The sequence below is a fragment of the Podarcis liolepis genome, assembly GCF_965112155.1.
Source record: "Podarcis liolepis genome assembly, chromosome: 6".
Classification (NCBI taxonomy): domain Eukaryota; kingdom Metazoa; phylum Chordata; class Lepidosauria; order Squamata; family Lacertidae; genus Podarcis; species Podarcis liolepis.
The window spans coordinates 56589474-56732434 of record NC_139559.1 but is presented as its reverse complement, the minus strand read 5'-3'; the positions used below and the strand labels follow the sequence as shown (position 1 = coordinate 56732434).

Genomic DNA, 142961 nt, shown 5'->3' with positions numbered 1-142961 from the left:
CTATCTTTGTGAAGTGGTCTTGCTTCCAGTGACTTCCTGCAGATTGTCTCAATATCCGATTTATTTTTATTTTTAGACTATTGTTAACATGATTACATCTTTTCTTATATTTTTAGTCAGCTACCACCACCGTCAAAGTTTGATCTTAACTGTCTGCCTCATTGATTGACTGTTGAGGCAATGAAGTTAGCCATTAGCCAACATTAACATTGATCGTATGGTAATTCAACTCCAATTAACTTACATCATAGGCTATGCAAGGTTCAAGTTAATATAAAATTTATGATGAACATCAGGAATTAAATGAATATCCAATGTGTGTGTGTGTGTGTGTGTGTGTGTATTTATGTATATATTAATAAGAAAAAAGGAACAGCCCATGGGGAGATAATTCCACCTAGCAAGCTGAAATGTTTGCGCTGACATAATAATTTACACATAGAGCAATGCTGAATTCCTCCCAGGCTGATTTTTTTTCAGGACGGGTGATGTTAAATGATTGTGATCATAAAAAATCCACCCTCAATTTGGGAAAGTGTCGAGTGAGCAGATCTTTGGGGGCTTAAATTGCTCCTGTTCTTAGAACAAGCGTCATTCTTTAAATGGTGTCATTGTCTGTCTTCTCACAAATTTATTAAACAAACAATCCCCCCCCAAAAAAATCCTATGGGTATAGGCAAAGCAAAGCTCTGCGAAAGGCAGTGCTCCAATTCCCCCCAATTTCCCCCAATTCCTACAGGGCCTTACTCAAAAGAAAATGAGCTAAATATTAAATTTATATAATTAAAGGATTCTGCCTTTCTGAAGAACATTCCAGACTGGAATCAGCAGACTGGAGAAGCAGCCAGAAGTTCAAGCTCTCACACAAAGATTACTCAATATATTTGGCTTTGGAGAAACAGAGCTGGAAATCATGCAAAAACATCTTTCTATGAAAAACTAGTTCAGCCAGTTTCTGGCTAAATATGCCACTTGGGCACTTTTGCTTTTTGGTCCCAACTGGAGCCAAGAAAAGCAGAGTTGTTTAAAAGGCAAAATAAATAACAATAAAACCCATGGTTGACACCTAAACCCGTATTCATTAACTTACTGTTTCTCACCTGTCTCATCTGGCAGGGGTGGGGTGGGGTGGGGCAGTGTAATAATCTGCGTCTTCAATAACCACTAACTTTTTTATATAGATTGGAAGACCACAAAGTTGTGTGTGTGTGTGTTTTAATGAACTATAGAGCCTAGTGTATGAGCCATTTTAACATATGCCCTCCTCTCTACCGTTTTAACCAAAGTTACAGAAAGCTATACTTAGTGACAAGGGTTTGCAATGCTTCTCCAAAAAAGCTCAGGTTCAGAATCTGCGGGGTCTCCAGGAGAGTTTAATGGCCGTGAAGCAGCCACCAAGAATGTATTTTCATATAACCCTGGTTCTCTAAACTTTATGCCAGCAGGACCTTCTCGATAGATCTTTATGGAAGAGCAACATAAGAAATCTGTGCAGATGCTGGAGTCTTCCATTGACCATCCTGTCTCAGGAAACCAGTAGGTTCTAGAGCTGAGCTTAAATATCTCTGAAGACACCTTTTCCTGAGAAAACTTCTGATATTTTTCTTCTTTTCATATCTGGAAACAGCCCTACAGGCTTGTAGAGTGAAAAGTAGAGATGTAAGGAGGCCGTGACTTCCATTCCATCCTGGGTTCATTGCAGTCAGCACTGTTTCCTTTGCACTACAGTTCAGCTTTCACTAAAATCTATGTTATTATTAGTCTCACTAACTTAGGAAATTAATTACATAATTACATAATTACATAATTAATTTAAATGCATTTCATTGGAAGGTAAATGACAAACACAATACAGCAAATAATGTAATTATGTACATAACATTTGTGTACAGAAAAACCCAATGACACTGAACACTGCTCATATTCACTTACGTGATTTCTGTTCCTAACCTCTAATGAACATGCAAACTGAGGGGATTTTCACTCTTGTTTCTGTTTTTGATGGAATTCTCCAACATCCCACCTGAAAACCAACTTCCAAAACATATAGCTTTTCTGCACCAATACTATGCCATCCTGGTAGAATTTCTTACATCTGTAACTAGCCCATTTGGACCAATCTTCAGATCAGAGGAGATAAATATTTCCCAGTTCCCTGCTTCCATTTCCTTGAGTTTTACACACAGTGTTCACTCTGATCCAGAGATTCACAATCTTAGGTGAAAACTGTACTTCTGCAAATGAAGTTCATTACCTCAAACCAATTTCAAATTTAAATTATTACACTTGAAAACTGAACTCATTTGCATGTACTGTTAATCATATAATTGCTAGTCTTATAAAACAAACTGGGGGCCTTGAAAATCTCTCTCTGAAATGCTATTGTACAACACCAACTGTTCGTCTCTTTATAATTCTTGCCATCCTTTTTTTTTGCGTCTCAACACACCTATGCCCCCCCTTGCCTTTATGTACTGCCCTTAGATCTTGCCCAAGCTTCCAGATTCTGTGGTGAAATAACACAACATTCTACTTCCTTTTCTTTTCACAGTAAGTATACTTGCATAATTCCTTCTCTTTGCAAAATCTATTTCAATTACGGAAGTTGGATTTCTTTGCTGATGTATAGACTTTTTCCTGTGTTTATGTCTAAATGAAAGAGTCGCACAATATCAGTGACATGCTTGTACCTTGAGACTGGTGAGATCCTGCCACGACCCACTGTATATTGAACCGACTTTCAATTTGTTGTTGCTCAAATACAGCTCCTGCAGCTTTGACATCCCAGACAACGTGCGCCTGGGAATAGAGCTGATCTCGTTCACTTTCAGTTTCAGGCTTAGCAGGTTCTTCGGGAAGCCGTAAGGCATGGTATTGAGATTATTGCCTGAAAGATCCAAAGATTTCAGTAGCCTCAGCTTACGGAAAGCCTCCCGATGAATCTGTGAGCTGGTGATCTTATTGTAACTAAGGTTTAGCTCCTCCATAAAATAAGTGGTAGCAAAATCATTTCTGTTAATTTCCGATATCTGGTTGTGAAGAATCATAAGAGTTTTAACCCGTCTGGGCAGCCCACTGGGGATCTTTTCCAGCTGGTTGTTGTACAAGTGGACTGTGTGTAACTTCTTCAGGCCATGGAAAGCCTGAGGGTGGATCCCCCGGGCCTTCAACTTGTTATTGTGAAGCAGAAGGTATTCCAGGTTCTTGATCTGGGTCAATACATCCCTGCCTATTGACTTAATTGCATTCTTCTCTAGGTGGAGAAGGACGATGTTTCGAGGTAAGCCACTTGGGATCTGGGAAAGGTTATTGCTGGACAAATCCAGGTACTCAAGGCTCGAAAGTTTCCTTGGAAGAAAAAGGGGTGAAATGAATGTTCTTAGTTAAACTTTTTTTTAAAAAAATGAATGGAAATCTATAAAGTGGGGTGAGAAACTTGTGCCCTTCCAGCTGTTGCTGGGCTCCATCTCTCATCATCCTTGACCTTTTAATTTTAGGCAAGCTTGCTGGGGTTGATATAAGATGGGGTCTAACAATATCAGAAGCAAGATTAGCTGATTGTTGGGTTCCATCAGCCCCACATGTTCCACCTCCACTTTATAGCCTAACTTAATAACTTAGTAGCTTTTGATTTGAACTTAAGTGTTCTGCAAAAACATTTATGTTCCCTCCTCTAACTACTCAAAGGATCTAATGAAAGACCTCCATACTCATTAAGCCACAGTTTCCCTTTATATCCCAGTCAGGAAACTGTGGTTTAATTGTCAACTCTAAACTAGGAAACAAAATCAGAGTTTGATTCTGGGTGCTTGGAAGCATAGAGTGTGGGATTATTTTCCAAGCTTTGCATTAGCTCAGAAAATGAACAGTTATTTTCAGAGATAACTTAATCGATTTCTGAGTCAATTCAATCGCAGTGTCTAACAAAAATAGAGGGAAAGTTATTCTCATATGCAGCCCTGTTTTGGGTATTAAAAAAAGTGTCAATATTCATATATTGATAAAAATGTTGTGCGTGCCAGCACAAAATGGATGCCATGGGCAGCAAAGAAAGAAGAGGTGGCAGTACTCCATAATACCACAAAAAAACACAGCTTATAGGAGATTGGATGTGTTGTTATTGTTCTTAATGTGTTGACAAATTATTAACAAAGTAGAATAGCTATAAGGCAACATGTGGCTGACATCCACTAAAGAAAATCAACATGCTCACCAAAAGGTTTCATTGTCCATGCCCTCATTTGTCAGTTTGTTGTTCTGCAAATACAGCTCTCGAAGTCCTGAAAGCTCACTAAAAGCTCCTTTAGGAATCTTCTCCAATTTGTTGTTCTGCCATAAGAAACACAGGAAGTAGATCATGAATTTGTTCATCCTAACATCATAGTCCTCAAAGTACAAAGGACATCTTTGAGGTGGTACAGTGATATTAGAGTTGCCAAAAACAGTTTTCTGCAGCTAACAAATTCCTGGATAAATAGAAATGTTTTTAAATTCCTTCTGAAAATTAATAACAATGGAGACAGATGCACCTCACTAGGGAGGGCATTCCACAACTGGGGAACCACCACTGAAAAGGCCCTGTTACAGGTCAGCGCCAACTGGGCAGCCTCTAGTGGCGGTACTACCAGCAAGGCCTTCTCTGCCAATTGTAGGGTCTGAGGTGGTTGGTATTGGGAAAGGTGCTATTTTAGCTACTTGGGTCCCAAGCAATTTGTGGATGATGATGATGATGATGATGATGATGATGATGATTTATATGCTAGTACTGACACCTTGAATTTGGCTAGTACAGTGCTTTCAGGACCTGTGTCACATGGTCCCATTGAAGTACCCCACTTTCCAGCATAGCAACTGCATTCTACGCTAGCTGACAGCTACTAGCTGCAGCCTCTAGACAGCCTTCAAGGGTAGCCCCATGTAAAGTGCATAAAGTAGCAGGTCACTAGATTGTGCACAGCTGAGGCCAGGCTATGCCAGTCCAGGAATGGCTGTAGCTGGCAAACAAGCCTACGTTGGGCATAAGCACTCCTAGCCACAGAATACCTCAAATACTCTTGGACAGAGAGCGCAACCCACAAACATGATAGACAGAAAAACAGACAGACAGCTAGATAGACATGTGGTGATTTCAAAGGAATCAGATTTACAAAGTGTGATTTCCTGCCATGTAAAGAAGCACAATCCCATCCCCAAGGAGAAGAACTACTGTAATAGAATTGCCATCTTACCTTTAGATGTAATTTATACAGTGCTGATGGTAAATTCTTTGGAACATATTTTAAGAAATTGCTGGACATGATCAAGACCTCCACATTATCAGAACCATTGAACATGCTTTCTGGTAACCCAGCATCTTCCAGTTTATTGTTGTGAAGGTACACTGACCTACCGGAAAGGGAAATAGACTAAGTTAGGAATGAGTGCAGATATAGCTACTTGGTTTTGTTTCATAAAGTTTTCTGGAAATGACCTCTAAAAACTGTTGATCAGGAGCTCTTCCTCACCTTATTCAGCCTTGGGATCAATTGTGAGGATGCAGATGGGAAACCTAGGGGGGCTGGGCTGAGCCCCCAGGTCATGTTGCCTGCCCTTGCCTTAAATACAGGCTGATGACTGCTACCCATTGCCATCCTTTTGGATGCGGGCTACTAACCCACCCTGGTTGCTGGAGTACTGAGAGCCCTGAGGCCTCCTAAGGAGCCACTCATTGCTTTTCATTATGATCCACTAGTTTTATTCCTTCAGATCTTGAAACTTAAAGACTACATAAGACTGAAGCTCTGATACTCACCTAGTTTTTTTATTCCTGCCGCAGTCCCAATAGAAAGCTTTACCCCCCAAAACCAAACTCCCTAAACTGAAGGTAACCTCAACTATAAATTGTGGAGGAGACTTCTGTATCAGACTTCATTACTGGATAGAGAAACTGTGGTCCTCCAAATGTTGTTCTACCCATCAGCCTCAGCCAGCATGGCCAATGATCAGGCATGATGCGTGTTATGTAGTGTAGTTTCACCCTGGGCCAACAGGGGGATACTGTATATAGTTTTCACTCAGGTCTGTAGATAGTTTTCACTCAGGTCCGCGCCAGTTATTTTAGGCGGGAACTCTGGGCTATTGTGGTTACAATGTTGACAGCCGGCTGCCTATAAATACAGGCCGGCTAAGCTGTTCGCAGTCAGTTCTATTCCAGCTTACCATAATAAAGAGCTACTTGAAGAAATCGCTGTGCCGGCTGCTATGTCAACCCACGACTTAACACTGGCGACGAGGATGGGATCGATGGACATCAGAGCACAGCCAGATGCGGCCAGCCTCTGAACTAAGCTGAATCACTGAGCTGAATCACAGAGCGAAATCACTGAGCGAAATCACTGGGCAGAACCAATTCAGAGCTGACTGTTCTGGCTAGAGCACTGTGTTCCATCCATCGCCCTTCACGCCGGCATCGGAATCATGGCTTCACTTGTGCCTCTACCGCCGTTTGCGCCAGCCTCTGAATCATGGGACTCCTACCTCGCTCGGTTCGACTGCTACCTCCAAGCCAACGAGCTGACAGCAGTATCAAAGGATCGGAAGCGGGGCCTATTCCTCAGCCTCTGTGGGCCTGAGGTGTTTGAGACGGCCCGAGCGTTGGTTGCGCCTGAAGCAGTCCAGGCAACACCATGGGACACGATCCAAGAGAAGCTCCGCAACCACTACGCACCAAAGCCGTCCAAGATTGCTGCCCGCCATGCGTTCTACCACCGGAACCAGGCAGAGGGGGAGTCAATCAGCAACTACACCACCGCCCTGCGACAGGCTGCAATGCACTGTGAGTTCCGAGACTTAGACGATGCCCTGATGGATCAAATCGTCTGCGGGGTCCGGGACATCCATCTGCAACGGCGTCTTCTAGCCAAGCCAGACCTCACGCTACAGAAAGCCATTGAGGAGGCTGTGGCCTCAGAAGCTGCTGAACGCTCCGCCCAGGAGATCCGCAAGTCCAGCAGCCCGCGTCTTGCTAGGGAGCCAGTTCCGGTGCATCATGAAGAGGCCAGCAGTGAGGAGGCATCCTCCCGTGAAGACGATGACGTGCACCAGACAAAGCGGGAGCGCAGGAAGTTCCAACAGAAGTCCAAGGGCCAACCGGAATGTGCTGGCTGCGGAGGCAACCATTCCCGTGCCAAGTGTCGATTCAGAGACGCCATCTGTAGGAAGTGTTCCAGAAGGGGCCACATCGCTAAGGTCTGCCGATCGGCTCCGTCTGACACCCCCCCTTCATCGACTCGCAAGTCCAAGTCTTCACTCCAGTCTGCCAAGGAAAGTTGTTTCGCTCTCACCAACTGCCGCTGCCCGTCTGGAACCACGATTGGCCAAACCGACTCGCCTACGCGACGCAAGCTGAACGTCACGGTGCTCATTGAAGGAGCTCCATGTGACATGGAGATCGACACCGGGTCTGCCCTGTCCATCGTGTCATGGAGCACCATCAAAAGACTGGTACCCAGAGTGTCCAAAAGGCAACTCGACTCTCACCGCGTACACCTGAGAGACTACCAGGGAAACGACATTCCCGTGGTAGGTGTTGGCCGGTTCCGGATCGCCTTCAAGGATTTTTCGGGCCTGCTCCGGTTGGTGGTGGTCGAAGGTCAGCGGCCAAGCCTCCTAGGGCTAGACTGGTTTGATGCCCTCGGCCTGGAAGTCACCGGCATCAACTGCATCTCTAACGCAGAGACTGAGGGTCTGGTCAAAGACTTTGCCGAGGTTTTTGACGGCACCTTGGGCCAATATACAGGTACGCCCATCTCCTTTAGCCTTGATCCACAAGTCGCCCCCATCAAGCTAAAGCCACGCCGGGTTCCCTTTGCTCTCAAGGCTAAGGTGGACGAACAACTGGACAAACTGATCGCCCAAGGAGTTTTGGAGCCGGTTGACCACACAAAGTGGGAAACCCCCATCGTCACGCCTGTCAAGCCAGATGGGTCGGTGAGAATCTGCGCTGACTACAAGTGCACGATCAACAAGGCACTTCAGCAGCACGCTTATCCGGTTCCTGTTGTCCAACACCTGCTGCATTCCCTGGGTGAGGGTAAGGTCTTCGCTAAGCTGGACCTTGCCCAAGCCTATCAACAACTGCCAGTCGATGATGCCACTGCTGAAGCCCAGACGATCGTCACCCACCGGGGGGCATTCCGTTGCCGCCGGTTGCAGTTCGGGGTGAGTGTGGCTCCTGGCATCTTCCAAAGCCTTATGGAGCGTCTCCTGCAAGGGCTTCCGGGCGTGGTACCATATTTTGATGACTTGGTGTCTGCAGACTCACACCAGCAGCTGTTCGAGCGCCTCCGTGCCGTGCTGACCTGGTTCCAGGAGGCCGGGCTCAAGGTAAAGAGGGAGAAGTGCCAGATCGCCGTTCCACAGGTAGAGTTCCTGGGCTATCTTATCGATGCCTCCGGTCTTCATCCAACCACATCCAAGATCCGCGCTATCCAGCAGGCCCCCACCCCAAAGAACAAAACGGAGTTGCAGGCATTCCTGGGGCTGCTGAACTTTTATAACATGTTCCTGCCCCACAAAGCCACAGTGGCCGAGCCTCTTCACCGACTCCTTAGCACTAAGACGCCTTGGGCCTGGGGTCATCGGGAGACGGCGGCCTTCAACGCGGTCAAGGCTCTCCTTTCTTCAGACAGCGTGCTGGTACAGTACAGTGAATCCAGGCCGCTGGTCCTTGCCTGCGACGCCTCACCTTTTGGCATCGGTGCTGTCCTTAGTCACCATTTTCCAGATGGAAGAGAAGCACCGCTCGCCTACTTTTCCAGGACACTATCTCTGACGGAACGGAATTACAGCCAGCTCGACAAGGAGGCATTGGCACTTGTGGCTGGAGTGAAGAGGTTCCATGAATACCTCTATGGCAGGACTTTTGACCTCATCACTGACCACAAGCCACTCCTGGGCCTCCTCGCCGGTGATCGTCCAACCCCACCGGTCCTCTCACCACGCATGCTGCGATGGACTGTTTTCCTGGCTGCCTACCACTACCGGCTCATCCATCGCGCGGGGAAATCGATGGGCCATGCCGACGCCCTCAGCCGTTGCCCTCTTCCAGCATTTGTGGAAGACCCGGCTCCAGCTTCATCGCTCCTTCTGATTGAGGACCTTCCGGCAGCGCCTGTATCGGCTGCCACTGTGGCCTCCGCATCGGCCCAGGATCGCACCATCAGCCGGGTGCTCAACTGGGTGTGGAGGGGGTGGCCACAAGGGCCTTTTGCATCGGAGTTCCAGCCCTTCGCAACCAGACAACATGAACTCTCAGCTCATCGCGGCTGTCTGCTGTGGGGAGACCGCGTCGTGATTCCCCAGGGACTCCGTCAGCCCGTCCTGGAGGCTCTGCACGTTGGCCACCCGGGAATTGTCAAAATGAAGGCGTTGGCTCGGTGTTACGTCTGGTGGCCTAATATGGACGATGCCATCACTGCCTGGGTGTCCGCCTGTCAAGCGTGCCAGGAGTCGAGGCCTGCACCACCGGCAGCTAAGGGACACACCTGGGAGACGCCAAAGACACCCTGGTCGAGGGTGCACATCGATCTGGCTGGCCCCTTTCACGGCCGGACCTTTATGGTAGTGGTGGACGCCTATTCCAAATGGCTGGAGGTCGCCCTGATGCCCTCCACCACTATCGAAGCTGTCATCCGGGTGTTGCGAGGCCTGTTTGCAACGCATGGGTGTCCTGATGTCCTTGTCTCTGACAACGGACCGCAGTTCACGTCAGGCACGTTTGAGCGGTATCTTTTGGGACTGGGCATCCGCCATGCCCTAATGGCACCCTTTCATCCATCCAGCAACGGGCAAGCGGAAAGAATGGTGCGCTCGACAAAAGAGGCACTGGCGCGCATGGACCGGGGAGACTGGCATGAGCGGGTCACCGAATACTTGTTCGTGCAACACATCACCCCTCATGCGGCCACAGGGAGGAGTCCTGCTGAACTGCTTATGGGCCGCCGCCTCAGGTCACCGCTCGACCGGCTACACCCAGACTTTGCCGTGGCTGAACCCCCAGGCTGTGCCAACGCACCACGGTCATTTGTCCCAGGAAACCAGGTCTTTGCCCGGAACTATGTGGGGGACATCCCTTGGGTGCCAGCCACAGTAGTGGGAGTCACTGGTCCTCGCTCGTACCAGGTGGCACTCGAAGACGGACGCTTGTGGCGACGGCACATAGACCAGCTTAGGCGCAGGGTTGGGGACTTGGACACTACCGAGGTGCCCCCAACTGCGCTTGCGGCTCCAGAAGAGACACGTACAGATGGCGAGGCCCCACCTACACCTCCCTCGCAAACTGCCAGCGTGGAGCCGAACCAAGCCGTTTCAGAACAGACTCAGACCACTCCACTTGCGGAGGCTCCACCCACAGCAGCGGATCCAGGGGAGTTGGTTCCAACGCCACCTAGGGTCGCACCACAGCCTCAGCGAGAACTGTGTGGCCCTCCGGACTTGGCTACCAGTCCCCGGCGGTCTGGCAGAGTTTCCAAGCGCCCAACTTATTTAAAGGACTATGTTGTTGGACAGGTATCACTGTTGGTCTAAGTATGGGAAATGTAACCGATATGCTTTTGTGCCTAATTGAACCATTACGCGTAGTGCTGTATATAAGGAAACCACTACGATTGTAACTAACGCCTTATCTCGGTGGGGAGGGGTGTTATGTAGTGTAGTTTCACCCTGGGCCAACAGGGGGATACTGTATATAGTTTTCACTCAGGTCTGTAGATAGTTTTCACTCAGGTCCGCGCCAGTTATTTTAGGCGGGAACTCTGGGCTATTGTGGTTATAATGTTGACAGCCGGCTGCCTATAAATACAGGCCGGCTGAGCTGTTCGCAGTCAGTTCTATTCCAGCTTACCATAATAAAGAGCTACTTGAAGAAATCGCTGTGCCGGCTGCTATGTCAACCCACGACTTAACAATGCGTGCTACAGTCCAACAAATACTGGGCCGCATACCTGATCTATGTAATCTTCCTTATTCTTGTTTATGAAGTATTTGATAGCAAATCTTCTAGGGGTGATGTTGGGAACCTCTACTCCTGGACAAACGGATCACAAAACCAATGGGCTGAATTTCTGTTACAGTATTCTGTGACACTTTCCAGCACAATTGCTATTTGCATGCAAACGACATCCAGCAGAAGCCACCAGAATTAATTCATCTTCAAAGATAAACAATTCTGTTCCTCCGGCTACAATTTGTAGGCCGCAAGTGGTTTTTACTAAACAATTACTTTCCCCCATCTGCCACAGAAGCAGTGCGACATTCTTCCTCTTACAGTTGCCTCTTAACCCCTCTGTTTACCTCAGGTTTGGCTTCTGTCCGAATGTGAGCTCATAAATCTTAGTGAGATTATTGGCTGCAAAATCAGCACTGATCAAGGTCCTCGGGAGGCATTTCGGAGCCGCCGTGAGCTGGAAAACAAAATATGGTGCCAGAAGAGGATATTGTGGTCTGAGACACAAGGCTTCAAACTGCCACCATTGCCAGTTTTGCAACAAAAGATTATCAGGCTATTTGTTTCAGTGAGGAAACCTAACAAGGTCAAGCTCCGAAAAGTGGAGCTCCCTCACAGCAGTGAAGATTTCTGTCTTCCTCACAAATATAAGTAAACACTGTAGGAAACAGTTAATTTTTTGTTTCAGCATCCCTGGAAGGAGTTTTGTTTGTATTGAGACATATTTTGTTTTGTTAATACTGGGGGGAAATAGTGGATTCAGAGAGTAAATAAATGTTATGCTACGTTTATAATCCTTTCAAGAAATAGTTCAGTGACCTTTCCTGGAAAAATCTCATGAGAAAACAAGAGTATATGACAGGCTCCCCCTCTGAGTTTTCATCAAATTTCTGAAGGGTACTTCTTCTCATGCTATCTTTGAAAGACACGGGGTTTACTTTGTGAGCTGTAACCTTGTCTGCAGGCATGTTGGATTGTAGTGGACAAACTATGAATATATTATTCAATATTTATTTAGTGTCTGTTGGAAGCTGAGCATTGTACAGAACAGAGGAAATACATATTGTGAAAGAAATGAAATTATTCAGAAAGAATATGCTCTTAATACAAATTTGCTTGTGGAAAATTTAAATGTGTGCTCTTCTAATGTAATTTATTTTCAAAATTCCTACTTATGAATCCTGTTAGTTTTAAGATTTTAGTACCGTACTACATTTGACAAGGTGGTTACTTAATAACACTGCCAATAACACAAGGCTGGGGAACTGGATCGCTTTAAGTTTTAACATATATTATCAACAGGAAAGACCCAAGAATTTGTCTCTTTAAAAATAAACAAATTAAAAATGAGTTGGGAAATTAAACTCTGGAGATTCAAATTGCAAATGTGCGTACAATATTCCCACTATATATTTTTTTACGTTCAGCTTATGTAACTTTTAATGCTTTGCTTTCATAGCCAAAGTGGTACTACCAAAAAAAAAATGTATCAACATGTTCAGTGAAGCTCCAAGGTTTACAGAAGTACAAAAGCAATTTCAAAGGGGGGGGGGACCACTGAGGTGAGGGTGATTCACCCAAAACAGTCCAATGAAGACTGAATATGCTCAGTTTTCATAGAATGCTGGTTGACATTTTGGGACAGAAATGGAATCCAGGAGAAGGGCATGGCAGGCTGCCTGGCATCCCAACCAGAAACACTCCACGCTGCAACATTTTGTTGCAGGTCCCACTTCTAATACTGTTTCAGAAGTTACATTTTCTCGGATGAATTTTAGATTTCCTGCTACAGATATTTTTATTTCTGTTTGGCATAGGTATATATTATCGTCAAGCCTTATATGTGGTCTTCTAGTCAAAGTTGCCAAGCACATAACAGTACATGATTCTTGTGAAAGCACCCTGTCTCCAGCATATCCTTGCCCTCATGCTAAGTATGGGCCTTGGCTATACTGCACTGTTTACTTCAGTGTCCTAGTTCTCAGTATGTTCACGGTGGTTCTGAATATGTAGAACTACCAAGCTATATTTGCATGTGTATACCATATTCAAAGTTTTGCTTCTATTATTGGGATACAATTTTCTTCTGCAGCAGGAACAGGGAGGTTAATGGCCATTTTATCACATAGAGCTGGGTGGGTGGGTGGGTGGAATTGGACAGAAACGTTCTGGAATATTAGTCACAGCCTGGCTCGTGTTCTTCTTTTTTTTGCAGCTGTTCACTGCCAAAACTGTTACATGGAAAATTGCTGTAAATGGGAGGAAAGGACATGATGTTACTGGAGAAGCAGTTTGATACTGCACCTAACCCACAACAGGGTAAACTCATTTGAAAGAGTTGGTGGAGTCAATGCAGTTTCCTTTGATATGATAACCACTCAGATTGTCAATGATCAGCTACTGCTACACCAATACAGTCAGTGCTGTGGAAAATGGAAGTTTCAATGGCCACAGCTATGGAACACCATGAAACTGTTTACTGCTGTCTGTCTGTAGCACGTCACGGTCCCTACTGCATCTTTAAAGTTCTAACACTCTAAGCCAAAAGAATACAGTTGAAAAGCAAGCCACTGTCAAACTACTCTTTAGTTACGAAGAAAAGGATGATTCAGTCTCTTTCAACTCATGTCAGTTTCACAGGTACTTTTTCATAAGTCCGTTCTGTCTTGTTTCTGAATTCATCAGCATTTCTAACTTTAAAACATGCGCATTTAAATAAGTATTTTTCAACATATTGTCTCACAAAATATTCATTTCCAAATGTATTTTGTTCTGAATGGGCATTTCATAAGTTTTATATGTTTTTCGAGCCAAGAATTGCATTGCAACATAGATAACTCTGTCCTGATACACACATTCGTCTCTCTGGGATCAGTCAGTTCATGCAAATAATGAATTTCTCAAGCAATACTAAATGAAGAAACTAGGTAAAGTGTTTATCTCAACCAAGGGTGGGGAACCTCCAGCTCAGGGGCCAAATGTGACCTTCTAGACCTCTCTCTCCAGACTCCATGCCATACCCCTCATTGATTTTACTCCACACACTCCTTGTGTGCTCTTGCCTGCCCAGATTGTGTCCTTGAAATGTCATCACTCTTCTTATTTGCCTGGGTGGAGATGGGGGTGTAAAATCCTGTGAATACAGTATAAGTCCAAAAGAAATATCTATTGCTCCCACCACGGTTCCCCATGAGGGAATGTGGCCCTTGGCTGAATGGATTCCTGGTCCCCAGTCCATACACACATAACCAACAGCAGCTCTTGTAAGACCACATTTGCTTACCTGATTATTGGCAAGATACAGGTAATTCAAGTTCTCCAGCTGGTCAAACACTTCTTCTGGAAGTCCTTCAAATAATAGGAATATTTTGACAATTAGTACCCCTCAGGAGTCGCCAATGAGCAACTAAATCTATGATCATCATTCTTCCCCTTTAAAAAATGACTAGAAATATCAGATTCGTATTTAATTTTTATCTTTACGTAAGTTGGAACCCAAAGAGCTACTTTAGGCACACCCAAAGGTTTCACCATTTCCAGTGAGAATTTCTTTCGTGTTTTGAGCAGCAGGTCATTCCAGATTACAATTTGCTTTTGAAAGTCCCCTCAGTTTCAAATGTAGCTTCCTATGCAGCTCCCCCCACCCCCGCCCCAAATATAAGCCAAAGCCCTCTTTGACACATAGAACTAACTGTGAGCATGCTTGCATCCCAAAATAAAAACAAGTTGTTACAAACTATGAGGATTAGACTTAGCCTTTAAGGACCTGCAGAGTAGGCTGGTGTAGGTTAACATTTTTACTTGTGTCCACAATCAGGGTACTATTTTCTTTTTACAGTGAAGCATTTTCAGTGGATCTCTAAAGACTGACATGTACATGAAGCCCATGCTATTTGGCAATGCCTGCCCTCAGACAACCAAAGGTCTCCTATTCTTTTAAATGTGGTCTCCAGTAAAAGGCTTTTACTGAGAGTGTAGACCTGAAGTTTCTCCACCAACTGAATTTTTGGAATGGGGAGCAGGGGGAGAATTCACATTCACATAGAAGGAAGCAACAAGGTGCTTTCAAACATAAGCTTGGACCATTAGTTAGTTTTCAGTCCCAGACTTGAACACACATAAGCACACACCTGGATTCTCCTCAAGATTTCTTAATTGTAGCAGCATAATTTGGGAAGGGGTGCGGTTAGAGTTAAACTATAGTGCGGACGTGACCTCCGAAAATTATGTCAATCTGCTGCAAATCATCCAGAGACAAAGGCAACACAAAGTGTTCCACCAGCATCCCTCTCTGCTCCTTTCCCGGCTTCCTTGTTAATTGTTTTGCCACCACTAATGATCTGTAGATCTAGTTACAGATAGGTAGCCGTGTTGGTCTGCCATAGTCAAAATAAAAAAATTCCTTCCAGTAGCACCTTAAAGACCAACTAAGTTAGTTCTTGGTATGAGCTTTCGTGTGCATGCACGAAAGAAGTGTGTATCTGAAGAAGTGTGTATCTGAAGAAGTGTGCATGCACACGAAAGCTCATACCAAGAACTAACTTAGTTGGTCTTTAAGATGCTACTGGAAGGAATGATCTGTAGATCTGTATGTACGTAGCTCTTTTACATATTGTGCATGTGGATAGCACCAAACTTATAAATTCCGGAAATTAGGGCTTCACAATACTATCAAGAGTTAAGCCAAGGAAAGGGGGGATCAAATTACATTTCACTCCTCCTAGTGGGTGATATGCAGTGTTAGTCACTGGCAAGCATCAACATTCCTCCTAGTCCAATGAAAGACAGCGAATCAGGAGTTAAGAGGCCAGTCTGGATTTTTGCAGCTTACCTTTGGAAGTGAGTCTATTATTTTGCAAGTTGAGTGTTTCTAGCCTGTAAAGACGTGCCAGCTCCTCTGGAAAGATTTCTTCTATCTGATTGTTCTGAAAGAAGTGAAAAGATTTATCAGGACCTCGAGACACATGGGAACATTCCCTATTGAAACAGAAGGGCGCTTCCGAGAATCTTCACCTGGATTTGAATGGCAGGATCGCTTCTCTCTAAAATGGGCTGGTGGGATGGAGCTGTTCAGCCTTCTGTCCTGCTGATGCAGCTGCTTTGGAGCACAAGCTTTTGCTTGTGCTGCAGCAGACACATGCACAGAGAGAGAGCACAAGACAGAACCAGGCAAATCATATGGGCCAGAATGACAGAGTTGCTTTAGAGGCACCCAAGAACTTGGACTTGCCCAGCTGATTTTGTAAAAAACGAGTATTTTCTTTTTGAAGTGCAAACACCCACGTCCTATTTCAAACTGCTTTGAAAACCCCCTTCAGCTCAAAAAGAAGGTTGTGGCTGGCTATTATGTAAGCCCAAGCATTCCTTAAGCATGCAGACAAGTCGTGCAGTTCTTTGGATGCAGGCCATAGTGGATGTGGAAGATTACTGAATTTTACAACGTATATTTGTGCAGAATTTTGCATCCTCACAGATAATATAGCTCAGTGTCTAGGGGCACTTCCAGCCTGAATCCTGCAGCCTGACAACAGCAACACTCACATGACATTAAATTGAGGATGTGGAGGACTTGCACAGCAACCCCGTCTCCCCAAAAGATTGGACTTTTTGCGATTAGAAAAGTGATGGGAAAATACACTGGGAAATGTATGATAGCACTTGCTTTGATGCTGCATTATCTAACCTCCTGCAAATAAGTCAGAATGAATGTTCATTAAATAGCTGTCATTTAGTCTCCCTGCAAACAAACCAGGATGAATGTGCAGTAAACAAGCTATCTGGAAGCACCCTGTATGACTAGTACAATAAGCTAAGAATGCCTTAGCTCACACTGCACTCTTCCACAAATAGGCCACAAATCAATATTTTCATAATACCTTTTCCTTTAGCCAGACCTGATACCTTTGCTTTAGGCCCTGTATTGTACAAACATCATTACAAACAGCTACAAGAAAACTGTGGGCCTGATCCCACAAACAGTTTGCAGTCCATGTTTAGTTTTACAATACCTGTAAGGAAAGGTGGCTTGTCAATTCTGGTACATCTATGGGAAATTCTTTCAGTGAAAACCCTCCACAATCCACAATTCCTTCTGGATTGCAAGTGCATTTTTTAGGACAATCTGGAGCCAAAGAATTACGTTCTGGGTCGATTAGTTCCGATGAATCTTCTGGGAACTCATTGCTGTCTGCATTCTTCCGAGCTTGAATCCTGCTGGAGCTAAGTGCCAAGAGCCATAGCACAGGGAACAGGGACCCGAACTTTAAGTACATTTCCACTGAAATCAAGGAAACATCAGTGAGTTGGGGATCTGTTAATAGCAGCTCTTTTTAAAGGTAGGCTTGAACCTCTACAATGGCACAAAGGAATATGGACACCTGACAATTCATTTACTACCAGACCCTGAAGATTAAATGCTTGGCAGTGTGGCTTAATTGCTAAGTCACTGGAAAGGGACCTCCAGTCCATTGGCTCCATCATGCCTGGGGGTCGGTGGGTTCTGATTTGGCCTGTGAGGCCATTTCACCAAGCCATGCCCACCCCACCCCCCACCCCATATATGACAACATACAACTGCACCTGCAAAGAAACAGTCAGAAGTCTTAAAATGCACTTCTGATTGTCCCTTGGCAAGTGGAGCTTGTATTTAATGCTTTTGAAATTTGACACCAAATACAAGCCCCACTGGGATTCTTTCCACTGAGGAGCTACCAAACCATGGCGACACTCTGGAGTTTAGGAGTTTTGGAATGGGAACTCCAGTCTAGCTGATCCAAGCAGGACTTCAACCTTTGCTTGGATCTCCCTTCTCAGTTCAGCTTTGCAGATGCCTTCAGGAGTTGGGGACCTCAGGGCTGGGCTGAAAAGATTCTCCAACCTGGTGCTAAGTCACAGGTCGACATAGGACGATTTGCAAATACAAGAAGATGCTTAGCTTTCTCCCTTTCCCAAGTGGGGTCACCAGAAAGAAAAGACAAAAGCTTCTTTACCTTAGCAGCTGTGCAAAAGGTGAAATGTTGACAGCTGCATGTTTTCTTATAGCTGCAGCACTAGGATTTGACAAGTGACACCCCCCTCATTTGAAGCTCAGTATGTCCAAGACTGAAATTCTCACATTTCTTCCCATTTTCTCTTCTCCTTGTATTCTTTCCTTATCAATTGACAAAGTTGCCATCCACCCAGTTGAACAGACCTGTTGCCTTTGTTCTCCATACTCAAGCCATAGACACGGCGTGTTGGAGCAACAGACTTCAGTCTTTCAAATTTCACCAATACCCTGTGTAAGGCCAAAATTCGGAATGCACCCCCTCACCTTCCGTTCTGCTCAATCCACATCATAGCAACACCCTGCAGCGCCCCCTAGGCTCAGAGCCCAGTGTGGCAGAACCAGTCATGCTGCCCTAAACCCGCTTTTGTTGTGCTGCATCACCTGTTGCAGCATTGCATCCTATCTGTTCCCTTGCAATCACTCTGATCTGCATCTTTCTTGACTAGGCTACTGCATCCTTATATTTGGTCTTGCACTGCCTCACCTTGGTCCCTTCACCTGTATCCTGCACTTGGTTCCCAAAATCATTCACCTCTCCCATGTGTCCCCAACTCCTTAAATCGTTACAATAACATCCTGCCTGTTCCCAGGTCCAGCACAAACTCCTTGCCCTTGCCTCTACACCACTTCATTATCTTTCTTTTTCACTGACATTCCTAATACATCCCTATTGCCTGCAAACTTAGCTCCTCCTGTTCCAACACCTGGGTGGTGCCGCCTCTTGTTTCTTTCCAATCCTTCCTTAAAACCCACGTCTTCTGTAAGTCCTTTCATACAACCTTCTGATTGTCATGGCTCACTGTAATTCAGCTTGTAACTTTATATAACCATGTGCAACAGATGGCCATCTGTCACATATGCTTTAATTGAGATTTCTGCATTGCAGGGGGTTGGACTAGATGACCCTCAGGGTCCCTTCCAATTCTGTGATTCTATGCCACCAAAACAATTGCATGTTACTTCCCTGTTTATTGTTTTCTCCATTTTCAGAGAGAGAGAGAGAGAGAGGCTTTTGCCCATAACAACTCAGTAAGCATGTGACAGAGCAAATAGTTAAACCATTGTCTGCAGAATATCCCCAAAGAGGAGGATTTTGTTCTGGCTAAGTTTCACAAACCAGATCCAAGCTGTTTGTTGTCAACAATCCAGTTTCTATCATCAAACCTTAAATGACTTCCTTTTCTGGGACTGCAACACCCACCACTGCATATCTTCCTGACATGCTGTGTATGCTGCAGCAAATTTGTAAATTTCTGAATGTGTAGGATGAGTATTTGATTGCAATTGCACTCACTTCAAAGTGGGAGCATCTCATTTGACCACAGGTGTGCTTTATTGGAGTATAAAGTCATACAAAGATTATTCAATTTTCCTTTTGGCAGAGTTTTGCCTGGTCCACTCCACCATGAAGCTAGAAGGAACCCATGCCACTGACATCCATCTGTCTTGAGCTTTTGTAGCAGTCACTACTCCGGTACCAAAGAAAGACACTTGGGATAAAAAAAACATCTGCTGGCAAGACTGACAAACCCAGCAAGCTATTCTGATTTCTTTTGCAGTTTGAAGAAAGGCTTAAGATGAGTTTTCCCCCCTCCTCTTTAAGTTGTTACATAAACTTATCCTAGGTTTGTTGTCTCACTTTGGCTTCATCTCTCAAGTCTCTGCAGAGAGCCCACCAAAGTTTGGCTCAAATCCGGCGCCTGTCTCAGCAAAGTACAGCAAGAGAGATGTATAAAGTTTCTTCTGCTTAAGAAGCCAGAACATACTGGTTTTGTATTGAGGTCCAGAATAGCATCTCTGCCTCCCAAAGCCCTGTATCTGCAGCACCGGTGGTGAATTATGTGCCCAGCAGCGCTTGGAAGGTTCAGGGGTTGTTTTCCAGAAAAAGCAATTAGACATGCACAGTGCCTGTGGCTCTCTTGCTGTGAGGCACTGTTACACCCTCCAATTAACAGGTTATGCATGTTTAGGTGTGCATAACGAGTTTTCAAGCAGCCGCGGCAAAAACAAAAAATCGAGGAAGCTGTTCTCTGTCCTCCAAGTTGTCATGCTATTATCAGAGAGTAAAAAGTGCAGAAAACAAAAACTCACCTCTGTTTAGCTGGTAGTGATGAGTGTCTGGAGAAAAGCGTTTCTCTTGTTGCCCCCCCAAAGGCTCCGCTTGCTCATGCCATGTCAATTACACACTCGAAGCGCCGAACACTTTCCCCCTTTCCCAAGTCAGATCCTTTCCAGATGTGATCAGCAGAACTAGAAAGGGAGAGGGGGGGAGAGAGGAATAGGCAACTCTCTCTCCCAAAGAGAATTTCCTGTCCTTTCCTATGCAGAGAGGAATTTTCCAAAGTCACCATATGGGAAAATGTAAGAGAAGAGAGTGGAAGAGGGGGCAGGAGGCAGAAGAGGAGGGAGAAATTAATAGCTGTATGTATTCAGTGGCTTGGACAAAGATTAAACTTCCAGTCACTTTTTATCAGCACAACTTGTAGGAATAACAAGGAAAAGGAGAAGGAGCAGCAATCTATACATGAGGCGGACAGAGCAAAGGGTTTCAAAGAGTGTGTGTTTTCTCGACAGTCCTGCCTTCTGAACTGTTTGACATTTTTGCCTCTACCTTTTGGTGGCTACCCAACTTGGGCTGCCTGAATAAAGTAATATTCTTGCTAGTTTTTAAGGTGTCACAATATTTTCTCTTTGTTTTTGAATTTTAAAAAGGGAACAGATGTCATTCATTCATTCATTCATTCCTCCCATCCCTTTCCTTTGGGTTTTCAATATACTGACAGGTCTTTATTATGTGAGACTTCAGGCAACTTAGGATTCCCCTCAGTGGGACATTTGCCTCCTATTCTGTTTCTGCCACTTTTTCTTTAGGATACCATAATCAGCAGCAAGCACTATCTCCACATTGTCATTTTTTCCATGGGAGAGCTACGTTTTCTCTGTAATGTAACATGATTTGTGAGCCACAGTCACAGTGGCACTTTCAGAGACCATGCAAATTTAAATGGGAAATTTCTTTCACAGAAACGGCATGGATTAAAAGACACCATACACTACAAATAATTTCCCCTCTTGTAACCTTAACATACCTGTGAGAAGCCTGCAGGAAACCACTCCCCTTTGGGTCCTTGCTGGGCATCAAAAATTCCTCAGTCTTCCTTTCCCAATTCACATGAGCATTTGCTCAGACTAAAGTCTTATTGTTTCCTCTCCCTCCACCTTCCCCACCCCCAAAATCTTGGCTTACTTTAACTGGAATGGATCCACCTCTGGACCATTAAGCTATTCCCAAAAGCTGGTGTGAGGGAAGTGCATATTTGTATAAAGCAAACTGGCTGCTTGATGCAAAATGACTCAGATCTACGGTTTAGTCTGAACTCTATGACCTCAGGACCACACATGCAACAACAGTATTAGAAAACACACACACACACTATGTATGGTGAGTTTGGAGGCCTTAAATCAGTGATGGCTAAACTCAGCCCTCCAGATGCTTTGGGACTACAACTCCCATCATCCCTAGCTAACAGGACCAGTGGTCAGGGATGATGGGAATTGTATTCCCAAAACATGTGGAGGGCCAAGTTTGGCCATTACTGCCTTAAATCAAAACAGTGAAACATTTGGAATAGTATAGCCATAGCCAGTTTCCCACACCTGACTTAATCATACTGTACTAGTGCATGAAAAAGATGCCCTCAGTTGGCATTTGCTTTAAAAGCATTTCTCAAACTTTTTGAACCCAAGCAGCATTTTTAAGCTTCCTCTTGCCCACACCTCAATATGGGCAAACTAAGGGCTCATCCATACTTTGTGCTATGTTTCTAGGCACAGGTCCATGCTGCAAAGTGCTGCATCTGAGCACTTACTTTGAGAAACCTGAATTGCCATTTGAGCAGGCTTTTGTGGGGAAAGCGCTGGGGTGTGTGTGCTCAGACCTGTGCCTAGAAAGCGAGGAGCATAATGTAAGGGTGGAAGGAGTGGTGGCAGGGCCATTATATGATTTCTGTTTTACCTCAGGCAGTAAAATGTTGTGGGCCAGCCTTGCTTCCTCCTATAAGCATCTCATCTTACACAAAGTTCTAGCCCAGGCTTTAAAGGGTATAAAGATTATTCTGGGATTCTACTGTCCTTATTTTGAACAATAAAATTTCTATCTGCTTCCTACATCCATTATTTAATACTGTGGAACCTTGGTTGTCGAACATCTCCTTAGTCAAACGTTTCAGCTTTTGAATGCTGAAAACGCAAAACTGCTCCAGTTTTGGAACGATTTTCTGAAGCCATACTTGCGCCACGGCTTCTGTTTTAAGTTTCCCTATTGTATTGAGGCTTCCGTATTGTGTTTTCAGTTTACGTTTCGGAAGTTGAACTGTCTTTCAGAACAGATTAAGTTCGAAAACAGAGGTTCCACTGTATTTTGATGGTCAGTTTTGAGTCAACAGCACCTACAGTTTACTTGAGTGTTGTTGTTGTTGTTGTTTTTAAACACACCTCTCATTTTGCATACATAAAGTGTTTGTGCTGCATACTTTTGCTTCTGCCATGGCAACAGGTCTTACAAGTTTATAACAGGGATGATATCACTACCTCAAGTACCAAATGGGTTCTGAAACCTCTCTTCCAACGGACTGCAGAATGCTTGAAGAGCGCTAGTGTGAAATTGGCTGAGTTCCTGGGCAAATGACTACATCTGATTTATTGTGTGGAAGGAAGACACATTACAGAGCTGCAAAAAATGTGTTAGGCAAAGAATTAGTCTTTCCTAATGTGTGAAGTGGGCAATAATCGGTTGCTGTGCACAAGTCTCTACCACATAGGATTAAGAGAAGATGGTTATTTGGCAGACTGAATAATGCTATTTTTCTGAGGTTGAGAATGGGTCTTCTACCACAGTTGTTGTACCAACACTGACCACCTTTACAACACCTTTAGAGCAGAATGCCAAGCTGTGGCGCAACCAAGGCCAAAGGTGTCCAGCATTTTAAGCTGCCACTTTTCACAAGTTACAGAGACTTCAAGCTAAACTCTAGTGCCGCCTGGACAAGTGGCACATCTGTTTGTGTTTGCGAAGGATTACACAAATTGGTTCCAGACTACATGGGATTTGTTTTCAGTGTTTGTCTTCCACATGTGGAAATCTTACTTGTCCCTGTTGAATGAGTAGCTTTAACACCCAAGTTGGCACTTTTATCACAACCAGAAAGAATAGCTTTTCACTAACAAGATGCTTTTACTCAAATATTGGTGACCATATCAGCATACATGTTGAAAGGAAAAGAAAGCTTATACTTGAAGCTTTTAGACTTTGACATAGTAAGGTCTCCCCATCAGAAAAATCTACAAGAATTTGTTTTGCCAGAATTAAAAAAAAAAGCTCTACCAGCTTTAAATGCAGTTTCTGCCCCTCAAAATATATAGGTAGAAAGCACCTCAGTGAGTGGTTCCTTATGTTTTCTCTGATTAACGTGAACATAGGTTTAGATTGTCGAGAGCTGTGCACGGCTTTAAGCAAAATAATTCAGTCTGCTCTTGAGCGATACCAAGCGCCTGAAAGCCTGCACCTGTACATACACCTTCATATTTAGTCTCTTACCACTTAATCACTGTTGCCCAAACACATTAGCTGCTTTCACTGCAAAGTACAGTACAGTATTGTGTCTGAGCTGACATCGGATAACATGGTGGGAATGTGAGCTTGGGAGAGGGTATCTTTGAGACCCTGTGATGCCCAAAATCTTCCTGATGCAGTGCATATGGAAGGCATTGAGACATTGCTTCTAAGAGTAAGCTCCCCACATTTCACTTCCATAAAGCAGTGTGCTCAACATGGAAGTATGGTAGACCTTCATCTTGGTGTTGGATATTGGCATCACATTCTCCCATACCCTTCTGGAGAGGCAAGCCATTGCTGTAGCTGCCTATCCAGTATGCTTGTCCAACTCAGTATCCATGGAGAGGTTGGTGTTCTGGTGGAGCCCAGGACAACAAAATCTCAAATGTGTGGTCATCCATGATAATGCATGGAGTGCTGGTGACATCCTGACCCAGAATGTTCATCTTTGTCAGGCTGATGGTGAGGCTGAACATGCAGGCTTGGGCAAAAGAGTTGATGCGTCTCTAAAGAGCCTCCTTGGAGCTTCCTTCTGTCAAGGCTGCATGATCTGTAAACATCTCTTGGACAAGAACCCGCCACACTTTTGTCTTGGAATGGAGGACATGCCAGGTTGAACAGAATAGAGGTACACATCATCTTCAGTCAAGCTGAAGACATAGGAGAGCAACAGGGAGAAGAACATAAAGAGTTGAGCTGAGAACATAGCCCTGTTTCACACCATTCTTTATAGAGAAGACACCCGAGGATGCAAATTAATACTAATGTTTTAGTACTTTGCTAGCTGCGTGGAAGCAGCTATGCCAGAGGGTAGGGTAGAGTTATATTTTTTTAAAGAATCTAGAATTATGCTGATAATACCCATGTATTCAACTCTATCTCATAATAATTTAAAGGGGATATCAAGTTAAGCAAATTTTAATTCCACCAGAGCATAACAGAAAATCCAAGCAGGACCGGGCTGTACTGAATTATAAGTTAAATTATTATCAAAATGATCTTTTGCTAGCTTAAAATTTTGGAACCTGAAGCTTGCGCTTAGAGGCACATGAACTTCATCATGTTGGGTTCCCATCACTATCATTATTTTAGGAGGCTAGAAAATGAAATAAAGATGTGAGGCACAAGCTTCGTGTGAATCTGACTTCAGTTGGTATAAAGACACCATTGTTATTTACCAGGGTCAAAAATGTGTGGTCAAATTTAACCTAAGAAAAGTGGCCATCTTAGTTCTGTAATGCATTAAGCAGCATCCCAAGCCATGGTCTTACTGCTGCTTCACACCAAGTTCTGCACTGATATACAGATACCAGAATCATAACATATGAATTTGTGTGACAAAACCAGCCATGTTTCCATTAAATTACAGAGGAGGAGACTCAATCATTTCCTAGTCTCAAGTTCGTGTGTCTTTAGATGGAACATGGCTATCAGGTGCCTAAAAATACAATTTAAACTATGCTAAACAGCTGGTTCCTGAGTCCATTACATTCGTTACCTAACATGAAGACAGGTATTTTTCTGCTGAAACAGGATGCTCACATATTCTGTTTATACACATCTGTTTCCAATTTACCATAATATATAGTCTACTACTGAGTACAGTTAATCTTTTTCCAAGATTCTCATAATTATACAACGCAAAGGCATTTAAAAAAGGATATATATACACATCACACCTGTCAGAGAAGCAGCAGGGAAATGTTTTTGGCACGAGGATTACTAAAGCACAGAATGTAGAAATGCTTAGGGATTCCAGAGGTATTTTCAATGTGGAATAACATTTAAGAGACGCATTTGACTTCTGACCCTGGGCTGCTGTTTAGAGCAGAATAGAAGGAAAAGCAACTCGTTTCACTGGCCTACAATGCAGTTTCAGTTTTGAACAGCCATGAACTGTAACACAGAGGCCTGCATAATCTACAAAGCACTGCAGTGGCTTTCCATGCTAACACGAAAGTAACAGTCTGTTGAACCAAATGTTGCATACATTCCAGTGTCATCTGATCTTAACCATGCAACTTCTATGTAATGTGCACTCGGTTATAATCAAATAAAAATTGCCAAAAAACCCCAGCTCAAACTGAAGAATCGATTTAAATTTAGTATGGAAGCTTTCAGATCAGAACACATTACTGCCAAACAGAATGACTTAAAAATGAATAGTATTTATATATGAATTTATTAAAGAATCATCAGTTTCCAGAACTCTGTATAGCACAGTTAAAACCAAACAAGTGCTTAAAAAGTGCTACCCTTTACCCTTGTAAGCATATGTTACGGAGAAAGCACTACAATTAAATGTTATTGCAATTAATGCGAACCATCTGATTTCCAATATGATAAAACAACCCTTCATATGGGAATTTGGAAATTCTATTCAGTGAAGGCTAGGATCCAAAGAAATCAATATAACTAGTTCTCCTTACCTATGGGAGCTTTGGAGTTCTGTTTCTACAGCATTCACCCACAATACCACCACCTTCGAAACCAGGTAGTGTTTCAAAAGCAGTCTGATATGACAGGCATGTGTGTGTGCCTGTTACTCAAAGAAAGAAAGGAAGGAAGGAAGGAAGGACCTCACTTGAGTATGTCCAAGCCCTAGGGCCTACCTAAAATATCCCAGCCAAAGTAAAAAAGTATTTCTTTGAGCTACTATGGAAGTATTCTTAAGATACAAATGAAATTGTTTAAGAATTGTTTTGCCAAACAGGTGATATTCTCTATCACTCTTCCTACTTTTTAAACTTCACAAGAATTTATGGGAGGCTGATCCCTCGATTTAGATTTTTTTTTAAAAAAAATTGGTTTCAGGTGAGATAAAATCAGGGCTTGTTATACATCATGCTGGTGTTAACCATTATACACAGTCAAAGGCTATGCCAACCACTAATATTTTATTCACTTTGCGATCGTTTAGGCTGATTTATGGAACACAGTGCCAAAATTTCCATTGAACAGAGGCCTCAGGAAAGCTAGAGTTGATCACACCTATTCAGAAAACCTGTCCCATGCTACTTTTCCAACATCTAGTTCCTGCTTAGTTTTTTTATATATATATTAAACACGTTGTTCACATCTAAATTGCATCTTCAAGTTGGTGGTTCAAAGTTTAGCTTTGACCGGTTGAAGCTGTAGGTTCTGTAGCTTCATAGCCATGCCCATGTTCCCAGAAATCTTCAATTTGCCTTGAAAGAAAGCCTAGAAGAAATTTAAAGAGAGATTGAATTACATTTTCCAAGTAAATGCTTCTTATTTTTCCTCCTTGGATCACTTCTTCCGAGTTCAAATCCAAGTAATCTGAGAGACTGCCATAAAATATTTTAAATTTTAGACTGCCTTCTCTAAATACGTGCAAAACCTTCCACAGACAACATATATGAAAAAGGAGAAAAAGATCAAATGCATATAGAATTGCATATAGTCATCTGTGATGACTACATGACTTTGAGATACACAATGACCCCTTCTGCATGTCATTGTAGAAGATAAACAATGCCCTTACTGTGAACTAGTGGTGCACTATTGAACGCTTGAATTGCAATTGAGTTACAGGCCTTGGCCAACTCTGACATGCAAACCAGTGCTCATGGTTTGCTTCTCCAAAAAAAACCACAATCAGTAACCCACGAACAAAACTTGGCTTACCATGAGGTGTGAATGAATGCAGCCAATGAGAAAAAGCTGTTAGTTTGTCTACACCTGATGAAACCCTTCCACTGTTCAAAATGGCGCCCTCTGGGTGTTGTTGGACTCCAACTCCCATCAGCCCCAGCCAGCATGGCCAATAATCATGGATGATGGGACTTAAGTCCACCAAGATCATGTTGACTGCCACCAGTTTTCATTATGGGACAGAAATCACACAGAGTTCTATCACTGGCATTAGTGACCTCAGGGGAGAATTTTCTGTTTGTTCATGCTGAAGAAACAATGTTGTAAATCAAGCCAACTAATAATAAAAAAGCCTTTTCAAAAAGGAACATTTCCATCTGCACAAAAGTGACTGCCAGCTAAGTGCTTTGCCAAATGCTTTGGAAACACTTTTAATGAAAATAGCCTGTGTTTGCCCATCTGCAGCAATTCTGATGTGAACAGGTGGTGAATTAAGTCAACCATCATTCAGTCTAAAGAACTTGGGAGGAAAAGGAACACAGGTTGTTCTCATTAGTTTTCTGCTATAAAATAGCCTGCAGAACAATTAAACTAGAAGGATAATAGCACTTCCTCTGAATTTCACTTACTGTCTGCGGATTCATCTTGCCAGTCATCAGAGCCAGCAAATCGGCGTCAGCCATTGTAATTGTACAGTCAGCTTTCTTATCTGTAAAAAGTGGACAGATGACTTGAAACAAAACGGTCAGGAAATTTATTTATTTTTAAAGGACTATTTTAAGGTTATTTTGCTTTCTAACAGAGAAGCCTTAATGCAGATCCGCTCCCCTTATCAAGGAAGTCACTCTTAGCTTCATACATTGCTGATACTGCCAAATCATAGCCACAGAAGCCAAGTTGTAAAATTCAGCTCATTTAAATATTGTCATTGACTTGGATCCAGAAACTCCACTCATGGGACCCTCCTGCTGGAGGAAGTGGGGAGGGAGAAAAACACAATTCTCTCATATTTCTCCACTCCCCTGCAGACACCTGTGTATCCTGAAAAACTTCTCTGAAAAGCCCTGACGTCCTGCTTGTGAGCTTGTCATGGGCATCTGCTTGGCCATGGTGGAAAACAGGATGCAAAACTCAACTGGCTTTGGTCTTACTAAGCCTCTGTAGGATCTCAGTCTCACCTGTGAACAGAAGGAGCTTGCTAAAGGGACACTCTGGGTCTAAACCATTACATTGTTATAGGTTCTGGATGCCAGAGTTTGTGGGTGCAAGTCACCCGTAACTCTTGGGTTCAGAAAGTTAGAATTAATCAAAGTTTGACTGAATGATGGTTGGAGCTTCTTGGAATCCAAGGCTGCAGCAATGGGAGGTACAGGACCCCTTTGGCATGTGAAAGTGCTGTTTTCCCACAGTCTAGACTAAGTTGTATATATGTGTAAATAAACCATATAACATAAAGATCAAAGGGAAAATGGGCCCTGGGGTAAGTGCCTGGAACCCACTGAAATCTCGCAATGTTGTGGAGATAGGAGTGTCAATATCAGTTTCATCTGCAGCAGTAACCAGAACACACTTCAAACCTTTTCATTACTAGTTTAACAGCAGTATCATCCACAGGATTCCATGATTGCAAAATGGGATTAATTTCCTAGTTAAGTGTACATAGGAATGCAGCCTTACTGGCATTTAATAGAACAGGCAGACCTTGTTCTTGCTGCTCTTTAACCACATGTATTGCATAAACATTTATGGATTGCAGAGAGTTCTTTGAACAGATGCTATCTTGCCAATGTCATTTTCGAGCAATGCAACTGATCTATGTCCAAGGGCAAATCGCCATTTATCTTCGCCTGATAAATGGGGCCCAATCCAAAGTCCAATGGAAAAAAATGCAGTACATATTTCTTTCCCTACAGCAGTATTGGCTCTTTTCAAATGATTATTTTTGCACAATTAATATACAGTTGTTACTCACGTGCCACCCTTTAATTAAACATTTTGCAACCAAACCTACAGTACTTAAAGTAGTATTACCTTACATTGCAATAAAATATTAATATTTTGTGGTGGCAAAAGCAGTACTGACCTGAGTCGAAATCCACACAGCCTTTACCATTTTTCACATCAACCACCCAAGTTGCTTCTTTACCTCCAGGGCCCTCTTTTACTTTGAAGGCAAATATACCACCAATTTTCTTGACATACTGTTCCCCTTCCTGCAATCAACATGAAACAATAATATATTACAGACGAAAAACCAACAGCAATTTCAACTTACAGAATGCATCAAGTATTTCCACACCATGCTAAATGTTTGCATGCTTGGACTGCCCCATGTGCTCTTTTATGGTCTGCAGCGCCCATAAGCACTTTTGTTTTTGTGTCCTTGAACTGCACTCTAGTCCCCCCCCCCCCGCCCCCCCTGCATGCTGTACCACGGAAGCCTCTTCAAAAACAAAACCTCAGCAGGGAATGCAGATGGACAGTGCAACCCCCTGCAAATTTCGAGTGCAGCGGTAGGCAAAATGGTGTCCTCCAGATGTTGTCGGACTACAACTCCCATCAGCCCCGGACAGCATGGCCAATAGTCAAAGATGATCACATTTGCAGTCCAACATCTGGAAAGCACCACATGTGAAGCATTTGGTTATCTGCATTGTGACCTCTATGCTAAACTTGAAACCACTCAGGTAGCAATTTATTTTGCTTAATTTCCCAACTCCAGATTTCATGCTCAGGCAAGAATAAGGCTAAATCAATGACGGCAGAGAATGCAAGCAGAGAAGGTTGGCTTAGAACCCTCCTTCTTCGTTACAGGTTTTTGATATGCAGAGCGATGGCGTAAGCAATGTATACAAGCTCTACCAAGTGCCAAGTTTGAAAAACAGCATTACATACACTGCTTATTGAGTGTTTTCCTCTCCTTCTATTATTGGAAAAATCACAGGCTTTCCCAGTATTTGAATTCTAAGCCTAGGAAAATCCATGTAATCTTTCCCCCAAGCTGTTCATATCAGATTGCTGGCATACCCCAGATAAATTGGAAAATTAACTAGGGAAACACTGACACATGCCAACAACTTGAGGCCAGTGTTTTAAAGCATTTTTCAATGCAAAGTGGCACTTTAAATGTTGGGCTTCTCTTACAAAACCAGTGGAAATTAAGTATAGGAGAAATTAAGTGCAGAGGTCTCTTAATACTTGCTTTCTTTTATATGCTATGGGGAGAGGGGAGTTCAGAGCTTGAACAAAAAGAATAGCAACCAAACTCTCTGAAATTAAGTTTGAATTGCTGCTGACATGCTGAGGCTGCAATCCAAACCCCCTTTGCCCCAGGGAAGAGGCTGAGCCAGCCCAAGATCTGCTGGGTCCTCATTTGCCCCACTGCCATCATCGCCTGATGGTATCAGACACATTCATGGCACCAGCTTTAAGGCTGGTAGGATTTGTCTGCCCTTCCACCCTGGCTGGTGTAAGCAACTGAGCTACGGATGCAGAAGCGACTCCACCATTATATAAAGCTGCTGCCTCAGGACTGGAATTCTAACTAGAGTTGTTTGAGAAATCTAACTTAAGAGAACCCACGAGAAACTTCACTACCATCTGCAAAGCAACCATTTGCTAGGGCCAATTCATAATGGACAAAATACCTGACATAGCATTTTGCAAGCTTAATCTCTTGGGGGGGGGGGAGTACAATAGGGATAATAGATAAGAATGTGAAGAATGGTTTTATGTCAACGCATAATGCCTGCCAGAGGACACAGCTTACCCCCAACTCTTGTGCATGGTGGAGTCTGCCTTTCATATAGCCTGTAGGAAGATGGGGAGCTGGATCCAGCAGCTATGCAACCATGTCAAATACTTCTCATGGCAGCAGGATGTGCATATGCAAAATAGGAGGGATTCTTTGTAGATGCTGTGTGTGTGTGTGTGTGTGTGTGTGTGTGTGTGTAGAGGCTGCCTGCAGGGGTAGGCTAAATGCTTTTATATGGGGCCCTTCCCATGGCAAAAGTTGAATTCTCCACATATAACCCAATTCCCATACCTCCCAAACTTATACTTTCAAAATTGATTAGTGACAATCCCACAAAGGGTTATTTTTGTATGATGCCTGCTTTTGCACAAGTTGCAACAGCTGAATTTTTTAAAAAAGCTGTAAAGTTCAAGTTGTACGTCAGAGGCCTCAGTCAGCTATTATCTAACTAAATGCAAAATCACTATGTTGTTGTCTTAGGACAGAATTGTGCCCTGCTTTGCACAACCTTCTTTTTTGTGGGTAAGGGGGCAAGGAATCATTGGAAATAAAAATGTTCAACTTGACTATTAATTTGACTTCTAACCGGAACAATAATTGGCAAACAAGTTTGTTTCAAGGAAAGTAATTGTTTGCATGTTTTACCATTAATCCTTGCCAAAACATGAACTGCAACTTTGCAAAATTATTCCGTAAACATGTTTTGTTACTTTACATACCTCTTGAAGTTTCTTTTCAATTTCTTTGAAGACAAAATCTGCCTTAAACCCATCCACAGCTGCCCTGGTGGGAATAGCTTGGATTTGCCTATTCCTGAAATGGGAGAAAGTCACATAAAGATTTGTTAAACTTACCTGAGTGACTGTAGCGCACACCCCAAAGTGTATTTTGTGTACCCATGTGTAAGCATGGGAATGTCATCTCTTTCAATTATTTCAAATTGAAGAACCATAGATGTCTCTGTGATAAAGTGGGTAGACAATTAAAATGACCTAAGAAGTGTGGTATGGGGGTAACCATGACTCCATTTATATTTTTAAGAATATTGCCCACATGCAAACAAATAAGGGTCACATAATCAAATTCTGCTGGGGTTTTTGAAACTCCTCCAGAATCCCATGGGGGGGGGGGGGGAGAGAGGACATTAAAAGGAACTGAGCTTCTGTCATCCTTGTAATTCAGAAGGATGGGGAGGTATTTCTCAAGTGCTTGCCCTTGCACTCACTAGAAACACAGATGAGAGAGGCATTTTGCATATTCCTTTCACCCTAATATGAGTATTTTGCTTTTTTGGAGAAAAAAATAATACACCAATATTGGGTGTGGGGACACACAATTCTGTCTGTTCACACCACATAAGCGAAATCCAATTTTCTATATTGATTAGACTAATTACTAGAGGTAATCAATCTCAACATAGTAACTTTAACAGTAAATAGTAATTATGGCAAGTGTACAATGAAACTCTGGAACAAAGTCACCTCTCACCTAATTACCCGCTATTAACTCCCAGCTTCAGTTGCATAACCAAGCTGCATAATCAGGGAAGATCTAACAACATGATTTTGCAATTAGATAGCCAGAGGCAGCTACAATACAAGCAAAATCTAACTGACTTTATCTTCTGAAAAAACACTTGATTTAGATGTCTGAAATTTACATTTGGCAAATCACCATCTCTGAGCCTCATCTTCCTCAGTGGATTGCTGTGATGAGAAAATGCAATCTATCCTAAACCCTTGGGGAATATATCAAGGAACTTAGGATAGATTGCATTATATATGTTGGGAAAGAATCTAAATGCATCAAACGTTTAAAGGTTCATTTTTCTAGTTCAGCATGAGAAACACCATATATTGTGCTATGATGAAGAGCCTTCAGCAATTACAGTGGTGCCACGCAAGACGAATGCCTCGGAAGACGAAAAACTTGCTAGACGAAGGAGTTTTTCGTTTTCTTAGCCGCTTCGCAAGACGCATTTCCCTATGGGCTTGCTTCGCAAAACGAAGCTTGCCCCGCAAGCTCCAGGGATAGCGGGGAAGCGCAGCGCGTCTTCCCCGCTGTCCCCGGGCCTCTTTTGAAGCAAGGGGCGGCGGGGAGAAGATCGCTTCTCCCCGTTGCCAGCCCCGCAATCTCCGGGGACAGAGGAGAAGGCGCGCGCGCCTTCCCCTCTCTCCCTGGACCCCTTTTGAACAAGGGGCGGTAACAGGGAGAAGCGATTCTCCCCGTGGCCCCTCCCCTTGCTTTAAAACAGGTCCAGGGACAGAGGGGAAGGCGCGCACACCTTCCCCTATGTCCCCAGAGATTGTGGGGCAGGCAACGGGGAGAAGCAATTTTCTCCCCGCCGCCCCTTGCTTTAAACAGGTCCGGGGACAGAGGGGAAGGCGCGCGGCGCTTCCCCTCTGTCCCCGGACGGTCTCCATAGGAACGCATTGATTGATTTTCAATGCATTCCTATGGGAAACCGTGCTTCGCAAGACGAAAAACTCGCAAGAAGAAAAAACTTGCGGAACGAATTAATTTCGTCTTGCGAGGCACCACTGTATATGATCCCAGGACTATTTAAAATCCAGAACATTACTCGTGGAGATAGTGGCCTCAAAACATAAAAGCAGTCATGACAGATCAGACTAATGGCCCAAACCTGTTCTCTCGGTGGCCAAAAAGAGGAGCATGGGAAGCCTAAAACCAGGACCTTACTGCAACAGCATTCTCCACAACTGTGAATCTTAGCAACAGGTGTTCAAATGCATGTTACCTTTGACAGTGGAAGAACACAGCCTTAGCTACCATAAATTTGTCCTCCTCCTCTTTTAAAGCCATCCAAATCTGTGAGCATCATTATATGCGTAGGTCAACCTTTTCAGTGTTTTCATCATACCTTTCAAGGAAATATCCTGGCACTATGCTACATCTTTGGGTTTCAAGTCCCCACCTTATAACTGCTCCCCAGCCATTCTTTTAACCCTTCCATGCTTGCTTTTCCGGTAGACCTTGGTAGCTGATTGCCCAGACTGTGGAATACCTTAGATGATCAAGTGTCGTTTTAAAATTAAATTTTTCCTGTTGTAGTAAGGAGATTTCTGGTAGATTTGTTTATTTACCGTAAACCCTCATTTTGGAATGTTTTTATCTGCTAAGCTTGGTTCCATTTCCAAGCTGTTTTATATATTTCAATGAATTGTTTTTATTTTTAATTGTTGTTAAGGTGGAAAATGCAAATGTATTAGAAGGGTAGGGTGTAAGTTTTCTAAACAAACAAATTATAGGGCATCAAAAGAACTGATTTTGTATCATAGGCCAGTTCTTATTCGGGCAGCCTGCTATGAACTATAGAGCAGCCATGCCTTCCAATATTTGTGCTATAAAAGAGAAGCATTTGTGAATTAATAAATAGAATTATTAGCATAGATTCCAGCACTAACATTTCAGAGGGCTGAAGAGCAAGTTCCTCTGCTCTAAAATGCAAAGCAGCAAAGCACTTCTGTGGAACAAAAGCCTGCAAATCCAGTGTTATGTGTATTGTTAAACCCAGTTTTAAAAGTGAGAGATCTATAGATGAAAATGGGGACCAGAGTGCATGCATGAATGTGCATGTGAGTGTGCAGAAGTGTGTACAAAGGTGCAAATGTGGGTCCTTAGGAGAGGCCAGCTGAAGACTGGCAATTACTCCCACACGTAAGGGCTTTACAACCCTGAAACAGCCAAACCCAAACAGCCTCCGCTCAAAGAAACCTTTCATTAATTTGATAGCAATCAATCAGTGTTTCTTACTCTTGCTCATATGAATTAAACGTCTCTAAAGAAGTTTATCTTCTAGCGTGGGTGGCTCTCACTTGACTTGAAAAACATTTCCAAGATCCCACTGAATCTCCACAAAACCCAAGTTGGAATACAGGAGGAGGAAAATCCAGGTTGCAGTGCAAAAGTACGCGACAAACACCTGTGACTTGCTTCACTATCGGCAAGAAAATCTACAAAAGAATTTATGAAGCTTAGGTATATTTCCTGCAATCTAATTTTAATGGCTTTTAATGTGGAACCTTTAGGATGTTATTTGAATCTTCTCAGCAGCCAAATAAAATAGAAACCCACAGGCAGTGAACTGTGAGTAATTTGCAAGTCAATTTCCTTACTATGTATGCAGAAGTATTGAGACATTTTTTTTTTAAAAAAAAAAGCATGCAGTTTATGGCCCTCGTCTCCATTGCCTGTTTTTAGTTTTCTAAATCGTTTTGAAACTGCCAGCTCTGCACATTCCTTTAACTGTTGTTTACTTTTAAGTTTTTGTTTTCTTGTTTCAACATGGAACCAGACTTCAGAGAACATGATTAAGACACAGCAATTCTATCCATAACCAAAACCACAATTAAAGTTTCCAGTGGCTGAAGAAACCAGAGTAGCTAGCCCTGAAAAAATAAAATGCTGAGCCACAGATTTGTATTTACAAGCAATATCCTGCCTGCTATAAAGAAACAAAAGGACCCCCAACTTTCTCCTTGTTTAATTAATTTGGCGTTAAAGCAGAACACATATGCAGAAATAAGCCACTAATATCATGCAACAGAACATGGGATTTCAAACTATTTAGTTCTGTATGGCAGTTGTCTGGATACGATTCTATATTCAAAGTAAATGAGATAAGCTGAGTAAGATTACAAATAACAGGTCTGGAAAAGAGGGTGCACACACACAAAAATTAAAAGCTCACCTTGCAGCCTCAGGAAAGCCCATTCTGTACAGAGTTATGACCACAGCACCTCCAAGGCCCAAGTTATGCTGCAAAGCAACCTTTGCACTGGGAACCTGCCTCTTTCCGGCTTCTCCTCTTAGCTGCCAGCAGAGTTCAGCACACTGAGCCAGACCTAATGCATCAAATGCAGAGAATGTAGATCAAGCTGTAGTATAAGAGCATCATGCTGTTTCATTACGCCCAGCCGAGAGGAAGCAAAAGGAAGTGGGTCAAATGTTTGAGCAATCAGAACGAATCCTTTATGCTTAAAAGATACATTAAAACAACAGCTATTAACACGAGCCTTTAAACAGTAAATGTTTCAATATATACCGAGTGACTGGGAAACAAAATGCCGTCCCAAATTTCATGTGAGGCTGGATCGTAGTATATTTTTCCTGTTTATTAAAATATTGGAGCTCAAGGCCAAGCCTGTACATGTTTATTCAGAAGTAAGCTTGTTTTGTTCAATGAGCTTCACTGCTAGCTTAAATGTGCATCAGATGGAAGTCTTAGAAAATGCTTCAAACAAGTTTTTAGTAACTTCAAAATTTTAAGATAGATGCCTCTTCTTGCCACATATTTCAGAACAGCTTATTTCAGACACACAACCACAAAAGAATGCATAATAAAAATCACCACCACCACCAGTGAAAAAACAGACTCTGAATAAAGCCTCTGTATGGCTTAAAGTTTCCTCTAAAAGTTTTCCTCAGAAATCAAGCCTTCTGACTCACAGCACGCTTGGAGTTGAGGTATTCTTTAGAAAGCATTTTTTATGACACTGAGGCAACTCTAGTGAATATAACCTAGCTAATACATTGTTTTCCTAAGACGTCCTATCAGTCTCCTTAGGTTGGATTATTAAACAAATTAATTCCAAAGCTTGTAGTCCTCAAGATACATAGTTGAACGGCAACTTCCACTACCCCTGAGCACTGGCTACCCTGGAATCTGGCATGCTCAGCTTGGCCACCACAGTTTGGCCACCCTTGCTGCAAACAATAGATCTGCCACTTAACTTCAGCTGTGATCACATTCCAGCTATTTAGGGGTAAATGAAACTTGGCAATGAGATGTGGTGGTCTAGGAACCTCAGATATGACACACCCATTGCATCTCTTTCCTCCTTACCAGCACCTGTTGCAACCCCTCACCAATGCTGCCTGGTCATTTGTTAGGAAGAAAACTGGAGGGTGTGTTATCAGGGGAGTGCAGCCGCTTCTTCACTGCTATACTTCATTCACTTTCCTGCCCTGGGCTACAATAAGGGTGGGAGGAAGCAGGAGGAAAAGCAGTAGCAAGGACTCCTGGCTACAGACCCCCTTGCAGAAGTGTGGGCCTTTCCAAGTGCTCAGCCATGCCAACCCCTGGCACGGGCCCTGCCAAGAAGCACTCCAATAATGAAGTGTCAATCAACCCAAGGGCCATTTATGCTAGTTTATATGGCAAAACACACCATCAATTGCTAATGGCAGGAAAAGCCAGCCAGCTGAACATGTACTCCTCTTCACAGTTAATAGTGCTGCAATGTATTTTCCCATTTAAAGGTTTGTTTTGTAAACTCGAGACTTGAATTTGATCTAAGTTCAGGATATGTGCAGTCCAGAGTCCTCCTACATGTCACAGATAGCCCTTCTAAACTCTAAATCCTATTCTGTGTCACAGCGCCTGCTCAATTTCCACTGTGATCCATTAGAGAGTCAAGGCTACGCCAATGTCAGTCCAGAGCTTTTCAAGTTCGCCTTGCAGGATGTAAGACAGTCACCTCTCCCAAGACAAATGAGGAAATAAAATAGCTGCCTTCCAAGAACCACCTATGGAGCCAGAATGCAATTATTAGAACACCCAAAGCAAGTCTACCTTCTCATAGTAGCTCACAAACTAGGCCATCGCTTCTTGAAGACATCCAGCTCTATTCCTGGCCAGGATGTGATCTCTTTCTAGAACATCAGGAATAGGAAACCTGTGGCCCTCCAGATGTTAGTGGACTTCAACTCCCATGAGAGTTGGGATCCAGCAACATCTAGAGGGCCACAGTTCCCCACCTTCAACTACACAAGTGGAGGATATCTACTATAATATAAAGACTAGAAACCAAACCATAATGACAAAGCAGTCAAGATGCTACTGTGTGTTGTAAGTCCCATCTCTCGGGGGCAGCTCTTAGCTCTCAGGATGTTGCCAAAAGACTAGCTCAAGAAGGTGGAGGAAGATCACCTCCTGCACACAAAGCACTAAAAAGTTGTGGAGTGACAAAGTTTCTACAGCATAGGAGATTGCATCACTCTGACCAAAGAGTGATCTTCCTCCAGGATCAATGCTGAAGTCAGCCCAAACAATCATGCAACTTCTGTCAAACCCTTGTTTGCACAGAACTGCAGGGCTGAAGTCCAACTTTCTGCACACCAGCAGAATCCTTGACACCCTTAACACTCTAGTCCTCAATGTTCAGATTACAAGGAGGCCCAGTAAGGATGCACAGAAAAAATTGTTCCATGCCAGAGATCATAACGAACTTGTTCAAATGTATGGTTCAATATTTTAAAGGGCTGATAAATTAACTGATAAATGCCTGCCACCACTTTTGAAAGAACAGATAGTAAATTAGAGGGCTGCATTGCTTATTGAGGAGGTAGACAGCAATCTACTATAGCACAAGAGTCCAAAGAATCCATGTCCAAATTTAAGTTATTGTAGTAATGGGGAGGGGGGCAAAATGTGACATTTCTACTTTAGACCTTTCTACAAGTTCCTATTAAATTTTAAGAACTTGGCTTTCTTAAAAAAAGTTTCCAGTATTATTTTTACAATTTTTATTATCACTGTTGAAGGTTGTGAGTCACTTTACACCACTGTCTCAAAGTAACTTACAAATAATAGAAAAATATGCAATATATGAAAAACAAGTTAATTAAAAGCAAAGCACAGTAATCAGGCCATAACAACAACCCTTCTATCTCAGGTCTAACCACAGGTCAAACCACAAGAAACAGCCCTCAAAAGGATGAATATATACCCCACCAACCACTGTAAAGATAAACAAAATACTCAAATGCCTGGGGAAAAAGAGGCACATTTGCCTGTGGCCAAAAGGATATCCGTGTTGGTGGCTGGTGAGCCACCCTGAGGAACAGCGTTCCACAGGGCTCATGACTGCAAAAATAGGCCAAAAATAGGTGGAAGAAATGATAAACAATCTAAGTTAAATCGACAGGAGTCCCAAGTCTTGAAAATTTTTCCAGGACAAAATCAAATCACATCTTACAGCAATCTTTAAAACAGGATTAACTCTAGAATAAGCACAACTTTATCCATCCATGATGTCCATGAATAGGGTGAATAGGATGGAAACTGGAGAAACATCAGCATTGTGCTGAAACTCATGCAAAAAGTCACCAATTATCTGCAATGTTTCAGTTCATTCTGAGTTCCTATTATGGGCTGTGCTTTACTAATAAACCAGCTGTGGACTTCTCAGTCAGTGTAGACAATACTGAACTAGTTGGGCCACTGTCTGATTTTCTCCCTGAAACAATGGCAGCTTAAATCTGCTAAAAAGCATCACATTTTTTATGAAGAGTTTGCAAGAGCTTCAAAATGCTAAAATTTTGGCAAGCAGATCAGTTTCTGTTTAGGATGAAAACATCAAACACGGATGTGTGAAATGTTTTTTTCCACTGGGTGGACTTGTGACAGAAAGAGACATGATGCATTTCTCAGTGACACTCAGCAAGGATTAATGCTAATATATGAAGGGATGCGGGTGGCACTGTGGTCTAAACCACTGAGCCTAGGGCTTGCCGATCAGAAGGTCGGCAGTTCGAATCCCCATGACGGGGTGAGCTCCCGTTGCTCAGTCCCTGCTCCTGCCAACCTAGCAGTTCGAAAGCACATCAAAGTGCAAGTAGATAAATGGGTACCGCTCCGGTGGGAAGGTAAACGACATTTTCATGCGCTGCTCTGGTTCACCAGAAAGTGGCTTAGTCATGCTGGCCACATGACCTGGAAGCTGTATGCCAGCTCCCTTGCCCAATAAAGCGAGTTGAGCGCCGCAACCCCAGAGTCGTCTGCGACTGGACCCAATGGTCAGCGGTCCCTTTACCTTTACCTTTTATGAAGTGTTAAAGCATGGAACAAAGCTGAATAATTCAGAAGCCTGTGCAGCACTCCCAGTCCAAAGGAGGTCATCTGGTCCACAAGTTGCCAGGGCAAGACACTCAACCTGCCTCCTCCCTAGCCTACTAGAAGCAGATGCTTGTACCCATGAAAGCAGGAGAGGGAGAAACAAAGGTTGGTATTCAATTACTGCCTCTCATCAGTGCAGGGATTCCCATTTGTGCAGGGGACTTCCTTGCCCTCAATGTGTGCCCCTCTGCAAATCCACTAGAGAAGCAGAAATCATTGCATTGATGGAATTTTCACTTAGCATTACGTTGGAGTCCACCCAAAGAAGGATTTACCGGCCCTGTGCTTTAAGAGTGCAGTTTGATCCATGCCTGCTCACAAGTGAAATCCCACTGGGATTTACTCCCAGGTTACAGAATATAGGACTGTAGTTCAGGAATACCTGGAGACAATGGCAGGCAACAAAATCTCTGCAATTCAGCCTTGTCAAAATGGCAGATCAGCAAATCCAGTAGTTACTGGCAACTGTTCTAAATCAAGTAAAAGGTGGACTAATAAAAACCTGGCTCAAAGTAACACACAAACATGTTTCCCATATGCAAATACTAAAAGCACCAGATAAAAATATTACATTGAGTTACCTGTGGCACCCAGTGGGTGCCCTTTTGAAATCAAGCCGCCACTTGGATTTATGACCCATTTTCCACCATAGGTATTGTCTCCTCGGTCAATCAGCTCACCAGCTCCTCCTAAAAGAGAGAGAGAGGATAGATTAATAATACGTGCACCTTAAATTAAATCCCCTAGGTACACATAGATGTTATCTAGTTGAAAGGATTATGAGACTCGCCCTATTCATCAATATAAGTTGTTGAGCTCCTCTCTTAGCACACAGGCTTCCCATAAGCATCTGGCGCTGAACTGGGTGGGCCGCTGGTCTGATCCAGCAGGCTCGTTTTATGTTCTTACATAAACTTGTCCAACACATATGTCAAGCCACACTTCAATTCACTGTTCTAACGCAACTTGTGTTTTTGCTTTTTTTTTGGGGGGGTTGCTTTAAGAAAAATCCTAGGAGGCACAAAAGTTTGCATTAAGTTCAATAAATCTGACACTCTTGCAGTTAATACAATGTAATAGTGGGGAGATGAGAGGACTTCATTAGGCACTACGGCATAATGGCTTTAATTTGAAGCATATAGCCTGTGATCCTGCCACCAAGTTCTTCTTGGAAATAAACCTACCAGCAAAAAATATTATTTCTGAGAAATGAAACAGCTAAGCCTATGGAAGCCTTTCTGAGAAGCAGAAGCTTTGGGAAAGTTCTCAACCCTTTGCCTGCCTGCCACAATTAAAAACCCTGCAGGGAGAAAACTGGGACCGAGGAGCAAGAGGCAGGAAAAAGGTTAAGCATCCCTTCAGTCCAAACTGGCTCTGCTCCAGGTGATCCACTCCCAAAGCAGCTTTGCTCTGGGGAAAACAATCACAAGGCATTTGTCAAGGATGCAGAACTGAGGGTCTTTGGCTGGGATTAGCATTGCCTATACAAGATGCCACATCATCAACAACCTACGCAAAACACAGAGAACAAAGTGACATGTGCACTGAACGAAGTGCCATCTCTCAACAATTCCCAGACACTGAAAGGACCAAACTGACATACTCCACAGAATGCAGGGAGAAAGGATTAATGGCTGGCAGAGGATTACAAAGCCAACCATTTTAAGATAACTCACCATCAACATAGGAAAAGAGGGGTGTTTATATATTGATAAGTCTAGAAAATATCTGAGCCATACTGGATGCTAACACCCCAACTTAAAGGGGAGGGGGAACCACTGACGAGTCACTGACTAAAAGATACTTGAAGCTTTGCTAAGAAAAATAGATGCAGATCATGCTTATGTAGCCTTTTCTGTTGGATTCCAAGTGTTCTCCTTTATTATGACCACGTACCCCCCTAGTGGCATGAAGAGGAATAACATTCAGAATTGTTTTTTGGTAAACAATAAGGGATTGTTGACCATAGACCTAAGTATGTGCAGGTCATAGTGAACGTGACAGTCAGGAATAATTCTGCAAATGGCAGGTGTGTGTTTATGCTTAATCGTGTCTCCCTAGTCCAAATTCACTACTCTGTCCTGAACACCATACTAGCACAGTGCATATAAGTTGCAAAGGTTGCTTTCTGATGCCCTCGCAAGGAGCCTGTCAGCCCCACAAAGATTTCCCATGAGAGATTGTGGACCTCTATCTCAGAAGGTTCAAAATCCATGCTATAAATCAAATTAGGATTTTTGCCCCTGTGCGTACACAGTGCTTTGCATTTACTTACATAGAATCTCATTTGCCGTTTTGTTTCCCATTCATACAAGTCTGGAGAGTTGGGGATTTTTCTGTCCTGAATCATTTTGTGTCCTCTGCAAGCTTAGCTAGAGGACTGCCCATTTGCGAACTAAATAGCATTTTAAAAAAGTTGAATAGAACTTGTCCTAATTAGGGTTGGGGGAGCAATTTGATTCAGGCCTCATTTAAAATCTCATCTATTGAATTCTCACTTTCCAAAACAATATGCAGACTGCAACACTGCTATCTTTTGAAATTCACACCTCTGAATTTTGCTATGCAGTTTGCCAAGCAACATTTGTTACAAAAAGGGAAAGTGTGAATAAAAATGTACCGTGAAAGTAACACAAAAATGCATTATATTAAGTGAAATCGTTTGCAAAAATATTTCTACAGTAGTCAAAACAGCATAGAAAATGGGTTTATTAGGATAAATTTGCACTAAAATACTGGTGAATTTTAATGAGGATTTAAAAAGTCACTAAATGCTGCAAAATGTGGAGAACTAAATTTAAGTCTGGAAAAATGAGACACTAAGAGAAGCAAAATTCCCTAGTCCCAATACAGACCATGGGGAAAAGCCCAGTGCTCAATACTCCCCACTGCTAAAGCTACACATCATTCACAACTGGAAAGAAATGAGTAGAGAAATAAGCCCAACTTCAGGAAGCATGTGGGCAGGGCCTCAGGCTGTATGCTTCTGTCAACTTACCTTTCCTTCAGAGGTCAGATTTGAGGAGTTAACTGGGGACTTAAGTGAATTAAACTGTAGGCTGGATTGTGCCCAATGTTAATATTTAAAGAATACCTTCAGGACAAAGTCCTAGAGCTTCGTAAGTTATTAATTCATTAGCAGAGAAACAGTCATGAAGTTCTATCACGTCCACATCTTCTGGTTTCAGGCCTGCTTTTGAATAACATCTTTTTGCAGCCTCCTTTGTCATATCAAAGCCAACCTATTAACAAAATATAACAGACTTGTATTTTAACAAATAGTTCTTATTCGCTCAACTCTGTCAAAGTTATTGCTTCGCAAATTCTGAAAATCCAGGACATATCCCATCATTATAATACTTGTAACAAATAAATGGCCTGCACAAATACAAAATGTCAGTAGCCAGACATTTCTCCAATCAAGGGATGCTGCAAAAGCCATGTGTGCCACATTAAGATCCTTGGCAGAAAGATGGGATATGAATGTAGCAATAAATAAACTATTATTTTTAGCCAGTGGGTCTCAAACCCTCAGTGAATTAGAAACGCCACCTGCATGCAAAGACAAGCTTGGGTAGATTGAGCAGACGAGACAAGAAGGTGGTTTCTGCATGTGCTGTAGAGGGAAGTGAAGGGCAGATGGGGCTTGTCAACCTGGGAAGGTAGGCCATAGGAAAAGAAAAACTCTGACCCTAAAGCTCTGCTGCCTTGCAGGACATCTTCAGGAGAAGAAAAAGCTAAGGAGCAAAGCCTACAAAAATCCGGAGTGCAATCCGTAAGACAGGTGGATGGCGCCTTGCATACCTCCTTCCAGCAACTCCTGCAGTCAAGCTGGTGGAGCTCTGCTTTCCTTTGGACCACATCAACAAGGCCAAGAGAGGGGTTTTGCTGTCTAGGACCTCCATACACAATGCTTCAGGCATGCACTAGGGCAGGGGTCAGCAAACCTTTTCAGCAGGGGGCCGGTCTACTGTCCCTCAGATCTTGTGGGGGGCTGGACTATATTGGGGGGGGATGAACAAATTCCTATGTCCCACAAATAAACCAGAGATGCATTTTAAATAAAAGCACACATTCTACTCATGTAAAAACACCAGGCAGGCCCCACAAATAACCCAGAGGTGCATTTTTAATAAAAGGACACATTCTACTCATGTAAAACACGCTGATTCCTGGACCATCTGTGGACCAGATTTAGAAGGTGATTGGGCTGCATCCAGCCTCCAGGCCTTAGGTTGCCTACCCATGCACTAGGGGGAGGTTATTTGGGTGCTGCAAATGCAAAAGTTTGACCTCACCCCTGGAGACGGACTTCATTGTCTCTCGAGACAGAAGGCTGCCAACAGACCAACACCACTACCGCAGAGATCACATGCAAGTGCCTTGTGGCTACCAGGACTACTTTTATCTGTGCATCAGCTGCGAGCGCCTTTCTCGCCACTTCTAAGTCTCTTCAACACATTAACTGAAAGCAAGTGCCACTGCATACGTTAGAATAGCAAGCCTACCGCTTTAATGCAGCTGTTCTCTACAAATGTGCTTGGAAGATCAGTCATCATCTCCTGGGCCACAATTTCAACGGCTCTCGACTCCAACCCATTCTTCCTCACAAACTCTTCACTAGCCAGCACTGCTGCTGCTGCCCCATCAGATGTTGGGCTAAAAGAGATGCAGAGTTTGAGAGTCACTTAATCAATATATACTGAATTTCACATCCAGAAGAGGGGGAAGGGGCAATTATAATTCACAATGCAAATTGAATCACCTGTTAAGAGCAAAAGAAAAGTCAATGATTGGTCCTAAGAAGATTAACAGCATCACTCTGAAGGTCAAACTGATCATAAAAGCAATCACACTTTAATCCACACAAGACAAAGCAATGGAGTTGTCGACAACCAAATCATACTGCAAGTAGACACACTGAAATCAATACACATAACTAACTTTATTGGTTTCAGTGGGTCTACTGTGAGTAGGCTTAGTTGATACAATCCAATGTATATAGTTACATGTGCTATAAAAGTCATTATTTCAAAAAGCTTCTGGGACAAAGACAATTATGTTATAGCGAGCTTTCCTAAGTCAACGAAAAGTTGAATGACATTCCATAATGTTAGTGAACTGAAATTTAGGCAGGGAGCTCCAGCAGAAGCTCCCTTTTTCATCTCCAGACAAAGAGCTACTTCATGCGTTGCGGAAACCAACACTTCTTTGCAGACCAGAAGGGCTCCCTATAATATATGCCTCCCCCCTGCCCCCCTCTTTACTGCACAACTGGATGCCCCCAACATGTGGCACCCCTACTCATGAGCAAGAGCTCACACATTACGCTTTCTTCTCTACCACAATCGTGCACAATGCACAGGCGTAGGGTGAGGAAGAGAGAGAAATGCCCCATCAGGAGAAGGGCTTGCTGTGTGTCCTGCTCCATTCTCTATACATTTATGCCACACACACAAGCAATGCATGAATAAGGCCCTTAGGGACGGCATGTGGAGATGGGCCATCAATCCCATTTCTTGCATTCAGAATGTCCCAGGTACCATCTCCAGGATTTCCGGTTTAACAGATCATAGGTAGCTCAGAAATATTACTCCTGAGAGCACTGAATCCTTAACAAAAGAAAGAACTGCACAGGGATAGAAGGAATCACATATTTTTCCTTAGGAAGACCTAGCACCTATTTTGATCTATGGCTAGATACAGTGAGAAAAAGTATTTTCTGAAAATAAAGACTACAAACTAGCAGAATAAAATTAAGAAGTTGAACAGGGTGCAACACTATTAACACGCCATTCTTACCAACACTGTAGTACTGTTAAGTAATCAAAAACTTTACGTGACTGCAACACTTCGTCCAAACTGTACTCCTTTTGAAACTGAGAATTCCTAAGGGGAAAATACAAGGGAAAATTCCATCTCAATTAATACAATACTCCTCAATACAGATAAATTGGCACCTTTTATTTATTTATTTTACAATACAACAGCCTTGTGTGAACAGAGTGTGATAACATAGGAACTACTTTGCACATCAAGCCCAAGTCCACCTCGTTCCAACATAACATTATGCATGATGGACAAAGCGTTTTCCTCCCTCTACCATATACTAGAGTCTATAGGCACACCCAAGCCATGCATGGAGGCAATGGCCCACCTGAGTTAATTGTTCTCTGACTCTTGTTTTCTGTGTGCCACTGCTTCTTTACATCATTTAAGTATTTTTCAGGGAGGAAAAAGGCTCCTGGAACTCATTACAAGATCAGAATTAAGACGGCCCCTACCCTATGGCCTACAATCAAGAGAGATATGATAGGAAAGGGAAAGGGGGAAAAACAAACTTGGAATCTAGGCCTTAGTTACACATTCCAGAAAGTCATAACAGTTCAGCAGGTCCAACCTGAATCTCAGCACAAAGATGAGCGGCAGCTTCCTCTCCCCTCAACAGCAATAGGCGTTGGCAGCTGGTGAGAGGGCACTCTCAGCTGGAGGTGCATACAAGCATGGTGGAGGGTGCCTGAAACTTAGTTATAATGGGATATAGCCATTTATACATCAAAACTTCCTAAATTTATGCTTTTCAGCGATGAGGAGATAATTGGTCTGTCTATAAAACTGGAATCTTTTGAAGTTTCACGTTTTCCTATCATGCAAAATCTTTTCTTGGTATTGTTACCTAACATTCATGATACTTGGAATAGACTATATTAAATTAATGGACAGGACTACCGTATTTTTCGCCCTATAGGACGCAGCGGCCCATAGGACGCACCTAGGTTTTTTTTTGGGGGGGGAATCAAGGGAAAAAATTTATTTCCCCCCCAGGTTTGCGCAGCCATCCCCAAGCTAGAAGAGGGAGACGGAGCGCTCCGTCTCCCTCTTCTGCCTTCAGGGACAGCCTCTCTAGCCTCCGTGGGGCAGCGGCTTGCCCCGCTGTCCCACGAGCTTGTGGGGCTGGCGATGGGGAGAAGCAAGCTTGCTTCTCCCCCCCGCCAGCCTCCAGACCAGGTCGGAGAATAGCGGGGTGGCGGTGCTCCGCCTCCCCGCTATCCCCCGAGCTTGTGGGGCTGGCGATGGGGGGAGAAGCAAGCTTGCCTCCAGATCAGGTCAGGGAATAGAGGGGTGGCGCCGCTGCGCCTCCCCGCTGTCCCCCGAGCTTGTGGGCTGCAGGCTGCTGCCCGCAAGCCTTGCGAGCCCGCGGGACCTCCCGCCGGGCTTGCAAGGCTTGCGGATGTCTTCCTGAAGCCTGGAGAGCGAGAGGGGTCGGTGCGCACCGACCCCTCTCGCTCTCCAGGCTTCAGCGAAAGCCTGCATTCGCCCCATAGGATGCACGCACATTTCCCCTTCATTTTTGGAGGGGGAAAAGTGTGTCCTATAGGGCGAAAAATACGGTAACTTAAGCTCTATTATTTTTAGTGGCTTACTTCAGGTAGGAATGAGTTGGATGGAACCCTAAATCTATGTTCTCCCCAGAATTCTGCACAAATAGTGTTCTTACGGATTGTTAGTTGAATGTTTATGATTCTTCCATGCAATTTTTGCGAAATGTTCTTGTTTTGATCCTTAATAGAGAGAGAGACAAACCAGTCAAAAAGCTTGGGGGGGTGGGGGGAAAGGACAATATAACTTAGATAAATTATAACCCCATACTTCAAAATGTTCATAGACCTAGTATAAAAGCTTCCTATTAAATGCTTATGCCATAAGCTGCTTTTGACTCAATTCCAGCTCACAGGGTGCTTAATTTAGCGGTTACAGATTTGCAGGAGCTATAGTATATGAAAAGCAAGTAATAGCCAACAGAACAAAAGCAAAAAATATAGCAGGCAGCAAAGATTGCTGTTGCTACCACTGGAAAAAAATTGCAAGAGGGAAGACCATACTATACATTTAAAGCAGTACCGTACCACTTTAAACAGCCATGTCTTCTTCCTCCAAAGAATTATGGGAACTGAAGTTTGTTAAAGGGTGCTGAGAGTTGTCAGAAGACCCCTAATTCCCTCAGAGAGCTACAATTCCCAGAGTTCCCTTAGAAGGATTTACTGTTAAACCACTCTTAAAATTGTACCTCTGTGAAAGGGATATGAATCTCCTAACCACTCTCAGCACCTGTCACAAACTACACTTCCTGGAATTCTTTGTGAGGAAGCCACGACTGTATGAAGTGGTATGAAACTCCTTAAAATGTATAGTCTCAAAAGCAACCTGTTCTGGGAGTCAATTATTTCTACACACAGGTCTTCAGACAATCATCCAACACATCATTAATTAAAACACGAAGGAGGTTATTGAATGTGTTTTCTTGCAATGGTAATATAGTTGACAAACATAAGTAATACCGTATTTCTCCATGTGTTCTTTGCCGGCATTTCCAAAAAGCTGTGGGGCAACTGGAGCTGCTGCGAGATCGTATTTGCTTATCATCACTTCCATATGCTTGTCCATGGGATTCACCCTGTCCATGAACTGAAATCGAAAGACAAGTTGCACGTTTTTCACACCACAGCATCTGTACATCAAGATTACCCAAGAGAGGGAGAAAATACTGCAAGAACCCCCCCAATGTCTAGCATTTTCGATGCATCGTTTTCAAAGCCTTCCTTCTGAATGTACAGAACCAATTTGCTTGAAACACTGGGACCACCCAAGCTGCATGAGACTACACTACAAACCAAATTTCCCAAGTTTCCTGCAAGTTCAGGGTTTATAGAGTGGCCTCTATTTATAATTTTCACCCTTTAAAAAACCCAAAAAACCTTACGAACAAAAATCTGCTTAAAAAATGGCATGGGCCTCAAGAATAGAACAACAGATTTATGAAAGGTTTCACTACACACACATACAGTGGTACCTCGGGTTACAGACGCTTCAGGTTACAGACTCTGCTAACCCAGAAATAGTACCTCAGGTTAAGAACTTTGCTTCAGGATGAGAACAGAAATTGTGCAGCAGCAGTGGGAGGCCCCATTAGCTAAAGTGGTACCTCAGGTTAAGAACAGTTGCAGGTTAAAAACAGATCTCCAGAACGAATTAAGTTCTTAACCCGAGGTATCACTGTACAAAGCACCCTTCTGGATCAGGTCAAAGGCCCATCTAGTCTAGCATCCCCACAGTGGCTCATTGGAGGTCCACAAACAGCAGCTGAGTGCGAGATCACTCTCCCCTTCTGTGGTTTCCAGCAACTGGTATTCAGAGGCACAGCGCCTCAAACAGCGGAGGTACAGCATAGACACCATGCCTAGTAGCCACTGATAGTCCTATCCTCCATGAATTCCTCTAAACCTCTCTTAAAGTCATCGAATTGTTGGCCAGCACTACCTCCTGTGGAGCAAATTCCGTTGTTTAGCTATGTGCTTTGTGGAAATGGTAGATATCACACACGTTTGACGGGGGTGGGGAGCTGTGGCTTTGAATATAAGGGTTGTTAGAGAATGAGAAGAAAGCTGAAGGAATCGGTGAGAAGGCTCTGAGATTGGGCAATGCTATAGGAAGGAACATTAGAATAGTAAGAATTACTACACACAAACCCATTTCGCCACATGTTGCATCTTGCCGTTAAGAACCACTGCATGTAATACTTTGTTATGCTCTTTGTAAATGTGTTTCTAAATAGTAGTTATGACATGACTGTCAAGTTCCTTCAAGAAGTATGGCACTTTACAAGTACAAAAAAGCTACTCAGGGGAGCAACTTACAATATTTACTTATTTTATTTTAAAAATCTATTCTGCCCTTCTGGCACAAAAGCACCACTCAGCAGGGCCTACAGCATTCATAGCTGTAAATGGTGAGGTGATGTATTTGAATAAGGAGAGTTGGAATGATCCTATCGGTTTCCCAAATATGCCAGGCAAAATTGACTTTGGTTTCATTGCATTAAAATTGCTTCGATACTTACTTGAGATGAAAGGGACCCTCTTGCCATCTTCTCAAATCCAAGAGCCAGGACACAGTTAGCCATACCTTAAATACAAGTTATTGAATACTTTACACTTTAGATGGTTTAAAAAAAAAAAAGACAACAAACAAAACCCATAATTTCATATTATACACTTGAATCCAGGCAGGAGACCTGGACCTGCAGCCAAGCTTTTCAAACATTTGGCTGAAAATATTCCACAGCATGCTAAAAGCTGGTTTTTAAATTTCCCATAGCCAATGATGGAACTGATGACACAAAGCCCATATGCATTTGCAGTAGGAACTAAAACAGAACTCACCTCCCTGGACCAATTGTCTGGCCATGAACAAAGCAGTTGATCCGGTAGAGCAGTTGTTGTTCACATTCATAATAGGAATACCCGTTAGCCCCAAACTATGATAAATGGCTCGCTGACCACAGGTTGAATCACCTTTATAATGAAAAAGAAGATGCAGAATCACACAACTGGCCAGAGGAGCATTGCATTCTCTATCCTCCTTCTGAAGCTGTTAAAGTACTCCAAACTTCTTAGCACTATGACAGGAAAGTTCAATCCTAGGTATCTCCACGTAAGGCTGAGAAGACTCCAGACTAAAACCCTAGAGGGCCACTCATTCTGTTTTTAATATTTAACAATACCGTACATCCATTTAGTGTTCAAGAGCCCATAAGCAAGTATATTTTCTCAGGCAAGCTTTTCATAATCAGCTGACTGCAGTTACAAATCAAAAGGTATAGGGTTAAATTGATTTCCACATGTTTTATGCCATTTAAAACTAAAATTCTAGCCTTTCCTATTTTATCACCAGGCAATGAAGTTGAGAAAACTAGAATCTTACCCCTACAAGACACTTAGAAATGCCAATATGGTTATATAAATTTGTGAAATCCTGTCCCCGCCATCCAATCTCAGAGCAGTTTAAATGCCACAGCTAGCAGTTAATGCCAGAACAGAAAAACTGCTGCCTCAGTGATGCATTAGGTTAACAAGCAGACATTAAGAGTGGCAGATGAAGCCCAGGAAGAGAAGCCTTGAGGTCTTAACAGTAGCATTACTTACCATAAACATAGCCCACACATGCCTGCTCCACAGAAGAATAAGGGACACCTGCATCAGCAAGAGCCTTCTGACCTGAACATTTGAAAAAAATAGTTATGAAATCTTACCTAAATCTTTCAGTGGGTATTTAAATAACAAAACAAAACACTGATGGATTCCATTTTGAGAGGTACATTTAAAAGGCAAATGGATTGCAAGTATACTTCTGTACTCCTAAACGGATTACATTTTACAAGACTTAGACCAGTGCAGGCAAGATACAGTACCTGATGTTCATAGGGTCAGTTCATAGGGTTACCAAGTCATTGGAGTTAGGTGTACATGGATACAGCTCACATAACACCATAGTAACTGGCAAAGGTTTTGTCAAACTGTTGGAATTACAGAAACCACTGCCAATGATAGGCAGCTCCACCTGTGTAACTTCAGGTCACTTATTACTGTATGCACATTCGCAGATAGCTGGGATGTGCTTGCAGGGGTTTCCCCACAGAGCAGCAGATTATAATCAGTCCTTGGCCTTTCACACTGCAGTGCTCAAGTCTTGTAGGGTTTCTTTTCTTGAAAGAAATGAATTTATTTCTTAAACAAATCTGAAGTTATAGTCTAATCCAGAGCTTTCCAAACTGTGTCGCGGCACATTAGTGTGTCGGCTGCTGTATGTGGTGTGAACACTCCCTCAGCAACACCCTGGGCTGGAAAGGGGTTAGTTTAACCTCTGGTTTGCTAGCAAAACCGAACTACTGTGTTGCAACATGACGCATGTCTAAAAAGCGTGTCATCAACATGAAAAGTTTGGAAAGCTCTGGTCTAATCATTAGAGCAACAAATTGTGATATGCAAACCCTGATGGTCAACTGATTGTTGGGCCTTGCAAAGCACTGCAAACTCTATGCAAGCCACAGCAATCAGCTCTGTTGGCGCTTGCAAAGCATCATACATAGGGCTTTGCAGGCGCCATTGATCAGCTGACCAGTGGTGATTGCAAACCCCCTTCTGGCTGCTCTACACCTGATATAAAGTGTAGGGCAGCTGGATGTGGCTTGGCCAAAACAGTCTAGCAGACCAAATTTGTATTTTTTATGTTGCAAACTGTTCTGTGAAGGGCAGTATGTAAATTAACAACAACAGAGGCCTAGCAGGCCTAATTAGCTCTCACGGGGCTGGGGGGGGAGGTTCCCCACCAATACTCTAATGACTTGGGTTCATCGTTGCAGACACCAGCGCACACTTAAAGTGAGTTTTCAAGAAAGTTAAAAAACAGATTGTTTTACATAAACATTTATGATACTCTAGCCAGGGCAATCCTCCCCACCTCCCTGATGTTATCCTATGCTGCCAAACCCTGACAACACCCAGACACACCTGGCAAAGTTTCTTAACTGGTAGCAACAATTGGCCAAGCAACAGGCCTTCCTAGGCCTATGGCTCCTTGCCAAGGGCTGTTGCAACTGCTCTCACAGCAGCATTGCGATGTACTGGCACAGCAGCTGAGCCATGCTATCTCCAGAGCCCTCAAAGTCCTCAGTTTTCTCTAGGGCACTGCCCCCTTCCCCCAGTGTAGTATAAGTTGTGAGCCAGACCCCATTATGATGAACCAACCTGCTTCTTTAGCCATGTCGGGGTAATCAAAATTTTCACGAGACCCAGGCTTTTCAAACTGTTAGAAAGAAAAGCATTTTTTTAATTTTAAAAAAGCAGGTCTATTTTCTTCACATTCATACTCATATAACTTCTAATCACACAAATTCTGCAGAGAGTGAAAGGACAAGGAAGTACACACTATACATGCACATGGTAACTGCCTTTTCAGATCTTATTCTATTTTAATATAGCCACTTGCCATTACACAAATTCAGCAATATATAGTGGTGCAAACAAATTGTATGTTAAAAATTCCTGAAGTTTTGCTAAAGAAAAAAATCATGTTGCTAGAAGGAAGACAGGATCTCTCTGTTAAGCTATAACGTTTCTGTTTATCTTTTGATGCACTAGTTAGTAATGCCATTAAAATACCTGGCACTTTACAACGTAACAAGAATGCAGGTCTGTGCCACAAGTAGCTAAGAGTCCCAAAGGTGCTTGCTCAGCTATTGCATAAACTTATCTTCCAAGAGGTTGTGACATTCCTCATTTTTTACATGCTAACCTGACATATGCCAGACCAATAGGTAAGATTTAGAATTAGGAATCATATGAATGCTTAGAGCAAAGGAGAGAGGTCTGGAGCTAAATATTATGCCTGTGAACAGAAACTTCGCCCGTTCATGTGGAAGGGGCCCTTCAGATCCAGGCTCTAGTCCAGGCTTCCTCAACCTTGGCCCTCCAGATGTTTTGAGACTACAATTCCCATCAAGCCTGACCACTGGTCCTGCTAGCTAGGGATCATGGGAGTTGTAGGCCAAAAGCATCTGGAGGGTTGAGGGTGAGGAAGCCTGCTCTAGTCTCTTCCATATTAATCTTCTAATAAAAACTTTCTGAAGTGGTTTTATTTATTTATTTATTGTTGCAGTTACGGTAATTCTATCACGTTTCCCCCCACTTTGCATCAAGGCAGCTACAGTAACAAATTCGCACAAATAATATTTACCCACCAACCCACATGCATATACACTCACACCCAACACCCCATGGAAATAGCATTGGGGAAAAATTGAGTCAGACAATAAAGCAGCAAAATAAAATTAGAAATATCTCAGACTTTATTAAAAGTCAGTGACAAAGAGAGACAGAGATGTTTTATGTCTCATCCCAGATAATGGGCAATCCCTAATGTTAGCCATATTCAGAGCACACCCACTAAAATAGAGTCAATTTATTTCTGTGGGTTACAATGGGTATGCTTTAGTATGATTTAGTTGGATATCAGGCACTATACGTGTGCCAAAAGCCATGTATGAATTTGGTTAATTTAGTATAAGCAACTGTCATATACACATTCTGGTCTTTTGGGGACCCTGACTATTGTTCCCCATAATTTCCCCTTGCCCCCTGTCAACAGAGCCTATACCTATACCCATTCCCTCCAATGAGCCTTTCCTTGCTTTGTTTGTCGGCTTGCATTTATTTCAGTGGATCCCTGCCTTGTCAACTAACATTCACAGCATTCTTTTTTCTCCAGTGAACCTTCTGGTTTCCTACTGAAAGCAAGGGGGAAATTGTCACTCGCACTGTCATAATATTCCTCCCCTTTAATTAGTCTTTCCCAACACAGGGGTGGCAGCGCTGGGAAGACTCTACCTGTTGAATTTCTTCCAGCCGCACAGCTATCAAAGGGGCTGATGACTAGTATTGCTGGGGGGTCCCGTGCGGGGCCGACCCAACCTACCTTGCAGGGTTATTGCAAGGTTAAACAGGGGGTTGGAAGCCATGCAGACCACGCAGTTTCTTGGGAGGGGTGGAAATGAGGTGCAGCCTGAAAAGGGGAGCAACTCTAAGCGCTCTCATGCCCCTCCCGCACTCCTTTCTCAACAGAGCAACCCATCCAGTACCTTAGTCATGCCGACTCCCACCACAAACACCCTCCTTCCTAGCCGGGACGGAGCCATCGCCGTTGCTCAGGATCGCCCTGCGCCCCCAACTGCAAGCCCGACGGCCACCAGAAGACTAGCGCGAGTCCTCTTTCTCCTCCCTGGCACTCGCGCACGGGTTGTTGGACTGGAGGGGGGAGGTTCCAGCCAAAGGTCGACGGCAGGGGCGGGGCCGCGTTCAGATTATCGCTCCGCCCCCCCCGCTCTTAAAGCAACAGTCTCTCTGAATCGACAAGCACCAATCGTGCAGGACGAAAGATGAAAATTAGTGGTTGCATATACAGTGGTACCTCGGGTTAAGAACTTAATTCGTTCCGGAGGTCCGTTCTTAACCTGAAACTGTTCTTAACCTGAGGCACCACTTTAGCTAATGGGTCCTCCCGTTGCCGCTGCCATGCGATTTCTGTTCTCATCCTGAAGCAAAGTTCTTAACCCGAGGTACTATTTCTGGGTTAGCGGAGCCTGCAACCTGAAGCGTATGTAACCCAAGGTACCACTGTACACCTAGAAGAACCAGTGCCGGATTTACATAAGCTAAACAAGCTATACCCTAGGGCCCCGCTCTATTGGGGGCCCTCTAAAAATTTAAAGGGGAAAAAACCTGGATGTACATTTCCAAAATATAAGATAAAAAAGAAATAAAATAAAACCTACATACAGCAACAGTGTTTTGTGTTGTGTTTCCTATGATGTAAGTAATGGGCCCCGCCTGCTAGCCTGTTCCCTAAAATATCACTGGTTTGCTCATTTCTATATATAGGGTGCCTACATTCTGCATGGACTGGTTGCATGGCTTTCGATACCTATTAGGTCCATAAATTCCCATAAAGCATATAGTAAACACACAAAAAAGCGACAATTTGTTGTTGACAGCTGAACATATAAAGGGCCCCATTACCTTCAGTAGCTTAGAGCCTCATCAAACTTAATCCGGCCCTGAGAAGAACCATAGACTGTAGAGTTGGAAAGGGCCCGAGGGTCATTTAGTCCAACCCAGGAATCCTGCCCTCCAACCTTCTGGTTAAGCTTCTGTGAAGGTTGTTTTTGCAAAGGTGATGGTTTGAAAATCCTAAGCCAAAAACTTTGGAAAGAAAAGTTGGTTCTTGAAGGTTCAATTCCATAGCTTTCCCCACTTGCCTGAGCGTAAACCCCACTGAATTCAGTAGGGTTTGCTTCTGAGGAGCCGTAGTTAGCATTGCCCTGTCAACTTGCACCCGTTTAAGCCACGACATAGCAGAGAGAGACGCTGTTTCCTTGGTTCGCCCCCCAAACTTAACAGTTAGCAGGCAAGGAGGCGGCGCCTTTCCACTCGTCCTCAGCTCCAGCTGCAAGGAAGTGAGCGACTGCTGCCTGCTATCGATCCGCCGCCGCTGCTCCTTTCAGACTTCCAAGAACGAATAAAAAAGATAGAATCGCGATGCTCCGCTTGAGCAGAGGAGCCGCCTTGCTGCGGACGCTTCCCGCCCAGCCCCCGGGGGAAAGGGGCAAGATCCCCAGGAGAGCTGCGTCTGCCGGGAGGAGAAAGGAGATCCTGCTCGAAGTGCACGGAGAGGCTGGAGAGGGTGAGTGGAGCCCAACAGCCTCCTGAGGGTGTCCGGGCCCAGTTGGGGAGGCCCAGGGCGGCTCTGCAATAAACGGGAGCTTCGCAGACGGCGGGGGGAGGGGGGGTCGTAGCTACTCCTGGAAGTTGTTGCAAGGGACGAGATAACCTCCCGTCCCGTCCAGCCCTTTGCATGCTTGCTTGTTAACTCGGAAGTAAGTCCCGCTGAGTTCCACGGGGCTTATACTCCGAGGTAAGTAGGCACAGGATTGCAGCGAGGCTATGGAAAGTGAATGGATGAATTTCATAAAATTTATATGCCGCTTGAACCTCAGAGAGCGTTACCAAAAAAGAAAAAAGATAAAGCAAGAAAATCATCACTAAAAAGTTTGCAACTGTAATTATAAAATTATAAAAGACAAATCCGCAGTAAAATAGGCTGGAACAAATTAAAACTCCTGCAAAGTTTCCTCAAACATCTCTGAAAAGAGAGCAACTGTAGTCTTCTATCAAAACCTGGGAAGCCCTGTCAATTATGCTGCCGTCCTCCAATCACAAGCGTCCCAGTAAACAAAGATTAGCCGCGCATGAAAGGCACCATTGGGCGCGTCGCAGCTTGAAGGAGCCGTCTAGCCCATTTCAGGAATAGATGAGAGATCCGCTCCATTTGGGAAGGCTGCGCCTGTTGACCTCCAGTTGTTTTGGACTACAACTCCCTGGCACCTGGCTGGCAAAAGCTGCACTAAACACAGCAGGGATGGGGAAGCTGAGGCCTTCCGTATGTAGTTCAGTGGCAAAGCATCTGTCTTGCGTGCAGAAAGGGCTGGGCTCAATCCCCCTGCATCTCCAGAAAGGGCTGGGAGAGACTCCTGCCTAAAACACTGAGAGCTGCAGGCAGTCAGAGTAGACAGTACTGAGTTAGATAGGCCTAATGGTCTATTTCAGCATACACAGCTTGCTGTGCTCCTATGCTATGCTCTAACTCCCATTAGCCCTAGCCAGAGCGGCCCAAGGTCAAGGATGGTGAAAGTTGTGGCTCCGAGAACATCTGCAAGGCCACTGGGTCTGTCTCTGGGCTAAGCCTAGCCTTGGTCACTGGGTTTGTGTCCCTCTCGTGTGCATTCCACACACCCTGGAGTATTGTAAGCTGCCTTGAAAGCTCTGGCTGAAAAGTGGCTTAAATATTTAAAATCAACAATAAGAAATGGAGCTACCTCTAAACAATAAGTGAAAAAGAGTTCTTTATTTTATTTTGGAGTACAGGTATTGCAGAAATTCTGATGAACAGACCACATGCCAGAAATTCACTGGGGAAAGTGTTCGTGGATGAGGTGAGTGAAGATTGCCTTCCATTGTACAGATGATATTTGTACAGTGGTACCCCGCAAGACGAACGCCTCGCAAGACGGAAAACCCGCTAGACGAAAGGGTTTTCCGTTTTGGAGGCGCTTCGCAAAATGAATTTCCCTATGGGCTTGCTTCGCAAGACGAAAGCCCATAGTGAAATCTCTGGGACAGCGGGGAAGCGCAGCGCATTTAGAAGCGCTCGGGGAAAGCAGCGCACTTCGCTGCTTTGCCCAGAGTGCTTTTAAATGCGGGCGGCGGTGAGGGAATCCCTTGGCCCCCCGCCGGACTTCCCGAAGCTCTTTTGAAGTCCGGCGGGGGTCCAAGGGATTCCTTCCCAGCCGCCTGCGTTTAAAAGCACTCCGGGGAAACCGTGCATCGCAAGACGAAAAACTCGCAAGACGAAGAAATTTGCGGAACGAATTAATTTCGTCTTGCGAGGCACCACTGTATTTGTATTGGGATCCCAGGTAACTTAGTAGCTTCTTAGACCTTAGTAGAACCTAGAGTTTTTGAAGTGGAGACAAACAGCACAGTCTTATACATATCTAATAAGAAGTCCCATTGAATTAAAAAGGGATTACTCCCAGATAGGTGTGAGTAACAGCGATAGCATGCACAATAATTGGGTATGGGAGCTGTACTCCAGTGATCGCTGCAGGGGTGCTAACTTGCATAAAATATTGGGTAAGCCCTGCCCCTGCCTAATCACAAGATGCAGTGCACGCACACCATTTGAATGGCAATGCCCATCAACGGGGGGGGGGGCGGCAAAGGAACCTTGGCCCCTAGGAGTTGGCTCCTGTGCCTGGAGGACCCTAGGAGTTGGCTCCTGTGCCTGGAGGACCAGCTTTTCCATCCTCGATATAGATAGGTTTGCAACCTGCATGTGCAGGATAGTCTATTTACATGCTTTAGGTGGAAATGCTTATAAGTACAATAGCAAAACGATGGGTTGTATTCAATGCTAGTCCTACTCAGAATAGGCACACAGACATTATTAAATATGACTAACTTAGGTCCATTCATGTTAGTGAGTCTCTAGTCTGAGTAAAACTTATTTGGATACAAGCCAATCTATCAGCATGCTGTATATTTGATCCGCTTAACATGCTTGTGTGTACTTTCAATTTCATTTTTTCAGTTCAGTACTCAGCAATGGTCACATAATAAATCAAATGAACTGGTAGAATTTTCTATTAATTGAAATCTGATGTTGCACCCACTCTCTCCCACTCTCCCCCTCAGCTGTTTGAAACCCTTGAAGTTCTCCATTTTGATGAGAGTATTCGCGTGGTGATAATTAAGAGCAAAGTGAAAGGCGTTTTTTGTGCAGGTGGGTAGAGTCATTCTCTGATTTAAGAAAATCAGAGGCAAATATATATATATATATATGAATAAGCACAATAAATAGATTTTAAGCAATTACATGTTTTCCCTCACTGGATTTAATATGTATTTGTTGTGTCTTGGATTTAATATGTATTTGTTGTGTCTTGTGTATCCTTGTGATTACAGAAATTGCTGCCTCCAAATCTAAAAGCTGAATTATTCTTAATACTAGGTATAAATATAGGGGGTTTTTGGGGGGGTGTAGTTTTACTGCTTTTCTCATTATATCTCATCCTGATTCATATTCCTGGCATTCTATTACCAGCAGTGGTGCAAACTTTAAATTCCAGAACATCTTGATTTCTACACTGTGCTGAGATCATTTGAACCTTGTGAAATATAGGACAAACATGATAGCAATTAATATGTGTAATTGACAGTGGGCATTTTTCTGTTAGGGTATATCAATTATGTAGGAGGAGAATGGAACATGTATGCATTATTCTGTCAAAATTGATTAATAAACTGCCAAAGCTAACAAGGCTTCCTGAAACCAAATTGCAAGTTGTCACTATCACAACCTAATCCTACACAGAATTAGGTATGTTTGCCTCTACAAGGGACTAAGCCGTATAATTATTTGTAGTTTACAGGGCAGTTACTAGTTCATTGAAGCACTGCTGTTGAACCCATTATGTTTCCTTTCTCTATCTCCCCAACTGCCTTCTGCTGTTGTAAATTCAGGTGCCGACTTAAAAGAACGTGCTAAGATGAGCAATACTGAAACTGACCATTTTGTTCAGAGGCTCAGAAGTTTAATGAATGGCATTGGTAAGTACCTCATCATGAACTCCTTTGCATGTGATTGTCTTTTTAACAGGGATGGGTAACCTTTTGGACTCAGTAGGCCAGATCAAAGGGACGCAGATCGTGCTGTGGTCTAAACCACAGATCCTAGGGCTTGCCAATCAGAGGTGACGGGGTGAGCTCCCGTTGCTCGGTCCCAGCTCTTGCAGTTCGAAAGCATGTCAAAGTGCAAGTAGATAAATAGGTACCGCTCCGGAGGGAAGGTAAACTGTGTTTCTGTGTGCTGCTCTGGTTCTCCAGGAGCAGCTTAGTCATGCTGGCCACATGACCCAGAAGCTGTATGCCGGCTCCCTCAGCCAGTAAAGCAAGATGAGTGCCACAACCCCAGAGTCATTCACGACTGGACCTAACGATCAAGGGTACCTTTGCCTTTACCTTTACCTTCAGGGCCTGACTTTGACAGGCAGGAGGGACCACTCACTTGTCAGTCATTTGCCATCATGTCAGGTGACTGATAGGTAAGTGGTCCCGCCTACCCACCAACAGTTTATGCATGGGGCTTGCTTACACAGCATGTCCCCTATGCTGGTGAAGCAGCATGCTGCAGGACTGAACTCTCTTCAAGCCTAAACACATCTAGAACAATGTTGCATTCATTTAAATGAAGCATTGCTTCCAAGTATTTGAGATCAGGGTGTTAGATTTGAATTCATATGGAGTCACTTCTTTCTTCTGTCTGAAATTCCTAAATGTTGCCTAGAACTGCTTCAAAGAAAACATTTAATGAAACAACCCTGTTTGTGTAGGCTAAACTAACTTTTAAAAAATAAAGGCCTAATTCATATTAAGTCTCCCCATTCATCACTATGCTATTTTGGATAGATTTACCAACTACTGGAAATGGTGCTGCACTGAATGTCTTGCTATTTAATTTTTACAGCTGCTCTGCCAATGCCCACCATTGCTGCCATAGAAGGCCATGCGTTGGGTGGGGGCTTGGAACTGGCACTAGCTTGTGATCTCCGCGTGGCAGGTGAGTCCACCAGCACAACCGAGGTCTTCTACTCTCACTGCGATGACACTTAAAGTTGGTAATTGGTGTGCTAAAATTCCAAGTGCTAACATTTAGTGCTTTAAAGCACGTTGACACTGTACTTACTATGTGCTAATGTAGCTTCTCCCCTTGTTGTGTTCTTGTTATAAATCAGCATCGTCGGCTAAGATGGGCTTGATTGAAACAACAAGAGGACTCTTTCCTGGTGCAGGTAGTGTAGCTTCATCCACTTTTTTGCTGCTTTTACATTAATTATGTGTCCTATTGTGAGGTAATAATGCTATAATTAAGCTAAAACATCCCAGCAGTCCCAAAACCCCTCCCTAGTTCTGCCAGTTATTTAAGCAAGATTTCATCTTTGTTTTTCCTTTTTTTAAAAAAGAAATTGGATATGTGAATACTCCCTTCTCCAGTTTTAAAACAGAAATGCTTCTATACATACCATTTTGATCATAGGTGTGAGAGAGAGATAATTTTAAAGACTGGCAGCCTGACATCTCAGTCACTTCGCCGGTTAACTGTTCATCCTAGCAAAGGAATGCCGCATCTCCTCCTAGTAATTTTTCATCTGTAGCTACAAGTATTTCCTGAAATGTAAACTAAATCCCAGCTATTTTGGAATACTACAACATTTAGACACTATACAGAGAGGAAATTCGAAGATCTTATGATATTACCGTACATTGTGGAAATTCAGTCTCTGAGGCAGAACTTAATAGCTTTTCCACAATCTCATTTTTCACTTACTTAAAACAAACAAACGTTCCCTCAAGCTGTGGTTGGATTCCCACCAGTCCCAGGACAGGGATAATGGGAGTCCAACTACATCTAGAGAGCCGCAGGTTCCTCATCTCTGAACTATAGCATACAGTCATACCTTGGTTCTCAAACAGAATCCATTCTAGAAGTCCGTTCAACTTCCAAAAATGTTTGAAAATTGGAACACTGATTTCCAGGTTTGTGGCATTCGGGAGCCAAAACGTTCAGGAACTAAGCTGTTCGAAAACCAAGGTACGACTGTATAGTTTAAGCATGGAAACCATAAAGATGTGCATCCTCTTAAAAATATGTTATGGATTTGGTTTTTTCCCTGTCTAGGTGGAACCCAGCGCCTACCACGCTGTATTGGACTAAGCCGTGCTAAAGAGCTAATTTTTACTGGCAGACAGATTGATGGACAAGAGGCGTTCTCAATAGGTTTAGTTAATCATGTAGTGCCACAGAATGAGGAAGGGGATGCAGCTTACCAAAGAGCGCTGGCTTTGGCTGAAGAGATTGTTCCTCGGGTCAGTATATCTTTGCATTTGCCAAGTAATGTCAAGGTTGCTTTATGTAATACATTGAATCTGTTGCAAAGTAAACCAGGTTAGAATTCTTTAGTTTCTGCCTTTCTGAATAATTTGATGTCCTCTGTAAAATTAAGCTAGTTTGCTGTTCGTTTAAAAACTGGTACAAACAGATATTTGGAGAACATTGTGCATAGTTTCTGTATAGTGATAACTATCCCCATCTTTAATGATACCATTTTGGATCTACAAGAGACTTATTGTATGCTGGTATACTTTGGAGCTCTTAGTCCTCAACAAGGCACTCAGTCAGGAACTAGACTGGGGGATGGAGCATGACTGTGCGTTTCCAATTACAGAGGTGCCCCGCAAGACGAATGCCTCGCAAGATGAAAAACCCGCTAGATGAAAGGGTTTTCCGTTTTTCGATGCGCTTCGCAAGACGAATTTCCCTATGGGCTTGCTTCGCAAGACGAAAACATCTTGCGAGTCTTGCGATTTTTTTCGCTCCCCCCCCCTTTTTCTAAGCCACTAAGCCTTTAATAGCCTTTTAGCCGCTAAGCCTTTAATAGCCGCTAAACCGCTAATAGCGCTAATCCGCTAATAGGGTTGCTTCGCAAGACGAAAAAACCGCTTGACGAAGAGACTCGCGGAACAGATTATTTTTGTCTTGCGAGGCACCACTGTACTCACAGAAGTTTGTATCTGCACTGGAATGTAGGTGAAATGATTTGTTTTTCTTGATCAATTTGAGATGTTTCATCGGAAGCAATTCATAAATGGAAATTATATATATATTCTCTTTAAAGGCTCCCATAGCTGTGAAAATGGGAAAAGTGGCTATAAACAAAGGGAGTGAGGTAAAGTATGCTTTTTATAACCGTCTTTGTTACCGTATTTTGCGCCCCATAAGACGCTCCGGCCCATAAGACGCACCTAGTTTTTTGGGGGGGAAATAAAGAAAAAAAAATTTTATTTCCCCCCCAGGTGCGGGGCTGGAAGAACCAGGTCGGGGAACAGTGGGAAGGCACGCTCTGCCTCCCCGCTGTCCCCCGAACTTGTGGGGCTGGCGATGGGGAGAAGTGCACCAGTCCCGGGAGGGCAGGCAGCTCTGTGCCGCCATCCCGAGCGAGGCGGGACTTAGCGCCCCGCTCGGGATGGCGGCAGAGACCTGCCTGCGGTCCTGCGACGGCAGGCAGCTCTGTGCCGCCATCCCGAGCGGGGCGGGACTTAGCGCCCCGCTCGGGATGGGGGCGCAGAGCTGCGCTGGTCCCAGGACCGCAGGCAGCTCTGCAGGGCCACCGGGAGCGGGGCGGAGCTTCTCCCCCGGCTCCCGGTGGCCGGGCAGAGCTGCGCTGGTCCCAGGACCGCAGGCAGCTCTGCGCGGCCACCGGGAGCGGGGCGGACCTTCGCCCCGGCTCCCGGTGGCCGGGCAGAGCTGTGCTGGTCCCGGGATTGCAGGCAGCTCTGCGCAACCCTCGGAGCCGGTCTTCCGAGGGTTGCGCAGAGCTTCCTGAAGCCTGGAGAGCGAGAGGGGTCGGTACGCACCGACCCCCCTCGCTCTCCAGGCTTCAGCGAAAGCCTGCATTCGCCCCATAAGACGCAGGCACATTTCCCCTTCATTTTTGGAGGGGGGAAAGTGCGTCTTATGGGGCGAAAAATACGGTAGTTTATTATTAAACCAGCAGAACCCCACCAAAACAGTTGCTTCTAGAGTGGCAGAACTCATTTGTATCATAACTCATAAGAAGCTGTTTGCCCTTGGCTTCTTCCTTCTTCCTCCCTCTCCTATGTCTTTCCTCAGGCCTGTCATTTCTTCACTTCCACCCAATTAAATATTGCCTGTAAAAACAGGTGGACAAGCAATACAAGCAACAGTGAGGCAGATATTTGTTTTGTTTAAGCAAAGACTGGATTATATTGGGCACATATAAAGTAGGGTCCAGAGAGGTAACCTTATTAGTCTGTCTTTTAGTACCTTAAAAACTAAAGGACTTGTTGTGACAGCAGCTTCAACAAATGCTTCTATCTGATGAAGGGGTTCCTAGTCCACAAGAAACTTTTACTACACGTTAGTCTTTAAGGCCCACAACCCTTGCTATTTAAAGTGCAGTTACTCATTTTAACGTAATGGTGAAGACTGATACCTTTCAGTCACTTCATCGAGTCTGTCGTGATATTGTTAAATTTGCATCTTGCAAAATTGCTATTATTTTAAGTGCACACTTTCTCACATGCAATTAAGATTTCTCTTTTTCCAGGGGGATATTGCCTCCGGTATGGCTATTGAAAGAATGTGTTATGCCCAGGTAAGCTAGCCTTTAATTAAACCCTGCTTTCCCCCACTTAAGTGTTTACTTTATGCATATTAAAGTGCTCAGCTGTGAAACGCTTCTATCTATGATTTGGCCCCCAAAGGGTGCAATTGCACTCAGAAACTTACCTGGAATGTTTGACTTTCCTCAGTTCTTACCTGAGAGCATTGTTTCTAGCATCCCTCTAGAAACAGCTGTACACTCAGAGCATCTAATAAGGCTGCGCAGGATTCATCAGCTGAGAGCTGTAATGTGTACACACCACTATGATATTGATTGGAAAAATAGATGTGATGGGATCAGCAGACTGAGCACTCTACATCTGTTACTTCATAAAGAAAAGAGTGAAGGGATATGTTTGTATACTCCCCTCCCCCAGGATGGTGGCAATTAGGAAATATAGTATTGGTGTTTCTGTCTTTTATATACAGAATATCCCTACGAGAGACCGGGAGGAAGGAATGGCAGCTTTCATAGAGAAACGGCCACCTAAGTTCATTGGGAAGTGACTTTTGTCCAACATCGTTCAGGTGACTGAAGACAATTGCAAGGAGTTACGAGAAGGCTGGGTCTTATTACAATTTTTTTTCTACATAAATTTTATATTCAGACAACATACTGTTTCACTTGTTTACTCCTTTTCAGTCAGAAGTGTATATGTGCTTAATGCTTGTAGTAGGAATGTAGATATATGCTGGGGCTTGAGTATAGTACCAATAGCAGAAAGGCAAAGTCATGCTGATAATTTAAGAGGATGTGACGAGAAGACCTGTCATCTTAGGATGTTCATCCTCATTCTTGGTTTCAACACCACTGCTAGAATGCCTTTATAGTCATACAGAATGTTCTTTCAGTGTTCATCCAGGAGGACGTAAGGGAGGTGCCAAGTTCTTAGAAAGGTAAAAATGCTCCTTTTTAGAAGACCTCTAAACTCATATGCAGCTTATCATATGTGAGAACAGTTGGCATCACCTTCAGCGTACCAAAAATATTTGAGAACATGGCTTTCAGCACTTTCAAGACAGCAGTACCCTAAGTGCACTAATTCACAGTCCATGAAATGGTTACGGATAAAGCTTTTCTTGTAAATTAGGAAAGATACTCCTGCCTTTGGCATCTGCAAAATGGGATGAACAGTTAAGCTTCAGGAGCTTAACTCAGAAAAGGAATGCAAGTAGCATTGGCCAACATGATAGACAATTTCTCTTTTACTAAAAGCAAACTATCACCAACTACAGCTATTACACATTATGCCAATTGCACAATAACAAAGATGGCTTGTGCTTAATTTATAAGAGGGGAGATGAGCAGGATTATCAAGAGCCTACAGTACATAAATGGGTGAAACACTTGCCTGAGTTTTCCCTCTTTATCAGTGAGCAAAGGCCAAACTAGATCTTATGGCTGCACAAGCCAGCTGTTCTGTGCAAGCTCTTCTATGAAGTGGAGGGGGCACAATTTAAAAGCACATTGTAGGAATGTGGAATCCTTTGACTGCCTGCACCAGGCATAGGCAAACTCGGCCCTCCAGATGTTTTGGGACTAAAACTCCCATCATCCCTAGCTAATGGGACCAGTGGTCAGGGATGATGGGAGTTGTAGTCCCATAACATCTGGAGGGCTGAGTTTGCCTAGCCTGCACTTTCCATCTAAAACCACTCGCCTCCATCTGTTTTTCTGAGCGGAGAGGTTAATACATAACATCTAGCTTAGCCCTAACATCCTGTCACTCCTTTGGAAACTCAACACCAGGCATCCCCAAACTAGGCCCTCCAACTGTTTTGGAACTACAACTCCCATCATTCCTAGCTAACAGGACCAGTGGTCAGGGATGGTGGGAATTGTAGTCCCAAAACAGCTGGAGGGCTGAGTTTGGGGGTGCCTGCTCAACACCATGGATGAAAATTTTCAGCTAAGCCTGCTCTACTATAAAGTTGCTGCTTTCCATAATAGTATGATAACCTTGTGAAGCCTCCATTTTGCCCTTCATGCCAACCAGTTTGATTAAAGAAAAAACTTGCAGTCACAACCCTGTACCATCACTGGACATGCCTTTTATTTTAAGTATTAAAACCTAGAAAGTATCTTGAAAGATTTCCCCCCTCCAAGTACAAAAATAGTTTGCGTACACTCGTAAACAATGTGGATGCACAGGGTTTTTATGTTGAGTTGTGGCAATATACAACTGACAAAGCCAGAATCTCCCCTGTACAACATGCACATAGAATGTGTGTAAGCCCCTCACGAACGCTTTGGACTGGCTTAACAGCCTGTTGAAGACTAATTCAACATTTTAGTTGAAACAGCCTACCTCTCCCTTGCCCAGAGTTTTCAAAACCGCTCTGCCCTCACCGCATGGGATTTTTAAAGTGTTTCTCCAAGGCTAAGCCAATCCTATTTTCTCTCGGCTACCACAAGCAATACAGAGTTTACTGGTGGTAAGGTATGGACAAAAAAATGGAACAGTTCCTGGACTGACAAGAAGAAAGATTACTGGCAAGAGAACAAGTAGCTTTTAAAACCTCCATTTGCAGTGTCCTTGACCACCAGCATATGAAATTGGTGGCTTACAAAACCAACAGACTCTTTTCAAGACCTGTACAGTCAGCTACTAAGCAGTTTTCTCTAGGGACGGTGCCCTATTTCCCTTTTCAGAAGGCAAGTTACAAATTAAAGCTACTTGTCGGAGACTTCCAGATGTGCATGCCATACAAGTACCCTCAGATCTTACAAGAAGGACCTTCTTGATCAGAAATGCCTGAGAAAGCATTAAGAAATCACCATCGCAGCTTCTGCACATGACAAAATGAAAGAAACAGCCGTGCCCTCGGTTATCCATTTGACTTGGCTTGTATCTCCTTTCGCTGTTTAGGCTTCCCATAATATTTCATGTGAGTGTCCACGTAAGATAGTATCTCGTTTGTTAGATACTGGACATCTGGATCGCTCTGGTCATTTTCTTTAATATTATATAAATGCTGTAGCCCATTCTCTTCTATTAACATGGAACAGTACCTGGCAGCTGAAGAGAAACAAAAATCTGTTTATTAGATGATCCAACATGAATGGAACAAAACCACTCTAGCTGCACTTCGACACTTCGCTCCTGACTTCAGGACATTGAGATTCCTCATTTAACACAGAAGTTTTAAGCACAGACACAGCTGTCGTACCTTGGTTTTTGAACAGCTTAGTTCTCAAAATGTTTTGGCTCCCGAACGCCGCAAACCCAGAAGTGGCCGTTCCGGTTTGTGAACTATTTTTGGAAGCCAAACACCCGAAAGGGCTTCTGCAGCTTCCGATTGGCTGTAGGAGCTTCCTGCAGCCAATCAGAAGCTGTGCTTTGGTTTCCGAACATGTTGGAAGTCGAATGGACTTCCAGAACGAATTCTGTTCAACTTCCAAGGTACAACTGTACTCAGTTTGAATTTCTGAAGAGAAGTACGGAGTTTAAAAGGTGTTCATCGCTGCAGTTTGTGTGACATAACTGAAGGTAAGAATGCACCCTGAGGGAATTTTAAAGTTTATTTCCCTACACCAAGACACAACCCTCCTAACAGAATAGCTATTATAGTGTCACACAAACAGAAGCATGTTGTATGCTGCAATTACCTGGTAAGAGAGAACTAAAGTCCATGGGTGTAAAAAGGCAAACCCAGTTACCTGTTCTACACATCTGGGGCCTGGTAGACCTCACATACTTGCCAGGAAAATTCTAAGGATGCATTTGCTGTTAGAGGCAGCAGGAACTTACTCCCACCACAGTTTCACAGTATTAATACCTTATTGCAATAATGGGAGGAGGAAAGGAGAGAAGGGGAGCAGCATAAATCACCCTCTGAGCTTACCAACAAATGCAGGGACAGAGCTGATCACCAAAGCATTTGGTCTGAATAGGTGCAACATACATTGCATCTTCTGCCAAGTTTTTTTGGGGGGTGGGGTGGGGGGAGCTACAGGGACATTCCCTACAGGCTTTACAGGTTGAACTTGAAAAGTCATAGGCTTATTAAAAGAAAACCATCCATACGTACGGGTTTTGCAACAGATGTGCAGAATGGCCCACGCTGCCCAAATCTGCACTCCAGGTAACGCAAAGCAGTCAAGTAATGGGTAGAAAGGCTTGAGGGACCTATGGTTTGAAGAAGAGTTACCTAAGAATCATGATTAGCATTAAGGCTGGCAGAGAAAAGGTGGAGGAAGTGGTGTTTGGGGCAAGGAAATGAAGATGGATTGCAGAACTACTTATGTACATAGCACTGATCTAGTAAAAATAATTACAATTGTCTGATAAATATATTGCGATCTGTTTAATAACTTCTAACAAGTCATAAGTGTTGGTTTGTTGTTCGCTTGGCAGATACATATCAGCAACAGGGTTCAATGTTGAGCAAGTTATTTAGAACATTTGAGGCTATTCCCTTCTGATATGTTCCAGAGTTGTCCCTGCTTGCCAGGTAACCATATACAGTACAGTATACAGAATTACTGGCCAAGGCATATTTTGACTAGAGTATACCTATAGGCTGGCAGTGCTACCATCTTGCATTCTGGTGTTGGCCACTTCAACAGAGCTGCATGCTGTAACAGAGAGAACCAAGTGTCAACATTTCAATAAACACTGGAAATATTCAAAATAACTATGGAATCTAAGTCACCATACCAGTTTTTCAATGAGGGATCTTCTCAGTGTTTGACTCAACGCCCAGGATTGTTCACCTCTAGATAGCAAGTTTGAAATAATCCCAGCTGAGAAGTAGTTCACTTCCATTTCGGCGCTGCTTAGCAGTTCACTGACACGATCTATGAAGTCCTTCTGCATTAACTTGGACTGCAGCTCTCTCACTTCTGCTACATTGTTCTGATGAAGATAGAAAAAATACAACCGTAAAAATCACGAGCTGGCAAATGCCATGCTAATTTGTTGTCACTTTATTATTGAAAGTGAATAAATTTCCCCTGAAAAGAGGATGGGCCAGGCATCTCTTTATATGTTGAGAAGTGTCATGCACCTCAAGCCAATAAAATCAGATGTATTTCATTGCTATATCAATTCTTAAGGAAATTTTTCTACTTTAGAAAAATCAACTTCCTTTTCCCACCTTTTCATGAAGGCCAGAAAAGAGAACAGCACGGAGGATTACTCTAATAATAAATGACAGATTTAATACCTTTAAAATGCACACATTAACTTTTAAAACAATTCTAGTACATTGCACTTTATTCTGCTCTTACCAGAAGGCCAAGAACTTTATGCTGTATTGAAGAGTCAGATGAAAAAGTCTGCAAAGAGAAATAGGTTTAATTATTAAGCTTATGTAGCTGGAGGAGACTCATGAGAGTCCCATGGACTGCAAAAGGATCAAACCTATCCATTCTGAAGGAAATCAACCCTGAGTGCTCACTAGAAGGACAGATTCTGAAGCTGAGGCTCAAATACTTTGGCCATCTCAAGACTCTCTGGAAAAAACTCTGTTGGGTAAGATTGAGGGCACAAGGAGAAGGGGACGACAGAGGATGAGATGGTTGGACAGTGTTATAGAAGCAACCAACATAAATTTGACGAAACTCCGGCAGGCAGTGGAAGACAGGAGTGCCTGGTGTGCTCTGGTCCATGGGGTCACAAAGAGACGGACACAACTAATCGACTAAACAACAAAAGTGTTGTATTTGTCAACTGGTTAGAAAGGTAGCTACCACGTTTACCTCTAAAACTCTCATAAAAAGCTCCAACCCTTTGTTATCAATGAAGTGCCCACACGTAGTTGGCGCTTCATCTGTGAGATTCCAAAGTGCACTCAGTGTAAAATGGAAAGTTGTATCTAATTCATTCTGATTTATTTTCTGTTCAACGATTTCAAGTAGTTTCTGTAAAGGAAGAAAACAACACCATTAACTACATAGAATAATTATACATGAAGTGCAAATTTCAACATTGCACTCTCCTCCCCAAACCCTCTTAAACATTGCTCCCTGTTATGGGGAAAGGAGATGCAGCAACTCACCCCTACAACAATGTAGAACTCGGCAGCAAGTTGCGCTGCTTGCTCGTCTGAAAGCTAAAAAACAAACCACATATTTGAAATCGGTATGTGGAAGAGCTTCTGATAATAAAGATGCACTAGATGAAAATGTAAAATCACACACCTTAAGTGCTAGGATAGAGATTATATTAACAGCAATTCTTTGTATATGTTGGTTTTCCTGGTTACAAAGCCACTGGACAACAAATTTCGCAGCTGCAAACCTAAAATTTAAAAGCATTGTCAGAGTATACACTTTGCAACTCTAAACCAGGTCATAGTGAAAGAACAAGATTAATAAAGCAGTTTCCCCCTTTCACTTTCACCAGTTTTTAAGCAGATATTAATCCTGTCCTGAGGCAAAGTGCAGATGAGAGAGGCCTGCTTACAACCCAAACCTAGCCACCTTGTAGGCAGAAATGAAAGGAGAACCAAGCTGACCATTCCTAAGAAGTGTTTAACTGGTCAAGGCACTGAGATCAGAGCTATACACCACGCTTCAATAAGACACTGCTGTCTATTTGCTGTATAAAGATGATAAGTACCTAGGGTTTCTTGACATTCCCCAACCCACCTTATCAGCACAAACAGCATCAGAAGTTTTTGCAGTGGACTCTACTTACTAAGCAACTGAGCCATTAAACCCAAGGCATAGGAAAAAGGAACAAGTCAGATCCCCTGTTCATCTGGTGCAGTTCTGTCTACTCAACTCACAAGAGCACTCCAAGGTCTCGGATTTTCTAGTCCTGCTACATGAGGTGTGCTTAACTAGAGATGCCTGTGATAGAAATTGGTACATTCTGTATACAAAAACCTTACCACTAATCTATGGCCTCTTCTCTCTCCCTCCCACTCTCTCACACAGAGAATGAATAGCAACAGAAGTTATGTCACAGTTAAAACACCTTGGCCGCTTACTCCCATTTGTCTGGGTCCTGGCTAATGTCCTTCATCCATCAATACTGCATGCTCCAGTGAAGCAACCCAGTCACATGGACTGCCATTTGGGTAAGCAACTTCAATTTATCGGGCATCATATTTGCACTGGCCTTCAAGGCAGCATGAGGGAACACTCTACCAAAGCCTCTGGAACTCCTCCTACTGGGCAGGCAGGGAAATTAAAAAGTTCTTTTTGCCCATGTCTCAAAGTGAATGTGTGTCTTCATCAGAAAGGAGAAATCCTAGAGCAGAGGTCAGCAACCTTTTTCAGCCATGGGCCGGTCCACCGTCCCTCAGGCTGGACTATATTGGGGGGGGGGGAGAGATGAATGAATTTCTATGCCCCACAAACAACCCAGAGATGCATTTTAAATAATAGGACACATTCTACTCATGTAAAAACACGCTGATTCCCGGACCGTCCACAGGCCGGATTGAGAAGGCAATTGGGCCTTAGGCTGCCTACCCCTGTCCTAGAGATTGAGCGAGGGGGCAGACAGACTATACTGGGAAGAGCTGTCTATCCCTACTGTAGAGTAACAGATTGGAGTCACTTGCCTGTTAAATGGAACGTCTTGCAGGATCCTGACACTGGATAGTGAAAGAAGACAGTTCTTCTGGAGCTATATGGAAAGAGAGAACTCAGCACCACAGGGCTCTGTATTTGTTATTCTTATTCAAGTTATATACCACCCTTCGTCAAAGGCAATTTACAGTATTTGAAATTAATTATCCATTTTTTACAGGATAGATGGTTCAAGAATGCAGGTTTTCAATGCTTTGCAGCTTAAGAGCATGAGTTTAGGTACCTGAACTCCATTGAAATTCATGAGTATGACTAATTTAGGTTCATTGGTTTCCATAGGTCTACTGGGAACATAACTTAGCTGAGTACTACCCTACAGCTCAAACCCTCCAAATGAAACAAAATTCTAAAGTCATCAAAATATGGAACAACAAATTAAAACAGATAGTTATCTAGGACAGGATCAGATTATTCAGCAATATGGAAGCAGAGGTAAGACAATTTCTGAGCTACACTTCTGATAGAACCTTGACTTTCCCAAAGTCAAAGACTGGGCACTAAATGGAAGAAGAGGTATATATTGGAAGAGTTAACAGCTGCATGGAGGACAGGCATTCTCTAGTTCAGTGTTTCCCAAACTTTTTTGGGCAACGGCACACCTGTCTACTGAAAAAAAATCTCGCGGCACACCACCATTAAAGCCCCGCCCCGTGACGTCAGCGCGCAGCGTCACGCCGGGAGGGACGCACGAAAGTGAAAGTTTTTTCCCTCCCCCCTCAGTCCCTCGCTCGGAATTCAGCTCGTTTGGGGCATCGCTCCGGCTGCTCCCTCTCCCACCGCGCAGGAGCGATGCCTCTCTCTGGCTCTCCCTCCGCGCAGGCTGAGGGAGGGAGGGAGGTGCGCGTGTGACCCGTCTCTGCTGGGAGACCAAACCCAGCGAGGCAGAGTCGCGCGGAGGCGCCCAGGCAGCGCTGCCGGCTGCGAGGAGGAGCGCCAGGCAGCAGCAGGAGGTGCGGCCTCTCCTCGCCGCCGCCGCCCCGCCTCTCGCCGCCCGACTCGCCCGCCTCGCTCCAGGCATCTCGCGGCACACCAGCCGATGTCTCACGGCACACTCGTGTGCTGTGGAACACCGGTTGGGAAACACTGCTCTAGTTTATAACATTAAACCCACACTGGGCCACTTCACAGTCACACCAATCAGAACCCTGTGTATGTGTTTAGGCAGTGAGTGTGTCACCCCACTCATGTGAGAGGGCAACAGTTGTGTGAACTGAGCCAGTGTGTTCTACCATGTGTGGTGCATCACACATGCTACATCTGCTGCCCTCCCCAGCCCCCAAATACAGTTCTAAATATTTAAAAAACATAACACAACGTCATAAGCCAAGGATCTAAAAGAGCCAATATTTCACACCTCACACTCCAAACTGTGGCTACAGGTGGCATTTTAAAAGCTGACAAAAAGTTAGGGAGAATAGAAAAGAAATCCATATAATTTTTGTGTGTGCACCATTTGTTCTATCATTCATGTGCCCCAGATTTGAGCAGCAAATCTCCTACTGTGCTTTAGTACTGGTATAACAGATGTTGTAAGATCTGCTCTCTTATTAGGGCTGTTGAATTGTAACTGTATCCTACCCAAAACCCTTACCTGTTGCTGTTCAGGAAAGGTTTCCATGGCTTTGAGGAGCAGCTGGATTACACTGGAAAGCAGGCGAACAGGCATGCCTGCTGCTAAGCCTTGTCTTGTTAAGTTAAGGGCACAGGCACTAGCAGTTAACTGTACTGCCAAGTCCAAAGGATGATTCCTCATTCCAATGATCACAAGCTGCAGCATGAAATATGCAAAGAACCAATTCAGCACAATACATAATGAAATCAAAAATCCAATAAAAATAAGGATGGATGAATGAGAATAAAGAGAGGTCTACTTCTTTGGGGAATGCAGATAGGAGCTAATGGACTAAGTAATATTTGTAAAATTTGACCACAGTAGAATAGTTTGCAAGAAGTTATTGCACTCAAACTAATCTGGCTTACCTTTAGGATTTCAGGCTTTGTAATTCTCATAAAACATGTTTGAGTAAAAAGGTGAAAAAAGGCTTCTTTCACAAAGCATGCCCTTTCACTGTAGCGTTTCAAAGCTTCCGAAATCTGCATTTCATTTTCTCCTCCCGATACCTTTGAACATAAAAATAATTCATTATTTTCACTAACTAGGCTCAGAATGGTCATTTCAGGTCTAATAAATTCAGTAGCTAACAAAGCCCTGCAGTAACATGGTGATCCACCAAGCATGAAGATCCAAACCTAATCCGAATGTGTTTTACAAAAACAAACTCTGGAATGAGGTGGGGTTGCAGTTCTAGAATACATCCATCCCTTGTGATGCACAAGCATGACCCAAAATAAATACTATAGTGTGGATAAGCCAAAGTGTTGTCATGCCAACATCCCTCTCACTTCTGAGGGTCCAGAAAAGTGGTAAGTGAATATGCCTGAAGACTAGCCTCAGCTTAGCCAGAGGGCTTAGGCAAAAATGGAGCTGAACAGTTTTAATGTGTGCTATTTCTTTCCAGAGCTACTCCATTCTATGCGCTGCACAACTTGCTGTGCACACAGATAGGAACCTCCATTTTCCTTTTAAAATTTATTATTTCATTTAAACTCATTCTTTAATATCACACCTATTTTTCCAAATAAAATAAAAAATAACTCATGATGTAAACATTGTTGGGTCAAGGCTACAAGCAAATTGGAATAAGAACTGCCCTTCCAAACCATTTGTTAGATTTTCAAGTATCATTTTAGTTATAGAACATTTAAAACCTTCAAACCTTTAAGGTTCCTTCTCCTGAAAGGAACTCTGTGTACCCAGCTTCAGTCCCGAGCAATCCCACAAACCGCATCGTTGGCCGTTGTCTGACAAAAGCTTCAACAGCCTCATCGTTAATGTATTTGCTTCCAGAAATGTCCAGAGACACAAGATTGGGCAGAATATCTTTTTGGCCTAGCAAACGAAAGGCAATATCTGATGTGGAATGCTGCTCGTCTGAGATGTCAAGGTGAATCAGATGCTTTAGTTCTCTTATTACGTCTAAGAACTTTGGTGTAGGCATTTTCAAGCATTTCAAGCTATGCATAGTTAGAGACTTAAGTCGATGTTTGCAGGCCAGGAGTGCAGTTATTTTTGTGACTGAAGTATTGGAGATATCCAAGCTTTCTAACCTTGGCAGGGTAGCAACCTCTGCTAAATCTTCATCACGGAAGAGCACATTGGTAATGCTCAAAGAACGAAGACCAGACAACTGACTAAAGCACCGTTCATAAGGATTTGTAGGGGAAAGAGTTAATGAGTCCAAGACAAGGCACTGAAGGTTGTTCTGGATCCATGCACTGCTGCCAAGCCCACTCACAACATCTGCAACAGTAACAGTGTCATTCATCCCTGCAGCATCCAGTTCTACTAGTTTGTGGTGGCAGAAGGCTTTTTGGAAAGACTGGGCTGAAATCTTTGCTTTGCGGATGCAAGCTTGCTTCAAACGCATCTGGTTGCCTCGGAAAATGCCCACAGTGCCATCATTCAACAATTCTATTAGGAAAGGAAAACAAGCCTATGTTAGAGCAAGTAAACTACTGAAATCTGGTCATTTGTAAAGTAGGCTGTATTACTACATGGTAGGCAATAGTCCAAAAAGTTAGGTGAGCAACTGGTGAGTAGAAACAGAACCACCTGGGCAGGAAGCAGAAAATGGATTGGTGACTATTCAGTGTGATGGCAACTATTTCCGCAACTCTGTATTTTCTGCCTGTGAACACTAGATGGCAGTATAACCCAGATGTACTATCTTCCAAGGTAAACAGACTATTCCTGACAGAAGTACAGTGGTACCTCGGGTTAAGTACTTAATTCGTTCCGGAGGTCCGTTCTTAACCTGAAGCACCACTTTAGCTAATGGGGCCTCCTGCTGCCACCGCACAATTTCTGTTCTCATCCTGAAGCAAAGTTCTTAACCCGAGGTACTATTTCTGGGTTAGCGGAGTCTGTAACCTGAAGCATCTGCAACCTGAGGTACCACTGTATAACACAGAATCATAGAGTTGGAAGGGACCACAAAAGTCACCTACTCCATCCCCCTGCAATGCAGGAATCTTTTGCCTAATGTGCAGCTGGAATCATGACCCTGAGATTAAGAGTCTCATGCTCTACCAACTGAGCTATATGCAAATATGCTTAACATGCACAGTTTATTCTACTGCTCTTTGTCCTAGCATGAGGGATATTGCTAAGCAGCATGATTCAGACCACTACTTGACCACTGGAAATAAGCACATTTTAATCTAAACATGGTGGTGAAGCTAATGTGACAGCTAAGTTACAGACTGGGGCTCCTTTGGGAAGGAAGGGCAAGATGTAAATCAAATAAATATTAATATCTAGGGCATAATTTTTAATGTTATCCTTATCCAATTTTTTGCTCCTTTGAGGATTTCATAAGAATTCTAGCCCAATATGGTCTAGATATGCATACTTTATATAGGAAGGGGAACAGCACAGCAGAATGAGCTAGCTAGAACAAGCTGTTCTTGTCTGTGAATGACCTCATGTTCAGATCACTTGTGCTAGCACAAAAAGAACTGTTACCTCGATATGCCATTGTCTGCAGCAAGCGATCAGCCACTTCTTGAGGAAGCCTTTCAGATTCTTTCAAGCACAGTGACCCATCAGGCCGTTCTATACAGAATTTTTCTAAATCGGCAACCAAGGCATTCAAGCAGATGTCAACTAAGGAATATGGAGATGCTTCTGCCTATCACCCATAAAAAAATAACAGCACATCAGTAAGAAACTCATTAGGATCACAAAGTGGCTTAATACATGGCTTCACTTAGTACACATAATAAACTTACATATCTGCATTTAATATCCATCACTAAGTGAAACACACAATACTAAAAAAAAGAGCAAGTATTATTATGAATGTTCCTAACAGGTCATTACTCAGGATTATAGAATGTTTATCCTTGGATTGTTAACACTCCTATAGCAAGTTCCCATACGACTAATGCTCCCCAAATGGGTATAGTAAATACACTGTGTGTCTCCAGCCACACTGCAGCAGGAAGACTATCCCTATTACTTACATGGGATACACTGGGGGCAAGATCTGGTTTTTAAGACCAGGTATCTTCTCCACTTCCACTTAATCTTCATCATCATTAACTTTGAGGAGGAAAGTTCTTGGCAACCCCCAGATCACCGGAAGGAAGAGTGTTTTTAACTGTTACAGAGTTTTGAGAATGCTTTAATTATTTTAAGAGTGTTTTACTTTTTGTTTTTAAATTGTGGGTCTATCCACCACTCTGGGCAGCTCTGGGAGGAAGGACGAGATGTGAACAAATTAAAAAACAAATTAATTCAATAAATAAACCAACAGCTGTCGCAATCAGATGGCTAAGGCTACAGCCATATGTGGGTAAGCCCCACACTGAATTTCTTAGGGCTTACTTCTGCGTAGCCATGTTAGGAGGATTGCTCTTGAGCAGCGCCTGGCAGCCCACAGCAGAACAACCCGGATAGATGAGTGTGGTATTATCATGATGGCAAGCGGACCTGTGAAAGAAACCCTCGCTTTTTCCTCCTCCCCTAAGAAGAGGAACCCTTTCCCCAAGCCAGCCAGCCTCGTGGCTGGGACCCTAAAGTTTTAACCCAAGTTTAGTAGGCTGTGTGCGCAACCTCTCGGACCCACCAGATGACCCGTAGCCCCCCAAGAATTCCAGCCCTAACAAAACGCGCGAGGGTCTTTCAGGGACCCCAAGTCTCGGGGGTCTTTTTACCACAACTAGCCAACGCAGCCACTTTTCTGGAAACCCGAAAAACTCGGGGGTGCGAGTCGGGGTGCTTTGGGCTCAGTCACTACTGGAACTACTCCGCGGGAACTTCCTCCTCCTCCTCCAGGCAGAGTCTTCTCCCCAAAGGCTCCGGCCCCTCGCCGCCCTCCGAGTCCTCCCTTTCGAAACCCCAGCGCTTCTTCCCTCCTTCTCCTGCCGCCCATTGTTTTCAACGCCTCGCCTCCCTCCCCAGGCAACCGTTCCTCAGGTCCCCGCGCTCCCGCCCCCGCCTCCCCACCCACCTGCACGGCAGGACAGTCCCCGCAAATGGTCAGCGGGGCTCGTTGCCGGTTCTGGATGTGCAGGAACCGCACCATGGCGAACCAGGAGCCGGGATTCACTCCGCCAGCGGGAGCGGAGGGGGTGGGGTGCGCGGTGCGAAGTAACCGGAAAGCGGGCAAGGGCTCACCGGAAGCGGCGCAGCACGGACTGAAGAGGGAGGAACGCCGTTTAAGCTCCGAGGGAGATGGTGCAAGTAAGGCGCATGCGCGCTCCGAGTAGGGGTCCTCCCCTCCTTCGGATGAATGGTGGAAGGGGGGGGAGCCGTCTCCCACTACTAGGGAGCAAAGTAGATTGTAGAGTAATGGATGCAGGGCGCTGGGAGTAGCCATTGCGTCACTTTCTTGGGCCACGAATTTATAAATACAGTCGTTTGGGCGCTAGACCTTGCTTAGCACACATTTTCTTCTTACATTTTCTTTCTTTTTCTCTCGAGTTTAATATTGAAATGGCAAATTTAGTCCAGGAAACGACCTAAATTCTGATGAATTAAACCAGAATATAGATTCAGGTAGGTAGCTGTGTTGGTCTGACGCAGTCGAAATAAATAAGAAAAATTTAAAAATTGTCCCAAAAATTGGTCTCTAAGGGGCTACTGGACAATTTTTAAATTTTTCTTATTAAACCAGAATATGCTTGAGGGCTCCTATAAGGTTGCTTTCATTTTTTCATTTTTGAAAATATATTTTTCTAAGCTTTAAGTTGGCCTTGTTTCTTTCTGCAAGCCACCTTGAGTCCTGTGAAAGAAATAGGTGGGGTAATAATAACAATAATAATTGGTGTTTTTTTCCAGCCAGAACTCACTTCTCAGGTGGGCACCATTGCCATTCTAGGAGAACAAGGGAGGCGTTCCTGCCAAGTTCCAGCATCTCTTTTTCTAGGAAAAAATAGCACCGATAATAACAACAGCGCTTTCATTTATAAACTAATCTGGGCTGTACAAGGACAAGGACATAAATGTCGTATGCAAGGTGATTCATATCAGTGCCTTTTTTGTTAAGAGCCCCTACCCATGAGGTAATTTTATATATAGAAATACTAGTCACACAAACTGTTTTGCCACAGATTACCAGAATGAAGTAACCCTATACTTGCAACAAAATAAAAATAACTGCTCCAAATTTTGGATGCCAATAGGATTGCTGCTTGGCTGGCCTATAGTCCAACCACGATCAGAATTTTGATGTTAAATAACAAGCATTTAATTTGCTCAGTCTAGGAGAGCTTAATCTATGTTTATTCAGAACTCCCATTCTAATCAGCTCACTTAGCGGCTGAGGTAAGTTAACCAGAGCTTTAAATTTAGAGAAGTGGTAAGGACCCTCCAGTCCACAGGCCTAATTAAGTCCATGAGAAGTCCTAATGTGATCCATGAAGCTGGTTTCCTCAAGCCATGTGACATCAGGTATGGGGCAGGTAGTGATGCAACTGCAAAGATAGTTATTAGCTAAAAGAGTGTCTTAAGAATGAGGTTGAAAGTGTTGAGATTGTGTATTTCAGCTTTTAAAAAGCTTACGATAAAGTACCTCACTATGTAAGTTTAGCAGTCACACAATATTAGAAGAGGTCTTCTTGTGGGTCAGAAACCAGTTAAGAAACAGAGTGGGGGGAAATGGACAGTTCTCCCAAATGGAGGGCTATAGAAAGTGAAGTCCCTCAAGGATTGACACTGGGACTCGTGCTTTTTAACTTGTTCATAAATGATGCAGCATTCATGGTGAGCAGTGAGTTAGCAAAGTTTGCTAATGATACAAAATTATTCAAGGTGGCTAAAATAAAAAGGGATTGTGAAGAACTTCAAAAGAATCTCTCCAAATGGAGTGAATGGGCAGAATAATCCCAAATGCAATTCAACATAAGCAAGTGTAAAGTATGTTTGGAATACTATGTACAGTTCTAGCCACCTTAGGAAAGATATTTTAGACCTAGAAAAGGTTTGGGAAAAAGCAACCCAAAATTATTCCTGTTTTAGAAAAGTATGGACACAACATGTGAAACTGATTTTTCTATTTTGACGACTGGACAGATGGAAGACCTACTGCAATTCTTACTCTCTCCCCCCTCATGTATACAGAAATAATTGACTATGATCTTGCACATAAATCTTCACTGGCCTAATAAGCTTGTAGATATGTGGTCCAGTTCTAACAATTATTCATAAGGTTGTTTAGGTTAAAACCACGGCTGCTAAAATTGCACACATTTGTATTAATAAAACTGTATTGCATCAGGTTTCTATAACAAACTTGTTTCTGTTAGTTTGCTGGTGGCAACAGTTATTTGTAATTAATTATTATTATTATTATTGGTCTCTGGCTGAAATAATATTTATTCACTGTTTCTCCATTTCCCATGACAGCTAGCACAGTACTACAGAGCTCATCAAACAACAAAATAAGTCTCTCTTTTCCTATATGCCATGCCCCATTATTTTAGGAATCTTTAGCTTTTTTGATTAATGTGTACTCTTAGTGTGAAAAGTTAATAAAAAAGTTTCCTTCTTTTAAAGTCCTGTTTAAACACATGCACATATGCTGCACACCAATAAACAGTTATTCCACTTTCACCACCCATAGCAAGGCTATCCCTCCAATATATGGTACCATGCTATAGTATTAGCAATGTTAAATCAGAGCTTGCATGAGTAGGGAAGACTGGTGTTGGTTTTTTCCTCATTTGTGAAGCAAGTTACAAAGCAACATATTAGAAAAGAAGAAGCTTAACTCATGGCATAGTTTGCTTTCCACCAGCTCTACTTTATACCATGCTTCTGCATGCTGTTACAATTTCCATTTTGTCCCATAAAACATTCACAGATTACACACATCAGAGTAAGTTTTTTAACCATGGAAAGTTTTATGTAAAACCTGAATACTCCACACAACAATGTAATTTACACCAGACTTTACATAGGATGTTGGATGAGATTTTGTAGGAGAGGGGTGCCTTGCACATACAGTTCACTGCACAAATACTGACAAAAGAGTATTTACGAGAAACAGCAAAGCAAGTAATAGTCTGTCATAAATAAGGTGATCAGATATTCTTGGTCTTGTGTGATCCCATAAGCTGAGGAAGTTCTTTCCACCTTAGCCATCCTTTTGGTGGAGAGCTCCATAGTTTTCCTACCCTTTTTGTTAGGCATACACTTAATGTTTCAGTAAGTGTAAGAGCACTGTTGTGGTTTTTTTTCTTTTTTCTTCATTAAGAAATATACAATTCACTCCTTTCCCACCCATGCCTTTGGCTCCCCTGAAACAGAACCTAGTTTCTTCCTATAAGCAGATTCTCACTACAGCATATTAGGGGAAGATAAACTGTCAATTCATAACTCAGGTGCCCTTGCTAGAGTGTGTGTAAAACCAACAAATTCTGAAGGCTCCATATGGATTGAAAAGGTCCCTGGAGGAACAAGACATCCTTGGTCACCTTACTCATAACTAGTTGTGTTTTAATGCGTGGATACATAACATTGTTTTGAGCTCAGTAGTGCTGAAGTTACAAGCACAAGTAGTTCTATTCAAATACTGAGTTGGTGAACAGTTCTATTTAAAACACAACTATTCTGAAGGGATGAAGCAAGCAGAAACAAAATTTCTGTACTTGGAACTCACAAATTCCTAGAAGTTTCATTTTGGGTGTGCATTTGAATTGTACAGTCTCCACTTTTCCACAGCCAGAGGTGATCCAATACACACAACCAGTTTAGGAATTAATCCTAGATCCTTGTGAAAACCTTCAATTGCAGAGACCATTAAAGACCATGTTTGCCAGCCGTGTGCTGTTCCTGCTTCCACAACAGCTGGCAAATAAGCTTCAAAGGTGATCAATGTAACAGAAGCCATTCCAACTAGAGATACTTCATAAGGGATTATTAGAGGATAATTTACACACCTATTCCCTGTTACATTTTTCTTTCAATTTGGCTTAGCTTCTGTCTGTTTTTAACATGGAGGTGGCCGCCCATGACGCAAAATATGTTTTTCTAAACTATCTAAGATTGAGATAGCGATTCGCTGAACATCTGGATCAGTCTGGCTGTTTTCCTTGATGTTAAACAAGTGGTGCAAGCCGCCTTCTTCTATCAGCATACTGCAGTACCTGGCAGCTAAAACAACAACAAAGAAGAGGGAAACAAATTCAGTTAGGTCAAGAATTTAGATATTTACTTCCCATCACTTTTCGCACAACTCTTACAATTTAAGTTCTGGTTATAAGTGCAAAGGGATTTTGCAAAATTATTTTGCAAACTATAGGAACAACAAGTGTTCCCCAGTCCTCTTCCATGCTCTTCTTATCGAAGGGATAGCAGTTGCAAAGCCACCATTAAGGATGTCCTCACGTGGCATTCGCAGGTGCTGATTACATGCTTCAGGAATGGAAACTGTCTCTTCCACATGCTCAGACTCAGGAGGGTGGTGTAGAAGAGAGAGAACAGTGACTAAGAATCCAATCCAAAAGAGGCCAAGGGACAGCTTAATTCTCCCACATGCCTGCAATCCCACCTCCATGGATTTAGAGAGGTGATGAACAGAACTTCTAAACTCCTTCCAACCTGATTTAGCTCCTTGCTCTTCCAAGCCCATCTTCCTACATCACAGAACCTTCTCATTTCTCCCAGTCTAAGCCTCCCCACTCTTTAAAGCTGGCACCACACCCCTGCTGTACCCGCAATGGCTTCTTGACTGCCATTCAAGGACTAGCTTTCTATTTCTTTTGTATGGATCCCTGTAGTATTTCTCTAAGGAGGTAAGATGAATACATTTTCGTCCTATCCTGGGGGGTGACCAAGTGAGCAGTTAGTGCTAGCCCTTTTTTCATTTCTGAACAAGTGCTCACTTCCAAGTGATCCAATTTATCAATGCATTTATCATTGGTTCCCTCGCTGCAAGAAGTGAGGTTACAGGGAACCCGGCAGAGGGCCTTCTCGGTAGTGGCCCCTGCCCTGTGGAACGCCCTCCCAGCAGATATCAAGGCAATAAACAACTATTTTACTTTTAAAAGACAACTGAAGGGAGGTTTTTAATGTCTGATGCTGTATTGTTTTTAATATTCAGTTGGAAGCCGCCCAGAGTGGCTGGGGGAACCCAGCCAGATGAGCAGGGTTTAAATAATAAATTATTTATATTATTTATATTTATTATTATTATTATTATTATTATTATTATTATTAATTACATTTGTTTTCAGGTTTTATTCCAGTAATTCAAAGCAGCATGCATGCTATTCTCTCATTTTATCCTCACAATGATTCTGTGAGGTAGATTTGAGAGAGAGAGAGGTTTGTCAAGTGTGCTTCATAGCCTGAGGAATTTCAGCCTTGATTAAAGTCCAAGACTCCATCCATTGATTCACACTGACACATAGAAATATATATATTTAGAACATACACACACCAACAGCAACAACAACTCTGCATTTTTAACCTGTGTTAAAACCCATGAGTTTATCTGATATGAAGTTTCACATATAATATCTAGAATTGTTGTCAGATTGCTTTCTCTAAAGAAAACTGAGTGTTAAAGCAGAGACATGGCTCAAGATCACAAAAATTATATAGAGTCTGGAAATCACTCCAACTACAGGTGGAAAGAGGTGCTTAAGATGTAGAGTTTTGCCTCAGTACATACGGTTTTTGCTGCAAACGTGCTGCATGGCCCACACTGCCCACAGCTGTACCCCAGGAGTCATGAAGCAGCCAAGCAAGGGGAAAAAGGGATTGAAAGACCTGTTCGTGAGAATAAAAAGCAGAGATGCCATCATTCCATGTTTGCAACATGATTAAAACATAAGCCTGTTTTGTTCTAAAATATCTACCTAGCTTGTGAAAAAGAGGGTAATCATAGAGGCCTGAACTGCTTCCATTTTCTTCTTCATGGAACTTCGAAGTGTCAGGCATAGCCCTATTGGCTTTAGCCCAAACGTAGCAGAGTTTTCCTGCACAGCGAAGAAGCTAGTCGTGGTGGAAATGACTAGTCAGCTAGACTCAGAATAACTATTTACAGGATTTATTAAAAAGGAAAAAAATAAAAACCAGCAGAGTTTCTGCATACAAATAAAAGCAAAATAAATCCTCTCTTTCTTTCTCTCTCTCTCTCATAACCATACACAGCACTTCTAACTCCTAACACACCTCACCAAAACTGAGCTAGCAATCCCTTGATAACAGAGTTGAGTGTTGGTCGTTAACCAATCAGAGTGAGTAGTTTCTAGGTCAAGCAGACCTGGGCTTTCTGCCAAGAGTAAATTGACACCAGCTTGAGTTAATTGTGAGAAGCTAGAATCTGCAAGTTTCCCACGAGAACCAATTAACAGAAACTGAACACCCCCTCACAGATTCTGCTGAACAATTAACACCAAATACACCTATGTAGGAGATCATTTTTCCAGCAAACCTAAACCCTTGCACATTCGCTTGTTCTTTATCTTTGCCAATGGTTTAGTTAACACATCTGCTACATTTTCTTCACTTGATACATAAGTACATGTGATTACATTGTCTTGTACACAGCAACGTACATTTTGGTATTTTACAGAGATATGTTTGGAACGCGACTTGAAACCCTCTGTTTTACTTAAGGTTATACAAGCTTGATTATCAATGTAAACTTGTACTGGTTCTCCACAATTTACATTTAAATCTGCCAACAAATGCTTGAAATAAATCACCTCGTTGCACAATTCACTCAATGCGGCGTACTCTGATTCCGTTGATGACACACTTACAATGTCTTGCTTGCGTGACCGCCAGCTGATTAAAGCTCCACCGACCATTATGACTAGTCCTGTGACAGATTTTCTATCTGGCAAATTTCCCCAGTCACTATCACAGTAGCAACTCAACATTTCGTCCTCGGAAGAATTTAATTGTAACATATAGCCAATTGTCTGTTTGAGATACCTCAGAACTTGTTTTATCCCTTTCCAGGCATTTAGTGTGGGTTTTGAGACCAATCTACTTAATATGCCTACTGCGTAGCTAATATCAGGTCTGGACCACTGTGCTATATACAATAAACTTCCAATTACAGAGTGATATACATCAGGATGTTCAAATTCAGGACTCTCATCTATGTGAAGTGTTTTTTATGAAACCTGGATCCATAGGCACCGCTGCCCCTTTGCAATCCTGCATCCTGTATGTAGTCAGTAGTTGTTTAACTTTGTTCTGCTGACTAATTAGGCAGCTGCCATCTTGGGCCCAGCACACTTCCAACCCTAGATATGTCCTAACCGGGCCTAAGTCCTTCACTTTGAACTTACTGGACAATTGCTTGGCAAACCTTTTAGTTTGTTTATCTGTTTTGCAGGCATACAATACATCATCTACATAAATCAGACAAAACTCTTGATCACTGCCTGTACCACGTACATAAACACAATTGTCAGCTGTACTCTGCTTGAAACCAAATGACACTAAGGCCTCATGGAAACATTTGTTCCAAGATCTTGCAGCCTGTTTGAGACCATATAAAGCTTTGTTTAATTTTAACACTCTATTGGAACCTGTCTCATAACCAGGCGGTTCGGCTAGATACAGGTCTTCTGATATTGATGCATGTAAATATGCAGTCTGAATGTCAAAATGGTTTAACAGGAGTTTTCTCTTTGCTCCAAGCGTTAAAATCAGCCTTACACTGTCCCCCTTAGCAGTAGGGGAAAAAGTTTCGTCATAATCTTTTCCAGGCCTCTGAGAGTATCCTTGAGCAACTAAACGAGCTTTGTATTTGTACTCTCCTGTCACCAGAGGTTTAAGTTTGTACACCCACCTGCAGCCTACAATCTTTGCCCCCTCAGGCGCTGCTACTGGTGTAAAAACCTTGTGCTCATTCAGAGAGGACATCTCTTCCTCCATTGCCTGTTTCCAGCGCTCTGCCTCCTCTTTTGGTAACTTTAACACCTCCTGAAAACTCTTGGGTTCTGCAATTACACTAAACACATTTGCAGTATCTGGAGAAAAACGCACCGGAGGCACTCCTTTGTTTTGTCTTTTAGATCTTCTGGGAGAAAATTTTTCTTCTGACCCACTTTCCTCCTCAGAACTACGACCTCTCTTTTGTTGCTTAGCAACTGGTCTCTGGCTAACTCCACTTTCTTGAGAGCTCTTATCTGAACTCTCCTCCCACTCAGACTCTGACTCTCTGTGTCTACCTTCAGAGTCATGAAGCTCCTGGGAAGGTTCAAACCAAACCTCAGTATTGGCATGTAGTCTCTCCCAGCCACTATGTTCACAAAAACTGGCATTCCTGGAGATCACAATGCCATTTGTCCCTTCAGCAAAGCGGAAACCTTTTCCCAGCTCCTGGTAACCCACAAACACTAATTGTTTGGTCTTAGGATCTCCCTTCTTTCTCATTTGTTTCGGAATTAATACCCAGGCTTTTGATCCAAACACATGCAAATGGTCAATTTTAGGTTTTTTCTGAAACAATTTAAAGTACGGGGTTGTACCTATTGTTTGATGAAAGAGCCTATTTTGGAGATAACACGCGGTGAGCATGCTCTCCCCCCAATAAGACATGGGTAAATCAGCATCCTCAAGCATGGCAAACATCATATCTTGTAAAGATCTGTTTTTTCGCTCTGCAACGCCATTCTCCTCTGGGGAAAAAACGTTCGTTTTTCTATGCCCAATGCCACGCTTTTGTAACCAATCTCTAAAGGCATTTGACATAAATTCGCCACCTCTGTCCGTCTGTATCCTTTTGAGTTTAATGGACAGAAATCTTTCCACAGATGCCACCCAGCCTTTAAACTTAGTGAACACGTCACCCTTATTCTTCATGGGAAAAACCCAGGAGTAACGCGTGGCGTCATCCACAATTGTTAGTGAAAAGCGCGATCCACCCCTGCTTACAGCAAATGGACCAATTACGTCCATGTGAACCAGCTGTAGCGGTGACTCACTAACTCTGTCACTTCTGGGGTAAGAGACTCTGTGGGTTTTAACCTTTTTACAAACATTACAATCAAGGTACTTGTTACAACTCTTTAAATTACCCCCATCAGCCAATTCAGACATTTTTAGTACACTTTTCCAGCAAGCATGCCCCATTTTCCTATGCAATAAGTGCACACAGTTGTCATGTATAGCTTTGTTATTCACTGCAGGCTGAGATTTACTGACTACTGCTGCAACTTGAGATCCTGCTTTAAGCCAAAACAAGCCTCCATCTGACTTAGCAGTGCCTAAAATCTCACCAGCCTTCTTAATAATGCAACTGTCTCCTTCAAAATACACTTTAAACCCAGCTTTTAGCAAACAATCTACAGACATCAGATTGCTCCTTAATGACGGCACACAAAGTGCATTTTGCAGGCATTCACGAAGACAAGGAACAAAAACTACACCCCCCGAAATCACTTCGGAAGTACTTCCGTCTGCTAGAGCCACCTGGCTGCGCTGTGCTGAGTTCTTGGAAACAAACAATTCATCTGAATTCACGATGTGGCGAGATGCTCCCGAATCGACCACCCAGACCGCTTGTTTCTCATCAGCAATCTTGACCTCGCCGGTCACCAGCTGAGCCGACTGTTTTCGTTTGAAGAATTTCTTTTTACGCTGCTGCTGCTGCTGCTGCTGCTGCTGCTGATCTCGTCTCTGCTCCTGCACCGGCAACTGAGACTTGACCAACTCCGGACATTGTCGTTTTAGATGCGCTGAAGACCCACATCGGAAACAACGCCTAACAGCAAACGCTGACTCCTCACCAGTACGCTGCTTTTGCTTCACCTCTGGCACGGCATGAGAACTCCTTCCAAACCACCCGCCAGTAGAAGTCTCTGCAGCCAACGCCCTTTCTTGCCTCTTCTGCCATTCTTCAATCAAACGCCCAGTAACGTAACTGACTGATAAATCACGCTCCTGTATGCCTTCTAGAGACAAAACTAAATTATCCCAGCTTTCCGGGAGAGAACTCAAAATAATAGCCACCTTCTCCTGCTGGTCTAACGCACAGTCTCTTTCCTGTAGCGCAGAAAACTTTAACTGTAAACTGTGTAGGTGTTCCTGCATTGTAACCCCAGGCTGTAACATTGCCTTGTACAATGCCTTGCGAATGAACAGCTTGGAAACCGCTGTCTCACGCACATGGAGTTCTTTAAGTGCTTGCCACACACCTCTAGCTGTCTTGATTCCCCTCACATACGGCAACTGGGAATCTTCCAGCCCCAAGACAATTGTGGCCCTTGCTCTTTGGTCTTTATCGAGGTCTTCATCATCAGGCTTCGTAGGAAACTTACTCACCACTTGCCAGAGACGATCCCTCTGCAGCACTGCCTGCATGCGTTCCGACCACAGCAAATAATTGGAGTCATTCAGACGCTCAAAAGCCATCTGAACTGGTTGTGAGGCCATCTTGAGAGCGATGTCCCTGGAACCCGGAACCAGCTACTCACGACCACCGAGAGAGAAAACAGGAACCACAGCACCCAGCACTCACACGCTGCAGCTGTTGTCCTTGTGTCCACTGCGTCACCAGCTCACCACAGTCAGGAACCAGCCAGTGTCCGTCTGCTGCACCAACAGGAACAACAACTTCTGGAACTACTGGAACCAACACCGTTGATGCTGACACCACCACAACTCAGGCTGGCAGCACAATGCCCATAACCTCATGGAACTTCGAAGTGTCAGGCATAGCCCTATTGGCTTTAGCCCAAACGTAGCAGAGTTTTCCTGCACAGCGAAGAAGCTAGTCGTGGTGGAAATGACTAGTCAGCTAGACTCAGAATAACTATTTACAGGATTTATTAAAAAGGAAAAAAATAAAAACCAGCAGAGTTTCTGCATACAAATAAAAGCAAAATAAATCCTCTCTTTCTTTCTCTCTCTCTCTCATAACCATACACAGCACTTCTAACTCCTAACACACCTCACCAAAACTGAGCTAGCAATCCCTTGATAACAGAGTTGAGTGTTGGTCGTTAACCAATCAGAGTGAGTAGTTTCTAGGTCAAGCAGACCTGGGCTTTCTGCCAAGAGTAAATTGACACCAGCTTGAGTTAATTGTGAGAAGCTAGAATCTGCAAGTTTCCCACGAGAACCAATTAACAGAAACTGAACACTTCTGACCTACAATTCTTCTTCCAAACTGGAGTACATGAGGAGACAACATCTTAACCTATGGGCATAGGAATCCACACACAGCCTGGCGCCGTCTGATGTGCAGCTAAATCTCATCACTGCACCCCTTCAGCATCATTTCTACAGGGATATGTACTTCCAACAAAGGAAGGGAGAGAAACCAAGTAGAAATCTTTAGACACAAACTAGATGCAATGCGTTGCATGTATTTTTTTATTATTATTTTTAACAAAAATCACACTCTGGAGGTTGCAACCTCGAGCAGAGGGATGGTGCAAGGAAAGGGTTGCCTGTATCCTCTTTGCAGTAAGGAAATCAGCCAAGAATGGCAATTTTGATCAGAAAAACTGTCCAAAGGTAAAGCTTAAGCAGCTCTTTTCACACCCTTATAGCTCCAGATTTTTTTTGGGGGGGGGAGAAGCAAAAACATTTTACACAGATCTGTGTGGTAGTTCATCCCCCAGTTACTACGCTGCCAGGCAGAATTACAACAGCAGTAACTAATTATTAGCCAAATGGTCCTTCATGTCCTGAATATTTGTAGCTGGGCGGCAGTCATCTAACACCGCAAGGTCTACCTCAAGGTCTACGGAGGTTTTCTTCAGAAGAGTCATACTACAGTACCACTTTCTTCAACAGCCACCCAGTCAATCCCTCCCTGCCAAAATCTGCAGTGGGCCTCCAAGTAGAAAATGCCAGTGTAATTTTATGTGCCTGTTCATAGCATAAGAGTGTACGGCAATTATATTAATTGCTGTAATCTGTCTCAGCAGCATTAGTACTAAATTCAGTAGGGCTATGATACTTTGCATATTGTAGCATAACCACCAATGAACACAACTGGAGTTACTTCTGAGTAAGCATGCACAGGATTGCACTGCAGAGGCGTTGCAAGTGAACGGTGCAATCCTGCACACATCCACTCAGAAATAACTCTTCCTGAGTTCATTGGGCCTTATTCCCAGGTAAATGTGTATAGGCTTGAAGCTTTAATGCCTATGTAGGCAAACTAAGGCCCAGGGCCTGGATCCGGCCCAATCACCTTCTAAATCCAGCCCTCAGGTGGTCCGGGAATCAGCGTGTTTTTCCATGAGTAGAATGTGTGCTTTTATTTAAAATGCATCTCTGGGTTATTTGTGGGGCCTGCCTGGTGTTTTTACATGAGTAGAATGTGTGCTTTTATTTAAAACGCATCTCTGGGTTATTTGTGGGGCACAGGAATTTGTTCGTTGTTTTTTCCAAAATATAGTCCGGCCCCCCACAATGTCTGAGGGACAGTGGACTGGCCCCCTGCTGAAAAAGTTTGCTGACCCCTGCTTTAATGGTTAACTAGCAACATGACTTTGTCATAAGCTAGAACACTTGAACTAAGATAGAAACAATACAATGTGCAGCAAGTTAACCTTAATATTTCCTCAAGGTTTATGTCAAGTCTGTAGTTACCTGTAAGCCACCATTTCACATTCTGGTGTAGGCCAGTTCAAAATGGCAGAATGCTGCAAGACAAGGGAAGGAGCGCCATTACTAATAGCGTTAACAACATTGCTCTGGAGTTAACAATGGGCAGTGTTTTCAATTGCATCTGTACCAGCTCTTCTAGGAGCGAGGTTCTCTGGTTGCGGCTCAATGTCCAGGCTTGTTCTCCTCGTGATATCAAGTGAGCAATGATCCCTGCTGCGAAGTAGCTCACCTCCACCTCAACACTGCGCAGCAGCTTGCTGATGTGGTCTATGAAGTCTTTCCACATGAGCTCCGAGTGGAGCTCTTTAACCTCTGCTATGTTGTTCTACAGGGGAACAAGAAGGAGGGATTTCAAAATGAACGAAAAACAGTTGTGTGTGTGTATACAAAGGTATCTGTCATTAAAATGCTTGTTCTCTTCATAAAAGCTGAAGCCATAATGAACATCAAACCTGTCTCATGTCAAATTAGACTAAGCTGGGATCGGCCTGCTCCAACTTGTACATTTTCAATCATTACTACAGATAAGTTATCAGAGTGACAAGTGCATGAATAACTCAGAGCAGCCGGCATGCTTTGCCAGCACCTGTCCATGAATCGCACTGCTTGGAGGCCATTGCCGGGGGGAGGGGGGTTTAAGAACACAGTGGCTACATCAGTGGCAACATAGTTTTAACAAATAAAACAGAAAAGCTGTTCCCATCGCAACTGCTAAAGGTAAGAGCCTCCCACAGTGGCAACAAATCTTTGCTCACAAACACTGAATTTTGGGGAAATGCCCCACTCCCAGCCGTCTGTGAGCATGCCTGTACAATTCCAAGGGGGGCGGGGAAGGATCTAGACACTGGCACAAAGCCCACATGTGCAGCCTCTCCTAATTCAGATGTTATGAAGAAACAGAGCCAAGTGACCTCAGAAAAAATGATGGCGCCTTGCCCTAAATTGCCTAATGGCTGCTCCCAATGGTTCAGTCTACATGTTAAATACCACTTGGGGGTGTCTTCTTATATTCTCCTACAATAAAACTGAAGCTAATGGGAATGGTGCAGGAATAAGGTTTGGTTGAAAAGTAACAGAATGGCATGCAAAGTAATTTATCCTGTGTAGTGTTAAATGTCAGGATGGTGAGGGGAAGACGTTGGCAGAGAGAAGAGAAACCCGGCATTTCCAATGCCCTGGTAAAATATATATTCTTCCACTCATCTTACCAGAAGGCCAAGCACTTTCTGTTGTACAGAAGACTCCGACGGAAAAGACTGTAAAGTAAAACAAAGTATATGCAACCATTCAGTAAGTGATTTGTAGCCAATTATTACTTTAGAACAAGCAGGTGCCTGCGAAAAGTCTCAGGGAATTGTGCACATTAAATATTTCATTATTGGCTTGATAGTACAGGTTCAGCCCCTACACCCCAGCTTCACTGCCCCCAAACTAAGAAGGGCTGGGACAGGAAGAAGCATACACCAAAGAGCACTTGTAAGCCTTTTAGTTAAGGGGGCTACTGTGGGAAGGAAAAAGAGCAGGACCTGGAGTGAGCCTTAAAAGGAATGGAAGGGGGCGCATCGCTCTTTTGCTATGGCTGCTTCTTGAGAGTGGGCACATTCATGAAGGCTCTCCTCCTTTGCTTTCCTCCAGTGGTCCCAGAGCAGAGGAAGGAAGAAGCCTTCTAGAAAGCATTTTCCTCTTAAGAAACAGCCACAGGAACAGAGGTGAGACAATCCCAATTTGTCTCTTCTTCCCCTTCCTCCCACAATGCTTTTGGCCAGGCCCACCAATCCCCCTTAGCCTATGAAACAATTGTTTTGGGAAGGGGAATTGGGCATAGAGGATGTTCAGCAAAGGATGCTCCTCATCTGAGCCCAATAACCCCTGCAATTGCTTTCCTCCCGTCTCCCAGGGCTGGCAGCAGCCTGCCCAATCTTATTTGCAGTGGGTTGGCAGATACTATTTTATGGCAATTACCGGTTTCTATCTATCATGAGCAGAGAGACCCTACCTGATGCTGCCCAGACCTACAGACTGCAACCTACAGGGTCCCTGTGCAGATGCTGGAATCTGCAGATACAGAAACAGACAGGCACATACTGGCAGACAGAACTGTCAGCTCTCACCTCCAAGACTTTCATGAAGAGCTCCAGCCCTTGGTTTTCAATAAAGTGCCGACATGTGGTTGGGGACTCATCAGTAAGATTCCAAAGTGCACTCAGTGTAAACTTAAGAGTAGTGTCTACTACATTCTGGTTAGTTTTTTGCTTCACAATTTGAAGTAGTTGCTAAAAGAGACAGAGAAAAACAGGTGACTTTGCAAATGACATTCACATTTCAAAATCCAGCTGTTGGAGGCTCACAATTAATACAAGAAGCCAAATTCTCCTCCAATTTAGAAGACAATATGTATGAACGCTAGATCCATCACAGATTTATGGGTCCAAGGCCGACAAGGGAGTGGGTCACGTGGAAGTTAGTCTAGAGGGCCACAGGTACCAAGTCCACAGGCTGTCTGCCTGCACATTAACCTGCACAATAACTTATTCGAGCAGCATGGTCTACCCCTCTAATGTCACACTGTTAGTCCTATGTAAAACACTGAAGGGCACTTTGTCCTCTTGAGCACAATGATTAATAAATAAAGGAGATTAACCTTTCAACACCAGAAACAGCAATACATCCACAGATGCTGGAGGTCAAAAGCAAAGTTCAGGAGTAAACTCAATGGATTCTGCCCCCACCCTGGATTTGAAGTAATAACACCGGTCACCTCTGCCTGTACATTTGCCGCTAAGTGGGGCCGCCAGGCATATGGGTCAAATTTATTAGAATACTTTTAAAGAACTTCCAACATAAAACATTTAATATTCTCATTTTTCCAATACACGTTTTTAAGTTGGTCATACCAAGGCCCGTTGTTTATTTTGTTTAAGAAAAACACTGTTAGCTGTAACAACATTGCAGCCGGAGTGTTGCAAGTTGATAGCATTTCAAGGTGCTAGCACTTCGCTTACCTTAACAATGAAGAGCTCTGCACCAAGTTGAGCTGTTTGTTCTGTTGAAAGCTACAAGCAAAAAAAGCAAACAAGCAGAAAGATTACTGTTAAAAGGGCCTTGGGACTTAAGTGCAAACAATGCATTGGGGAAGCCTATGTCTTCATCTTTACGAAGCTAGTAGAGCTGTCATCAGGGGATTGAGGGCAAGGTGCCACCAGTACACAGATGACACCCAGCTCTGCTTCTCTTTGCCACCTGAATGAGGTGAAGCTATGTAGATGCTTGATCATTGTCCTAGAGGCAGTAACAGGCTAGATGAAGGCCAATGAACAAACTGAATCCCAACAAGAAGGAGATACTCTGGACTAGTGGTTCCCAAGTCCAGGAATTAAGTAGGTGGCTTGTTCTGGATTGGGGTGCACTCCCAATCCAGATTCATAGTCCAAGGGTACTCCTAGATTCACCTTGTATCTGGAAGTCAGGGTGGCTTCAGTGGCACAGAGGGCCTATTTCCAGCTACAGCTAGCTTGCCAGCTACAGCCGTTCCGGTACAGGGTAGCCTAGCCAAATGAACCGTGCCCTAATAACCCTCTCTCTAAATGACTGTAATGGACACTCTACTTGGAGTTGCCCTTGAATACTGTTTCTAAGTGGCAGCACACAAAACGCAGATGCCAGAGTTTTGTTGGGTTCAACATTTGGAGACCATATAGCATCAAGTCCTAAAAGATGTGCACTCCTATTTGCTACATGGTTTTGGCATTTAGAGCCCTCCATGGCTTGGAATCCAGGCACCTGATGGGAGTGCTTCCTGTCATACTGTCCCTGCCCATGAGTTGAGATCGATTGGGAAGACCTTGCTGATAGTGCCAGTGGGGAAGGAAGTCAGAGGGTCATTGACACTATCAGGGAGCTTTCTCTGTTACAGCTATCTTGGCCCTAGAGGCTTGGCTGGTGCCATTATTGTCTCGTTTTAAATACCAACTGAAGGCTTGTCTTTTTCTCCGGGCCCGTTTTCACTCTGCAAAACTGTTTATCAGAAAATTGATCTTTAACTGTGTTTTATGCTTCTCATTTTAGGTGTTTACAGCTGTAACCCACCCTGGGGTCTTACAACGAAGGGCAGGAAATAAGTTTTAAAAACAAATAAAATAAAATATCCCACCTTTGCAGCCAGAATGGAGATGATAGCCACTGCCATTCTCTGCATATTCTGATCTTCATGGTTACAAAGCCACTGCATGACAAGCTTGGCTGCTTCAAACCTGAAAGGCAACAGAAAGTTCACAAATCTGGGGGTGGGGGGAATAAAACCATACCATCTGTTACTGGCAGTGAAACCAAAGCGACTAGGTTACTGCTACAAAGACAAAAACAGTGCTTTTTTCCTACAAAAAAAATGTTTAGGGGTACTCTCATTTTGACTCAAAAAAATCACCATTTAATAGTTCAAATTGGGAAAAATAAATACAAGAAATGGACAAAAGTACAAAGATTCACAAAATGTTTAGTGGTATGCATACCCCCAGAAAAAAAAGCACTGGACAAAAGTATACAGAAAAACGTTAAAACACCAGCCTTAGCTACTTATAATAAGCAAAATGGCTTCCGTTTGATTTTCTTTATCAGACTGTAAAAGGAGCATGCCATTTCAGCACAGCAACGTGATAGAGCTGGTCTTCGCACCACCCACTGTCTCCATCTTCAGGGAATGGCCTTGGATTGAGCTGGTAATCAACAAGTACTAAAAATCCCAATTTGTCAGTGATTGATGAAAGGAGTTTTTACTAAGCCGACACATTTGGCATGGATAGTTGTGGACTTTTTTAGCAACTCATCATGACTGAAAGATACAGAGCTGGGTTCTGTGTTGTGCTTTATGATTTGTCACACTGTACCTATATAGAATGTAGCCACAAGGCTAAAGACTTGATGTTTTGAGAATTTAGCCACAAGACTAAAGACTTGATGTTTTTAGAAGTAAGGAGGAATGGGCACTCAGTCTCCTTAAAACACACACTGGGGACACAAACTCCCTGAACTTCAGCTGGGGAGGGATAAAGAAAGCCTCAGTGGTGTGACAAAGTCAGCAAACCAACCTGCATTGGCTCCGTGCCAACATCATCTTCCTCCCAGGTCATGCAAACCTGCTTGTGGTCAGGATCAGTAGCATATTTCCCAAGGGTTATACTCTCATCATGCTAGCTTGCCAAACCCACTGCTATGCTTCAGACTGCCCAGAAAGTTGGGGGGCAGTTTTCAACACACCAAGAATGTGTGCTTGCTCCTTGCTCCCCCATTGTGCTGTCTGACTTGAAGCACAACCTACAAGACTTTCACTCCTACTAGCCTCAGACTAACAACAACAACAAAATATTATTATTGGGACAAACATGTGCTTTGTACATCTATATACGCTCAAAAAACCAAGGAGAAAATTAAACAACTTTTCTTGTATTACTGAGGGTTAGAGATTCAGATCTCTTTGTAGGGGATCAAAAAGAGGGAAGAGTGCAGAGACTAGAGTAAGAGGGAATGGACACATGAATCACGAGAGAACAACTTCTGGAAACCATATCCATCCCCCTTTCCAAACCTTTCCCAGTAAGTGCTCAAAACAAAAAGGGCTAGAAACATCTGCATTAAAAGTGAGATTACAAGAGCTATGATGCACACGTCTCTAGGTAGCATGTAATTACACGCTGCCATAGCATAAGGTAGTAGGTGGATTTTCTAATATCTATAAATAGGGACAATGGCTCAACGTAGTCAGAAGTTGGCAGGTAACAATCTTCATCGCCATTTATGCTTAAGTATTGCCATCCCCAGTAGGCAGACTTCTGCATATGATACAAGCCACTTTCATTAATCCACAAAATCCACAGCCTCTTGATGTACAGTGCAGTCAAACTGTACACCCTTGCTTAGACCCAAGTTTTTAAAACCAGCATCCAAAAAGAAAATGGCAATCCACCTGGATCTAGCAAACGGACACATGTATTTCATAACAGTGCATATACGCAGTCAAAATTAAACTGTTACAGTTATTTAATAATTGGTTCCCAAGTTCTGATAAGAATTTGTTATATTCCAAGGAGGAGTAAGCAGTTTGCAAACTGCTAAGCAATGAGACATAAGACATTCAACAACCTGAAACACTTTCCCTACTTCTCTGTAACTTCGGAGGTAAAACTAACCTGTTAAATGGAACATCCTGAAGTATCCTGTCACTGCACAGTGACAGAAGGCAGTTCTTTTGCAGCTGTAGAAAAGCAAAGCAAGGTTCAGAACAGAATATTTCTCATGCAGGAATTTTGAGTGTTTCCTTCTTTCAAGATGAATCTAAGTATTCACAAATATTCCTTTTATGATTTGATAATGTCATTTGCAAATGTATTTGCTTAGAAGTGAAATACAGTGAAATAGGATGGGGTGAACAGGTGCATAGACCTTTGTAATATATCAGAGTCTACCAGGCACTTAAGTTTTTTAATTTACTTTTTTGAATTATACTCTATCATTTATAAAATCTTCTCACAAAGTGACTTACAGAAGTATATATAAAAATACTAAGATACCAGCAACGTAGTCTATATATAAAAAGGAACATGTCCAAAAGGATTTATAAAAGTTTGTTATATACACAGATTTAAAAACCAGTAACAAAAGATGTTCTTGAATAAAAATGATTTCAAGTGCACTAAGAAATGCAATTAATTGAAATTAAAAACAAAAGCTTGCAATCTCCTCCTCCTCATGGGTATACCATAGCTCAATGTGTACAAGTTAAACGTTAGCAAGTTGCAAGCTTACTGTACTTGCATAGGCAGAACATTCATCACAGTGTGACACTGAATTCTATCCACAGGGTTGATTTCAATATTTATCATACTCAGAGTAAGCCCATTGAAATTAATGCATATGACCAATTAGGTCCATCAATTTTTATGGGTCTACCCTGAGATTGATTAACATTGGATAACTTATGGTTTCGAAAAGCTGAAACCATTTGGCCTGAAGACATTTCCAACTAGACATCATTCACTTCTGTTCTTTGCAGTCAGTTTTAATATAAGTTGCTTCATCTCATTAATTTCATCTTGTCTAAGAAGTTTGAACTCAAATACTTTTTTTAAAAAAAAATGTTCAGCATTCAGAAATATTCAAGCACCTTATCTTGAAAGGGAAAAGGAGGCTTACCTGTTGGTGATTGGGAAAGTGTTCCATGGCCTTAAGGAGCAAGTGAGTGACATCTGCCAGGACCCTAACCGGCATGCCTGCAGCTAAATCTTGTTTTGTCAAGTTAAACACACAGGCACTCGCTGCTAATTGCACTGGCAAGTTCAGAGGGTGATTCCTCATCCCAATAACTACAAGCTGAAAGAATCAATCAAAACAGGTCAAATTAGAATTTCCTAATACACACAGTCACATGCACAGAATCAGCCACCAATATCCTAAGCAAAGTAAGCTTAACTCATCCTGAGGCCTTTTAAACAAGCCATTTCTACAGATCTACACATCGCCACCCAAAACCTGTTGCAGTACCATTCAAACTTCCAAAGCAAAGAGGAACAGAGCAACCATTTCATTCCCTGAATGGAGACTACATCAGTCGGATGGCCTTCCCTCTCCTTTCCCTTCTTATTTGCCAGGAGTGACTCAATTCAGCATTATGAGGAAACTGTTATGGTAGTGGGAGAGAAATTCTGTCTGAAGAACGTTTGAGAAGGAAAACCCAGAGTACTCACCTGCAGGTATATTGTGTTCCTTGCATATATTTTCTGATCATATACATTAGATTACATCCAGGCATTCTTCCCCACCTCCCAGCCATGCTAAACCACTAAGACAGAGGGGAGGGGAGGATTCGGCAATCTCTACTTTTGGTCACAGCTGTTTGGCAGGGACCCACATTCAAAGACAGAACTAAATGGAGTTGGCTACCATTTCATCACAAAAATGTAACAGCAGCCCTGCCAGATGAGACCTAAGGCCCATCTAGCACCACTTCCTGTTCTCACAGTGGCCAACCTGATGCCAATGGCAATCTTATTAATTCTCTTCTCTCTCTCTCTGCACAACACATCCCTCATGCCCCTCAAGTAAGTATAACCCATGTAAATAGTATATCCATTTTTATCTGAACTTCTGACTATTTACCTTTATTGTATCCTCTTTTCTCTCCCCACCCCCTGCAAATTTACCAGCGTGCGCGCACATTTTGTTGGATTTTATCTGCAGTTTAGTGAAGACAGCCCAAGGTTACCTTTACAAAGTGATGCCTGCAAAGGGTGATTTCTTATCAGTCTCAAATAGTTTTACCTTTAGAATTTCTGGTTTGGTTTTTTCTATAATATGCGTAAGGTTGAAGAGATGAAAGAGTGCCTCCCTCACAAAGAACGCTCGCTCACTGTAACGCTTCAGAGCTTCGGAAATCTGAGTTTCATTGGCTTCTCCAGACACCTTGAACAGAAGAACAAATACTAGAGAACATACTGGAGTTTGCAGTAGTTTTTTTAAATATATATATAATTTTTTATTGATTTTACAAAATAAATTTCACATTTACCACATTTAAATTTTAAAATCAAATAAGATTCTTCCGAATCTTAGGACTTCCCTCCTCCCCTCCATGGGTCCTTTACATATCTAAATCAACTGCATATTCTAGTTCTTCCACATTATGGTCCTCCAAAATATCCCAAGTCTTTGTAATGTTGCAAGAGTTACTAAAAGCCTGTCAAAGAACTCAAGTGATTACAGTGTTCTTTTAAGTACAGTCTATATTTGTCCCATTCCCTATCGAAGTTTTGAACCTCCTGAGTTCTGATTCCCCCTGTCAATCTTGCCATCTCTGCATACTCTAATAATTTCATCTGCCAGTCCACTTTTGTCAGCATTTTCTCCTCTTTCCATCGCTGAGTTTGCAGTAGTGGCAAAAGAAAGTTGAAGTAATTAAATAATATAAATGTTTCAAGGTTTACTTGTTGTTGTTGTATGACAATTTCTGCTGAACTGAGGTTTCCACTCAGTTTTATAGGACAATCAAGCATAAGTAAAACAGTCTTTGCTCTTCATGCAATCTACAGTGCCATTTATATATTGTATGCACGGCTAACAAATTGCTACCAATCATGTCTTTACAGACCTAACTGAGCAGTACAGTTCTATAAATGTAGATGCAGTATTTCAAGAATTATCAACTAGGCAGAGAGGTAACGTTGATCATGGGCTGCAAAAGACAACATATTAACAGGCACAGAATGACCATTTCACCATTTCCTTTGCTGCTGGGCAAGGAATTATTCTCCATTTCTTCAAGGAGAGTAGCACAGCACCAGGCACTTCTCCCTGCTGTGCGCCTTGGCAGGAGGTGGTGGGTGGTGGGAACAGCTGAGCAATAGTCCTCTCCCAGCCAATAAAAGCAGCTGAACTTATGGTCATTGCTATGGTGCTGGGGCTTTTAAGAACAGGTTAACTAATTTTATACACCATAGGGAAAGGAAAGTGACAAATGAGGCTGCAGAAGAAGAGGTAAGCACTCTTGGGGGACCAGCCTCTCTCATGCTGTGATCTGCAGGGGCAAAGACAGCACACCATCTATGAGCACTTGCATTTCTCTTAAACTTTTACTCTTAAAAACGGCATCTCAGAGAAACTGCAAAACAATCAGATAATGCCCCTCAAAACCAAACACCACAGTTTTTCCTCAAGAACTGTTAAGGAGCAGAAAAAGAAAACGAAAATAATAATATACATGCACACGTGCCATTTCCCCTCTAAACAAGCCTCTATTTCCTACGCAGAAAGGGCCGTTTGAGAGGTTTTTTGTAGCGATACCTTTAAGTGGAAGATTCTCAGGAAAATGGGGTGGCATGCCTGCTGCTTTGATTCATGTTCTACATGCGCATAATTTTACTATGCATTTATGAAATTTATACCCTGTCATATGTCCCCACTGAGACCTCTGAGGAACTTACAAGGAAAAAACAACAACAGCAACCCAATCTTACAGGCAATGAGTGATGTTTATACAAGGAAGAAGCAGTGCCCAGAGCCTTAGCATAGCTGTCAACTTTTCCCTTTTCTTGCGAGGAATCCGATTCGGAATAAGGCAATTTCCCCTTAAAAAAGGGAAACATTGACAGCTATGAGCCTTAGCGAACCAACCAACTGAATCCTAGAGTAAAGAGGGCAGTGGAACAAGCAGAATACAGTAAATTTAAGGAATTGCTGCTGAGAGACAGAGACACAGGGATGGCAGTGGCTTGATTGGCCATCAATACATTTTGGAAATGAGGAAAGCCTGCTGGGCCTCCACCTCAGTCCCAGCTGCAAGATTTGGTGGGAGGGGGGCAGATTTAGTTCTTCTCATGCTGCAAAATGTGAATGATGGCACTGTCAAGAGTGGTAGACCTTTTGCTGGTCTAGGAGCTGTGGTTTAGCAGCACTCTGAAGCCAATGATATCTCTCTCTCTCTCTCTCTCTCTCTCTCTCACACACACACACACACACACACACACACACACACAATGCCATTAGAACTGACCCATTAATCACCAGGATTTGAAGCTTTGAGGCCCACCCCCAGCAAGTCAAACTTAGTTCACAACTATTTAGAATTGTGTAACAAACAAATACCAACCTTTAAGTTTCCTTCGCCAGAGAGAAATAATGAGTAGCCAGCATCCGTAGCCAGCAGGCCCACAAACTGCATTGAGGGTCGCTGTTTAACAAATGCTTCTACAGCTTCATCAGTAACATGCTTCCTTCCCGAAATGTCCAAAGATGTAAGGTTGGGCAATATGTCTTTCTGTTCTAACAAACGAAGTGCAATATCAGATGTGAACTGTTTATCGTCCGAAATGTCAAGGTGATTCAGGAATTTTAACTCTCTGATGACATCCAGAATCTGAGTGGTTGTCATTTTCAAGCATTTCAGGTGGTGCATGGTGAGGGACTTGAGGCGATCCTTGCAGGCGAGCAGTGCAGTTATGTCGGTGACTGAGGTGTTGGATATATCCAAGCTTTCTAATCTGGGAAGCGAAGCCACGTCCGCTAGGTCTTCATTGTAAAAGAGAACATTGGTAATGCTCAAAGCACGGAGACCCATCAGCTGACTGAAGCACCTTTCGTAGGGGTCTTCCAAGGAAAGAGTTAATGAGTTCAGCACAAGGCATTGAAGGTTTTGCTGGATCCATTTATTGCTGCCAAGTCCACTGATGATGTCTGTGATCGTAATGTCTGCATTCACTTTAGTGGCATCGAGCTCCACCAGCTTATGGTGGCAAAACGCTTTCCGAAAAGCCACTGCAGAGATCTTTGCTTTCCGGATACAAGCTCGTTTCAAGCGCATCTGATTCCCTCGGAAAATGCCCACTGTCGCTTCATTCAGCAGTCCTGGGGTGGGGGGGGGGGGAAGAACAGTAAACAAACAAACTTATCACAGATTTTGTTTTTAAACTGGAAAAAAGAGACTGGGCCTAGAACAGAAGGACAGGCTTGCCAGAGAAGAGGAGAGAGTTTTATGCACTCCTGATTCTGATAACCTCCCTTTTCCCCCTCTAGAGTGGTTTCAACAGGCATGTGGTACTGGAGAAACATCATCAACATAATCCTACCATTTTCCATGCTGAAGCTTGGTACCCACAATGTATGCCAAGTTTCAGCATAGAAAAGATAAGATTGACATAAAGGATCCACCTCGCAGTGCCCATACAACTCCCATTGAATCAACGTGCGGTCTCAATTGTACAATGCAAGGGCTTTTTTCCAGCAGAGAAAGATGTAAGGAAAGAGGGAACATGATAGGGAAAGATACTGAAGTTAACTGAGCCCTAAAAATTATGTAATGAGTGCAACTCTGCATCCAGAATTTTCAACAGCACAAATGAATTTTCAGTAGTTAAGTGTAGCAGAGTCTTGTGACTCTGCCTTACTTGCCTAACCCAGAGGGCCCAATTAGATCTAATGGCACAAATCTGACTTGTGCCACAGCTGCTGAAGCAGCGCCAAAGAACGATGTCATGTGTCCTAACATGCAGGTAAATCAAATCACTATTTCCTAACATTCCATTTTATCAGAACCGCCATAATTGCTAGACCCAGATGAATTCGTTTACCGTGAAATGCCATCGTTCGCAGCAATCGGTCAGCCACTTCTTGTGGAAATATTCCAGGCTCTTGCAAACATAGTGAACCATCATGCCTTTCTGTACAAAACTTCTCTAGGTCGGAAGTTAGGTAATTTAAGCAGATGTCAAGCAGAGAATATGGTGAAGCCTCTTCCTGTTACAAAGAAAGAAAATGCCAGATATTTTATTGTTTTTTAGGAAAAGCAACAGTCCATCACAAAACAAGTAACTCCCCACAAAACATTTGCAGTGGGGGGCAAGCTCCCATCACTGTCAGAAGGATCTGGGTGAGGGGAGAACAATTCCAGCCACCACTAAAAGGATCCTTTGGGAGGCAGAAATTGGACTCGGAGGGTGTTTTATGTGACAATGACAGGAATGGTCTTTTACACATGCATGTAAAAAGTTGAGACAATACAAATTGGCTGAAATGAAGTAATTGCAAGTTACGGCCCTAAGAATCATTTATTGTCAGAGTGGAAATAAATTAAGACAAAGTCATGGAGGATATAAAGTTAGCAAAGGCTACCAGGCACAATGGCTATGCCCTACCTCTAGTACTCTGCCTCTGAATACCAGTTGCTGGGACTCACAAGTGGAGAGGATGATGTTGCACTTACTTCCTGCCTGCGGGTTTCACAGAGGTAGTTGTCTCATCCCTTATATACCTGATTAATCGCTGCATTTTGCAGAAGGGGGCACCTTGAAGAGACCATTTTACAAAGAGGTTCATTGCGCATGATGTCAAAATTGAGTCTTTAGCATGGCAACACCTGCCATTTGGTACTTCCCCTACATATTAGACAGGCACCATCTCTTGTCCTCAGGCTACATGTTAAAGACCTTCCTCTTCGAACAAGACTTCTAAGTGGAATTTTTATCCTTGTCAGCATCTGTATTGGATTTTACGTACAGTAGTTGTTTTGCATATTTTTATTGTAATTTGAAATAACTTTGAGATGCTTCATAGGAAGCAATTTATAAATGAGATAAGTAATGATAAGCACTTATCATAATTATTAGTTGCAGTAATAGCAAAAAGAGAGAGAATTCTGGCTGGCCACTATGAGAACAGGACAGGATGCTGAACTAGACAGGCCTTTGGTTCAGATTCAATAGAGCTCTTCTGTAGCACTGGGGCTAGGAGGGATGAGAAGACAAGGTATCTTTACCCTGTCCTTCCCCAATTATTGCAGAAAAATATAGAGGGGTCAGAAGTGGCAGGGACCAAGAATTATGCATGCATAATGCTCTCATGCAAGTGGCAATGATATTCCCTGGCACCATAAGAGCCAGGAAATTCTGAAGAATAATGCATACAATTGTATTTAAGTGCAAAATTAGTAGTAGTAGTAGTAGTAGTAGTAGTAGTAGTAGTATATTATCAGTATTATTATCCATGTCTCATTGCTATACGACTATATTTTTAAGAAAACATCTCAAAGCAGTTTACAACCTACACTAAAACTTCACATAAAACAATCTATAATAAAATATTACACAAGAAAGTCAAATATAAAGTACACATTCAAAGCAACATAATTAACAGGAAACTAAAACGTTATCTTAAAGATTTCAAAATAAAACATCACAAAGGAGGTCAACTACAGAATGCACATTTAACTAAGAGCCTGTCACGATGGTCTCTGGCCTCTTCAACAGCTTCAGCTTTTGTAGCTGGAGTCAGTCAAGGTCCTGCCCTCCTCCCAGGCCAGGTGGGAAAAGGCAGGGAGCAGGTCTTCCAGGACTCACAGTCAATATTTAAATGCTACAATTTTCTGCTGGAAGTACAATCCTGATTTGATGACTAGGAGTACAGTAATATGTTCAACTAAACTGGCTCAAGCAGTTTAGAGCATTACAACTCTTTTTTTATTCCATGGATTATGGCTTTTAAGATAGGATTCAGTTGCTCAAGCTCACCTTTCTCTTCCTATACCCTAAGGCTAATAAATCAGGGAAATTATCAGCATAGCAAATAAAAAAGGCAAGAGAAATCCTATATAAAATTAATATAGGAGGTAGAGTTGTGGAAAATCCTAAAGACACAAGAGATCAATTCGTGAGTTTTTATACAGAATTATAACAAGTGAAACAGGGCAATTTAGATGAAATACAAAAAATATCAAGGACAGTGGAATACCTAAAATACCAATTGATAAAATGACAATTTTGAATGCACCGGTGACAATCATGGAATTACAGTAAGTTGTAAACAGATAAGAACATTGGCAGGGTTATTGTAATAGCCTACAATTTTATAAGAGTATATATTTAAAGTAGATGAATAAATGAGTAAATTAAGTTAATTTGGATATGCAGAAAATATTAAAAATAAAGTTAGGGAACCTCAGAAAGAGGGGAAAGGAAGTAGAGTTTAAAAATGTTAAAATGATTGTAAAATTATTGAAATGTATAAAACTGAAAACCATAAACAAACTATGCCCTAATAAGTTTTTCATATCAAACCGTCAAATGTTAGTGCTTAAACCAGATCTTCAAATCTTTTAACAAAGTTGCTGAAGTAAGATGTCAGAAAACACATGGAAGACACAGGACTCAGCTATACAGCTGCAAATAAAATTTTTTAAGTGTGTTTTAAGTGCAATATACAACGTGACTCTAGATGGTGATGATGAGCCTTAAGGAAAATTCAATGTCTTTTTCAAAATGCTTTAAAGCAAGCATTTTCAGAATGGTTTTTAAATGTGTGTAGATTCCGCCACAGAACACAGGAAAGTTATTCAACTTCCCTTTTGAAATATAGCTGCAATGATTCCTTGGCTTTGTTTCTTTTCCCATTTCCATGGTCTAATGATGCATGTATCATATTAAATTAAGCCAAGATAGTCAAGGACTATAACATCAGGCCGCCTTCTTAATACAAAGAATTGCCCAGGTTATTTACTATTTCACCTACATATCCTATATGTAAGCCTGCAATGTTCAGTACTTTAGCTTTCGCTAAAGCTTTAAGGGAATAATACAAACACTGTGAATCACCTTCACCACAGACAAAAAGCAGGCTCAGTGGGCTAGCACATACTCCCCCAGCCAATTTTAAAAATAGTAGTGCTAATTTCTTCCCAATGCACCAACTTGGCTTAACAGCACTTCCCTTTTATTTCAGCTTAATATCTTCTGTTATTTTGTTTCATCTGCCTCACATAAGTGTCTTGATAAACTCAAACCAGCAGTTAAACAAAATACATTCAGTCCTTATAAAGGCACAGCATATGCAGTTCCCTTTCATTTGAAAATGAAATCTCTCTTAGCTACATGTGCAAGGGAATTTAAATTTCAACCACACACATCTCCTGCAGAGCTTTACCATTCCTCCAGAAAACAACAACACTGCTGAATCTTGGTTTTTGAACATGTATTACAATTGTGCAACATAAAAAAATATCTTATTGCTAGAAGAGGAAAAAGCAATAAGAACTTACTTTGAGTTATCAGCATTGTGGCTGTGATAATTGAGCAACCAACGGACTGCACAAAAACAGATTGTGGTCTGAAGATTGCACCCATAGGTCACAGAGCAATAACATTTCGGGGGGGGGGGTAGGCTACCACTACTAGGAATTTCTCCCCCCACTGATTAAATAAGCTACAGTGAGTCAGCAAGGTGGGTCAAAGATTAGAAGCTGAATGGATCAAGAGGAAAAGTTCCACCTACTGATAGCAAGTGTGCTTTGCTCATGAAAATAACCAGCACTAATCAGTGCTCTGGTCCACGGGGTCACAAGGAGTCAGACACGACTAAACGACTAAACAACAACAAATCACACATTGCTGCTTGAAAAATCTAATGAGATCAGTAATGATTGTCTGGCTAAAATGATATTCTCAGTCAGTGATAACCTGAAAGTAGGCAGAGAATATCCATTTGGTGAAAAACACGTGTTTTGTGATTCTGATGAACATTAATGTTTTCAAAACTTTAAATAATTATAAAGTAATAGTCTCAGAAGCTTCAAACTTATAGCAGTCAATATATTATTCTTCTGGGAATATCTAGCTAATAAAAATAATCAGACCAGAGTTCTTAATAGCAGCAGTCGAACTATCCACAAGCTATTTTTGTATATAAATCACAATTTCATTCTACAAAACCTTCCAGCACAAAGAAACATACCAGCAGCACAGACATATTTTGGCTTGTGAAGGAATGTGAAGTTTTAATGCAAAATTATTTTCACCTTGATTTTTAGATTTGGCATTCTCTGCCAGCAGCTGTAGTAGGACAACAAAAGAACAATAATAATGATGATGATGATGATGAGAAGGAATGGTTGGCAGAGGAAGTAAAATTAATGGCCCCTATGGAATGTGTTTTCTTACATGGAATAACAAAAGTCAAGGGTCTATTAGCATTAGGATATTCTCAGCACAGGCCCTGTATTTGGTCTGCACGTTAAGCAAAACATGAGCAAGGGAGACTGGTGGAACTGTCAACTATGAAAGAAGTATGCGTTTATAACTGTCAACATCGTAACAAACATATTGATGGCAATGATGATGGTATAAAAGTTTAAAGGGTTTAGAAGAAGACAGGCATCCATTAAGATTGCACTGCTGCAGGATCAGTAGCCCTTGATAACAATCTGGTTCATGGGGATTGGGTTAACAGAATACATGGATCAGGTGTTAATTCCCTGAAGCACAACCAATTGAACTTGCCCTCTTTGATCAGGCTGTTCTAAGATTTGAGAATGTTATTCAACTTCATTTTCTCAGAACAGTTCCAGGCACTCATCTTAAGAAAGTATTCTATTTAAATAATATATCCCAAGTAAATGTATGTGTTTTGACAAAACGCTTTCTAGATTATTTATTAAATATAGATCATTACTTTCTTATGTTATGCCAAGGACCACAACTCTCTGATTAATTACACAATGGTGGCGGGGATCTCAGCAGCCAGCCACTATTTTTAGTAGCTGAACTATAAATTGATCTATGGCCACCACCACAGCATTCCCAAATTCATCAGAATTATTTAAAGCCTTCTTGAAAAGCAATAATCCTAGCTGTGATAAAGCTTTTTAATGTTTCTCCTTCATTCTGGACCAGGGAGTGAGTGGAGAGGGGGCAGACAAGAGAACTTAAAATGCAGTTCCATTCTACCACTTTATATTCATTTAAAATCAGATTTGCTTCAGAATCTTATTATTTAAAAGAAAATAAGGCAAACTAAGAAGAAGAAGAAGAGTTTGGATTTGATATCCCACCTTTCACTCCCCTTCAGGAGTCTCAAAGCGCTAACAATCTCCTTTCCCTTCCTCCCCCACAACAAACACTCTGTGAGGTGAGTGGGGCTGAGAGACTTCAAAGAAGTGTGACTGGCCCAAGGTCACCCAGCAGCTGCATGTGGAGGAGCGGAGACGCGAACCCGGTTACCCAGACTACGTGACTACCGCTCTTAACCACTACACCACACTGGCTCTGAAAACTACTGTGTTTTCAGAAATGCACTGCTAGTCTAACTGGAATTGCATTCTTTATGTAGCAATTTCTCTATGGAGAGCAAATGGAAAGCTTCAGACTCATATGACTGTCCACATCCCAACACTGTGTTGCGTCTTACACTCAAAAGTATTTTAAAAGCGTAACCATTCAGTTTAAAAACAACAAAATGGTAGGTTATATTTTCTAGCATAGTTGTCACACAAATAAGGGACCATTATTGTTCATCCTAAAGTGCTGAACTCTAGGGGCAATAAGCATGTTCAGCAAAATTGTATGACAGAGTTCTACAATATTAAACTGCAAATTGGGGTGGGGGGTTAGCAAGGATTTGAGGAAAGAGGGGGGAACAAGATGCCATGCAGGCTGATGGTTAGACCAGCTGTGTGGAGGAGACAGAGAGATGGTGTTTTGGCTACCTTTGAATCCAATGCTATGCTGCTGTGGGGAGCAAGCCCCTCTTGAGATGTGATGCCTGGAACCCTCTTTCCAGATGGACTCAGATGTAAATTTGTGTAAATAAACCATATTTCATAAAGACACTACAGTCTCTGCTGTGCCAAGACTCCTGGAATCTCACACTGCTCTGCAGAGATCGGGGCGGTCTGAAACATTCCAATAGACTGCAATGACCACTTCACATGCACTCGAAAAATCTGCTATTTTTACGACCATTTTTATATAGCTATGTGATGAAAATGTGACATGAAAATAACTGATATATTTTAAACATTTCCATAAACATTGTTTTCCAATATAAAAATTATGGTTTAACTACTATTGTTAATTGTTCTCACAAAGCAGTAGCATCAGATACCGTGCCAAAGCTGACCATACAGTCAAAGATTCCCTCCTCTGCAAAACTATTCAGCATATAGGGACCCTGTCTTCCTAGGCATCTAGCAACCCAGTTAACACAGTAGAGTCCACAGGATTCCTCCCCTTCAGTGGCATGAAGTTACAACATGTAAGCACATGGAGGCTGCTGTGTGAAAAGTGGTGTGACATTACTAGAAGCTGATAAGAGCTTGTTAAATCAGCCAGTCCTAGTACTCCAATACATCCTCCGTTCAACAGGGTTATCCTGTGTGGTGAGCAGTTTTCCAAACTGATTTTTTCTTTGCAGCAAGTCTGTCACTCTGCAGCAGTGTCCCACAGGATTCTCCATGTGGCTACTGTAATAATACATGAAACAGCCCAGTCAGTCTTTGCCCGCCCCATCTCCGTTTCCAGGAAGGCTGGCAATTATTTTCTCACCACACAGGGATGCCTGGCAACAAAACAGCACTACAATAGCTACAAAAACCAACAAGGCTACTAGGCCAAGATCACTTGGTTATCTGTTCCTTTGCTTCCAGTAGCCTGTCAGACTCTCCATCAAGGTGACTTAAGAGCGGGTCTTCCCAGCCTCAACTTTCAATGTTATGTTTACAGCAGGAATAGTGTTTCTAAATTCGGAGCAGCAAATGGTGCATAGGAATGGGGGGCAGATATCTGCTAGTCGAGATGCACAGCCTTCTCTTGAGTATGCCATATTCCCAAGCACATCCCTCGGGGAATTCTCCCGTTCCAATCGCCTGATCCTAGCGCTACCCTCCAGTTCCCACCAGGTTTATTCGCATCCCGCCTCCGCCCCACGCTCCCCTTATTCAGGAGGGCTGGCAGAGATGAACCACCCCGCTAACACCCATTAACCACCTCGGGGTTGACCAAATTGGGCAGGCTTCAACGCGCGCAACCCCCCCCTCCCCGTCTGGGTAGATGGAGGCTGACGGGTAAGCCATTCCTGCCTTTGCCAAAGCAAGGTCCGCATTTGTGCCGGCTCAGATAGGTATACCGGTGTAGGGGGAGGGAAGAGTATTCCGGATTTTTCCATCAGTCTGAAATCCAAGCGGCTGCTTCTCCGACCCCCTCGTCCCTCTCCGTATATACTCGGCGCTGTCCGCTTCCCACCCCCGAGCCACGCTCTCCCGGCCCCCTCACCATTTCTGCGCCGGGGACCCTCCGTCCTCAGTCTCTTGCTGCTGTTGCTGTTGCTGCTCTTCAGGGGCGGGCCCCGACCAGCGACAGGAGCGAGCCGGGGCCCCCCAGCCCAGCTGCCACCCTCGACCTGGAAGTGAATTTGCCTCGGCGGAGCCGGCGGAAAAAAACGAAAGAAGAAACACCAGCAAACACCCACACAGCTCCCGCCTCCTTTAAAGGAGACGCGCTCCGGCACCCGGGAAGCCTTCCAACATGCCCCAGCAAAGATGGCATTGGTCGTGCAACGCTGTCAGACAGGAGTTCCCATTGAATTCGGTGCCCCTTGCTCTTCCCGATAAGTGGGTATAGGCTGGCAGCCCGCCTGAGTGATGGACAGTCCCCCCTGGGTTTCCGGGGCCAGAACAGATAACTGATAAAAGTGATGTCATTCAGTCAAATCATTCAAAATAAAGAAGAGAGAGCCCCTAGGCCTGTACAGAGTAGTTTCCCTTACTACAGAGTAACCGCGAGACACGGATCCTGACTTAGATAGTGAAGCTTCGAGGCAGATATAATCTCTGACACATTAAATATATATGTTGTAAAATTTCTAGGCCCCTTTGGAAGAGGCTTACACGGAGAGTTTAAAACACCACACGCAACAAAACAGTAAGTATAAAACCAAAGTTTAGATGCAATCGCTGTTAGTAAAGAATTTAAAGAAAATCAATAGCAGGAATGAGAATAAAACCATAAAAAACCTATTCTTTACCACTGAAGTACAGTAAAACAACCTCCAGGCAATAAATGCACTAGATTGGAGAAAAACCAGCTCCCTCTTCTACTCACATATTTTGAGATTCATCATTCATACAAGGTGTTGGTGGGAATTCAAAAGCCATATTATCATAATTATTTCAATTAACCAAAATGTCACAAATTTGTGAGCAAGCTTCTGAGTTCTCCAGCCATGTGAGAAACTGCCTCTGTTATAGTCCTTTTAAAAGCAGCTGCTATCAAAATTAGCATTCAATCTGAATTTCCTTATATATTTGCATGAGCATATTCAAGGTCCCCCGCTCTGCCAATCCAAATATGCAAGAAGTTTTGCACATCTTTGGTTTCCTTTTTGGGAGCCTTACAGCAAGTTTGATGTATTCATCACGACATTAAGGGCTCAATCAAAACCAGGGATTTCTTTTCCAACGCATATTTTAAAGCACCATACCAAAGGTGGGGTATTTTGTTATACTGTACTAGCAACCGCTGTTTTGAATTGTCACTGTGTTCATCTTGATTTGAGCCTTGCACACAAAAATTAGAGACTGTTGTTATTCTACTCGTGCTTTTCAGGTAGGCTTGGAGTCCGTGAAAACAACCCATCTTGCTACAAGCGGGGGGGGGGGTTGGGGGGGTGGGATTTCTGTTTTACAGCGCGATCCTATACATGTTTACATGTTTCAGTGGAGCTTACACTAATATGTAAACATGCATGTGGCATTACTTTCCTGGGAGTAAGCGAGGAGAGCAGTATGAAATTTAATCCCCGGTAAATATGTGTAAGATTGCACTCTAACACAGCTGCTGTCCTCTACAACTTGTCACTGGGACGAGCAGTTTCAGCTATTTCCGTGTGAATGCCTATGTTTATAGCTGCGCTGCGTTTCCCACCCACCTCTGCAACCCCTTCGCTTCCTCCATAGGGCAGAGCGGAAGTTGCCTATGCCGTGTACGTCGCTGATTTTCTTCCGCCTGGTGCAGGAGGGCAAGATTTCCCGGGACGCTTTCACCTTGCAGGGAGAAGCGCAAGTATATGCTGTGCGTTTTCCTTCCTCCCCTTCCCTTTTTTTGCAGAGAAATGGCTGGGCTGATCAACTTCGAGGATGAAGAGGAGGTGAAGGAGTACTTAGACAATCTGGGTGTGGAGTTCAGCTTCCAGTGCTATAAGGAGAAAGATCCTGACGGTAAGGTGGAGGTAGCTGCGTGGCCAACATTGTTTGGTCTACGACGTTTTCCCCAGCGCTACAAATGCAGGCTGCAGTCCTCTCTGTCCAGTTACCTGGGAGTAAGCCCCATTGAACTCGGCGGGATTTATTTCTGAGTAGATTTGCGTAGCTCTGCACAATTAATTCAGGGTATTTACTTTTGAATAAATGTGTTTGTTTTCTTGGGTGTGTCACATAAGCATAGGTTACATAAAGATAATGAAAGCAGGTCCCACATTTATTCTGCCACCTTGATTTATTTGTAACCTTGCAGCAGACTAACCAAAAAAATGGGTATTTCATCCTTGGGTTTTTGAGTGGAAGCTTTACCGTAGTATCTGCAGGACCGAAATTATGAGTAGCTTTCAAAACAAACAGCGGCTGCAAATTTAAGAAGCCTTAATCTGAAGCAGTGGTGAGAAAACCATTACCCTCTAGATGACTACAATGCCCATCTGTTCCAGCCATCAACATCTGGTTCCCCATATTTGCTCTAAAAGAAGTTGAGCAGAGATCAACAGGCCTTTCAGATAGATTTAGGTAAAAGTTCTCTGGAGCTTATAAAACAAAGGAAAGAACTACTGGGTAAATCAGTACTGTATTCTAATTTTGTTACCTGTGCACGCAGCCCATTTGCTCCTCCCTTTGCTGAGCAAGCAGTCAAACTTCTCATAGTTGCCTGTTTCCACCAAACCAGGAAATTATGGTTACCAGCATTGGAACAAGCAAGGAACTTAAGCTAATTTTGAAGCATGGTTAACTCTCTCCATATTTTCTGAAGCTAGTAACCCATGATTCCAGAATTCAGAAGAGACAGGAAACATGGCTAATTAGAGACTTCCTGGTTTGATTTTTTTGCTGTGTGATGGTGTATGTGTGAATAAAGTTTTCATTCACATTTTGGCTTTAAGATTAGATCATCCAAACTGAGTCAGTAGGGATCAGTCCCTTTTTACTTTTTCTTTTATATGGAAAAAAAGCATTAGGACCTATTGGTCAATCCCATTTCAGACTTGGAAGTCAGCCCATTTTATACCTTTCACTACATTACCAGGTAGCAGATGTTGGAGGCAATCAACACCCTGCCCTAATGGATAAAAACCAAATCAAACAGGGAAGAAACCAAAGATTGCAAGTGAAGCACAAAAATGGGGATGGCATGATCATACCTTAAGTTTCCTTCATTGTGAAACCACAGGTTGTCACCGTCTTGCTGAGTACCTAGAGGGAGTAAAGAAAAACTTTGAGGGAGCTGCTAAAGTACTAAAGGAGAATTGTGAAAAAAACCTGCACAGTGAGAGCTGCTACAAACTTGGAGCCTACTATGTTACTGGGAAAGGTAAGAAAGAACATCCGCCTCTACAACCCATTGTATCTCTATGTAAAAGGAAAAGCAATCCAAGTAAGGTTATTAAAAGCTTATGTAGTGCAGTGTAGTGGATGGTTTTTTTGCCTCAGTTCTCTTAGCTGCAGTATGGGAGTAGCACTGGACTTACTTTCAGGGATGTTGTAAAGGACTCCTACATTGTAGGGGGTTGGACTACTACATGATCCTTGTGGTCCCTTTCAATTCTATAATTCTGTGAAAAGAACAATGCATAGAACAAATCATTTTCTCCCTGCAGGTGGGCTCCCTGCAGATTTGAAAACTGCCTACAACTGTTTTTTGAAGTCTTGTGAGAAAGGTGGGAAGAAATCCATAGATGCTTGTCACAATACTGGACTGCTGGCACATGATGGACGTGGCAATGATGATGAGAAGCCCAACACACTCCTAGCCAGGGATTATTACAGTAAAGCTTGTGATGGCGGTTTTGCTCCCAGCTGTTTCAATCTTAGTGCAATATATCTCCAAGGAGCCCCTGGGATACCAAAGGATATGAACCAGGCTTTGGAATACTCTCTGAAAGCGTGCGACTTGGGACACATATGGGCATGTGCCAATGCTAGCCGAATGTACAAGCTGGGGGACGGAGTTGAGAAGGATGATGCCAAGGCAGAAACCCTAAAGAATAGAGCAAAAGACCTGCACAAAGAACAGCAGGCAGCTACAAGATCCTTAACATTTGGAGAGTAAGCCCAGTCAAGTGAATTATAGTTTTCTCAAGAAACATACTTTGTACAATAGTGCACAGACATTGGGTGGAATTCAGCATGGCAGTATTGCAACATTGCTGCTTGCCAGACAGAATGATTACCCCTCTCCTCCCCCTGCCTGCTGTTCTGGGGGTTCTCCAAACACCTGCCGTGAGCCAATTTCGGGAGGCACCCAGCGGGAGGAGATGTGGGGGAAAGGTGTAGAGTTTGATTCAAAAAACTTATTTGTGTGAATGGGTGTCTCTTTTTGCCTGTACAAATTATTGTTTTGTAAACACAATAAAAACCAATATTTTTAGGACTTGGGTGATTTTTTGGGTAGCTCAATGTTGTATTTAAAACTATAACGTGAAAACTGCTGTAAACTAAACCATTGTTTCTAGAATGTAATTCTCAAATACATCAGGATTACATACACTGAGTTAACAGTCCAGTGGGGATCTGTTGTTTCTAAATAAACTCTCTTCTGCAGCAAGCCCCTTTATTCATTTTCAGAAAGCAGAAATTGTATCTTCAGAAAAAGAAGCAACTGGCCAACTCCATTCATGTAATACTTTGCAGATGGGCAAAGGGATGTGCTAATATGCTATTAAAGCCATCAATACCAAATGCATTAATTAGAAGCGCATTCCATTAATTTCAGCGGCACAAGCTTTGAGGGGAATATGGTTTGAATAACTGTATTGAGTGATAATATAATTGAATATCCTAATTCTTGCTTACATGGGGATAAGTATGTGAAACTTTACTTTTTTAACCATGCTGTTTCTAGGCAACTCCTATACTTACCATGCACTAATCTTTATTTTGTGATCTAAGTGTAGCAGATTAAACTATATTCAGCTGGGTTTGTGTTTTTTTGCAAGTTAATTTATATAAGCAGTCTCCCATTTACTATTGCAAATGGGTGACTACTTATATAAATTATCTGGGGGGTGGGGGGGACGGGACTTATAGAAGTTGCCAAAAGAAGGGACACTTATGATCATGATTCATTTTAAATTCAGGCCCAGTTCACATAATATTGAGCAACACACAAGCATGCAGTTCCAGGAATAAGCTTGTGATTTGTGTGCTCATAAATGCATCTGCCACCTTGCCTACGTGAGGTCATGAGAATTACTACCAGCCCTAACAGTGATGGCGTGAGGTAGGGCTATATGTTTCACAACACAGTTATTTTTCCCTGTGGGCAATTAGGAATGTTCACTTCAGAAAACATGAGAATCAAAATTGTTTCTGAATGCCATTCAGCTCTCTTGGCTTGTAAACTGTTTTCTATGGAGTTTGAGCAGTTAATTTGTATTATTTCCTATTTCTGAAGGGTTCTTTAATAGCTGAATCCATGACTGATTGTGTAGGATCAGTTTGTGACATCAATCAGTGCACGGTTTAATTAACTTCTTCAGAATAATCTGCTACCTTTTTCTGTCACTAGGAGGCACTCTAGTTTTAAAATTCACATTACATTAACCTCTTTAGTCTCATATGTTTGTGTATAGGAAACACATTTTTATTTCCCTTCAGGGTGGTGATTTGAATTCTGAAATAACTGAGAGTGTAATTTGTAATAATTAGGTTTGGGTCCAAATAACAGTTGTAACTGATAAAAGCAAAAAATAAAACATCTCCCAGGTTTCTCAGCATTATTTCTTACATGCCTTCCTTATAGCCTGCAGTCTTCTATCATGAGTGTGGATAGTATAATTACTCAAACATTCCTTAGTTCAATTAGTGTGCCTTATTTCCACATCATCCCACAGGTTTGACTTCTGCTGAATACCTTCCTTTCATTGCTGCCTTGAGCTTGTTAAATGTTGAATTTCTTATATAAATATTCAGTGTCCTGTATCTTAAAAATGAATATTTTATCAGCACCATCAGGAAGGAGCTCAGCTATTAACACTACAACTTGAATCCTATGCATCTTTATAACAATGGTATCAAATTCTTCATAAGCAAATCAAAAGAGGGATGAGACGTTTTCAAAGTCAATAAGAAAATACACAAATTCCTTAGCACTTCAGTTTTTTAATCTATGCCATTCCTGATGGGATTTAAGAGTTGCAGATGTGTCTACTCTATTTGAATACAATTGTTCAACCTGATTAAAACCTGTATCTGTTTCTTGAAGCAATGTATATACCCAGATGTTGCTTTGGAAACTTCTTCGTTGTTTACCAGGACTTCAGTATTGCCTGTTTCGTTCAGAACAAAAGGAGTGACATAAACCATCAGTTCTAATTATTTGATGCAGATGACGTGGAACTAATAGGTGCATTCCTTCCAAATGGAGAACGTGGTCAGCAGAGGAAAACATTTGTAGCTACTATGTAAGTGACTTCCAACACTAGTAAATAGACATGCTCACCCAAATTAGAGTAAGCAAACCTTGTTTACTACAGTTATAGAATTTCTATAAAATGGAGGGGACCCAGTTCCTTTTCCATGCCTAAAAGCTTGCACTGAAATCCTGTAAGGGTGCTTCACTGTGGAACTGGGTTTAATAAGCAACTCTTTTTTAAAAAATAAAAAAAGAGTCTTCCCTCTGAAGACTTTGTCTCTACATCGCCTTTTGCTTCATAAATAGTGACTCAAATGTATGATCTGTTCCAGAACAAGATACTTTAATTCTTTATACTTTGAGTTTATTTTGGTTTGGTTTTATTTAGTGTCATTAATGCTCCTCGTGCTTTTCAGAGCATGAGTGGACAGCTTACAACCCCAAAGCTTACAGCCTAAATTTTGATGCAAGGGAAACAACGGAAGTAGTAGTGGATGGAGGCAGGGGTATAAACAGAAAAGAACATGCATTTATTTCCCTTACACATATTTAAATTTAGTTCCAGTAGGGTATGTAAGCAATTAATACTCATCAATGTTACTCTTCTGACAAAAGGCCTCTTAAAAAAAACACCAAAACTCAACACCATTCTTAAGAGACCGTGGCTAAATTAAATTCTTTAGATTCCAGTTAAGGAAAGATCATCCACTGTCCCCACTGGGATGCAGAATCAATTTAGCTCTGATCTATTTGAGAATAGTCAATTAACTTTGAAGTAATAAGACGAATGTCCACAGTTGGATACCACTACCATTTATTGAGTTCACTGGCATTTTAAATAAATACTCTCTTTGCAATCAAACATGAGAAGTCGGTGAATTGAAATTTTGCCTTGATTATATCCATTGTGGTGTTTTACAAGGAAACCATGAAGACTGGTCTGTCACACTGAAGGACAATATGAGAACTGGTAGATAGTAACAACAGATGGGAGCAAAGATCCTTTATCTGCTAGCTGTTGAACTTTATTATACTTTTCCCCAAGTGGCACAAGTACCCCCAAGTGGAATTGTTTTGGTGTTTCGGTTGACATTGCATCATCTCCCTTTCACCACAGAATCTACAATGGTTATAAGGATGACCAGAGGTGGTGGGGATTAGGATATGTGGGTTAAATTCAGTGAAGTCATGGCACTTGTGGAATGACTTCTGCTTACACATTAAAACTTCCCTTCCCTTTCTCCCACTACACTCCCACAGTGTTCCATTGTAATATGGGAATGTGAAATAATAAGAAACGAGGAGACAAGTTGCTGGCCACAGGTAGAATCAGGCTTCTAGAAGAACTTTTCAGGGCAGGAGAGAGCTGAGTAATTGCAAGCAGAGATTGCAAGGACATCAAAAGAGACTGAAGATGAGAGAAGGGGACACAATGGAATGGGGCAACAGTTGAGGAGAGGTAGGAGAAGTAGTGATAAGGGAGAAGCAAAGTGAGCCAGCTTGAAGGGTAATCAGCGTTGTTCAACTTTGGGTCCCCAGATGTTGCTGAACCACAGCTCCCATCATTCTCAGCAGGCATCATTCTCAGGGATGATGGGAACTGTGACCCAACAAACAGGGTATACAGATTGTACTGGTGAAGGAGAACTGACACCCAGTCTTGCCAACATCCCCCTTGCCAAGAGTCTTAGTGTCAAGAGAAGAGATAAAGTAGCAATTATTCTTCAGATTTGCCTCTGGAAAATCAAATCTTAAGAAACAGGTTGTATAAGGTGTATATTAAATATTCAAATCCTGTAGGATTATTTAATAATTTTGGGGACACTAGGAATTATAGATTATCATGGGCATGAGCTGAGGGCATAATTTTTTTTATATATTTGTCTAAACATACTATGAAATACTTAATATGTATATTTCATTTATCTTTGAAGTGGTTGGATGATAGCATTTCTTGAACTCTTGCTGAACTCACAGTAATGTTGTTTCGACCGTTCATAATAAAATGCAGCAAAATCAATGCAATTAGGACTTCTGAGAGGTTTACATTATTGGATTGAGCTATGAAAAGAAGCAGAGAACAACACTCTTCACAATATGAAAGAACCTGCTCAAAAACAAGTAGTTGAAAATTAGCGTAACAATTTAGAAGCATTCATTAGGGAAGATGTTGTGAAGTACTCTTCTAACATAGGTGGGTATCATCAACCTTTTAGACCAGGGGTCCCCAAACTAAGGCCCGCGGGCCGGATAATGCCCCAGGGACTCATTTATCCGCCTGACGGCAACCCCTGTGGCCTGCTGCCGCCGCCTGCTCTTACCGGCGCTGCACAGCTGCCCACTTCTGGGTCGGAGGAGCACCAGGAATAGCTTGTGCGCATGTGCAAGCGTTATTTCCGGTGCACATCCAGGTCGGAGGAGGCCCGTGCACATGCTATTTCCGGTGCTCCTCCAAGCCGGAAGTGCACTGGAAACAGCGTGTGCGCATGCGTATGGGCATGCACTCCCCCGCCCTCTGGCCCACTGTGCAATTTAAGTAATAGTGTAACCCTCTTATGTGTCAACTCAGAAGTAAGCCCCATTACTCCCAGGTAGAATTTTAATGGGAAATCTTGTTTGTATCCCTTTATTTAATGCAGAAATAATCTCATTTGGAATTTATACAGCACATTTTCCTAAGTGCTCGGAGCACTTCACGGCTACTATTGCAGTAATCTTTTCTTTTTTAAAACTGCGTTATTATGAACATTCGCATCACAGATGCAGGGCTGAAGCTCAGTGATAATGGCCTGCCTAAGGCTACCAAGTACATTTGTGATGGAGGTGACATCTGTACCAGAAACTCGGTACTTATGCACTGAACCAGTTTGCACTAGTTATGATACTGAGGAGCCCCATGGGGGTGGGGGCAGAAGAATTGCAATATGTTGAATATAGTGTATTTATAACAATTCTTATTAAATATACTAATGTGATATAAGATGTGCAAATAGAACCTGCAACAAAATGTTGCAGTGTTGAGTGCTCTTGTCTACTGTGCCACCCACCCACCCATACCTTCCTCCAAGATAATTCCATTCCCCCTCCTTTTTTCCCTTTTTTTCTTTTTGCACCTCCCAGCAGACAGCGTCCTGTGCCTATTGTGCAAACTCAGTTTCATTGAAATAGGTTGGGAGGGGGGATTTTCCTGAATATTTGTTGTGCTTCTGCAAACAGGATTCCCCCAAGACTGCTGATACAGCCCTCTTGTATATGGATGCTGCCATTTTGGTTTCGATAAGCAACAGCATTCACCATTCAATGCTGGAAATGTAAGGAAGAATAATGAAACAAGATACAAAGCTACTACAGTTTACAAAGCTATTAGCAATATGGGGGGAGGTCCATATCTCAGTGGTAGAGCATCTGTTTTGCTTGCAGAAGATCCCATGTTCAATTCCTGACATTTCCAGGGAAGGCTGGGAGAGAACTGCTGCCTGCCAGGGGAGACCATACTGAGCTAGATGGATGCATGGTCTGGCTGTATCTGGCAGCTTCCTATCATATGTATGATAAACACACAGAGAGAGAAATGCATTTCTGTTAATGTCCTAATTGTGTTTCCCCCATTTAACAGATTTTTAGTCTCCTTGACAAGTAGTCAAGCAGATAGGCTGTTACAGCATATGCTTTTTTTATCATAAGGGAAAATGAACAACCAACATCCATCCACATTACACTAGGATAAAAATGTAATCAATAAGTATGGTAACTTAAGCTTATTAGGAACCCCACTGTGAGATTCTCTTTCAAAAGATGTGTCAGTAAAATCCTGCTCATATATAAATGTCTCTTTATTGCAGTTAGCAACATACTAGTAGAAATATCATCTGGCAGACACCCTGCACTAACAGCTGAGCAATGCACAATTCCTATGGAGGATTTCCACACACATATGTCCCATATTTGATGGATTACTACTGAGACATTACTGTATCAGAAATTTATCTTTGTTTCTATGCTGCTGATCCAAAGAATCATGCAATGAGCCATTTTGTTGCTCGTGATAGGCCTTTAAAAAAAATGAAACTCCAACAATCATGTATTTGGAGGAGAAGAAGTAAAGGGGTCTGAATCCAGCCCTTCACTCCCTCACCTGAGTAACTGATTGAGAGGATATACAGTGGTACCTCGCAAGACGAATGCCTCGCAAGACGAGAGAGTTTTCCGTTTTTTTCGTCGTTCCGCAAGACGAATTTCCCTATGGGCTTGCTTTGCAAGACGAAACGTCTTGCGAGTTCTTGCGAGTTTGTTTCCTTTTTCTTAAAGCTACTAAGCCGCTAAGCTGTTAATAGCCGCTAATAGCCGCTAAGCCGCTAATAGCCGTGCTTCGCAAGACAAAAAAACCGCAAGACGAAGAGACTCGCGGAACGGATTAATTTCGTCTTGCAAGGCACCACTGTATACCCTTTCTAAAAGAGTTTCACATGTACAGGCCAGATATTGTATTAGATAATTAGAAAATGGAAAGTGTATCTGAAGAAGTGTGCATGCACACGAAAGCTTATACCAAGAACTAACTTAGTTGGTCTTTAAGGTGCTACAGGAAGGAGTTTTTTTCTTTAGAAAATGGAAGTACACATTAAACCTGTTTGCACAAGTGGTTCCCCATTAGAAGGTATAGATGACCTCTGACTAGATTGTAAATAAGGTTGATCATATTAATGCAGGGATGGGGAACCTGTGGCTTGTCAGCTGTTTCTGGATTCCAACTTCCATCTGCCCTAGATAGTATGGCCAATGGTGAGGAATTATGGGAGCAGCATCTTGATGGAGGATCCAGAAGGCTTTTATGTTATCTTGTGGGATTTTATGTCCTTTGCTTTGGACTTAGACGCTCAACATTCACCATCCTTGCCAGCTCAGGAAATACGGATGTTTCAATTTATATTGTTGTCCAGCAGGAGTTTGGTTAGCGGGGCAGGCTTTTGTTAGGGGGATAAGGACCTCAGATTTTTATTGATTTGTATTGATGGGGGGGCAGCTGCCCTCTGCCCCCCTTGGCTATGCCCATGACAGGTTCCACATCCCTCCTCCACTTAGATCAGCAATCATCAGAAAGGTATTACCAGGAAGCAAGCAGCCAATGATTCAGCAACGAGTTCATTTTCATGTTTTTTTGAATCCTCATGTAAAGCTGGCTTCAGCCCTTCATGACAATAGGCAGCCCACCGGTGCTTTTGGAATTGAAGTTGCCCTTATTTCATTTCATATCCTTGAGAGAACATTGGTTTGCTGTGGACACTTGAGGAACATACGGTACTTGACTCCCTCACGCCAATACCAATTTAAGCCTGAGTTGTATCTGACTATAAGGTAGGCAGGGGCAAGCAGGAACGCAATGTGATTCTGTTGCAGCTGAAAGGAATGGAGCTCTCAGAGACAAATTGGTAGGAGACCTTGAGACTTCAAAAAAGAAACGGGACCTTTCTTTCCTCTAATGAAAAGAGTGGTGGAGAGTGCTTGAAACATAATTAAGTAGGTTGCTTTACTTTTACACCTGAAAGAGTTTATGTAAAGGTATTGATTGTATCCAATATCCAGTGAAGAGGCATTTCATGTTCCCATGGTTGGAATTCACCATTACCAGCAGTCATGGCAAACCTGCTTTCTTTTTTCCTTAAGGTTGCTATTTTTAAAAATGCCCCTGCAAGTGGCAGCAGCAAGAGGGGTAGGCATGGCTACTATTTGTATTACTGCATGCCACCCCAGTCTTTGAGAAGTGTGAGACTTCAGGGATTCCAGGCATCCAGGGTTCAGTTCAGTCTGCAGCCTTCTCACTTCTAGCTCTCGCACCTTAACACTCAACTCTGGCCTTTGTCTTTCTAACTCACTACTTCCTTTGTTACCTTAACAACCCATACTTTGGGGGCCATTATCAAGAAGCTTGTCTGGCTATCCCAGCAATTGGATCCTCATTGGATTCAGGAATTAGAAGGGACTCAGGCATACAACCTAACCCCCTCCACCCCAAACTCACAACAGTATCCTCCACAATGCCTTGCACCTAGCAGCATTCCAGGGCATGGATGTGTGTGTGAAATGGTAGCCACCGTAAGAGATGGTGGGAAATATTTGAAGAACAAAGTGGTCTTCTTTTCCTTGGGTGGGGGGCAGAGGAAAAGAAAAGTATATGAAGAGCTTGGATCAGCTCTACATACTTTTTTGTGTTTGACTCTTACATCATGTTGGCTCAACCATGATTTCTCTAGTTTTTTGTGTGTTTTTTTCCAAGGCTAACTGGACTTAAGAACTAGAATAATATTTTTTTAAAATAGAGTATTCATTTGTAAGCAATAAATGCTTTCATTTATTTTATTCCCATATATGATGGGACGGAAGGATTCTGGTGGTAGGTACTGTTTTTGTCCATCTTGTTTGGTGATGGTACATGTATTTTGAACTTAATTTTGTCAGTTCAGAAAAAGTACCGGCATTGCATTTATCTAGATAATACCCATGGTTCTGAACTGAGATACCCATTACTTTGAGGACCATAATTGAATATCCAAGCCGAATGAAAAATTGCAGACCTGCCCTGTGCCTTCTTCAATAGAAATTGTTGATAAATTGACCTATTGAAACTAGCATTCAACGAACAGTAGCCCTCTGTGTGGGCAAGCCGCATGACCTTAATTTTTTAACTTACTCACCTTTTAGCCATATTGAACAGTGCACTTTAGAGTTTATTTCAACATGGAGCTGCTGGATTCTGAGAATTAATGGATTCTGAGTATACTTCAGACAAATAGATAAAAGCTGTTATAGCATAACAGAACCTTTTGACCTTTCTACTGCGAGACCTTTCTACTGTGGAATGTGCACTCATAACATAAAGCTAGAGATGCTTTGGTCTAAACCAAGGGGGGGGGGAACTGCAGCATTCCAGTTGTTGGGCTCCAACTCCCATCAGCCTCGGCCAGCAGGGGTATGGGAGTTGTAGTCCAAAAGCATATGAAGGACTACAGGTTCCCTATCACTGACTTAAATTTTAAGCTAATAATGAACGATTAACAATCAACATGGCTGAATTTATGTCAGTAATAACAGATGAAAATAAGAATTCGTTCTAGTGCTGGTAGCAAGCATTTTCCCGAAATCCTTTCCCAACCAGCATTGCCAATAGTTATGTATGATGCGATTTGTAGTCCAACAACATCTGGCCACACATTCCCCATCCTTGCCAAACGTGAAGACGAGGCATACGTGTTGCCCTCAGGCTTACATATAAGAGACAGCGTATACAAAGCAAAAGGAGTGGAAGAAGAAGAGAGGAGAAAAGTTGGTTTGACAATGTTATATCTACCTGGACCAAGGCTAGTGGTGATGCTTGGGCAGAAGTGTTGAAACTGCAAGATGCCATTGTGGCAGTCACACAGGGTCCCCGTACATTTCACCGTCTATTGATCCCTGTGCCACCACTTTATTTCTCGCTGCCACCACCCAGGCCCTACCTGGTACAATACTGAGTCCAGTCAGGGTTAAATTGGAACATAAACTTTTGCTTATTTATTGCAGTTTAACAAGCGTGTGGTTTCATCAATGGTATCGGTCAATTACATTCATGGGGTGCCTATCCAGACCTATAACTTCCGCTACCTGCTCTTACTAAACCACCTCTCAGATATTTACTTGTCTTCCTAGCCCCTACTATTCCTGACTCAGCTTATTTCGCTACACTAACTCAACCTACCCACAAACTCTAGCCCAATTCACTCCCACTCCAACCAACCACCCAACTCCCAACAAACTCCTCAACCCCTCCCAGAGCAGGTTTTATAGTCCCTTTGACTCCACCCCCGGGTTCTGATTGGGTAACCTGTTTAACGATTTCACCTCCAGCACTCTTATATGTTAACGTCACAGCCATTACTTCTCTTGCTTGCCAAGAGCCTATTCCCTTGTTTCTATAGTCACATGAAAATACTGAGTGGCAATTGTAGTAGAAGTTGTAGGTAACCCTTTGTTTATGGACCAACTAATAGCATTTATCTCTTGCAAACACAAGTGAATAAAATGAACTACAGATTGATAACAGCAAAAAGATGTATAGAGGAAGAAGTAGATCGCCTACCTAGTATGTGGACTGAAATTTTGTTATAGATGGAGATCAAAATTCTTCTCTCAAACTTCAAAACCATCTTTTTAAAATGTGTACAGGACATACTTCCAAGGATCCTGAAGAAGTAAACAGCACGAAATGAGAATGCAGTGATAAATTTGGCACCTAAACATCCCCACTCTACAGCAGCCCCAAGTACAGCACTATTTTCCTCATAGGAGTGAATGACAACCTATACAAAAAGGGAAATGAAAGGGGGGCACTTAAGGAGACCTTTGGGGTGAGGAGGAAATTTGCTACTTATCCCAGGTGACCCTAGCCATAGAGTATCAAGGCTGCTCCAGAAGCAGTGTAACTTTATTTGTTACCAAACATATCCTAGTTTGTTGAACGCTCTCTCCAGGGAAGCGAGCCTGGTGCTTTCATTACATATCTTTAGGTGCCAGGCAAAAACATTCCTCTTTCCCCAGGCTTTTGGCTAATTAAACAATCTATGGCCTTTTAAATTGTAGGGGATGCTGTTTTGTCTATTACTATGTTATATATTTTTGTGTTTTTATATTGTAAATTGCTCTATGATCCTCAGATGAAGAGTGGTACAAAAAAATAATTAATAAATAAATATTTCCAATTGCCCTTTCTTATTTTAATTATATGATATGGACTTCTATTTTCCTCATTGTGCTGCATGTCTTAATATATTTTAGGTAGCATCTTTTTTAGGTTCCTCCCAAACAATTATTTCAAATTGTACACTGCTTTTATGTGTTTAATAGACAACTCCATTAAATTATTAAGGCAACGACATCTGTGTCCAACTAGGCTGGATAAAATATATGGTGACACTATAGTTAATTTCAAAGTGTGACATGATTTTTGAATAGTTGATTTGATTTTTAAGAGGGGGTGTGGGGTAGCTCTGGCTCCACCCCCAATGCTGACATGTGGCCCCCGATAGAGGCAGCAAAACAGAAGCACTGGATTTTATATACAGTGGTACCCCGCAAGACGAATGCCTCGCAAGACGGAAAACCCGCAAGACGAAAGGGTTTTCTGTTTTGGAGGCGCTTCGCAAGACGAATTTCCCTATGGGCTTGCTTCGCAAGACGAAAGCCCATAGGGAAATCTCCGGGGACCTGTTTTAAATTGCTGGCGGTCGGGAGCAAAGACTTTCGCCCACAGCCGGCCTTCAGAAGAGGTCCTGGACCTCTTCTGAAGGCCGGCGGGGGGCAAAAGTCTTTGCTCCCCCCCCCCCCGCCTGCCTTCCCGGGACAGCGGAGACTTCTCCGCTGCCCCGGGCGATCTTAAAATGCTGGTGGGCGGGAGCGAAGCGTTCGCTCCCGACCCCCAGCATTTTAAAATCTTTGGGCGAGTGTCTGCAAGCCTCGCGCGCCCGGCAGGAGGTCCCACCGGGTGCGCGAGGCTTGGGGCGGCAGCCTGTCGCCCGAAGCACGGGGAGCCCTCGGGAGGGCTCCCCCTGCTTCGGGTGAGTGTCTGCAAGCCTCGCGCACCCGGCAGGAGGTCCCTTCGGAGAGCTCCCCTTGCTTTGGGCGAGTGTCTGCAAGCCTCGCGCGCCCGGCAGGAGGTCCCGCCGGGTGCGCGAGGCTTGGGGCGGCAGCCTGTCGCCCGAAGCACGGGAAGCCCTCGGGAGGGCTTCCCCTGCTTCGGGCGAGTGACAGCAAGCCTCGCGCTCCCGGCAGGAGGTCCCGCCGGGTGCGCGAGGCTTGGGGCGGCAGCCTGTCACCCGAAGCACGGGGAGCCCTTCGGAGAGCTCCCCTTGCTTTGGGCGAGTGTCTGCAAGCCTCGTGCGCCCGGCAGGAGGTCCCGCCGGGTGCGCGAGGCTTGGGGCGGCAGCCTGTCACCTGAAGCACGGGGAGCCCTTCGGAGAGCTCCCCTTGCTTTGGGCGAGAAGTCTCTGCTGCCCCGGGCGATCTTAAAATGCTGGCGGGCGGGAGCGAAGCGTTCGCTTCCGCCCCCCAGCATTTTAAAATCTCCCCGGGACAGCAGAGACTTCGCTTCCGCCCGCCAGCATTTTAAAATCGCCCCGGGACAGCAGGGGCTTTTAAAATGCTGGCGGTCGGCAGCAAAGCCCTCCTGTCCCCGGAGCTTGCGGGGCGGGAGGTGGGAAGAAGGGCTTTTTTCCCCACCGCCAGCCTTCAGAACAGCCTTCTGAAGGCTGGCAGTGGGAAAAAAGTCCTTGTTCCCCCCCCCCCCAGCCTTCAGAAGAGGTCGGGGGACAGATTGTCCCCGGACCTAGTCTGAAGGTGGTTTCCCTAGGAACGCATTAATTGATTTTCAATGCATTCCTATGGGAAACCGTGCATCGCAAGACGAAAAACTCGCAAGAAGAAAAAACTTGCGGAACGAATTAATTTCGTCTTGCGAGGCACCACTATACAGTACTGCATTGAACTAAGCAGCCCACATTTGGCAGGTCTCTAGTCATTTTTCATGAGTGTTAAAAATAACTGCTAATCTACTTCAACAAGGAGGCAGGAAATGCCATCTCCTTGGCAGTGATGACGATGATTAAGGCAGACAAATCATGCGTGAGGAGAAAATTGCTTTCCCGCTGCACAAAGCAGCCCTGTATTATTTGCTATCTGCCTGTTATGTATAATTTTGACATGAAACCCTTGCACACCGTGCCTGTTTACAGGCCAGAACAGAGGTGGGGCCAGGCAAAGCAATTGGCTTGGGCCTACGATTTTGAGGCCTACCCCAAGCCCCTCTGGTAGGCGCAAAGGGGGACCCTTTGGTAAAGATGGTTGAAATGGGGCCTACATTTCCCATCTGGCCTGGGCCTATTACCTGTCTGTGCAGTTTGTGTATTCTGAAATTATTCTGACTTTTCACAGTAGGAAGAAAATAGCTAATTTTGCTGAAAATTGCACTAGTATGTCAGGCAACTTTGTAACATTTAGAGAAGAAGAAGGGGGTGGGAGAATGAAGATTCCTAATCGGATTTATTTTGTTTGCGTGATTTAAATGAATGCAGAACAAAATATGCCTAAAAATAAGATAGTAACATTTGAGGATTTGTCTGCGTAAGAAGGAGCTGGCCAAAATTAGTCAGGATGTTCTCTCTCTCAGTTTTTGCGGTTGGATTTGTTACAATCATAATGCCCAAATGGCAAGTTAACTGGTGATATCGCAGAGAAAACAAATATAGGAGATGGAGTACAGTCTTCAACAATGCATAATGGTGTGCTTTTGGAGTATGCAGAGAAACTCAGGCAGTGATCCTTGGTATAGAACTTGAGGTGATGTAAGTATGTCACTATCATGATCTGTGAAATATTGCTGGGTGTGTTTTAGTAATTCAGACAAATGCAGCATAAATCCATGATGCACTAGAACAGGGGTCTGCAACCCGCGGCTCCGGAGCCGCATGTGGCTCTTTTACACCTTTGCCGCGGCTCCGGGGCGGATACTAGCGAGGGGAGGAGGCGCATTGTGTGCCCCGACACTCCCCACTGTGGCGGGCGCTGTACTGGCTGTGACGTCGCATGGGGGCGGTGCGTGTGTTAGTCACGCACCGTCCCGACGTCACCTTCCCGCCCGCTGTCAGATCGTGGCTCCAGAGATATATTTGTTTTAAATGTCGCAATGGTTTTGCGGCTCCCAGTTGTTGTTTTTTCTTCGGAAACAGGTCCAAGTGGCTCTTTTTGTCTTAAAGGTTGCAGACCCCTGCACTAGAATCATGGATCTAAGAGTTTTCTAGACGCCCACATGTATAAGACGCCCCCCTATTTTGGGGGACTCTGATTTAAGAAAATGAGGGGAGATGGCCCTCATGTATAAGACGGACCCAAATTTTGGACATCATCTTTAAGGGGGAAAAACCTAGTCTTATACATGGAAAAATATGGTAATTGTAGGATATGTTTAAAAATATTTCACTCATCCTTATGGAAAGGAAAATATGATCTTTCAATTTATATTCAAAATATCATTTCGCCTCAGATTCTACCCTCCCCCATTTTTCTGGACCTTCATACCACTGGGCTTTGCCCCACTACCTATAGTTTGTCCTTCTGCAGCTAGCAACCATGTGACATCACAAGGCTCCTGCCTTGTGACATCACTCTGCCTTATGACATCACCAGGATTTGGGAACTAGCAATTTTAATTAAGGTTTCATAGCATCCTATTACTATCTCTCCCACAAAAATCTATAGATGTTTTAAATAGGGGCTTCATAAAATTCACCTGTTATTTTTACAGATGCTATGGCCACTTTCAGAATAATGAACATCCTATTAGAGATTTCCCCCCCCCCAATCTAATTGAAAGGGTATAATTTGGATTTAGCAGTGGCAAAAGAGGCATATATTTCACCTAAACACATCTTAGTGACATTATGATATTTTTGTTCCTTAATATGCATCAGCTGAAGAAACAAAATATCCCCATTTCTTTCTTCAGAAATGGGGCAATTTTCGGTACTTTGACTGCTAAGTCATTTAATATTTAAGGTTTAAAATGCCATTTTTTCAGTGAATGAAAGAGGAAAGATTACCTGCTGTTCATTTGATTAGATGAACAGGCCATGCTGAAGGAGGTCTCTCATAACAGTGTCTGACCAAAGCCAAGCCTTGTCAAGAACTAAAGCCAGCAAGGGAGGTGTTGAGATGTACCCTTAGCAACTAGTGATGTCTATCGACATAACAAAGGCTACTTGTGATGTCACAAAGGCAACCTATTATCTAAGGGCCACATATGAGGATTTGACCCAGCTGACTTTTTCAAAGTGAAAACCCCATTACCCACTGGTTTTTAAAGAAAGCAATTTACGCAATCATGGTTGGAGGGTTTGATGTGAAATGTATAGTGTGTTGTTGGTGCAGTTGTTTCAAGGATTTTTTTTGTGTGTGTGTCAGTCACACAGAAATAAACCTCCAGCACTGCTCAAAAGTTGAGTTTAGCCCTTTCACAAGATTTGAAACTGAGGTTATAAGTTTGAATCCTATGAGTGGGTAGCTTATTTGAATAGCCTGCAATATTTCCAGCTGAAAATCTGGCAACTATAAAGGAATCTCTAGTATCAGGCTCGGGAAAACCTCCTGGAGAGAACCCCTTGGAGTGGTGCTTGATGGGCCAATGGTCTGGTTGAAGATAATTTCAAACCTTGGAATCCATAACCTGATGTTAATCATCATGTTACAGTTGTTAGACTGTCTTCTCACTGGTTTAAACTACTGTTTTTTTCTGGCAATCAATTTAGAGTTTGAAATACTGAATTAAAAATATATAATATGAATTTACATATTATTGTTTTGTTTAAAACCAGTTTCAGAAGTATTACAATCTGAGATAAGGGCCTAGGGTTCCCCAAGGCTGAACCTGTTTTGAAAGCTCCAGCGTGTTATTTATGCACTGATTACAATTTTTATTTGCTTGTTGCCCAAAGGTGCCTAATCGATTTAGAACACATTTGAAAACATAAACATTATTATATTATACCATACGCACATAGAGCCTCCCATGATAGCCACAGGAAGCTTTGTCAGCACACTAGTAACAAAACAACACTATCTCAGTTCATCAAAAGCCTGGGAGAAAAGATAAATCTTTACCAGGCTTAGGCTTGCAATATGTGAATTAGCAATGAAAAGGGCAATTTTGAGCATGTGCAGAGTGCATTTCCATCACATTATACAACCTCACCCAGCCCTTTATATATAGGATTAGACCAGCTGTCTCAAAAGATCTGAAGGCACAAGATGTACGTAGTTCTACTGCAGAAGCTAACCAGCTCTGGTTTCTTAGCTGCCTGAATGGGAGAATGCTTGAAGAATCTTGACTGAAGATATTTTAACAACTTAGTATGTATTCAATGTACATATGCAATCTTTTAAATGATGGAAATTTTTTAAAAGGAGTGGAATTCATGCTTGAATTCTGACTTTTAGACACACTGATTTCCAGTCAAAGGGGCAATTTAACAGATAACAGTTCACAGCAGGAGCCTGTATAAATCAAAGGCAGTGATGTGTGATGCGTTTATCGGAGGCTTCCTTTTATTTTGTAAAAGTTTCCTACTCGCCAGAAACAAAACAATATGCTCTTATCTGGAATGAACTGTTTCCTATCTGCAGAATGCAGCTGACAATTTGTAATGGTAATGGGTAAGCACACAACACTTTCAGATAAGAGAATAGATACTGTTAACTGTAGACCCAGAGAAGCAGATTAGTCAACAAGAGACCCACTATTCTGTTGAGAATAATGAATATTGTGCCTACAATAATAAAAAAACCTGCAGAAAGCCTCATTGGGCTAAAGTGGATGATATATGCAGCTACATGTATCATTCGCAGGACTTATGAGGGATAGCAGGGAAGCAGCGTCATTCAATCTGATCTGCGGAGACACCAGCTCCATTGGGCTCTTTCTCTTTTTGAATGGTTTTTCCCCCATGCTTGACATCAAGGACTATTTTGAGTTGTGGTTGTTGTTTTTAAATAATCTGGAAGCCACTCTGGAAGCCTTTTGAGTTGAAGAGCAGGTAGAAAATGTTCTTAACCAACAGCAACTTTGGGAGACTGCAAGTCTGAGTGGGAAAGAGCAGGGGTGAGATTTTGAGTAGGGGAAAGTGACTACTTGGTGAAGCAGCCCCTCATGTTAAAAAGCCACAGCTTACTTCTGACTATTGTCCATCTGCAGAACTCAGAATGAAGTCCCACAGTGCTCAGTCAGGCTTTATCCATAGGACTGAAGCCCTCATCCACATATTTTCCTGCTGAAAATCCTCCAGTTGCTATTTAGCCCCAAATCTGTCATTTGTTGCAAATAGCAAATTTGCAGGAATTGACTTGGCTATGGTCTTCTGAAGTAAACAATAGCCTTTGGAGGGAAGCATTTTCAACAGGAAGCTAGTGGTAGAAGAAAGGATAGAAAGCTCTTCTCTCCCCTGCCCCCACCCCTTCTGCAATCATGAGATGGATTGCTTGCCCCTGTGGCTGTTATTACTTCAAAAGAAGAATCCCAATCATGAGATTCAAATATGACTCAAGGAAAAGCTCCCTGGATCCATGTGCCATCTAATATCTATGTAAATAGGACAGGTACCAAGAATAGAGAGTATAGGGCAAAATCAGCATCCCTATACAGCTTCCTTGACCTTCATCCTGATACTGGTGATAAACTATATGCTCTAATTGTCAAAACAAAACAAACAAATGCTAAATATTGCTTGAGGTTGCACTGCTAAGTGCATTAATGTCTCATGACTCATGCTGAAGTACTCTGTGCCTTTGTATCCCAGGGACAATTTGAGTCAGAGCGTAATTATCCTCGACTGTATGTTGTGCATACAAATCCTATGTAAGTTTACTCAAAAGTAAGCAGTAATGAACTTTATGGAGTTCCTGCTCAAGTAACTGTGCAGACAATTGTGGACTCGATGGCATATTGTGGTAAAAATGTGAATACAATAATAAAACTCAATGACGGTGCCTGTTATGCGCCAGCATACATGCACACATATGATCAATGTGATGTGGGAAGCTGCTTCCATAGGATGGAATCCTATACCCCTGGGCAGGGAGGATGTGTCCACCATGTATCACCACCGCATGGGCAAGGTCACTCACAGAGGTTTCCCCCTCCCTATCAGTAACTTCCCTCCAGTAAGAGGATCCTCCAACATGGTTATGTTATTTGTTAGGCCATCTGCTTCCCATAAGTAGGGGCATAATCTAGACATAGCACTACCCTAACTGGAATTCCTTTGGAGAAAAGAGCACCAGAGACTTTCTGGGGGTACTTTTGTAATATTTGCAAACAGCATGCACACTCCCAACAAGGCTGCTAGGCAGCAAATCTTCTGTCCCATACCAGATTACCAGAGAGAGGCTTTTGGAGGCAAGGCATATTCAGCTCACAGCTTTCTTTCTTTGCATTTGCCTCTATAGCTTTTTTCAATCATTACACATACTCACTTAAATCAATCAATTGATTTAAGTGAGTATCAGTTGTTGGATCTCATCCACAATGAAACTGAAGGTTGCAGGATTCAGGACAAACAAAATAAAGCACTTCTTTATACAGCAAATAGTTAAAATATGAAATTCACTCCTACAGGAGGTAGCAATAGCCACCAACTTGGATGGCTTTTAAAGAGGATTAAACAAATTAATGGAGGCTACGTTGGCCTCTTCCTTGTCAAGATGTTCTTACTGCATGGCAGGGGATGCAGTCTCTCGGTAGCCCTAGGCCACCTGACTGTTGACTGAGAACAGGGTGTGCCTCTTTCCAGCTTTGCAGCCCCAGATACAGTAACTGGTAGTTGGAACAGTGTGTTCTTTCCTGTAGATGAGGTTGGGGAGCTGTCTGCTGCTGCTCTGGCCGATGGATGAACTGACATTTGAGGGCTGGCAGGTCATAGCTCTTAATCACTACAATTACTCTCAGCAGCTTTCTGGGAGAATTTTTTTTTTTGGTATGGATATTGCTGGAAATGATTCTTTTGGATAGGTGCCCTTTTGCATGATTGGCACATAAAAAAAACTCATGGTGGTTTTATTCACAGTAATATAGCTGTGAATCCAGCCTACACTAAAGTGCACTTTGTAATAATGAAGATCAGTGTCAATCCAGAAACATAGGAATAAATAAAGATGCTGGTTCTGGAGTCCCCCCTGCATCTTCATATTCCTTCAAATAGGAGGATTTTAGCCACTCCTGCGACAGGTGGTGTCATCACTTGGCATCACTTGGCATCAGCAATAAGATTGTCGTCAGCAACTCAAGCTTTTAAAGCTTCCATTACCTATTTCTTTCATGAATGTTTTGTGCCTTCTTGGCCAATTAAATTAGTGCCATTCTGATTGCCATCTCCATCTTGCTGCTTTTAAAATTCACTCTTCCATATTCGCTTTCCCCTAAATCATTATTTGTGAAGCTTCTTCTGTTGCAAAGCAGTCATCAGTACAGGATATGTTCCTGCCATATATTGGAATCCACACTGAGGCAAGGTGTTGTTACACAAACTAATCCCCCTACTATTATTTCCGCAATGGTCCTCATGGTGGAAAGTAGAAGCTCACATTACTGCTGTGCCAAATATTTGCAGTGGAACATTTTTGGAATGAAAAAGATGTTTTCATGACCCCTGACACCATCACCCTCCTCTGCTTTCCACTTTCACAGTTGCTCAATATTGACTCATAGTTCCAGGATCATATTTTTCTTTGAACTGCATCTTATTCTTACTGGTTACATCATTCAGCCAGCATGATAATGCCACAATGTCCTGTAATCCAATTGGATTTGATTACATGATGATGTCACAAAATCAGTTCAACAATTCATTCTGAAAGGGTGTTCAGAAGGGAGAGGTGTTATCAGCATTTTTGCTCCTACGTCAATAATAGAAAGTGCTTTTCACATGTCTGTGGAAAATATTCCCATGTTTTGACTTAATTCTGTCCTCTCTACATTATTAGCTTGTTTCTATCCTCTCTTTGTGGAAAAGCAAAAATTTGTCGATAGCCACTTCTGCTGTCTTGCCCTCCACGTTTTTTGGACCCTTAAAAGTGGAAATGCTTTGCTTTATTTTGCATGTCCCATTTAGGTTGCAGTCGCAAACACACTGACCCTCACTGAATTCAGTGGGGGTTAGTGGCCACATCTTACATTGCATTGTTTATCCTTTATCTTGGTTTCCATGAATGGAGAAAGTTACATTTATCTACTCCCAAACTGTTGTGAATATTTGTTAGCACTTACAGAGCACTGTGAAATAAGTGGTGCTTTATGAATGCTATGAGTGACAAAACGTGTGGCCTGGATCACGGACAATTATGTGGAATCTCAAGGATCTCCTGGGAAGGGGAGCCTTCTATGTTTCTGTAATGTTGCAAAAGGAAAAAGAAACTTTAAAAAGAAATAGCAATCATTTAAGAAAGGGTTTAAATGTCATGTTTCAAGGTTGTTTAGAAAATGATGCTGCATAAGCTGGCTTGTCATCAAATGCAGAGCTACGAACAAACAATGAAATTGTTTAGTATTGCTGGCCTATACTGTGTTTACATATTATACCAGCACAGAATGTACAGAATAGTAACTTACATTCTAGATTTAAGCCACCACTGCTATAGCAAAGACATAATCAAATAAGGAATGAACATATACCTGGAATGTATAGCTGTATGTATGCTTGCACTTGAAATTTGTATATTTGGTTATTGGTGACTGCAATAATGAGCTGCATATCTAGAGCTGCCTTCAAGTACTTGTACAAAAGTCATCTTTGGTGCCTTGGGTAGAAAGATTCAGTAGACAGTAGGTACCGTATTTTTCGCCCTATAGGATGCACTTTTTCCCCTCCAAAAATGAAGGGGAAATGTGGGTGCGTCCTATGGGGCGAATGCAGGCTTTCACTGAAGCCTGGAGAGCGAGAGGGGTTGGTGCGCACCGACCCCTCTCGCTCTCCAGGTTTCAGGAGAGCCCCAGCGCCAGCCCCACAAGGTCGGGGGACAGAGGGAGGCGGAACGCCGCCATCCCGCTGTCTCCTGAAGTGGTTTGGAGGCTGACGGCAGGGAGAAGAGCGCTTCTCCCCGCTGCCTGCCCCACCACTCCGGGGACAGCAGGGAGACGCAGCGCATCTCCCCGCTGTCCCCGGACCTGATCTGAAGGTGGGAGACGGGGAGAAGAGCGCTTCTCCCCGCTGCCTGCCCCACAAGCGCCTGGGGGGGAAATAAATTTTTTTTTCTTTATTTCCCCCCCAAAAAAACTTGATGCGTCCTATGGGCCGGTGCGTCCTATGGGGCGAAAAATACGGTATGTCTTAAATCAAAATATGAACTCACAATACTATTTCAAAACTATTGTTTTGAATGGCAGTGACTTAGCAAACTCTCCTCATTTTCCTGTGTGGAAGCCAAGTTGGCTGCTGAGGACCAGTGTGTGAGACAGAACATAATATGTAGCATGACTCACTAGAGAGAAGTGCATCCATTATGCAACTGGAGATTTAACTTTTTGAAAACACTCCTCTCTTTCACTTTCTTGAGAAACTCCTTTCCCATCCCAAATAGGTCCTCCAGTGTGTAATTTTTAAAATCTCATAAAATCAAGTTTCAAGTTGGAACTTTTTTCAGTTGCTGGAACAATGTCTGCTGTGGGTGATATTCAACTATATTTTACTCAGGGCAGAGACAGTTAAATTAATAAACACGACCAAGTTAGGTCCATTAATTTCAATAGGCCAGTTCTGAGCAAAACTTAGGGCTGATCCACACTTCCTCTTGTTCTGCTGCTTTCCCCTAGCGAAAACCACTCCTTGGCGTTCAATTAGAGCAAAAGGCAATTTGGGTTTTCTCTGGATTACGTTTGCTCCAGTTTTGCACTACAGAACAGGTTTTTCCTGGGAAAGACGGGGCAAGAAGAAAACTGCCCAGACCCATACTTTCTAGGCATGGGACAAGTATGGATGAGCCCTTAGTTGAATGCCTTGTAACTACAGTTAGTAGGGATCCAGCAGCTAGATAAATAACTTGGGACAGGGTGAAATGCACATCTTGCCAGTCTTGCACTGGTTTCACTGGCTTCTGGTCCATTTCCAGTTCAGACTTCTGTCAATTTCCTGCAGAGCGAGAGAGACTGAGCATTGTCCCTACCACTTTTGGCTTTGGTTCTGTTCATCGCCAGCATGTGGCTCCTGACAGATTATCCCTAAGGACATATGGCCCTCAACAGAAAAACAATGTTCATTGTCTTTGGAATAAATATTTTACAATACTGTATCATTTTTAACACTTTATAAACTGCTCTTGGTGTATTTTATGAAGGAAAAACCAAGCAAATTACTTTTCTAAAGTGAACACACATGTACCCTTTGTACTTTTGCCAGGAGAACAAAGGCATTGGGTGGGGTGTGATAATCATAGTTAAAGCACCTTCCCAAATGGAGAACACAATTTTATTTAGCGAATAAGTTAATTATTCAGTTCAAAAAACAAAAAATTGCAAGCAACATAAATAAAATGCAAAATAGTGTTCCTAGCTTATTACTTCACATGCCTCCCCTAAAAATAGTCAAGTAGTTTATTATAGTTTGCTTCCTTGCAAATGATGCACAGCAAGCGCCAATCAATTCTAAGAAATCCATCAGGATTCTCCTTTACAAGTCAGAAGGGAGTCTCTGCAGGGAATCCAGAAGGCATGGCTGCACGTCTCAAAAACTTGCATTCCATATCCTGAAAGGACAATATGATCTGGCAAGGTGTTATCGGTAGACCAGAGCAATTCAAGCTTCACACAACAGATAGTACACATCTGGGATAATCTGGAGTCTTGCACTCTGAGAAAACAAAAGCTAGAAGCAAACAGTAGTTATGTACAGCTTGAAATGGGGAAAATTCTGGCCAGTGCAGGTACAGATAGACTTAACAGTGAAATATTTTTGAATTGGACATCTTCACCCAGGGCATCTTTAATTAGGTCACTTCCAAGACAGCCTGTTTATTGAGCATATATCTTGATTTATATACTAGGAGAAAAAGGCACCAAATTTAAAAAGTGACAACTGTGATGGAAAGTAAGAATCAGGAGCATACTTAGAGGGTGTGCTCTTGATTCTTTCTTTGCAGCCCTGGCTTGATCCTGGCTCCCTTTGCATCTTGGCTTTGAACTGCAGAGGTTCCTTCCCAGGTACAGCTATTTTGAGCCACCATGTGAAAGAAGAAATAAAGCAAACAAAAAGAAATAAAGAGCACACGTAGATTCTTTCCTTTGAAGCTGAGTCACCTGACGTCATTGTACCTCAGTAAAACAAAACAAAATATATTCAGAAAAAGGGATCTGAATGTAATCTAGTACTGCTGCAGCCTTAGGACAGAATCATGTGCATATAGAACCATTTTGACATACCAAACCATCCAAATTATAAAGCAGATAAAGAGAGAGGTGCCCCAGACACTTGCTTCTAGCAAGCAAGTCCTAAGAATTACCATAGCCAGTCAATCAAGAGTTCTAAGCTGCCACTGTCAGATCTAAAGCAAGATAACATTTTTATTCAAAATATTGTGGCCAGTTAACCTTTAAATGTGAAAGAAACAACATCCAGGAAATATTTCAGATGTGCTGTGGATGCAGAAGAGCAGAGGGGAAAGTGCATTCCATTTCCTGTTCCTTCACATCTCCAACAATTCTGACAGAAGTTTTGCATCTTCTGTGCTTGGGGTATATATAAGGTGTCCTCAGGTACAGAATTTGTACATCTCTCAGGTGGGGGAAGTTTGAAATTTCTGTTGTGGGCATAGTAGAGATGCCGGAAAACTGGAAGGACAAGTCCCTTGCGCTTTCTGCTCTCTCCAGATTTGTGTCACAGCCAAAGCCACTCTAAGGATTCCTAAACACACACATTCTTAGTGCCTGAGCATTCTGATTTCCTGTTCTGTACTATAGTGATGACAACTCACCATCGCCACCAGCATTCCAAAGACTTCCCATTGGAAGAAATCAGGCATTCTAGAGCAACGGTGGGATAATTAGTGGATCTAAGAGAAGCTGTTTTTAAAAAGCCATATCATTCATGACATATTTTTCCTTTAAAAATGACAAATAAGGTTTTAAGAGGTTGTTGGTCTTGTGACAAACAAAAGGCTGAGTTTCTTAACATGTGGTACTTATGTATTTAATGTAGTACTTCTAGAAAAATGGCAGCTGAGACCATAGCTAGATTTATTAATATCCATTTACCATTAGATCCTTAAGTTTGAGAAAGTACATATTGTTCCTGAAAAACTGTTTTGCTATTCTAGCATATCTTCTGGCTCTGTGAAGGATTCAGGAGAGATCCTCTCTATGCTGTGAAAGCATCACTCAAAGATAAGATCATGCTATGAGTTGCTGCAGCCACCACCCACTAATCCTGTAGTCCTCTTGCTGACTATGCTCTTTAATCCTATTTTCCTCATTCACCTCAATTTCTCACTTCCTCCTGTCATTTTCAATGCTAGTACCTAACCTGGGTCAAAACACAGTGTGCTATTTACCATCCTAGTCTCTTCCTTGTGGTGGCTTCTCTTCCTTCCCCTCTTCTAAACGCCAGTTACCAAGTGAGTGTGTACATCAATAATATAACATGTAGCTTGGTCCTTGCTCCCATGTGCTGCCACAATCTACCTTACTATGTTCCCAAATTCATTGCTGGACTTCCATTAGTTTAACCTTTTCTCTCCCTATTCTCCTTGGTTCAAATGGTAATTTCTTGCCCTCATCACTTTGCTGGAACCACAGAATTAGGGCAAAACTAGATATAATGGCAAGGGATGCGGGTGGTGCTGTGGGTTAAACCACAGAGCCTAGGACCTGCTGATCAGAAGGTCGGTGGTTCAAATCCCCGTGACGGGATGAGCTTCCGTTGCTCGGTCCCTACTCCTGCCAACCTAGCAGTTTGAAAGCACGTCAAAGTGCAAATAGATAAATAGGTACCGCTCCAGCGGGAAGGTAAACAGCATTTCCGTGCGCTGCTCTGATTCGCCAGAAGCGGCTTAGTCATGCTGGCCACATGACCCGGAAGCTGTACGCCGGCTTCCTCAGCCAATAAAGCAGGATGAGCGCCACAACCCCAGAGTTGGTCACGACTGGACCAAATGGTCCCTTTACCTTTACCTAGATATAATGGCAGCAGATCTACAGGTCTGAAGAACTTTCTGGAACTTTCTGGAAGAATTTTCTGACATTAAGATCTGTTTGACAGTCGAATGGACTCCATTGGGAGGCTGTGGACTCTCCTTCCCTGGAGATTTTTAAGCAGAGGTTGGATGGCCTTCTGCCATGGATGCTTTAGTTGAGATTCCTTCCTTTGCAGGGGGTTGGACTAGATGGCCCTAGGGGCCCTGCCACTTCTATAATTCTATGATTCTTTGAGCCTGTGCCTGCCCTAATGGTGTAGACCAAAGATAGCAAAAGTAGTGCCATCTAGATGCTGTTAGACTCCAGCTCCCATAATCCCTGGGTATTAGTCATGCTGGTTGAGGCTAATTGGAACTGTACTCAACATCTGGAGGGCATCACGTTGTCTACCCCTGGTGTCGACAATGAGAAGGGGAGAGTGCAATTTTAGCAGAAAAAGGGATAAGTTGGTAAGGGGATCCAGGCTCTTGCCATGTTTTTTTTTCTTCCATTCAGTATATCCTCATTGTTGTCTTCCCAATTTGCCCCAACTTGAAAGTGCCCGGCTGTTTCAAAATTCAGCTTTATATTACCAGTTGGGGAAGAGGTTCCATCCAAGGTTTTAGAGGACCTTCAGTCCCTAGGGCACAAAACCGCTACTTTCAGTATGGGGCGACTGAAGCTGCAAGTAAGCAACTTGCTGAAGGTCACCCAAACTCAATCACAATCAAGTGGAAATTCGACCTCACATTTCCAATATTCACTGCGTCGTATTATGCTGCCTTGCACTTTAGCCTCTTAATGGCTCTGTGAGTGGAGGAAAAGCACCACTAGACAATTGCTTCTAATGGCAGACAAGAGCAGGCACTGAAATAAAATAACTTCAGCAGTATTGAACAGGCATTCACATAACTCCTTTGAACAGCACTGAACATGATACCTCAGAAGACAAGAGCCCTGCTAGAGCACCTGACTTCCAGCAGCAGCAAGATACACAGAGCAACAAATCTACCCAGCCCCGGTTAAGGTGTACTGATCCCTATGCAGGTCAAGTTACTTCAGCACTGACCCCACAGGTGCTTCTCCGCCTCTCTGGTAGTGTGAATGCAATAATAAATTGACTATCTAACAATTTTGCTATCCTTTCATGACATCCAAAACCTGAGGGCACCACTTCACTCTGCCTTAATGGTAGGGCTGCCATTTTTAATGTAGCATTCATACCCTGGTGGCTTCAGGTGCAAAGAGCTCACTGCAGCATTGATAGTTCATCAAAACAATCACATTGATTCAGTGTGAGTTCGATGAACTAATATGGGAAAGCTGTTTAAAACCAAAACTAAAAAACCCCCAGCCTGCATGAAAGCATAGCTGTGAGCTCTACAACCAAAAGAAATTGCCCTTAGTGGGTTGCAGGCACTGGTATTGATCAAAGCAAATGTATTCTGTCCAAGGCAATGCCCTTGTACAACATTTATGATGGTTCAATAAGGGAGGTGGACACACAGAGTATCGACTGTTAGTTTCCCAGCTGGCTCCCCTTCTCAAATATCTTCCTGTTGCCGTTATTTCAGCATCCTTAAGTTGAAATGCTTTCACAAATAGAAATAAGAAACTTTGAGCTTGTGACAAGTTGTGTTTGGGGTAAAAGGACACAACTTTGTTAAAATGAAAGAGCTTCAGAGGAAAGAGCTAGGAAGATACTGCAGCCAACACTATTGGTGAAGTGTGCCAAGAAAGCACTCACCTGGGTGATGCTACCTGGTCACATTCACACTGTACATTTAAAGCGTGTCGCTGCCCTCAAAGAATCCTGAGAACTACAGGTTGTTGATTTTTTAAAATGGTGCTGGGAATTGTTGCTGTGTGGTGGGTAAAGTATTGTTCCCCAGATTTTTTGAGGGATGGGGCATGGTAGAGGAACAACCACACACGCATACCCTGCTGTCCAGTACTGAGAGGGTTGGTCCCATCAGTGCCTGAAGTATACCCATTTCCACTTCTGTACTTTTTTGGAGCCAGAAACTATTATAGAATTCAGAGAAGTGCAAAATCTGAAGGACAACAATGTTTCAATTTTCACGTTGGTCGGGGAGGTGAGGATCAGGCCAATTCACAGAAACCCTCAAGCACCTCAGCCACCACTTGATGCCAACTGAATATTGTTTTCACTTATATTGTACTCAGGTATGTGATCACACCCTAAACTACTGTTCCCCTTCAGCAGAGTGGCCTGCCCAATGTTGGTTGTTGTTGGCATCCATCTTATCTCGAGAGACAATGGAATGCCCACAGTCACACAACAGATAATTGTGTTGCAAAACTTGTCAGAACTTGATTACCATCCAGCATCCAATACGAGAAGTATATGTATGTTTCTCTCTCTCTTATGCCTGCTTTGTATTAGTGCTGTTTTCATTTTGTTCATTTTGGTGTGCACTGAGATGTACAAAAGCAGTCTAAAAATCCTGACAAACCATCCATCCATGCACTACAGTACATGATGGGCTGAAGGGATCGGACACAAACAGTGAGGATTGGGACTGTTACATCTACCTCCCTGACTTTTAGCACTGGCACCCGACAGGGATGTGTGCTAAGTCCCTACCTGTACTCATTGTACACTTAAGACTGCATATCATCTGATCCATCCACAGTAATTATTAAGTTTGCAGATGATACTACCATAATGGGCCTAATTTCAGGTGGAGATGAAACAGCGTACGGGGGGAGGTTCAAAAAGTATCTACATGGTGCTTAGAGAATAACTTGCACCTAAATATTAGTAAGACAAAGGAGATGGTGTTGGACTTCCAGAGGAAGAGAGGGGAACCTGCCCCATTGTATATCGGGGGGGGGGGCTGTGTGGAGAGAGTCTCCTCCTTTAAATTCCTGGGAGTTTACCTTAGTGAGGACCTCACTTGGAAAATCGACATAACTCAGGTGGTCAGAAAGGCCCAACAGAGACTCCATTTCCTCAGGGTCTTGCGAAAGAATAATGTTAAACAACAGCTGATGAACTCCTTCTGCCGGTCCACAATAGAAAGTGTCCTTTCATATTGTATCACAGTGTGGTATGCTGGCCTGACAGCCACAGACAGAAAGTCTCTACAGAGGGTAGTGACTACAGCACATGATATCATGGGCTGTCCCTGGAGTCCGCTATGACATCGCAAGGGATCGTTGCCTTAGGAGAGCGAGAAAAAATCTCAGGGATGACTCACCTCTTTAATCTTCTACCCTTGGGCAGGAGATATAGAAGTATAATCAGCCGTACAAACAGGCTAAAAAATAGCTTCTATCCATGGGCTGTTAGGCTGTTGAACGGAAAATAACACAGCAAAATTGACTTGCAAGGTGGTGTATTGTTCGATAAGAGATTGAGTGTTTGGGAGGGGAGGCTCACTTAATTTCATTGCACACAGGTTGTACAATGACAATAAAGGTATTATTATTATTATTACATCCTACATTTGTTGACCTGGGACCTGCTTTTTCACTACCTGAAGTGAAAAGTAATAAAGCAGGGAAATGATGCATGTGCCCCAAGAATCACCCTGCCAACAGGTAACCCTGCATTTTCCTCCTTGTGATACTCTTTTCAAACCTCCTTTGTTACTTCCCATTTAATGACATTCGAGATGTTGAAACCATGCAACTTTCTGGAAGCAAACCAAAAGCATTGGGGCGGGTGGGGTGTGTGCAGGAGAAAGAAAGCAGCCACTTAATCTTAGCTGGAGATTCAGACTAGACTACTATGTGTCACTGATTAAATGACAGTTAAGAGCTTGAGCATACAAACAGAGGCATAAACAGTCTGTATGCGAAGCTGGTACCTTTCTCAAGGGGGAAAATCATGCCTATTGTGCACATAGCCCTGATAACCCATTAGGCAGACAGGATTTCCTGGGACCTTTTGTTGGCATCTGACTATCTCAAGAGACAATGGAGTGCACCTCTTGGGGTGAAGTCAAACTGCTGC

General features: G+C 42.9%; 6 protein-coding genes across 16 annotated transcripts in view; 2 read left to right on the top strand and 4 right to left on the bottom strand.

Annotated features, from left to right (window-relative positions):
* Positions 1–21251, bottom strand: part of PODN (podocan) — a 26357-nt gene extending 5106 nt beyond the window's left edge. The window contains exons 1-10 of one of the 5 annotated variants that reach the window (XM_083510100.1): positions 21122–21251; positions 20124–20282; positions 16993–17261; positions 15816–15909; positions 14268–14332; positions 11332–11441; positions 5229–5385; positions 4214–4329; positions 2632–3348; positions 1800–2095 (exon numbers count right to left, since the gene is read on the bottom strand). In XM_083510100.1, the coding sequence (XP_083366226.1) occupies positions 2673–3348; positions 4214–4329; positions 5229–5385; positions 11332–11441; positions 14268–14332; positions 15816–15909; positions 16993–17256 (1482 nt within the window). In that variant the 5' untranslated portion in view covers positions 17257–17261; positions 20124–20282; positions 21122–21251 and the 3' untranslated portion in view covers positions 1800–2095; positions 2632–2672. Of the gene's footprint in view, positions 1–1799; positions 2096–2631; positions 3349–4213; positions 4330–5228; positions 5386–11331; positions 11442–14267; positions 14333–15815; positions 15910–16992; positions 17262–20123; positions 20600–21121 lie in introns of those variants that run through there. The other 4 variants (XM_083510098.1, XM_083510097.1, XM_083510099.1 and 1 more) reach the window with 4 other exon arrangements.
* A 4558-nt stretch (positions 21252–25809) lies between these two features.
* On the bottom strand, positions 25810–54601 carry SCP2 (sterol carrier protein 2). 4 transcript variants are annotated; one of them, XR_014527718.1, is made up of 16 exons: positions 54409–54589; positions 52520–52577; positions 50918–50989; positions 50156–50287; positions 49834–49898; positions 48275–48401; positions 47434–47497; positions 45738–45824; positions 44444–44594; positions 43030–43177; positions 37392–40624; positions 35727–36833; positions 31735–31828; positions 29345–29474; positions 27891–27970; positions 25810–26847 (listed from the first exon to the last, which is right to left on the bottom strand). XR_014527718.1 is itself a non-coding variant. In XM_083510111.1 (16 exons), the coding sequence occupies exons 1-16, from the start codon at positions 54463–54465 to the stop codon at positions 26752–26754; spliced, it is 1623 nt and encodes a 540-aa protein (XP_083366237.1). In that variant the 5' UTR covers positions 54466–54601; the 3' UTR covers positions 25810–26751. The 4 variants fall into 4 exon arrangements, 3 of the variants coding, with proteins under 3 accessions (XP_083366237.1, XP_083366238.1, XP_083366239.1); XM_083510111.1 differs by having other exon boundaries at positions 35727–35880; positions 40517–40624; positions 54409–54601; XM_083510112.1 differs by having other exon boundaries at positions 35727–35880; positions 40517–40624; positions 44444–44949; positions 45038–45824; positions 54409–54570.
* Positions 54602–55442: 841 nt separating this feature from the next.
* On the top strand, positions 55443–64739 carry ECHDC2 (enoyl-CoA hydratase domain containing 2). Of its 2 annotated transcripts, none has more exons than XR_014527725.1 (10): positions 55443–56009; positions 57251–57318; positions 58580–58667; positions 59408–59494; positions 60411–60503; positions 60679–60735; positions 61623–62171; positions 62506–62704; positions 63480–64119; positions 64557–64739. XR_014527725.1 is itself a non-coding variant. In XM_083510157.1 (10 exons), exons 1-10 carry the CDS (start codon positions 55865–55867, stop codon positions 64632–64634), a joined length of 903 nt encoding a protein of 300 aa, XP_083366283.1. In that variant the 5' UTR covers positions 55451–55864; the 3' UTR covers positions 64635–64739. The 2 variants fall into 2 exon arrangements, 1 of the variants encoding a protein (XP_083366283.1); XM_083510157.1 differs by having other exon boundaries at positions 55451–56009; positions 61623–61810; positions 62620–62670; positions 64072–64119.
* A 1420-nt stretch (positions 64740–66159) lies between these two features.
* On the bottom strand, positions 66160–77937 carry LOC310709942 (protein zyg-11 homolog B-like). 2 transcript variants are annotated; one of them, XM_083510085.1, is made up of 14 exons: positions 77748–77937; positions 76259–76424; positions 74451–75205; positions 73654–73794; positions 73265–73441; positions 71646–71710; positions 70273–70372; positions 70131–70184; positions 69832–69993; positions 69361–69408; positions 68789–68986; positions 68645–68706; positions 68160–68257; positions 66160–67147 (listed from the first exon to the last, which is right to left on the bottom strand). In XM_083510085.1, the coding sequence occupies exons 1-14, from the start codon at positions 77820–77822 to the stop codon at positions 66957–66959; spliced, it is 2292 nt and encodes a 763-aa protein (XP_083366211.1). In that variant the 5' UTR covers positions 77823–77937; the 3' UTR covers positions 66160–66956. The 2 variants fall into 2 exon arrangements, with proteins under 2 accessions (XP_083366211.1, XP_083366212.1); XM_083510086.1 differs by lacking the exon at positions 77748–77937 and adding an exon at positions 77452–77700.
* Positions 77938–80616: 2679 nt separating this feature from the next.
* Positions 80617–128970, bottom strand: ZYG11B (zyg-11 family member B, cell cycle regulator). Of its 2 annotated transcripts, XM_083510089.1 has the most exons (16): positions 128874–128970; positions 124364–124467; positions 113039–113090; positions 102442–102607; positions 100965–101719; positions 98642–98782; positions 97517–97693; positions 96514–96578; positions 94482–94581; positions 93334–93384; positions 92443–92604; positions 91540–91587; positions 90459–90656; positions 90314–90366; positions 83415–83512; positions 80617–81892 (listed from the first exon to the last, which is right to left on the bottom strand). In XM_083510089.1, exons 4-16 carry the CDS (start codon positions 102452–102454, stop codon positions 81729–81731), a joined length of 2025 nt encoding a protein of 674 aa, XP_083366215.1. In that variant the 5' UTR covers positions 102455–102607; positions 113039–113090; positions 124364–124467; positions 128874–128970; the 3' UTR covers positions 80617–81728. The 2 variants fall into 2 exon arrangements, with proteins under 2 accessions (XP_083366215.1, XP_083366214.1); XM_083510088.1 differs by lacking the exons at positions 113039–113090; positions 124364–124467; positions 128874–128970 and adding an exon at positions 109906–111532.
* Positions 111698–114267, top strand: COA7 (cytochrome c oxidase assembly factor 7; the record flags this gene model as incomplete). Its single annotated transcript, XM_083510159.1, has 3 exons — positions 111698–111848; positions 113068–113208; positions 113495–114267. 3 exons carry the CDS (start codon positions 111698–111700, stop codon positions 113944–113946), a joined length of 744 nt encoding a protein of 247 aa, XP_083366285.1. The 3' UTR covers positions 113947–114267.
* Positions 128971–142961: the final 13991 nt, after the last annotated feature.

Coding starts and splice junctions, on each gene's coding strand:
- SCP2 (XM_083510111.1), bottom strand. CDS start 54,465: ATGGCTCCGTCCCGGCTAGGAAGGAGGGTGTTTGTGGTGGGAGTCGGC. Junction 45,825..47,433: donor AAACATTCAACTAACAATCC/GTAAGAACACTA, acceptor TTTTCCCCTTAG/GAATTCTCAGTTTCAAAAGG. Junction 40,625..43,029: donor TCTAGGACTTTGTCCTGAAG/GTATTCTTTAAA, acceptor TCTCTCTTTTAG/GAGGAGCTGGTGAGCTGATT.
- ECHDC2 (XM_083510157.1), top strand. CDS start 55,865: ATGCTCCGCTTGAGCAGAGGAGCCGCCTTGCTGCGGACGCTTCCCGCC. Junction 61,811..62,619: donor CTGAAGAGATTGTTCCTCGG/GTCAGTATATCT, acceptor TTCTCTTTAAAG/GCTCCCATAGCTGTGAAAAT. Junction 64,120..64,556: donor AAAGAATGTGTTATGCCCAG/GTAAGCTAGCCT, acceptor TTTTATATACAG/AATATCCCTACGAGAGACCG.
- LOC310709942 (XM_083510085.1), bottom strand. CDS start 77,822: ATGGTGCGGTTCCTGCACATCCAGAACCGGCAACGAGCCCCGCTGACC. Junction 73,442..73,653: donor CAAAGCCTGAAATCCTAAAG/GTAAGCCAGATT, acceptor TTCATGCTGCAG/CTTGTGATCATTGGAATGAG. Junction 71,711..73,264: donor CCTTTCCTGAACAGCAACAG/GTAAGGGTTTTG, acceptor CTTTCCATATAG/CTCCAGAAGAACTGTCTTCT.
- ZYG11B (XM_083510088.1), bottom strand. Junction 96,579..97,516: donor ACTTTCCCAATCACCAACAG/GTAAGCCTCCTT, acceptor GCTTTTCTACAG/CTGCAAAAGAACTGCCTTCT. Junction 94,582..96,513: donor CAGGATGTTCCATTTAACAG/GTTAGTTTTACC, acceptor GTTGCCTTTCAG/GTTTGAAGCAGCCAAGCTTG.